We start from the raw sequence: 109,205 nt of genomic DNA on the forward strand, positions 1-109,205 counted from the left end.
CACGTCTCCTCTAGTGCTCTCCGATGTACTGCCCCTCTTCTTGCTTGCATCTGCCCCATGGGTACAAGTAGAGCGCTGCCACAGGTGACGTGTCTCTGTGCCGGCCACCTGAACTTTATTTTTATTTCTTTCAGTTTCTGAATTCAGGCCATGATTCAGCTTCCACCACGGGTCGACCAATTTCAAATTAAATACGGCAGCACTGTTGAGCTGACGCTATAAAAGTCGTGTACAGGCTTCGTCAAAAGTTCAGAGCTCAAGAGGATTTCCTTCTTAGCCACGTAGTGCTGCTTGATCTGCATCCCCAGCGTTCCAAATCTCTTGAAGGTAAGAGCAACACTGGTCCTCACCCACCGAAGGTTAGGACTTGCACGAATGCTACAGCCTAACTAAACGGCTTCGATACAAATCCCCCTTGGTCTCAGAACGTTTGACAAAGGCTGTAAGTGATCATTCCGGTTCATTTATCATTTAATTACATGCTTGATTCTTATGCTTTTATTAAGAAGTCTATGTTATGATTGTTAAAATACGAAGCTGCACATGGCCTACAGGCGCAGTCTTGGAAGGCTCTATAATAGATTAATTTCAACCACCTGGGATTTTTTAATGTGCGACATCACACGGACGTTTTCATTTTGCCTCCATCGAAATGCAGCCGCCGCTGCCAGGATTCAATTTGTCGTCCTTAGGCTCAGCAGCCGAACACCAAGGCCTCTCAGCCCTCACGGCGGGTTTTTACACATGCCATTAGGTGGTTGATGCGGCCGAACTTTTCACGCTTGAGACTGAGGACAAAGTGAAGTTGGCCTGTATAGAGGGATTATCACATTCTAACGATTATTATGCTGCTCTCCAGAAAACGAAGCTTTTATAACCTGGAAAAGGCTAAAAGGCCTGTAACCTGTGGTGTGTCGGCACAGGTTTTCATGCGCGAATCCAAAGGCAAGGGGGGCTACATTGACATTCATTGCAAAGTGGTGGCAACAGCTCCAACATGTGTTTGTCAGTGTAGGCATCATGACTTACAATCAAGTGCCGGGAGGATTTCAAAATGCAGTATTTTCACCGATTATGCTTCTTTTGCTGCCAGACAAGCATCAACGCAGACACAACCAAAGATGGAGCTGTCCTCAATGTCCCTCTAAATACGTGGTGCAACGTGGAAAATTCAAAGGCGCAACGAATAGTGATTGGCAAATGCCTGCCCACTGGCTGTCATTAACCGCAGGAACACCAAGGGTTATTGAAAAAAAAACTTTGGGGACAACATTACGTGTGGGGAATGCGACAGCATTAGGATCAGCGAATTTTATGACAAACCACAGCACCGGAACTTTTCCGTGACTGGGCTTGTTTGCTACGATGCAGGTGGATAGAGAGGGCGGGGGCAAGGGGACATGGCACGAGGCCTGACGACGATGTAACTATCTCTACCAACCAGTGACAGACCGCAATGCCATTTTTCCCATGATGAGGCTTCTGTTTGCGGCGATGCAGGTGAAGCGAGGGGGCTAGTGACGAGAGAGGTGGCGTAAAAGTTGGCAGACAGAACGTCACGTGACCTGATGACGTCAGAATTGTCTCGACCAATCAGCACATTTTGACATACGCCAACAGCGGTTCTTTTTTCTTAATTTCCGTCATGAGGTTTCTGTTTTATGGCGATGCAGGTGGACAGATGGAGGGAGAAGTAGCGGTAGAAGGCGTGGTAGGACTGGCACAGCACGCGGCCTGTTGATGTCATAACTGTGTCGACTAATCAACGAACTGCATGACTGATCACAACGCCAGGCTTTTTCCATGATTAGGTTTCTGTTTGCAGCCCTGCAGGTGAAGAGAGGGAGCGGGGGGAGGTGTCAGGTGGCACATCATGTGATCTGAAGACGTCATAACTGTCTTGACCAATCATCAGCTAATTTTATCATAAACTACAATGCCGGGTTTTTTCTGTGATGAGGCTGCTAGTGCTATCACATTTTAAAAATTCTACAGAATAAAAAGTGCCCAAAACAGGAATTTATTTGGTCTAAGTAAAGGAATGTTTGGTTACTACATGGAACATCACTGCATGCAACAGCCCCAACTTGTCTCTAATTGTTGATACAGCCATGCTAAAAGGAAATCAGAAGCAATTACGGAGTAACTGCTCATTGCTCCCCGAGAGAAGCAAATCACTCCATCCTTGTTGCCATCCCCGAAGTTTCGACTAATGGAAAATTGTGACCGAGGGCCGTCAAAGCAAAGAAGACAACTAATTTAAAATCTTTCCAATCCACACCACATTGTTTGCATCAAACATAAGAAATACAGAGCCGGCCCTATTAAAACTGTTTTTTGTGGGGCACAAGGAACTTGGATAGGATCAAAGACCAAGAAAAATATGCTCTTCTACCCCCTTATGAGAACTGAAGAGGGGAACTGGCAACAAATTTTTCCTGTCACTTTAGGATAGTGCACCATGGCAGCAGTCACGCCTCTACAATTGCCGTCTCTGAAGTTTTACCACACAGAATTTACGCCCTGTCTTTTAGTTCTTGGATCTGAACGCATGTGAAGTCGCACGCTGTCGTACTCTTGCAACTATGAAAAATATACCTCTGTAGTAAGGCAAATGCAAGATCACTTGGGCCAGCACTCAGTCCGCAATTTCACCTCCTTCGCCTACTTTCGCCACTGGCCGCCATCAACATTAGTGCCTTCCAGAGATGGCATTTGCGCTGTCCAAAAGCTCTGCCTTCGTATTCTGTGTGTGCATGTACCCCATGAAGAAATGCATATACTACATCTTAAGAAGCTTGGGTATTTTAAATGTACTGTATGTGCATGCACTTGTTGTAAAAACTTTGAACAGAACAAGCAAGCAATTCCTACACTATGCACAAATGCTATACCATATGAACCCCAAAAAGACAGAGACCAGATTAAATAAAAACGATTTTCATTCCGCTTCACTCTGCTGCAAATCCACAATTTTCGTTAAAGTGTTTCCAGCCATGTCTATCACAAAGATGAGGAGGGCACTGATGTCGTTTTTAGAGTTTTGCTCAGACTCTAATGAATCTTCAGATTCTGACAAATGCAGAAGGCGCAGTTTCTTAGGCTCAATACACACTTCCTCAGCTCCATTGGCGAATTCCCAAAACCCAATGACCATTGCATCTTCAGGGCGGCGAAATTCTACGAGGCAAATGCCATGTGGAGATGTCAGAAGATGCCTGGGAAGCAACAAGAGAGGATAGAAGTGAAAACCAGCTTTGTTTTTGTTACACACTTCAACCTCTAATTTCACCCTTAAAATCTCCAGAGAGCAGTCATTGTTGGCAGTTTCCCGATTTTTTTACAAAGGATCACCCACTGAGCTTCAAAGGTCATTCTAAATAACTTGCATGCCGGGGGTTGCTTGAACCCCATGCTTCTCACATTTTCAGAGAAATTAAATTTTTCGCTACTGCTCTCACTCATCGTTATTTCATAGCCCTCACACACCTCTGATGAAATTTATTTGCTCTGCTCAAAATGATTTCAATTTCAAAGTGGACCAGCATTAATGCACCCATTTCTGTAATATCTCAAAAATCTTGAACAACTGTGTGAAACAAGAAAATTCTAAACCTCTGCACTGTGACTTGCAGATGAGACTGACAACAATGGCTGGCATGCCCCCATTCCTGCAAGCCAAATTCCTTGGTAGATGAAAAGAAAGACAGCGTACCTTTCAACTCTCTGGCCACCAACTAGTTCAAATAAACCAGAATTGCTAAGAACTTAGAGAACTATAAACACCTCATTTTAGTTGCGTGTTTATTTCTCTGTTATGATTCCTAAGACTTTAGAATATGTGGATCACCATGTGCTATTCACCTGCCAACACTAAACAACTTAGACTTTAATTTCTTCTCTCATGCTGTTTCGGTTTCATCGACCAAACAATGGCTGTGACATGCAAGCAGTGTTTAGGTCATATGAATGAAAAAAACTGCCATATAACTGCTGATTGTTTGTGTCATTCCAGCTCTTGAAGCAGGCTGGCTTAAGTGTTGTAGTAAATTAAAACAATGTCTCCACGATTATACTGCAGTTCATTTCATGCCGAACGTGACCTAAACATTTCTTACATGTCACAACCATCATTCAATTAACCCCCTAGCAGACTTTGACGAGCCAGGCTTGTCACCGAGTTTCATTTCTGGCTCATGATGAGTCCTGCTTGTTGTGTGTTTTCTTGGGTTTAAGACCATTAGGGCTCGTCCAAAGCATTTTCTTTTTATTTGCAAACAAGTGGTAGCCCGGGTAATAGATCACTATTCTGATACTAGTTTCGCAAGAAAATGTGTCCGTTAGGGGTTAATGAAACCAAACAGCACAAGAAAAACTTAATTACTATAAGCAGGTGAACACTGCAAGTGATCTATGCATAATAATTTTTAATGCATTAATCTGACAGAGGAAAACATGCAAACAAAAATTTGGTGTCTATACTCCTTTACCAAAGCATAGAATGCTCCAACCCTGTGCACATCACAGATGCCACACTGCAGACACGCCTCAGGCCCAGCCAGCCTGATGCTTTCCCAAGTTCAACTCTGCAAACCAAGCACTGGAAACATGTAGCAGGCTCCGATAAGATGGTGCTCTTCTGGGAGCGCAAATTTACTAGGGGCCCCCACCACCGCATAAAGAAGCTTAGCAGACACAGACACTAGTGTACTAGCAAGTGATGCCACTCGACAGGCACACCACACTTTCAACTCCCACTCCCCAACTACATGCACACTTTGCATGGTTTCCTCACTGTTTGAAGTGTAGCACACTGAAAAGAAACGCACAGCTCCAGGTCCATGCCTTCTTCCTGTGCTGCAGTCAGCTACCGCACCGTTCAATGGAAGAGGCTGCAGGTGAGTGGAATCGATTTGTGGCCTACCTTGTTCCATGTGATATTAACACGGCACTTTGCTTTATACTGAGGTGCAAACATCACCAATCCTGAAAAACGTTCCCTCCCTGATACAGCAATAAGGGCTGCAGTTCCATGCTCGCATCTCTGACACACAAGTTCTGTTTTGCTATGTCTGTACTGTCCTACTATCACAACTGATAGCATTACTCAGCCAATTTCAAAACAGAAAAGAATCACTAATTTAATGCTAACTACAGCAAGAAGTGAAAACATATTGCCAGGTGCTCCAGCACAGCATATCTGGGCATCCACTTTGCCTACTAGTGTAATGCTGAACACACCTTATCAATTTATTACCTCTTTTAAGCCTCCACAAAAGATAGACTATGTATAGCCCCTTTCTGCAACACTCAGGCCCGAACCAACTGCCATGTACGAATGATGTGCAAAAAATTAAAAACGAAGGAAAGAAAGCCAAGGAAAGGTCGCGTGACCTTGCACCAATATCATAACCTGTTCACCGGTCAGTGAGCAAAGTGCCCACCATAGCAGGTGGCCGTTAAATTAATGATTGGTCACCCGGGAACAGCAACCCGGGCTACATAAGGCACACCTCTGGGAACCCCTGCCATCGAAGGGCAGTGGTGCATCGCTTAACCACTGTACTGCACCAGGAGGGGTATGAGGACTCCCAGGGGTCTATGAATGTAAAGTAGAGAATGACCTTCTGCATATATGGGAATTAACCTATTACGCTATCTTGTCATACCCTTCAGAAGAAGCTTAAGTGTCCCTTCCAATTTTTCAGTCTACGGATGCACACAGCCAACCTACGTTCAATTTTCAAGATGACAAACGCCTGACATTCTGTTAAGTCTCCTTCTGGCAGGAAAAAGGCCCCCGAGACGAGAGGCAGCCTGGAAGAAAGTCCAGCCATCAGGTAACATAAATTATGAAAGGTTAATGTATGATGAAGCGCTCGCACTAGGTACTGAAATGAATAGTATGTGCATGAAAATTCACTCACTCTCCAAGGAACTGAATAGAGCCCACAACGTTCGAACTTCTCTTGACATTCATCCACCTAGGAAAACAAAACCAATGAATCCGATGTTTGGTACATCATCAATTCAAAAGTAGTTTGAGCAGTAGCATTGGTATTTAACCCCTTTCGAGAAAATTTCACAAAAACACAAATGCATCAGGTTCACTAATGCCATCTTATCTGCCCCATCATATCAACAACAGCAGAAGACAACCACACACTACCACCCAAAAGGTGCCCTAAAAGGAAATAAAGACAAACTTTTCAGGGCAAAACTTATTCCACACATCTGTCATCCCCGCTATTTCACGAACACGTAAGTACAAAAATGAAAACATGAATTCCGTGGTCAACTTGGTTTTACAGGTACATTTTATTTTACTACAACTGGCTGATGACCTTGCAAATAATTTCAAACTCTTACATTTGAATCAGCGTACAAAAAAGCCAAAGTAGAACGAACTTGAAAGCAAGCTACAGTCAAACCCAGATATACCAAACACGGATACTATAAATTACTGGCTACGTCAAGCCCTCCTTAAACAGGGCTTAAATGTATGCACATACAATTTTTACTCTTTATATCGAAAGCGGTTAGCCACAGAACGGATATATCGAACTCCTCGGCACCTGGCAGTGCCGAACGGTTGGCAGGTGGCAGCTTTCACCATACTGCACAAGTGACTGGCGGCGGTGCGGCAAATGCTCTTTGCGTTTCGTCTCTTACTCACCAACAGCAGCACGGAAGGTACAGTGGCGTAGAGTAATACCCGTGCTACACGGGCACGTTTAATGGCATTACGTACTTAAGGCCTGCTTAAGTAGCCAAGCAGTCAATATGCGGTCACGCCTCTCACACCCACTGACAGCGCCCCAGAAGCAGCGGCATGGAAGGTTGTAGACTTGCCATAATCACCCTGTGCTCATATCGGCTGTCACGGAGGTGCTGGAACCGGTGATCGTTTTTTGCTCGACATTCAATTTTTTACATGACGCGGCTGTAATGCGGGGAAGCCACTTTAACTGGCTTTGGCTTGCCGCGGTTGCATGCTGGCAGTGCTGTGCAAGGAAGCCAACCTCAACAGCGCTCGGGTTTTCGTGGCCTTCAAATCACCACAAGCGTTTCAAAGTGGTGCTAAAACTTCAGAAAAGATCTTCCACTGCTCTAGCAAGGATCGCACGAGTTGTCGTACCGTTGCTGACTAAACTGCACTGTTCTTAAGTACATTTATGACAATTTTATATTACAAATTTTGGCTATATCGAACTATTGGACGCATTTTTACCTGCTCACTATAACGAGCTTCGACTGCGTATATTCGCAGAACCTGTGCCTACAAACCAAGGCAGCTTCACATCCCAGCTAACAAGCACAAACTAGTGACCAAAAAAATCAGTTAACTCACCTTTTTACTGATTGCTATATATAGACCTTATAACAAATTCTGGTAGAATCAGTGTATAGAGTAAAAATTTTGTTGATTCGGATTTCACGGGACCAGAGGAAATGTGCAAAATAACTGAATGTCGAATTATGCAGGGAATCAGAATCTACTTTAGCAAAGTGACTCTCATCAATAAATCTGCAATCATAGATTGCTTTGTGTGAGAAATCTGCATGGCAATTTCTATTTCTCACAGTTCCGCTAAATGGTGCGGTGGCGAGACTTCTGAGTGGAATGAAATATCAATTAATGAGTCTTTTGCTGCCGGACAAATGTCAACATAGCTAGAAGAGCCTTAGAATCAATTTTTAGTGGAAAACAATACATGAATGGAGTTGTCCTCTGGGTCCCTTTAAACGGCGAAGGTAATTAATGCCAGCTTCATTCAGTGAACCTACATGAAGAGCTTGAATCAGAAAGTTGTAGTGCACCACTACAAAGTGCCTACCAAACGACATCATGTTTTCAACGACAGCTTGAGATCAGATCAGTCCTACAAAGTACTTAGCACTGACAAACAGCATGAAAACCCGCAGTTCTTTCTATCTTATGGCTCCTCCGTGATATTATATTGTAGTCGGTATTGAGAAGAGGGGCTAGCATCCACACTTGATACTCGCCGCTCCTGGTGTGGGCTTAGGAAAAATTCTTTCAGGAGGACTTCACTTGAAAGGCACCCTACTGTTTCCAATGCCTCATGATCAACAGCAGTTGGTCTTGGGGCCCTTCCGAAATTTTTAATTACCAAAAAAAATACTTTATGATAACTTTCAGAAAAACTGCCAGGCCCTTCATCAGCTAAAGGCCTGTCAAGCATCATGACCAAATGATACTGACGCAAAGCATTTTAATGGTTGGTTGTTCATTCTTCAAGGTTGCCGGCACGCGGCTTTATCGCTTTGTTTGTGATGCAAGATGCAACCAAATTTAACTTGATTGATCGCACACGGGCAAAGCTGATTCTCTGTTTCTCCAGGCTGCTGTGGTTACTTTGAAGGCCATATCTAGAAAATTTGTAGTCAGCTTTAAATTCAGCATGGCCGAAAGCAACGGGCATTCTGTTAAACGACCGCTAAGCACACTTGTTGCTATGCCGCCGCCGAGTCATTCGGTTCTTTGTGGCCGCGAGTCAGCCTAATAAAGAGTTTTATTTGGAAGCTTTTTCGCTGTCTGACATGACAATACTTTGTTTTTCCCTGAAACAACAGGCAGCCAAAGTGAGTGTAAAAGCTGAACACTTATAATACATTTTCCCACATGATAGAGATAGTATTACTCTCAGCAGTGAACCAGAGAGAAAATGTGAGAATAAAAATTTCTCAGTGAATGCCTGATACAAAGAAGCCCTTCGGCTGTGAGCACTGCAAGCAGCAAAAGATTGGTCTGTACTGAAATAAGGAAATGCCATGAATGAAACACTAACATCGAATACGCTGAACAAATTTTTGCTAGGCTCCAAAAGAGGAATGAAAAAGTATAAATGCAGACTTCCTGAGTAATTCAATACAACCTGCTCCCTCTCTGACTCTGAAAGACGAAAATGTGCCTCCTTTCTTTCAAATTTCCCAATGACTGAATGCACGGAGATGTTTCTCCACTGATAAGCTAAAGCAGTCCTTCAATTCCTCTACTTATACTGTAGACAATTCATTCCGCTAGTTGCAAAGCTGCATTTAAAATTAGAATAATGAAATAAAAGGTTCACGGAAAGTTAAACGATGCCATCAATTTTATGTGCATGCACACAAGAAAATAAAAGCTATTCAAAACTTAATGATAGCCATCACTGAAACAGCATTACTCTGGGCTACCAACCTGACGCACGTTGTTGTGGAGCCTTTTTATGCAATGCCAATGGCTGAACATTAACAAATTTCCAATTTATAGTGAAGTTTGCTTCAGCTTCATTAAAATTTACCCCAAAGAGCTGCAGAATACTGCCCACAAACATTTCATGCGCAACATTCCAAAGAGTTCACCTAAATGGTGCATGCACTTTTTTTCATAAAATGCCAGCGTTACACAAAGCAATTCTTACAGGTGATGGCTCAAGATGATAGCGCAAGAACGTGACCACTTGGCTCCAGACGGAGACGTACAATGTTTCTGCCCTGCCGTGCAACCGGGCTGTACCTTTGGCTCTGAGAATTCGAAAATAAGCACATGAAGACAGCAAATGTTATGCTTCAAGAGTTTTTACACAAAGCGCAAAGGTAATAAATAACAACTGTTGACAGTTTTGAAACAGAAAAGAACCTATCTATAACAAGCATTGCACCTTCACCAAAAAGCTCCATCTCTGTCTGAAGAAAAACAAAAGGACACACTTGCTCACTTCTGGGATGTGGAGGACTGTACCGGTGGTCAAAATGTGTCACAGAGGTAAAAGTTTTCTAAAATACCTTTTATCAGGTCTCTACAAAGGACCAGTTGGAAAGAGACAAAAAAAATGCTCGCTGGCACAGACCACTCAAGGTCCAAAACAATTTCATACATTAACTGCCAGGCTTGTAAACCACAACTTACTCTTACAAGCTTGTAACACCATTTCCACCTAGAAAATAAAATACACATACACAGCATTTGCCATCCCCTGCCTATTTTTGTTAGCATTGCACTACCAGGTACACTGGAATGAGTAATAATTCCTCCAATCACCTACTGTTGTTCTAATCATGGAAGTACTTTGAATTTCTCAATAGCTATCAAATAGGACTATGATTTATTCAAAGTTACGATCACCTTTTAAATATAAGAACTGCAGGAAGCATGTACAAGATGTGCACAGCGCAATCTCGCACACAAAAATTCCAAACAAGCATTTACAGTGTAAACAAGTGCTTACTATAGTGGGGGCCATAACTGAAAAAAACTACTTGACACAGATGTCAATGAGTGCTGGCAAAAATCTGGGACCAGCCATTAGCTGAGGGCCATTATGTGTTGTTCATCACATAGGATATGCTACAAGCTTTGATATTGCTTGATTTCAATTTTTCAAATGTGAGTCATAGCTAAACATCACAATAGTGTTATAATATATACTATGGACTGGTTGGTATAGGCCCCGTATGCTAAATAACGAAAAGACAGGATGGAGAAAGATGGGCAAACTGAAGTGCTGCCTAACAACCACAGTTTACTGAGCATAGGCAGCAACATACAGCAGACTCCCAACAAGAAGAATCTGAACTGAAGGGACCAGAAAATTTGTCTTATCAGGGTTCGTCTTAACACAAGTGCCTTCAAAGAAGATAAGAGCATGCTAGATGTATCCAGACGTATATGTTACATGTAAAATAATACATAATACGACACTGCAGTGAGAGGACAGTAGCAAACAGAACATTTATTGCACTGTGCATGATGTGAATTGAAGCCTGAGAGCATATAACAAGCTCATGTTATACTTGCTGAAATGGCATGGGTCTAGTTTTCTTTTTTCTCACTGTATTCCACAGCAGCTGCTGTTTGAGTGTTTTTTGTTTTAATCCTAGTGTCCGTCCGACTCCGAGTGCATTAAAGGCACCCAACAGGATAGCCTTGTGCCTCTCTCTCATCTCAATCCTTCTGACGCATGGTTGTTACCAACTACACTAGCAGGCACACCACGCGGCTCTCCGTCCGCCGCATGCAATGTTCATGCTTGTAACGCTGCATCAGTTCAAAAAGCTGCCCAGAGTTTTTAAGCCCCAAGTTAACAAGCAGGTGCACTCTCTGCATACACACCTTTTAGTTTGTTGGTGGCAGTGCTCAGCACATGACAAGCGCACAATGCTGAGTTCTGACCATGTTAGATCTGCGCCTGCACAGGCACGAAGGCGCTCTGCCTTTACCACACCAGCAAGAAAGCACTCTCGTGCAAGACAGCTTCCCCCAGTTTTGCACGAAGGTGCACAGAAGCCATCTTGTGGGAGTGCGCTTCCATGTTTACAAGCATTTTGTGCACTCTTTTCTTTCCTCGACACAGCTGCGCAGATACCCCGCAAGTACCTTCATGGTTCGAAGTTGCTGCGAAAGTTCATCTTAACCAAAGCACATGCGAAACAGTTTGTCTTAAGCACACTTTTTTTTTTTTAAATTAAGCCCTATGGGAAAACAAAAAATGGTCTCACATTGTTTATCTTAACAGGGGACGCGGCTTTTAGTACAATTTTTCTTTCCTTATTATATATATATATATATATATATATATATATATATATGTGAACTTTTTATAGCATATTAGAAGTAACTTTATGACCTCACAAAATTTACTCTTGTACCTCCATTGTTTTCTGATATACATTCCTCATCTCAATCTTGTGAAAAGGCTACAGAGTTATGAAAATGTGGCAGAAGGATGGTTAAATATTCACTGCGTCCCTACTGAAGTGCTACGTGTCAAGACATTCTCCGAATTTTTTGTCACACAGCGCAAATTTTGGTTTTGAATTTCTTGCAATGCAGTGTCTGTTGACATATCTAGAAAGAGAAGAAAATTCTAAACAAGAAATTTAAAACTCATAAATTTGAAAAACAATGTCTTGACCTCACTATGGTCTAAATTAGTGGTTTTAGTGGTTTTTTAGGAAAGGAAATGGCACAGTAAATGTCTCCCTCTCTCGGACATGAGGGAAGGAAGGAAGGTGCAAGTGAAAGAAGAAAGAGAGAAACGTAATGTAGTGGAGTGCTCAGGAATAATTTCTACCACCTGGGAATCTTTAATGTGCACTGACATCGCATAGCACACGGGCACCTTTTGCGTTTCGCCTCCATCAAAACATGTCCACAACGGTCAAGTTCGAACCCGAGTACTCCGGCTCAGTAGCCGAGCGCCCTAACCACTCAGCCATTGCAGCGGGTCTATGAACTCAGGAGTGCAAAGAAGCAAACGGGGTCAAACTGGATAAAACAGTTGTGAAGAAATCTGCTCCACAAGGTGAGCATCAAGACACAAAACCTCAACAAAGAAAAATGCCCACTGTTCAAGTGTTTTCCACAATGCACAGCCGCTGTGGTTTATAAAACAATTTTTTTAGATTACCTCCAAAGAAACTTCAGGACAGCATAAAAAAAAAAAACAAGGCATACAAGCAGATACAACCATTTTCATAAATTAAATTTTTCGGGGGGCTACTTTTGGAGGAGGTATGAACAGAGTGCTCCAAACTTTCATCACACAGGAGCCAAGTCCTAACTAAGAACTAACAAGAGTACGTATCAGCACTGTCAGATATGATGCCACAGAGTTTTTTGCAAAAAAAAAAAAACAAATGGCTCTAAGCCATCCTCCACGGCCTATACTTGCATCAATTCTCAGCAATGAGTTGCACAGGCACTTTTATGTCCTCGCACCTAGCACCTTAAAAGTATTCAACAGACTGCAATGTACTAATATAACAGACTCACTTAGTGTTGTCAGTCGTATTCTTCTTGGCTCAGCATCACTCTCAGGGGTAGATTCTACATTTACTGACGACTTCACCGGTGATGAAAAATTGTCCCAAACCTGCAGAAAAGTCAAATCCTGGCTTTTCTTAATACAGTCCCACAAACAAAACTGCTATGTAACACATGAGGTACTGCACTGTATACATACCAGCCAGCATTTTCCTGTGTCTAGTTTCAAGCAGTTGCTGACAGCTCGGGGGCACTCATTTTTTTAATTAAGAAAGCTAATATAAACAAGTCTCAATTTCTATCTCAACTCCTAAGCACAACCTTTCTTTGACGTACCAACTCCCTGTCATTCCTAAAAACATACAACAGATAAAAAAAAGCAACCCTAAGCACAACCTTTCTTTGATGTACCAACTCCCTGTCATTCCTAAAAACATACAACAGATAGAAAAAAGCAACCCTAAACATCAGTAAGCATTACTTCCAAAACTTTGCTAGGCAAAGTTCTTAAATAACTCAAAACCTTGTGAATACACTACTACACAACTCACTCAAGCGATTGACTACATTTAGTTCAGATTATTATAGATGGTAAAATAATGCTAAAAACAAAGATTCTACCCTTTGTTCAACCATCAGCTGCATCCATGTCTGTTTACTACTAAAATGGCTCAACAGACATTTTTTCAATTAAATGCATCATTATCAAACACCTATTTTGCAGTGTACCTCAATGCCTCAACGATCTCTACGTAAGTGAAGAGATTATGACCCCATATGGTCAAAATTAATCTACACTTTGCTGTTGTTAAAATGTCACCACTGTAGATAAATACTGCGCCACTACTTCGACCCCTACGAGGTACTACACCATCTCAGTGACATCGATTACGAAAAGCTCCTGCAAGGGACTTTTCCCTCCTCAAGGCAAACCACAAGCAAAATCCAAGCTTGAGCTCAGCAGCAAAATACCACAACCACTGAGCCACGGTGGCGTGTACACTGAAAGGAAACAAAAGAAAGAACACAAAGAAAACTCACAGTATCTGCATCGCAGTTAGAAACTGTGTAGACATGGGAGATATCATGAAATCCATGACCCATGATGCCTTCACGTGTGTGCCCAAGATCAAAGGTGTGGCCCATTTCATGTAGAACACCTCCTAGGCTGCTTGAATAACAAGCCGACAGTGTACCCCTGAGAAAAAGAGATAAGCATACGTTCACCATTTAGGCAAGCAACAAAATCTTGACCCAAGGTAAAAAAAAACATCATCCGCACTACATTATTCAGGTATCAGAAATAAGTGAGGCCACAACTTTCTCCTGCAAGCTTCGTTAACTGTACCCTACAGGTTAGTGTGCAGACTGAATATGGATGGTCACAAAGCCTAGGTAATCCAGACTTTCATCCTCACTTTTATGGGAAGCGGAATGAGTTATTAAAACAAGACTACAAGAACAAAAGTCACACCAAAGAAACGTGTGCTCACTTTGTATAGCCTTTCCCATGCAATGCAATAAAATGAAAGCTGCACTTACAGCAAGCAACAGTTGAGACAGCCAGCTACTGCACGCACAGTTCATATTCTACAGCTGCCGATTTTGAAAGCAGGCAGAGACGTCTCCAGAAAAATATGAAGACACAGCCCAGCTGGGAAGTGAGCCTATATTTAAGCTCAATTTTTCTGCAAGCACGACACATTTCCAACATTTGAGGTTTGGTTTATTGTTAATGGGGTTTGTCCCAAAGCGACTTAGGCTATGAGGGATGCCGTAGTGAAGGGCTCCTGAAATTTTGACCACCTGGGATTCTTTAACGTGCACCGACATCGCACAGTACATGGGCCTCTAGAATTTCGCCTCCATCGAAATTCGACCTTCGTGGCCGGGATCAAACCCACGTCTTTCAGGTCAGCAGCCGAGCACCATAACCACTGAGCCAACGCGGCGGCCCGACATGCGAGGATTAGGAAAAGGATGGATCCTTGTTCAGATTTTGTGCACCCACTCCAAAAATTTTTAACTTTAGGTTCAATCTTAGTGGGTTATGCAGTCATCATTTAGACATTTTATGACTCAAAGTGTCACTGCACTACATATAAATATGAAGTTGAGATTATTTGAAGTATGAAGTTGTGTTAGGTTTCGAATGCAGCCAAAGCAATCATGTGCAAAACACAAGGAGACTAGTAGCAGGATTGGGTTGAATATAGTTATATATAGTCTCAAAGCAAACAGCACGAGGACCCCTTTGACTCTAGCAGAGTCCAAAACAGGGACCAGGCCTACTTAGCAGCACAGTCATTTTTTTAAGTTATCCATACACTACGGTTTGCGTCATTTAGCCCATTGTACCATAATAAGACATAAGCATAATAGCACCAATTGACAGGGTCCCGATTCATTATAACTACAGACTCTTAGAAAGCAAAAAGCAAACGCACGCATTGGTGGGTGTATATTGAGCCCAAAACTTCCCATGCAGTACGAACATTAACTTTTTACAGTTGAAGTTGAAAGCAATAAATGCAACATGATACCAAGTTTAATGACAATCCTTCTGTGTCTCAGTTTCAGTCATCCTGCACACTTTTCTAGCTCGACCTTAGCTACTAACCACTGAATGCAGCGCTAAGTACCAAGAAACCGTACCGTACAAGTAGTGCTAAGTAACAATGCTGCTCAAAGTTAATCCAAAAGAAAGATCACAATCCTGCTACTGCCTGTAGAATAAGCATCACGTGACAAAGCAGCATGTGCAGGTACAGAAATCCCCACAGCCTGTTTTAACACTGATGGAAGCACAGGAAAAGCAAGGCACTCTAACCTGTAGTTACTGTCATCCATAAAATGCAGGCGGTCTACCTGCCTCGTGTCATACAATCTGAATGGAAGTTCTTCAACATTCTGCGCCCAAGTGTAGAGGCAACCTGTTCCACAGAGAGCAAGTCCACCTGCACCAACCATTACGTGGCCCGACATTCGACTCAGAACTTCACTGTGAGTCATCGCTTCAACCACGTCAGCTTGGTAGCGTGTCCAAGACAGAAAAGCCACAAATTTGCACCGGTCTCCATCCCTCAGTTCAGAGTTCATCAGCTCAGTAGCAACATGGCTCCAAATGTCTTCACCAGTCATCACACGCGCCTTGTCATAGTGAAGCTTGCTCTTAAAGACATGAACAATGGGGCTACTATTCTTCTCAGTGTGCTCAAGACAAAATGACTTGTAACCCATTCCAGAAGCCATAAGGGTTTCAGCTAAAGCTGTCTGAAGGATTAGCATCCCCAAACCAATGCGGCTGCAGGCACTTTCAATGGAGCAGTCTTCATCCTCAGGCCCTTGAAAATGACCTTGCTGCGGTGCATCACAACATGTAATATAGACGAGTCGAATGTAGCACTGCTGATGGCATAGCACTGGCTCAAAGAACAGCGAGAAGGTCTCAACAGCTGCCCCATGCTTTAGTAGCAAGTCATTTCTTCCATGTATGAGCTGAACGAACACTTTGAACTTTCCACTGACCACTGGCCATGAACTGAAGTCACCAGGGGACGCGCTTGACAAATTTACTACAGACACCGAGGACGGGTTGTCGCCAACATCGCACACACCGCAAAGTAGTGCCAGAGGGTAATGAACAACGCTGTTCGCCCTGTAATTTGTAACCCTGCATGCCATCTCGCATGCAGCTGCTAGGAAGCTGGCCGGTTATATCTTATACCAGTGCATACCCTGGCTTGCACCAGCTGGACAAAGACAGCAAAGCTCACCAAATTAGATGCAGTCCTATTTTTTTATTTACCCTACAAATAGTCTGAGTGGTTCGCTCAACTAAACAGGCCACGTCAGTGGGTGTCAAGAGATGCAACAGGAACTCTTATTTTCCAGTTGTTGCTTCTTTGCCAGGTCAAGGTAACTGTTCTCAAACTTCTTGTTCAACCAGTCAGGCAAAGGTGCATTCCAGTTTTCGGGAGGCTTCGACCTCAATTCCCAGACGTCATTGTCATAACTAGCTTTCAGGCGGTCATGCTTCCTCTTCTCTTCACTTTCCACAACAGCCTTCTGTTTGAAAGAAGAAAAAGAACAAAGTGCCCATGTTCTAACACAAGGAGTGCAACAGAATAAAAGTTCAAGCCCTCATGTTTTATCTTTACAGAGTACAAAACATGAATGCATACCTAGATCCAAACCACATGCCCACTAGATCCAAGTAGAACATTCCCAGTATACAAAATATTTATTTTTGTCATGCTCTATTATAAATTCACATGTACTACTAAGTGCACGTAATGGTCTCCAGTGGGAGTGGGGGTAGGCCACACTGTGTAGGTCACAGGGAAAGCATGGTCTCCTGGCACACACTTGCACATATGTTACTGTAAACATGACCTACACGCAGGTGTCCCAGTACAAAATGCATTTAATACATTGTATGTGGGCCACGCCTCCATCCAGAGGAATTTTCCACAAACAGTGTAAAGGTGTAATCAACTGTCAAGCTACTGTGCGTGTCGTTCTAAACAATTAACTGCTGCTACCGATTATTGTTTCTATATCGTTAGCCAAGTGTCCATGACAGTTATCAAGGCCACGGCTTCAGGAACAATCTGCACCAGTTTTTGTGCAGTTAGAATACTTACAAGTGCATCAAGGTCCTTCTTATTCCTCCAAAGCATGCAGTTTTCGTAGTCCTTCCGCCACTGGCTGCAGTCCAAGGTAGTGCCGTGAACAAAATATTGGTGAAACTTGCCCCTGATACCTTGCAAATGAAGAGGAACATACCTTTAGAAGTTATCATAGTCAATGGACATGTGCTTTCCGCTTCCGCTGCTTTGAAAGTATCTAAATAAACGTACGTACCTTTGCAATCCGCGTGCTCTTCGCTGTACCACTCACATGGCCTTACCTGCCGAAGTAATCGGAGAGGAGGGCGAAGGCTCAGTATGCGATCAACTACCGAGTAGGCCATCAAAAAAAAGGAGTAAGCGAAACAGCAAGTACCGAAGCACGCACCTACTACACTACAGTGAGGAAATGGAAGTGAGGGAAATAGAGAGAGTAAAAGAGGTGATGACTCCATACTGCTATAAGCTCACGGGATGTCCAAAGCAGAATGTAGTTACACAAACGCACAAACATATCTCCTGCACGCATCCTCTAAAGAGCATTAGTTTCGCAAGCGGTCAATGTGGTGGTGCAGTGAGGCGGCGGGACCAGAGACCTCGGCCACAGAATTGCCGCCAGATGAAAACATAAGAATCTGAGAGTTTTATGACACTAAAGCGCCGCATCTTGCTCACCATCCAAGCGTTCTGGGGAATCTCTTCGATTTTTTCCGGCGCTACATTAGCAGTTTCGCTCCGCAAAGAATCTGAGAGCGCCGCCATGTTTTGGTAACGGAGCAAGAACGGTACCGCAGAAAAACAATTGTATCAATTTTCTTTGAATTAATTGTTTATATGCCATTCTTTGACTTTAGTTTTATTTGTTATTTTTTGTTATTAGTGTTATTAATGTTTATTATAATATATGTTTTTTTTTCTTCGATTGGTGTCGAGCTGGTTTTTTCCGGGAAGTCATTCGCTCGCGGGAAAATTTCAATTGTATTGGTCAATTGTGCCATGCACTGCTGGCCGTGACTCCTCCTTCGCGGTCCCCCTTGCTTAAAAAATATATGTATGCTAGCCGCTGTCTTCAAACCATTCAAGAACTGGTGCGCTGCGCGTGCTTTGAAGTGCCACCATCCACATTATGAAGAGGCTGCAGCCTGGGACATCAGCGTGGGGTTGGCCCCGGCACGTCGTTACGCGGAAAACATTGCAGATATGAAAAAGCAGAAATTCTACCGCTGTGCATGTTATTTAAGCAGCGACATTGAAGTTTCCGAATTGGATATGAGGATCAACTACTTCGGCAGGGAGTCATTCCTTCGGCAGTTCGACACGGTAAGGTTGCTGCGAGCAGGTTCTAGCATCAGCACTCTGTAGATGCATGGACTTCTTTTCTTTCTTTTCGTTGCTTACTCATGGGCTTCTTTTTTTCGTTTTCTTGCTCAGCCACTCAGCAGATACGGTTTCGACTCGCCGGAACAGAAAGAAGCCATCATCAAGCGGGTGAGATGATTGAGCGAGCGCGCACAGTACTATATAGTTTTTACAAATGCGACAATTAAGCCAGGAATTGTGTATACACTAGGCCCCATGAATGCCGCTCAGAGCGCTCGGTATCATTTACCGCGGTGGCGATGTAGCACACTGTCAGTCAAAAATCAGCTCGCAGGACTTATGCAGTCGTCCAGTTCGGCACCCTTGAAGCTTGAAGGTTCGGAGAAGTGGAGAAGGGTTAATTTGTCATCCCCTTTCAGAAGTCTGAAACTGCTGGCGCGTTGTAGCTGCCAAACTATCGAAGGCAAACCCTGTGGCCTGAAGTCTTTTGACCCATATGCTGGACATATGCAATGCCTTCGCTGTCATTCAAATCAACGTCAGGCGATATTTCTTTTCCAGAACGCAATACTCATGGGGCCCAGGTAACATATCTGTTACCGATTTTTATTATTGGGTAGTTCATCAATGACTTACTTCGACAAAGAAGCTGCCAGTATTTAAGTCCTCGAATGTTATCCTGTAGTGTGATTCTCGTAGCCGCATATATGTGGTTTATGGCTTTGATTTATTGGGGTTAACGTCCCAAAGCGGATGTCGTAGCCGTGTGAAACCAACTGACGGTTTTGAGTCGCGTGACCTAGTGTCTTCAAAGTTAATTAGTGAAGCCTGATTAGTTACCTCTTTAATTATTGACGTGAGGAACAAAGTGTCAATGGAAAAGGTGTACATCGCTTTGAAAAACACTAACTGAAACGCTTGCACCGGGGGTGTCGTCTACGTAAAGTAGCTACAACCAACATCGCGCCAGGCCAAAGCAGGCAGGCAAACAGTTGACCCCACCAGTGCACGTAACTATGATCGAAATAGCCATTTGTCGAGTCACAGCGCCGAGGGTAATCGGGTTTTCGAAATTCTAAAAACTGATATGGCTGTACCACGCTGTTATTAACGGCCGGCTACAAGTCTAATTTTAATCAGTGGCCTAACTGTTATAGTTAAAAAGCTGGCTATCGGAAATTAGTTAGCGGCTAACTAGTTAACATTATTTATGTTTTATAACGTCCGCCAACGCTATTGTGCCGCAGAAGGCGCCTTACCTGAATAAGCCTATCTTCATTCACCTTCGTTTGCGCATGCACGCACGCACACACACACACACACCATATGTCCCAGCTAAACATAACCAAGCTTTTAAACACACATAAATAGCTTCTCTGTTGGCTGTTGGCTTCTGTCATATTCTCTATATCGCGTTTTGCGTAAATCAGAGAAAATCGAAAAAAATTTCTCTCGGCCTAACCGCACTTTTGTTCGGGCTCAAATTACGCCCAGAGGTTGCATTTGGTGGTCAGTTTTGTTTTATACTACATTTAGATGGGTACTTGCCTGAATCGGTCAGAATTATTTGGAAATCCCCCTAGTCTGTGGCGACGGCGAACCAAAACCGAAAGGTTTCGCAGCAGTGGTACCTGTGGCGCCATCTCGCACCCACCGGAGAAACCCAGATGTGCTAAGTTGGTGAGCAAATTATCTTTGCTTGGTGCTGTCTGCTGCGAAGCAGCGCAAGACATCACCGAAAATGTGATCGTACAGCGATCAAGAGAAGGCCATGCCCGTAACTTGGCTATGCGAGTCAAACTCCTCCCCCGCCGCCCACCCCGGTAGAGGGCTCGTTTCTCCGGTGGGTGCGAGATGGCGCCACGGGTACCACTGCTGCGAAGTCTTTCGGTTTTGGTTCGCCGTCGCCGCAGACTGGGGATTCCCAAATAATTCTGACCGAATCAGGCAAGTACCCATCTGAATGTAGTATAAAACAAAACTGACCACCAACTGCAATCTCTGTGCGAAATTTGAACCCGAACAAACGTGTGGTTAGGCCGAGATATTTTTTTTTTTTCAATTTTCTCTGATTTACGCAACAGTCAGTACATGTCTGCTGCTGAACACTCCGAGAGCACACTGAAAATCTGTGCTGGGCAATTCGTTCAAAAGGATTTCTTCTAAAACACACATAGCATTTCTACTTCCACCTCAGTTATGTCGTCATGCACATAGCATCGGCCGTTCAAAACAATAACCTGCTGTGGAAGTGCCGGGGTTTGAACCCGGGGCCTCCCACATGCGAAGCAAGCGCTCTACCACTGAGCTACACCCCCATTATATTTGTTAGTCGCTGGGGATAGAGGCATACAAATAACTAAAAAAAATGCATGCACATTCATGGAAGAAACCAGTAGGCATTGGAACCGATTTTCCTTCCTCCATGTAAACCAAGGAGGTCATGGTTACAACGGACGTTGACTGAAACTAAACAGAGCATGGCGGAATTTTTTTTTTCTTTGTGCGCTTGTCCGCCCGCCCGCCGAAATTAACTGGGAGATGGGAAGTGCTGTCCCCTGCTCCCGTCAGAGAAAATAAGGTTGACGTTTCAGATATTTCGCAGCACCTTTAGTATACCTTGTGCCGTGCTACCGTAACTGTAGTACCGGAGTCCGCCCACCGCCAGTGAGCCCGATGCTGCAGCTGGCGTCCGCGCAGCTGCCTTTTTCCAGTGTTTTCTTCTTCAAGAGGAACAGCGCGAAATAGACAAGGACTGAAGGAAGACACACACAGACAGTCGTCGTCTATTTCGCAATGTTCCTCCTGAAAATGGCACGCCAACTCGCCCAAGCATCAGTCCTAACGAATTACTCCAGTGTCTACAGGTGACGGAGTTCACGACGCACTGATGGTGCGCCGTGTATACATGGTACACGGTATGCTAAAGGATTGTGTTTCTGATTATGTATTACGAGCACTGATCACGATGTTAAAAGTACTGGACTCGAACTTGCCTCGAACTTTTTTTTTCGCCCGAATCGGGAACGGGGAAATCTTTCTGGAATCCAGTTGCTGTCTAAAAATTAAAAGATTCTTTTTCCTTTCTGCCGTAATTCCTTCTTTTGTGACGTGCTCCCAGTCATAACTAATGCATATTAGGTAAAAAAAGTTCACTGTATAGTCCGACGTTGTGTGTCAGACCCATAAATACAACTACCTGTGAGTAGTTTACCGTTCATAATGAGACCACAATTTTTTTATGTGACGATCCGAGTGTCATGCCAGTAGCAGTGCTCACAGCATTAGCTCTACCATGATAGTATGAGGGTAAAGGTTAAAAAAAAAAATGCCACATATGGAGGTGCCGGGGTTCGAACCCGGGGCCTCTCACATGCGAAGCGAGCGCTCTACCACTGAGCTACACCCCCACAACTCTCAGGGCTCCAATGGTGTGGTCATGTGGATGGTTCTGTCCGCGCTCCCCCCCCCCCCCTTTTTTTTTGTATTTACGATTTCTGTTTGAATTCCGCCACCTCGAATAAAGGCTTTGTTCATTCGTTCATAACGACCAGTTGTTCTCAGTGCGGGAGTCGTTTCTGGCACACCTTATCCCTAGCTAGGGAACGCTAGGGATGTCCCGATCCACGTTTCGTACGTCGCGAGGGTTGGAGCACATCTCGCACTTCTTTTTGTGCTTTCTTTGATCGCGGTGCCAGGCTGCTTTGGATGTTTTTCTAGCACTTCTCCTACCGTAACGATGCGTAGTTCATTTTCATCTCCTTGCTCACATAAAAGTTGAGCGCCGAATCGCATACGAAAGAGCCAAGTTTTAAAGCGTGCGAGCGTGAAGAAAAGTGTCATCAAAAAGTTTGGAGGGCAAATAAGTTAGCAGAGCTAGGGAGACCTTGAATATGACACCGCGACGACCTTGATGTCTACCTTGGCGGCCGAACTGCGTCAGGATGCGTGTCGGCAGGACACGACGGGGTTAATCGTGGCTGTAGGTATCGGTTGCTTCAAAACTGTCATGCATTATTAGCCTGTCTTTTTCTTTTCTGCTTTCTCTGTGTGCGACGAAGGCACACCACAAAATTTGAATTTTGCAGAGAAGGAAACTGCTTCAAAATAGAATACAAAAATAAAGGCAACACAAAAACCAATTCTTTTTAACCCGCAATATTTTCTGTTGTCAAGAATGGACCGCTGCTAGCGGGCAGAACTGCAGTTAGCTTTTGGCGTGGATCCATGGGCATGGGCATATATGGGCCGGATCCGCTTTCAGCCTTTTTGTGTTCATTAGCATCGCACTTACAGAAATGGGCTTCTGGAAGGAGTGGGGGAAGGAGGGCGGCGCCCCTTCCCTCCCGAGAATTCAGGATGAAACATATATTTTTGTATCCATTAGCAAACGGCTATACATAGCTCGATCAACATGCTCAAGTACCTCATATCCCTACGAAAAGCAATTTCGTGTTGCGAGAGAACTTTACATGTTTCGCGCTATGTCTAACCTCGCAGACTACTGAAGAGAGCGACCGATTCTGAGAGAAAAGTTTTACGTTCTCTTTTTCTGAATTCTTACCGTGAGAAGTTGTGTTTTGGTATAAACTGCCGGCTTCATTCAGCAGGAAATCTTGGCCGCTACATTTGGTACAGAGGTGTAACACCCCCCTATGGCGTCACATCTTGTAGACCTTCCTTGCTCACCGCCCTCCTTACGAAATTTCAACCACCCCGTAGCACCCCAGATGAAATACAAGAATGACTTTATCATTCGTGTCATCACGCAGCCCAGAAAAACCGTAGGCGTCTGGAGCTTTAAAATAATTACACTATTAATCTCGCACTGATTAACACCACAAATTTTAAAAATCCACTATACTACTTGGTTTCAGTGTCTGTTGGCTTCCGTCATGTAGGTCCTGAGCCCTTCTTTTCCCTTCCTTTCCCTTGGCAGGTCATATGCAGATGTGGATCGACAGACCACAGTAGCGCATATGAGCCCTATAACCTCCACCATTCCTGTTTCAGGCAAAGTATACGAATATTCGCTAAGCGTCTGGAGAACCACACGTGCTATACCAAACATATGCGCTCACCACTTCGCTGCCGCCGCGATCAGCTTTCGGGCCTCGCTGTAGGGCTCCTGTTTCCGCTCCAAGGCTGTAGACAAAGTCTGAAAGCATTGCCTGGAGAAATCGCTCGGGTTAATCGTTGAGTGGCTTCCATAATATTTGAGAAGGTTCCGCTACGCAGTGGATTCGCACCGTTGCTCGCGGCCTTTGTCAGCACCCTCGCAGCGCTTCGATAACGGCGCCCTCTTCCGGGAATGCAGATTGAAGGCGTGGTGTCCTCACGGGTGAGCGAGGTTGAGGCGGCGAGGCGCACCAGGGACACCGAGGACGAGCTCGGGATGTGCTACATACCCTTTGACGCCGAAGTCTACCACCTCAAGGTGCGACGTTATTCTTCCCGCCACAAATCTGCTGCAATGCCCTTTGCGCGCTATTTACGCCCAGTGGATGCGCGAGCTGCGGCAGCAGTGATGTAAAAGTGGTGTAAAAAAAAAGTAATGTAAAAGTGATGTAAAAAAATGTGGGATGTTATCACCCCGCTCGTGTCATATACTGCATGTAGCTTGCAGGACCTCGCCGGAAGGATGCTGCGCGAAAACCAGATAGAATTGCTTTAGGCGAAATGCAAAATATCGTACTAATAAGGGAATAATCCTTCATTAGCATCCATCCAAGCGTAGCCATACGGCTACAAAGAAAATGCTATACAGCTTTGACAGAAGCTTCGCAGTTGAAGAAAATTTGTTTCTGTCCGCGGATCAAACCCAGGGCCACTGCCTGACCAAGATAGTCGCTCTACTATCAGGCCGGTTAGCAGATGACAGGGCGAGAACGAATTGATCAGCAGGTCGAAGTGGGAGCGGTGTTAGTGCAATGTTTAGGGGAGTCCCCCAACGTGGAGTAAACTTGTAGTATGGGAGTAATTACTTATTAGCATCCACCCAAGCGCAACCAAACTGCTACAAAGAGAATGATATACAGCTTTCACGGAAGCTTCAAAAGTGAAGAAATATTCGTCCCGGCGTGGGGATCGAACCCGGGAGCACCACATGTCCGGGGCTGTCGGTCTACCAAGTGACCAAGACGAAGCATGATGGTAGCGCGAGACCGAATTGACCAACAGCTCGAGGTGAGAACGGTGTTAGAAACTGTAAGAGCTGTCTGCGCATGCAGTGAATATTTGCTTTGTAATAATCTTGGCGTACTGGCCTAATTGAGCTTATCAGTTATTTACTTTGAGCAGGTGACGTGTAGCGGTGCTAGCCTGGAGGCAACCTTGCACGACAGGCACAAAGCAGTTTTTCAATACTCGTTTGAGGGTTCAGGCATACGCTGTGGCTTAAGCCCTTATTCCGACCAAATCGCGTTTTAGCCGCGACTTGAGAGGGAAACAATCTGAGCGCGGTGGCCCTTCCCGTTCAGGAGTCGAACCTGGACCCGGAGTTCGTGAAAGCGGTGAAGACGGTCAGGTCGCCGGCATCGCTGCCACCCTCCTGGGTAGTCTCAGCAGGTGAACCGTTTTTTCTTTTTTTTTAAGTGCATCTGGGGCTTCACTCCTCAACGTTAGAACAATTTACGCGCGTCATAATTGGCCTTGATTTTGAGCCCGCCATTTTATATTGCACATTGTTTACAGGATTAACAATGCTGTATACGTATATTACATTCGGCATGCATTGCGCATTTAAATAACGTGCTCTAATCGTAACCCAGTTTGATTTCTGCTAGCATTACGGGAGGACACGCTATCAACAACACCCATTGTCTAATAAATACCCTGTCTGCGATCGTCGTCGTCAGCGGGGTCATTCCACCGAGAGACCAGGGCCTCTGCCATATCCGTCCTGTCAACCCTGTCCTGTGCCAGCTGCGGCCACCTTTGCCCGCAAGCTTCCTGATCTGATCTGCTCACCTGACTTTTTGCCGCCCCCTGCCACGTTTGCCTTCTCTTGGAATCAACTCAGTTACCCTAAGGGACCATCGGTTATCTTCCATTCGTATTACAAGCCTGCGCAGTCCCATTTATTCTTCTTGACTTCAACTAAGGTACCTTCCAGCCCCACTCTGCTCTCTGTCTCTTCATGTTCAGCCTGTCGCTTTCTTCTCCATAAATTGCTGCGCTGCCCTCAATCTAATTTCAAGCCTTTTCGTTAGCCCCCTAAGTGAGTATACTCACAAGATGCGACTTTGTATATGGAGACGAGCAAATATCCAAAATGCGGAAAAAAACTGAGTGCGAATGCTGAAGGACTCGCGTTTGTGGCCCCGGAAGCGAACCGGGGATGAAACAGAGAGCCGGAAATAGAGCTCAGCGTTGCCAGCGCTTTTGCGTCGTGTGTCATCGGTGCGTTCGCTCACGCAGTACGCATGGCGCGTGCAGAGAAGGAGGTGTACCACATCCCGCTGCTGGCGCCAGCGTTTGCCGAGAGGCTGCTCCAGGAGCTGGACCACTTCGGGAGCTCCGAGATGCCCAAGATCAGCCCCAACATCCTCAACAACTACTCGGTGCGTGAAGGACTCGTTCCCGGTCTTCTGTAAAACACATTTCATTAAGGAGAAATCGTAGATGCCGCACCTCACAGATAATGCACGGTGCATGCCGCGTTCAACCGAGCTAGGTACGTGAGAAGGGAGAGGGGGAGGAGAAAGCATACACAGCGCGAAACAATGCGACGGAAAAGAATCACTTGGAAGCTTGCCGCTTTACGTTCAGAAGTATGGTTAGCGCGTTCGCGCACCTGTACGCGTATGCAGCTTCAAGACTCCGTTCGTTGTCCGCGAGTACTCAAAGTGTGGGAATGTCGCGCAGACGGTGCTGAGCGAGGTTGGATTCGACGAGCTTTTCGTGACTCCTCTGCGCGAGCACTACCTCACGCCCTTGTGCCAAGCGCTGTTCCCCGGGTGGGCGGGCGCGCGCTTCGACTCGCACAACGTCTTCGCCGAGGTCTGCGAGCCGGGCCACGAGAGCCGACCCGGTTTCCACTACGACAACGCAGAGGTGAGCCAGGTGACGCCCATGGTAGCCCGATATCGAACTTGAAAGGATTCTCTGAGCAGGAAACAGTGGAATTCTCCGACCTTTTCCCTCAGCTGACAGTATAGTCACATAGCGACAGGTTTCCTTCTGTGTAAAAGGCCCCCAAAATGCATTATCATCAACTGAATGGTTACGTGAACTCGTAGGAGTACGCGTTCGAAACTAGAGCGGTAGTACGTAGCCGCACGCTGTTCATACAAATTTGCATGTAATTCAAGTAAACACGTTGGTGAACGTTGTGGTGAACGAGAGGCGCTCAGTATGCAGATAGATGGACGCAGAGTGCAGATTTACAGTGGCAGAGTACAGACCCTGGTAGAGAAAGGCCCACAAAGCGATGACTGCCGGTGGTTAGGTTCACTGAAGAGGTCAGGAAGCCTGCTGGGTTAGGGCGGCTTTGACGAGCGCAAGACCACTGAGAAAAAGGTCTCCTGCAGAGATAGGACCTAATGATGAACGGCAGCTGCCTTCCCCAACAAGTCATCGCAGCCAAGCAATGCAGCCCTTGACAACCTATATCGGCTGACCCCGTGCGTCGTAGGTGACGCTCAATGTGTGCCTAGGCCGACGCGAGTTCGACGGGGGCGAGCTATTCTTCAGCGACATGCGCGAGCGTCCCCTGGTGGATTGTTCGAGCACCCGGCTCCGGCGCCAGAAGCCCGCCTGGGCGTTTCTGCACCGGGGCCAGCAGCTGAGCGGCGCCCTGTCCACGCTGGGCGGACAGCGCGTCAACCTGGTGCTGTGGCTGCGTGCGTCCGAGGTGCGCAACCGCCGCTGCCCGCTCTGCGACCGACCGCCCACGCTGGTCGAGACGGCCGACGGCGGATACGGGGACGGCTTTACTGCCAGGTGCGCGCCTTGATTGTTTGGGTGCCGATTCATCTGACTGCGTAGCATTAGAACACCGATCTCGGCAAAAACTGCCCTTTGACATTCCTCTGAAGCTTCGACGTGGAGGCGCAGCTGGTGGAGGAAGGAGGCGGAAATGGGGAGCGTGCAGTCGGTGCGCACCGGTCGTCAATTCTTCGCTCTTCGAAGTGCGTCGAACGTGCGCGGAGCGTTCTCCTTCGTGTCCTTGCATGCCGGTTGCAAAGTATAATGCGAACGCATACCGTCGCATTGATTCCGTAGATCCCCCCCCCCCCCCCCCCCAACTCTTTCTTTTTCGTGTACGTCTACAGTATCGCTGTGCGACAACATAATTAGTCCACTCACTTCCATGGTCATTACTCTATCTGCGTTCACCGCAGGACAAAGCCCTGTCATATCTCTCCAAATAACCTGTCCTGTGCAAGCTGCTGCCGCCTCATTCCCTCAACCTCAAGGACCATCTTTTTTCTTCTCTTCGCATACGCTTGCCATGCCTTTTTTTTAAGGCGAAAGCGTTATGGCTCATCAACAACAAAACCCAGCGTTGTCGTTGTCGACCGCAATAGTGGTCATCAAAATTCCTTGAGATGTCACCATGGTCCTGGAGACCGGAAGTGACATCGACAAAACCGGAAGTGACGCCTTGGCTTGGTTAAAGAGGTGCTTTCATCATTATCATCATCAGGCTGACTGCGCCCACTGCAGGGCAAATGCCTCTCTCATGTCTCTAATTAACGCTGTCATTTGCAAACTGCGGCCACCGTATCCCCGCAAACTTATTCACATGTACACGCATGTCGGGTGGTCTTTGCTTAAGGCCTCTAGCCTAAGGTATTTGACCTAAAAGCCTTTAGCAGAAAGGTGTTTGATACATTTGTACTAGTTACTAACTAGTAAACGAATATAGCTAACTAGTATCCCACGGGGACACACAAGTGCTTTCTCATTCATAGCACGTAAGTAGTCTTCAGTGCCCTCCATAATTTTCCTTGTTGGTTGCAGGTACGATATCATTCTTAGCTCGCGTTCGTACCGTGGTCCATTCTCCTTTCTCTCCTGCAACCTTTTGACGTTGAAACTACCATTCTCCATCGATCTACAATTGTCCTTATACGCCGCTGTACAGGATGGGGAAAGAGATTAAGAAAACACCAAGTGGAGTCTCTTTTTTCTTTTCTTTATGTTTTGTTTTTGTTATACGCTATAACAGCAAGACTGGTTTTGTTTTTTTGAGGAAAGGAAATGGCGCAGTAATTGTCTCATCTCGGTGGACACCCGAACAGCGCCGTAAGGATAGAGATGTGGCAGTGAAAGAAGAAAGAGAGGAGATCCACGAATGCATATCCACCCATCGCGGTGATTACGCCTGTAAGTGCTCATTGCGGGGGTAACTATTAAGGCGGAAGCCTTTAATGCCTCATCGTTGTAAGCAGAAGTTGTCGACAGAAATGTCACGCTTTTCAATTGGTCGAAACGGTCGTGATGTCACAGCGCGCGAATTTCAAACGGGGCCAATTGTACTTTGGCTAGTAACCATGTAACCAATTACAGGGATCGTATAGTGATGCTCCAAGTAAGTGAGAATGACTTGAGTTAATTGCTTTCTTACCTAATTAGACTAATTAACCTTCCTAGTCAGGTTAGATAAATAAATAAAACCGAGAGTAGGAAACTGGTCAAGCTCGGGATTCGAGCCCCGGTCTCCGGAGTGCGAGACGAGCACGCTACCACTCCGCCATGCCAGCTCAATGGTTTGGAAGGAACAAAGGCGCGTCTGGTGAATACGGTGTCTTCGTTCACTCCCATCTTCCTCCCTTCCCGTTACGGCGAGGTCAGGTGTCCACCGAGGTATGCGAGACAGATAATTCCCTTTCCTCAAAAACCAATTTACCGACGAGCAAGGCGTAAAACCAAACGGGCGATGGCGTTCTATGGACTCCCTGGCAGCGTTGCAAGACGCTGAGCCGTTCCACTCTTAGAGGCGAAGCCTAACACCTTAACCACGCATCAGTGACACAAGCAGCAACACTGCGCTTATAAGGCTTTCGCCTCACCGCACTTTAGGTCAACAAAGTGCCCCCTGAATTTTTGGGTGCAGCTGATCGATGGACAGTGGCAGATGGGTTGTGTGTATCTGTACGCACAATGCGCGTGCAAGCAATTCAGCGATTAGCAACGTTACCAACGTCTCCATTTGTGTCGTCGTGAACAGTGTGGTAATCACTACAAATAGTGGCAACTGTTTGTATTGCTTACAATTTATGTATCGAATTATTGCTACCACTGTTCATCCCGACATCGGGAATGGCAGGTGTCGAGCGCGCGACAGTGGCCTGCAGTTTACTCAATGTGTTTCTCTTCCAGCTCGGCGGCTCAAGAATCGGCCGCTTTGAAAACCCCCCATTTTCCGCTCATCCGGCCGACAGTTTCCAGCGAGCGACTGGAATCCGTCGACGTTGGCGCACAGTAAAGCCGGGCCGACCACAGTGGACCATGTGTCATGCTTATTGCGAGCTGTCCGCTAAGTCTCGCTCAACACAGTACAACTGGGCTTCCACTGAAGTAGCTCAGGCTAAAGTGGTTAGCTTCCTCGGTCGTTGGCGAGCTCTTGGAGAGCACTTCGGCACAGGGAAAGCTGCTATGAGAAAGAAAACAAAATGTTGGTGTATAGTTTGTGCATCAATAGAGAGTTTTAGTGGCGCTGCTCGTGGTGCAGGGTACTCGACCACCCTATAGTATACGTTCAGCTGTGCTAAACGTCTTACCTCACAAGTTCTAACAGAAGTTGCGAGTGCTTAGCCGAAGCGTGTTTGCCATTAAGCACGAAATTCTTAACAAGCATTTCGAGCAAAAGTCTGCCTGGATAGGTAAAACTCGGCAAGGAACAAGGTGACTCTACAGGCTGCTCTTAGTCGTGACGTCTCGATATGGATTAGGTCCCTTCGAGGGATGAATGAAACGGCGCTGAGCTGCAACGTCCGTAACGATCAATGGTGGTCGTCAGTGACATGGCATAGGCGGTGGGTGTATACAAACACGAACGAGACCGCGCTTTGCTTTTCCTGGGTATCCTTAATTTGCATTGAAAATCGGAAATATCCGTCGAAAATTAACACGCACTGGGAGCCAGACCCCACTAAGATTCACAGCACCTGGCTTATTTTCAATGCCTCTGTCTCGCCCAAGAACCAATTCCTGTGTTCGACAGACGAAAAGGATTAATTCGAGGGTATTAGCTACACCACCAGCCTCATTATCGGCTTCGCGTCGCCAAGATCTCTCCATATCGCCGTTCTCAGCATTGTGGACATTATGCGGGTGGATTAACGAGGGGAAGCGGGAGCACCACCGGCTATGAGCGAAAAATTGGACCCTCATGACCCGATCACTACAATGAAGCGGTAGCGAATCCTGGCTGTTTCTGTTACTTGAGAAGAGGGCGCATCGATATCAAGAAGTGGTCGAGACAAGATGTCTAAAGATGCTTTCGCCTCCATCAGTGCTTGAGACGCACGTGCGACTTGGCGTCCCAGTACTAGAAGGGGCTGCCCTTCACTCGACCTAATTGATCAGTTTCTTGGGAAGCTTGAAAGGAAGCGAACCGATTGTTTCTGCTTGAGTCTAAGAAAGAGCAGGACTACTGCAGCAGCGGAGCGGCGGCGGCTAGAGTTTATTGTCAAAGACGAAGGGCAGGTTTCTAGCCGAGGCGGCCGAGGAGACAGTGGAGGCCAGCGTGGAGGAGACCGTGGTGTTGACGACCGCGAGCACCTCGTCGCCCATCATGATGCTGCCCACTGAGTTGAGGATGCCCAGGTAGAGGAAGCACGAGACAATCTTCATCAGGATGCCCGGAAGAATCTGCGCGATGAGTAACGTGTACAGTCGTGCGCAATATGAGAGGGAACAAACTTTCTGCGCAAAATTGCAATTTTCTGGTTAGTTCTTCTCTAAATTTACGAATGACTTAGATATTATATACGCCAGGAGGAAAACTACTTAGAAAACAGAACAAACTGTGCGTGTCTCGCATAATTATGGAGTTCCTTCTCGTATTACTCTAGACGGCGCGATTTAACTGCTTTGAGCTGTTTCCTTCCCGGGCGACGACGAATCGCGGACATGTTTTACTTCACCCTCCTGCTCGGAGGCTGTTTGGGAAATTTGCGTGCTTAACGCTTTCTACAAAATCTACGACTTTTTTTTTTTCCTTTGCGAAAGAAGTTATCACGTTTGTCAGTCCAAGATCCGAGAAGGCCTGCCTGTCGCGGCCCTCATTTCGGCGACCGCCTGCAAGTTAATTCGATGCCGCTGAGTGATTACTAAGCAGGGCACTTATGCTTGTCTCCAGTGCCCTAATACGTACATATAGACGCTCTAGGTATAGACGGGTATGCGCAGGCGTAAGGAGCGTACCATCTCGAGTGCGGAGATGTAGGAGATCTCGAAGATGATGGCGTTTCGCGCGCCAGACGACGGCATCATGTAGTTGAACTCGGATGCCGCCGAGACTGGCAGCATCAGCCTTAGAGGGTGCATCTCCGTCAGCTGGCTCTGCGGGGAAGGACACGTACGCATGAGCGTGAGCATAGAAACATCATACAATGATTCTGGCTGAGTCAGTACATAGCTACTTAAGTGTTTTAGCATGGCGTATACCATCACCCCAGTCCCAGGCGGCCAATACGCACACGCAGATGCCCCAGTGCCTGCACCTGGCCTGGCAGATCTATTCGTATGTGCGCATAGAGGGTAAACATATATGCTTAATAGCCATGGTGGCGTTTTAATGTTTCTGGTCATTGCTTACGTGTGCTTGTATGCTCAGTTCGTGGCAATGCAGTCATTTAATGTGTTGGTCAGGTCTTTTGTTTAGGTCGCTGTTGCAGGATAATCTGTTCTTTGTTCGGCCCTTGAGTTTCAGGGCACCAGTCCACGGAAACGACGACAAAGGGCGCCACGTAATAGCGTAAATAGTTGAAACCGTATATACGTGCATACTTACCACGTTTCCGGCGATGTAGTAGAACTCCGGCAGACGGTCCTTGACGGTGGTCACTTCGGAGGCTGTGGACGTCAGGAACAGGAAGAAGAGCTCCACCCAGACCGTGTTGGCCGAAAGTTGCCGGGACCATTCCATCAGGGCCTTGAACACGCCGCACTCCTGCCCAGGGCGTGAGCACATGACGTGGTGGGCTTATAAACCTACCTTGGTCAACTTTTGTGCATCGCAGTGAGAACAATTAGAAAGCACATCCACCGGAGGAGTTCCCACAGTCCGGGGCTCTATAAGACTATAGCTATAGCAGGTAACGCTTGACATAAAACAAAACAACGAAGAACAGCATCTCGCGCGCGGCGAAAGCCTAGCTGATGCTACCATTGTGGTCATTGATATACGCAAAGACTTCTTTCCCATAATAACCTTCCGTTACAGGACAAATGTGATATAGTAGAGACGGAGCCGAGGAGCAGGAGAATGAGGTCTAAAGTTGCGTAATCGTCGCCTGGCTTGCGCGTGCGCCCCGTAGAGTATATATTACGGACCCCGAGTGCGTAAGAGATGGCGATGTTGCCGGACATGACGAAGATGACTCCCCAGGGCATCTTGTGGTACACGTCGTTCCACTTCAGGATGCGGTTCTTCAGCTCGAAGTTGTGGAAGTCCGAGGGCAGAAGGAAGGCCAGGATCACCACAAAGAAGCCCACCGTCGACTCGCTCACCAGGCTGCGAGCGCAAGCACACAGTCCGTAAACAACCGTGCATCCTCGGCAGTGCAATTAGACGGCCGGAATTATTGCACGTCCCGGGCCGTTCCCTAAATTTAGGCAAACAAAAAGACAGCGTTATGTATGTTCACTAAACGTTGAACTCCATGAATTTTCATTTTCGTCTCATGAATTCTCGGAAAAGATCACGTTAACGGTATTCACGCATTATTGAAACGATGTTGCTATAGCTGTGTCGCTGACATTAATTTGCCACCGAAATACATCACACCGACACGAAACACGTATATGCCACTCTGTGTATATTGATGTTTCGGCGCCATTGCCAAGTATTCGAAGGTTTATAGAATTTAAGGAAGCAGAAAAGGGCTGAATGTAAGAATAATAGTCGAGAAACACTCAAATACTTTCCTCCTCTCCTGCGTCACTAGAGTGACGGCTTTACTGCGGTTCGACCACGCAGCAGCCGTGCAACTAAGTATTTGTGCATGTGTTCGTTGGGTGCGAGGAAGTCCGAACCGCGGATATTTTTTCCATCGCGGTTCAATCCGAGTCTCTTCGACATGAAGCGGAAGCAGCAAAGCGCGTGTCAATGCCGAAGCGGAAAATAGGGATGCGTTCCAGCATCATAGCTGTAACTAAGCAGAGTGGCCGGGTAGTTTTTTTATTCATACTGGCCAGTAATTTCCCTACAAACAGTTTTTCTGAAAGCACCCCCTTAATTCGTCACTATTTTTTTTTTTTTTTGCACTGATAGCTACCAAAAATGGTTACAGCTTCTTTACCCTTACCACATCCCTTCCCCCTAGAAATTTAGACCCCGCCCCCCACCCCCTATAATTTCAATTTCAGGGAAGCACCGGACCTTGGCTTTCCCTAACCGAATTCGTTCATTCGGAGTGCGTTCGGGAGTGCTAAGGTCGCGACGGAGGAGCGCAGCCATGTGCCAGTTTTTAAATCTCGCGGGCTTTTTTAGGTTTTTGAAAATCAAGGCAAAGTGATATCGGAGAGAACTGTCTTTTTCAAACAATCTTTGCAACTTTTGCGTAGAAATATTTGCGCTTATGTCAACTATGTTAACAATACGAAATTTCGCCCATTTTACTTTGTGAATATTTTGGCCGCATTAAAAAAATATACATATACAGAGACCTGGCCAAGACGACTGCCTAAAATCATGCACCAATAAAATCTTCGCTTAGCGCGTTGCCATTTTTAAAACTGTGGCACATGGTTCTTGGAGCACCCAACATATTCGCATTTTTTTCTACTGGGCTCCCGCTACAAAACGCGAGGAAGCTGCTCCAAATTCAATCGTCTTCTGCTACAAAGGCTGCTCCAAAATATGCTCTTGGCCATTCCCACCGCTGTACTTGCCTTGTTACAGCAAACAGCGCTCTAGTGCATTTTTTTTTTTCATAAGATCACAAGTCGGGAAAGACCGACGTGCGTGTGCGCGTGCATCGCCTGGCGTGAGCGCCGAGCCGCCGAGCTGTAGCTGCTCACAGAGTCTTGCACATCGTTCTCGTTTCGAGGGAGAACCGGGTGCGAGCTTATCGAGGATACCGTTTGCGCGGTCAAGTCTCCGAGAGCCCATTTCGTTAATGGTAGCATTTTATAAAATTGCTGGATACAAAAAAAAAGCGCTTGCCTTAAGTTCGAACTTTACAGCATTAGCACGTGCGATCTTAAGTCTGCATTACACTGTTACAAAAAACATGCCGTGACCAGGATTCGAACCTGGGTTATTGCGGCCACAACGCAAGGTACTAACCACTATACGATCACGGCTGTCCCTGGGACGCGGTCTCAGTGCACAAGAGCACGTCAGCAGAACAGCTGGACAATGCTCTGCACCACGTAACAACGTTTGGGAAATCGTTTTCAAGTGGGAATCTGCATGCGGCATGTCATGCGATTTTCGGTCCTTCAAAACACTGTTAATTCGAGCAACAGCTCGTAAATGGTGTCTAAAGCGTAAAGTGTGTGGGGTCAAATAAATGGATATATTATAATGCTAAACACCAGGAAAAAAAAAAAAGCTTCCGCGAGGATAAGAAAAAATATGCCGTGACCAGGATTCGAACCTGGGTTATTGCGGCCACAACGCAAGGTACTAACCACTATACGATCACGGCTGCCCGAAGGACGATGGTCTGTGCCGTAAAAGGGCATGCTATTGCTGGCACGAGGCTGGCTAGGCACTAGCTAGTTTTGCATAGTGTTTTTTCCGCAGTGCATTGACATTATGACCACTTTCAGTCATTTAAGCCTACAAAGACTCCACCATGGCGAGCGTGCGCAAGTTATAACCGCAAGAATTGGAGCCATTGTGACTGCCAGTTCGTGTTGTCTCTTGTACCACTTGTGCTGCTTTTACCTCAAGTACAGGAATGCGTTATTCGTAAATATACCAATTGACATCAAGCGACAAGCCTCTAGAAGTTCACAGCCCGCAAAACAGTGATGCAATGATGCTCTATGGTAGTTATTTCCTTACACACGCAAATCGACCACGCTTGTCAACTGATCGCCCTGATCGCTATGTAGAATGTGTCGCCATCTATGTTGCAGTAGAGACAACGTAACGACCTCCGAGATGTAAGAACGTTTCAGAGGCCATAGTAGGACGGTATGATTTCATCGAAGTTCCGCCGATGGCCTGCACGCTTTCCCTGTAACATGAACACTTTTGCCAAGCTGTTTGAGACAGTCATTAACGCACAACTGTCATTTGTTTTCAAAAGCAACATTCATATGACCATCAGCATAGCTTTCGAAGCTTCCTGCAGTGAGCAGGTTTAAGCTGTTTGTATTTCACTGAAGCAAGGCCTTTGATGTGTAGCCCGCAGCATCCTTCTTTACAAGCTGCCGAATTGTGGTCTTTGTAAGTCTTATATATATATTGCAGCTTTCAGCGCAGAGAAAGCCGCGTGGGCGTACGGTGGACAAAAGTCTTGTCTATTACCGAGCATCCAACGTAGGCGACCTCGAGGGGAACGAACCTGTATCGGCGATACTAAACTATTACAAGGGCTGCAGAAAGCGGTATCCACGACCGCACAACTCCCGTAGCAGAGAGGACTCTGTCGCGTGGAGGCAGCTACAGACGGGCTCGTACCCGAACCTAAACGTACTCAACAAAATGTATCCCACACAATACAATTTGGCAAATGCCCTTGGTGCCAAGAACCACCCACGCTGTATCACATAACGTGGGCATGCCAGAGGATAAGCGTGGTACCCGTTATAACAAACCCGAGAGCGGAGCAATGGGAGGGAGTGCTCCCCAGCGATCGCCGGGTCGACCAAGACGGTCTGATTCGGCGAGCACAACTGGCAGCAGCATCCAGCGGAGCCCTGGACTAAGGGAAACCGACCTTTTTGCAAGAAGATGGACGAAGCCATCGGAAAACCGCAGAATACAACCGAATCTAGAGCTTAAAATACAGTTTTTCACTCACTCACTCCCTTTGGCGTTATATCAAAGGTAACCCATGCATCCAACTTGGTGCCTCTGCTATTCAACCTATTCATCGGTGACCTTTACGAAGTTGTTGCTCACTCTCAGATGTCCCGGTATGCTGATGACCTAAAGATGTTCACATAATCCGCTCTCCTGTGACTGTCACTTTGCCACATGGTAAGTTAGTCAAACAAGTTGAACGTGTCTCGTTTACGCGCCCGTTGAGTTTTCTTACGCTCACAGCAATGAGGCCATTACGAGGGTGTTTACTGTTCGCGACTTAGGTGTCCACTTAGATGCTAAGTTGCATTTTTGTCCTCACATTTTGGAGGTCAAGAGAAGTGCGCGTGCTTGGCATGGCGACCCCTGTATTCATCGATCCTACGCACGTGCATGCCACGTTGCCCTGTACCGGACTTCGGTATGCTTCCGTTGTATGGAATTCGTTTTGCCGCACCTCCCCTCGAAAATGTGCAAAAAGGGTTCTTAAGGAACGCCACATCGTGCGGTCCGTTCTATCAGCTCCCCCAGGAGATTACAGGGCTGCCTTATGTGCGCTCTGGAACTACCAGGCTTGGAGGCTAGCTGGATGGCAGTTGCGGGACGTTGGGTTCCTCTTCAGGTGTTTACATGGGCATATTGATTTTATGCACATCTTAGATCTAGCTTCGGGTGCCTGGACAATCCGTGCGTTTTACGTGTTACCGTTCAAAATAAGCCCGTTGTGCGAACGATTTGTGGCACCATATAGTCCTGATATATTTCATCAGGATTTTAAATCTTTCAGGTTAAACCCGCTGTGCTTATTGGGACTCACCTGCTGAGTGTTCACTGTTTCCTTTATTCATTGTCATCGCCTACATCGTTTTTATTGCTCTTTAGCTAATTGTCTTATTTTTTTTTCATTGTCCTTTTCTCCAGCTGCTTTGAGTGCACCACTGTAAAAGCCCTAAGGCTATTGTGTAAATAAATAAATAAATATTTTTTTTCAACTGTCGTAACAAGTATATGCGTTCGAATCAGGCCAGTTCAGTAGCGGAAGCCACCCTCCTTTTTTTTTTAGCTGGTTGTATTAGAGGCATGGTATTCGGCCTGCTAGTACGGGGCGTAGAGTACATTAACTTTATAACCTCAACCCTTCAAGAGCTAAAAAAAAATAATGCATCAGCATTGCAATTGGGTTGGTGCGAGCGGGAATGGCGACTGCCGTCGCACGTGACGCGTCACGCGTGACCGTGTGGCATATCATCACAACCTGAGGTTGCTCGGGAAGAGCACCTGGATCTCAAGTCCCACCGGCGGCTGTTCGAAACAGCCATCTCCCGGGCGTCAGGAGTGGCATGAGGACTCCCAGTGATCCATAAATGTCAAGTAGAGAATGACCAATTCCGCATATATGGTCATTAGCTGCAACAAAATCTGCAGCAACACTGAGGATCACTAATAGTTTTTATTTAACTGTAATACTGAACATTGTTGTGTACTCTGCTAGATCGCAATAAGCATTAATTATTGTCATTAAATCTCAGAAACGAGAAATAAATTTGTTTTGCTGAAACGAAATGGCGCAGTGACTCAGTCTTCTTGGTGAACACCTCAACCGCGCCGTGATGGAAGGGAAGAAGGTGGGAGGGAAAGAATAAAAGAGAAACAGGAGAAGTCTAGTGTTTGACGGAAACCCGTCAATTGCTAGACTTCAGTAACTGGTGCCGTAGTGGAGGGATCCGAAATAATTTCGACCACCTGTGGATCTTCAACGTGCACTAACATCTCCCACGCCGCAAACAGCCTTGCGAGAGGGGAAAGAGAGGAAGCGCTGATGAGCAGCGTTCGCGGCGACCCGCCATATGGTTCGGAACGCGGATTTAGCTGTTGCCACATGGTCTTAATCAGCGCGTCAAAGTAATGAAAGGGTGGCTGCAACCTAAATATTATTAGATATCGGTGAGACAACTGCTGAAAGGACGGACAATGGAAAATTTATCGTCAGGAACTGCGCAATATCATATCGTTCTACAGCCAGTCAAAGCCGTCCGGGCATAGGTATCGACTTACAAATCATTTTTGTATGTACATTCGTCAGACAGAGCTATATGAAGATATGAGTTATGACCTCTTCAACACATTTCTTGTGTTTATTATATGGGCCTGAAATATGGACACCAAAAATTTAATGTTCAAGTATTGTAAATACCACAGTGTGGTACAGTTGCCTTATCGAAGCCAACGTAGTTTAACGGCCAGCAGATTAAAATTAGGCTTCCACAGCTTTTTTCAACTGTGATTTTCATTTGGAAGCCAATGACTTATCCTTAAGTCGTTCCAATTTGGAGCGACTAGTTTCCAACTGGAAAGACCAATTGCAAGTCATTATTCCTTTTTTGTTGTTGTTTACTTGATTGGGCTACGATACACGGTCGTCGGCAGTGGGATGCCAGTGTGTGTGTGTGCAAAATGCGGGAACCCCTTATAATGTACACGTTGCATTCCAAAACGATGATAGAGTGGGAGCAAGGTCCAGTGCGAATCCGTGGTGCGGCAAAATATCTTGCTGTCTTTACGCACCAGACTCTCCGTATACAGTCCAATGATCCATGACCCCCAGCATGCGCTGACGGCGAACGAATGCTAGTCCCGAACACTCACCGCAGCCCGAGGTGGTCCTGCCAGCCGTAGACGATGTGCGGCTGCCTTGTCACCCACAGCGCCAGGCAGAGGAAGAAGAGACCCGTCACCGTCATCTCGTTCAGCCTGCGTAAAATAGCCGCGAGCCACTATATCTATGCGCAAGCGGGTGTCACAAGAGCTCACTGTATACCAAGTGTTTCAGGGAAGGTGATCACTAGTTTTTAAAAATGGGGTTTTTGAGGTAAAGAGAAGTTTTTTGCGGCATAGTAATGCCACTGCTGGCGGTCGTCAGCCGGCGAATCATGTTAACTAGTAAAGTGATTAATTAAATTCTAATAGTTAACTTTTCAACTATTGCCGATAGGCGCACCTGACTGCAATTAGAGGTTTGTAGCGGACCGTTAGTAATAAAGCCGTATCAGTTTTTAGAATTTTTAAAACGCGGCCACTTTAGCCGCCGTGGCTCGCCAAAATTCGCCTACATGGCGCTAAAATACACTCGCTTTCAAAAAGCATGCAGGCAAAGCAACCCCTCCAGTGCACGTAACTAGTTGAAACAGGCTAATTTTGTCGAGGCACAGAGCCGAAGGTAATCGGGTTTTCGAAATTCTAAAAACTGGTATGGTATTACTAACGGCCGGCTATAAATCTCTGATTTCAGTCATGTGCCCATCGGTAATTGTTCGATAGTTAACAATTAGAATTGAGTTGATCACTTTAGTAGTTAGCATGATTCGCCTGTTTTTTGACGTCCGCCAACACTGGTAATACTCGGCCGTAAAAAGCTTCCCTTTACCTCAAAAAACCCCATCTTTAAAATTAGTGATCACTTTCGCTTAAACACATGCACGCGACGTCACTGGCGCCATACTGCTCGCACAGCTTCTGCAAGGGCCGTACTTTATAAGGATCTATTGTCCTTTTTTTTTTTTTTTGTCGTGACGGCAGCATCAGACGAAAGCAGCAAGCGACCAATCAGAGCATGCCCAAGGGAGCGGATCTCCACGTTTTCGGTAGCTTTCGCAAATCGCCGCATGCATTGGCTCAGCCAATGAGCCAACGCTTGAAATCCCCAGCAACGTCACCGAGCCACAGTGACCACTGCCACGGGACCGAAAGGATCCGGAATGGAAAATGTATACTGGATCCTCGTCGAATACGGCCCCAGCAGGGGCCGGATAAACGGATCATATAAATGCGTATGTTCTCACCGCTCTCCCGCGTGGTCACCAACATAAGGCCGCCACTATACGTTGGTGCAAACGACCTGTAACTACAGTTAGCACGCTGACAGGCAAGATGTTCCACAAGTGAGGAAAATAATTAACGTATACGCACATGCTAAGCGTGTATGCAGAACCTAGTATACACGTGCGTACCTCATAAGTCTGGTTTGCAGTTCTAATAACGCTGTCGCAACTAATCCCCCCACCGTTGTCACTCTCTCACCACCGAGACTTTTATCGAAACAAATTAACTGCGTAGTGGCTAAACGCGGCTACATGAAGGTTAAAGCGTGTAGCCTATACCAAACTGGCACACACTGCGCCGCAAAATATCACCTTTTTTTGGAAACACAGCACAGTTTACATCATGCAACCGTTTGCTTGCGATGCCAGAGTGCTCTCGGGAGAGCTCTTCCAAAGCAGCTTCCGACCCAACTGCAGTGCCCACGTCCAGTTCGAAACGTCTGTGCTAACTTTCCTCGCTATAGAGAACCTCGGCGCTCAGCTTAGTTCGCGGCGCACCACTTCTGGTATGGCTGCCCGACGGGCTCGTTTTTGTGCGTCATCATTAATTCATTTACTCGCTATAGGTTGATCATCTGTTTTCTCATAATCGCTACGCATCAGGAACCACGTCCGAAAAAGAAAAGTTCTCAGCGTGGCAAGGAGAGCTTGCGCTGCAGTGGTTGTGTGCTATCGGGCAGTTGTTCTTGCGGTTGTGGTAGCGTGTGTTAGCTTCAGTTTCCCAATAGAGCGCGGTCGTTTGCATTTCAGGTGCTTGTCTTGGAGGTGCGCGTGTGACAAGGCCATTGCAGTGCCAGTGTTTCAAATCACTTGAGTGTGTGGAAGTGCCGCCTAGGATTAAAACGTCACGCCGCATTGTGTGAATTGTGGGAATGGCCGCGCCAGCGCAAATACTCCACTGCCGATTATAGGTGGACATTGTGATTGCTTATGTGAGCGCGCAAATGGACGCGGAGCTGGCATCCAGACTGTATGCTGCCCAATATCCTGGTCGTCGTGAGCCGACTCGTCCCACGTTCGTATCGATATTTAATCGATTTAAGTCTGCTGGATCAGTTCATGTTCAGAAAAGGAAGAGACCAGGGAGCGCAACCGACGATTTTGACATTGATGCCCTCGTGTACGTTTCTATCAGGCCAGAAGCAAGTGTCAGGGAAATCGCCAACGCGTACGGAGTCAGCCCGGCATCAGTTTCGAGGTCACTATCAAGACATAGCGACCACCACTATCATGTGTGTCTTCACTAAGAACTGACACCGAATGACTTTCAGAAGCGGCTCGATTTTTGCAACTGGCGCCTAGTTAAATGTGATGAAGACCCGAAATTCCTGCACAAAGTGCTTTGGACAGACGAGGCCCAATTTTGCAGGGTCTCCAATGCCAACTTGCACAATGCGCATTATTGGTGCGACGAGAACCCACATTGGCTACGCCAGCACAAGCACCAAGTAAGATGGTAAGCAAATAGTTTGGTGCGGCATTTATGACGGCGATATTGTCGGTCCTTACTCCATCGACAGAAACCTCACTGGGAAAAAGTACACAGACTGCATCCAAAGGCGCCGTCTCTGAATTTGTCTCAGAGCTAAAAAAATGTGGTTTTTTCATGACGGAGCCCCGCCACATTCTTTTCGTTCAGTGGTGCAATTCCTTCAGAGATGAGCTCGGCGCATGATAGCCTTAGTCGCTTATGCGCCATTAAACCCAACACAACACAACACAACACACAATTCCTCGAGAGCACCTTTCTCAACCAGTGGATTGGGTGGAGGGAACAAGAGCGTGGCCTTCAAGATCGCCCTATTTGTCAGCACCCACTGGATACCTTGAAGACCTGAAGAAGCATACCAAGATATCAGTTGAAAAGATTCCCCGAGAGATGCTCATTTCTGCTGTGAATTCCATCAAAGACCGAATTCTACTGTGCATCGCAATGGACGGCAAGCATTTTGAACACGCAGTGCGAAAACGGCGTATTTTCATCCCATTTACTACAGTTCTTTCCTGGAGTGCCCAAGTGGTGCTGCAAACAACTAAATCCATAGAAGGTACAAATTTCATTCCTTCCTGTTTGTTATAGAACTATAAAGTGGTAACCATCTGTGGACAAGGTTTCCTAATTAAGTACCAGCACTTCTTACAGCACGGGACGTGTCTGATCCAGCACTCGGCAACCGTATTGAGCCGGCCGGTACGTAGCACCTTAGTGCTAAAATTGCAGTGTTCTCGGTTCGAATTTTTTCACCTACGAAGTCATTCTCATTTATCGTAGCAGTCAAGCCGATTCCGCATAAAAGAAATAGACGCTTGACAGAAATAGTACAATGCGTGTCGATATACCGGCACTATTTAACGTTAATCAGTAATCTGTACACTGACAGAGAAGAGTACCTTTGTCTCTTTCACGAAGCTTGTGACAAGAATAAAAAAGACTAAGAAACTCTTTCCAGAGTTAATCAGACACGCAGAGCGCCAGGTGTGCTTATCAGCGTTCCCAAAAGCGACGACAGCGTAGCAGACGTTGACTAATTTTTCAGTAGAGTAGTTCTTGGGCTAGTTGGTATACTTGATTTAAACTCAGTTTTTCAGCGCAACGGCACACGGCCAAAGTAAAGAAGCGGGAAGAGAAGAAAGACTAACACAGCGCTGTCAACAGTTGACAGTCAGCGCTGTGTTCGTCCTTCTTCTTTTTCTGCATCTTTTCTTTGGGCCAATCCCCCGCCGTGGGTATGTGCCATTCAGCCCAAGGACATCATCATCATCATCATCTTTGGCCATGTGCCGTTGCGCTGAAAAACTATGAGACTAATTTTTCTTACTGCGAGCGACGAAGCAGTCGATAACGCCGGCCGCGGTCTAAGCTGAGCACCGAGGTTCTCTAGCAAGGAAAGCTAGCACACGCGTTTCGAATTGGGAGCTGCATTCATTACGACACGTCGTCAGCGCACGCTTCGCTTACGCCATACTTCCGGCGCTCCTCGTGCGCTCACTTTCGGTTGCGTGCGGGTAGAGCGTCGGATTTCTTCGCTCTGCAGGGCTCTAGAAACTGAGTTTTTCTGCGTTTCAAAGACTGATATGACATCGTCTTGTTCATGGCACCAAACTCCCAATTGGGACCAACCACCCAGCTACGATAATTAAAATGTTAATTAGTGGGTTGTTAATTACGTGGATAATTAGAGGGGTCTTGCAGCATATTGTGTCCGCCGGGGCAGAGCTTGTGATCTTGAACCCAATATATATATATATATATATATATAGGTACAGTATTACGACAAACGCGACTGTTCTTTTAACGTTTATTTTGCCAACAGTTTCGGGAATGGTATTCCCTTCGTCAGGGCAGGCTTACAATGAATCCGTTTCGTCAATATAAGGACACAGAACAAGCGAGGAGGTATAATCTCCGCCCTCTAAACAAACTTGAGAATGAGGGCAGGGGACCGTATAATAGGCAGCACGACAAGTCTCAAACGGGCCGCGGCTGAACAACAACCAGAAAAAACAAACGGGGAGGTGGAAATGGTAAAGTAGTAGCAAAGAACGAGCCTGAACAGCACAGCGATAGAAGGGGCAAAAGAGCGTTAGACCCGGCTCTCGGCGCACATGGAAGCCGCTACCCCCCCCCCCCCCCCCCCCCCGCCCCCCCTCCAAATACGCGCACACCCCCGCAAGACGCCGCCGGGTCCGAGCGGGCGGCCCGTATCAGGTATCCTGAGACGCTTGCAAGGGACGCGTTCGAGAGACGGCCAACACACACTTGTTAACCGTGCAACGGCAACTTGCGACTGTGCCCTCTGCGTATTTTTGCTTCATTTCGTCGCTTTGCTCTGCTGTCGGGCCTTTCTACCAGACAATCTGGCGCCCCTTTTCCCATAAATATACTAGGCGGTCCAAAACCGTGTCCCGCAGTGAGCTTCCCGTGAAAAAACAGCGTCCGTCGGGTAAAATACTGAGCTAGCCCGAGCGCGTAATGGGAAGGCAAAGATGAATTTGGGGGGAACAAAACAAAAAAAGGGAAGAGCAGAAAAAAAAAAAAAGCTCTAGAAATGTTTAAAGAAAATGTAACACAGAAAATGTTAACGCACACACAGGAAGAGAAAAGAGAAAAAGAAAAACTTCTGATTAAATGTGGCACCAAACAAGTATGACATGGTGAGAGCACTTTGATAAAGTTTGGCGCAGTGCATGTGGTTTCGAGATTTGCATGCACACGCAGGTTAAATCATTCTGAGATTATCGAGTTGAGTCGATGTTGGTGTAAGTAAATAACAAATGACAAGAAATATGTAGAAAAATGAAAATAAAAATGGCACGGAGAATAAAAAATTGAGCACAAGAAGTTATACAAAAGTTAACAAATTAAAAATAATAATAATACATGTGTGCGGAAAACGCGAAAGGTCTGCGGCCCGCGGAGCTGCCGCGTGGTCCCAATGGTCTAGGTGATAGATCAAAGGTGTCTATTTGGAATGGAACGTGGATGCTGGCAGGAGGTTGGACAAAAAAATACTCAGGAAATAAACTGCCAGATTCCCTGCCATTTCAAAGTGTGTCTGCAGTTGTCACGAAAAAACAAGTTCAGGCGTATTCTGATAATAACGCTGTCCAAGGCCTATGACCGGCGGAATTTCCTACGTTGGCTCCTTTAAGCAGGAAAGTCTCCCGGGAGTAGCGTTCATGCCATGAGAGAACGTGCCGAATTTATGAATGAAGTACGATTCCCTTTGTTCCCTGTAATATGTGTTAGGGAACCCGGACTGGAGAAGGATTACACGGATGTTTTCAAAACTGTGCAGGGGCAGACGCAGGTGCCTGGAAAGGGGCAAGTTGGGCAGGGATGACACATGCGCTTTGTGGTTGTTGAAGCGGAAACGAAATGTTGTCTTGGTCTGACCAATGTACTCCTCCCCACACACCTCGCATTGAAGTTTGTAGATAACATTGCTCGAATCGCAGTCGAGGTCTTCATTTATGTGAAACGTAAAGCCATCGGACTTGGATTTTGCCAGTTTGGTGTCGCAAATGTGCGGACACACCTTGCAACGGGGTTTTCCGCATGGGTGGCATCCACCTCGGGCAGCGGTCTTCTTAGTTTTCGCGTTGACAAGCAAGTCTCTCAAATTCTTGTCCCTGCGGTACACCACTCGGGGTGGTTCCTGGAATATTAGTGACAGCCTATTACTCTGTCGGATTATATTAAAATGACGGCTTAGTATGTTGTTTACCCTGGGAGCAGTTGCGGAGTAAGTAAGGATTAGGTTTGTTTTGCTGTCTTTTTTCACCTTGTTCTCTGCCAAGATGGAAGAACGGTCTAGGCTGCGAGCGCGTTGAATCGCGTCTTCGACTATTTCCCCCGGGTATTTTTGTCGTGACAAAGCGTCCTTGAGAGTCCCCGTATGCTGATCAAATTCCTCGGTTGTAGAACATATTCTTCGGTATCTGTGAGCCTGAGAATATGGAATACTTGTTTTGCAGTGCTTCGGGTGGCTACTGTGAAAATGGAGATACTGCTGCCTATCCGTTGGTTTTCTGTATAGGGTAGTCGAAAGGCAGTTGCCGTCTACCGATATTTCCACGTCGAGAAAGTTAATCTTTGAGTCGGAGATACAGTGGGTAAACCTAATGGAGGGATGCAGGGTATTAAAGTGCGCAATGAAGTCCAGCAGGCTCGCTTCATCATGTTCCCATACAAGAAAGATGTCGTCTAGGAAACGCTTGTAGAAAAGTGGTTTTTTTGGCTGTTCCTCAAGGAAGGGAATTTCTAGTGACGCCATAAAGATGCTGGCATAGCTAGGGGCCATTTTTGTGCCCATCGCAGTACCGCTTGTTTGGAGGTAGTGCTCGCCATCAAATTCAAAATTGTTGGAATTTAGGACCAGTTCAAGAAGGCCAGAAAGGGTTCCACCGTCCAAATCAACCAAAGAGTTGGAGCTTTCGAATGCTGCCAGCGTTGCTGCTATGCCGTCTGCGTGCGGAATATTTGTATACAGGGAGCAAACATCCATGGTCGCCAGAAGGCCTCCTGTGGGGATGGTCAAGTTTGAAATCTCCCGAAGGAAATGGCTTGTGTCTTTGATGTACGAGGGAAAACGGGGAGGGATGTCCTTGATGAGAAAACTAATGAAATTTGATATGTTCTCCGTCACTGCCCCGTTGCTGGACACAATTGGACGGCCAGGATGGTTAACTTTATGTATTTTAGGGAGGAGATAAAACCGGCCTGGAGCTGGATTGCTCGGCGACATTGATTTTAAAATGGCCCCTAGCTATGCCAGCATCTTTATGGCGTCACTAGAAATTCCCTTCCTTGAGGAACAGCCAAAAAAACCACTTTTCTACAAGCGTTTCCTAGACGACATCTTTCTTGTATGGGAACATGATGAAGCGAGCCTGCTGGACTTCATTGCGCACTTTAATACCCTGCATCCCTCCATTAGGTTTACCCACTGTATCTCCGACTCAAAGATTAACTTTCTCGACGTGGAAATATCGGTAGACGGCAACTGCCTTTCGACTACCCTATACAGAAAACCAACGGATAGGCAGCAGTATCTCCATTTTCACAGTAGCCACCCGAAGCACTGCAAAACAAGTATTCCATATTCTCAGGCTCACAGATACCGAAGAATATGTTCTACAACCGAGGAATTTGATCAGCATACGGGGACTCTCAAGGACGCTTTGTCACGACAAAAATACCCGGGGGAAATAGTCGAAGACGCGATTCAACGCGCTCGCAGCCTAGACCGTTCTTCCATCTTGGCAGAGAACAAGGTGAAAAAAGACAGCAAAACAAACCTAATCCTTACTTACTCCGCAACTGCTCCCAGGGTAAACAACATACTAAGCCGTCATTTTAATATAATCCGACAGAGTAATAGGCTGTCACTAATATTCCAGGAACCACCCCGAGTGGTGTACCGCAGGGACAAGAATTTGAGAGACTTGCTTGTCAACGCGAAAACTAAGAAGACCGCTGCCCGAGGTGGATGCCACCCATGCGGAAAACCCCGTTGCAAGGTGTGTCCGCACATTTGCGACACCAAACTGGCAAAATCCAAGTCCGATGGCTTTACGTTTCACATAAATGAAGACCTCGACTGCGATTCGAGCAATGTTATCTACAAACTTCAATGCGAGGTGTGTGGGGAGGAGTACATTGGTCAGACCAAGACAACATTTCGTTTCCGCTTCAACAACCACAAAGCGCATGTGTCATCCCTGCCCAACTTGCCCCTTTCCAGGCACCTGCGTCTGCCCCTGCACAGTTTTGAAAACATCCGTGTAATCCTTCTCCAGTCCGGGTTCCCTAACACATATTACAGGGAACAAAGGGAATCGTACTTCATTCATAAATTCGGCACGTTCTCTCATGGCATGAACGCTACTCCCGGGAGACTTTCCTGCTTAAAGGAGCCAACGTAGGAAATTCCGCCGGTCATAGGCCTTGGACAGCGTTATTATCAGAATACGCCTGAACTTGTTTTTTCGTGACAACTGCAGACACACTTTGAAATGGCAGGGAATCTGGCAGTTTATTTCCTGAGTATTTTTTTGTCCAACCTCCTGCCAGCATCCACGTTCCATTCCAAATAGACACCTTTGATCTATCACCTAGACCATTGGGACCACGCGGCAGCTCCGCGGGCCGCAGACCTTTCGCGTTTTCCGCACACATGTATTATTATTATTTTTAATTTGTTAACTTTTGTATAACTTCTTGTGCTCAATTTTTTATTCTCCGTGCCATTTTTATTTTCATTTTTCTACATATTTCTTGTCATTTGTTATTTACTTACACCAACATCGACTCAACTCGATAATCTCAGAATGATTTAACCTGCGTGTGCATGCAAATCTCGAAACCACATGCACTGCGCCAAACTTTATCAAAGTGCTCTCACCATGTCATACTTGTTTGGTGCCACATTTAATCAGAAGTTTTTCTTTTTCTCTTTTCTCTTCCTGTGTGTGCGTTAACATTTTCTGTGTTACATTTTCTTTAAACATTTCTAGAGCTTTTTTTTTTTTCTGCTCTTCCCTTTTTTTGTTTTGTTCCCCCCAAATTCATCTTTGCCTTCCCATTACGCGCTCGGGCTAGCTCAGTATTTTACCCGACGGACGCTGTTTTTTCACGGGAAGCTCACTGCGGGACACGGTTTTGGACCGCCTAGTATATTTATGGGAAAAGGGGCGCCAGATTGTCTGGTAGAAAGGCCCGACAGCAGAGCAAAGCGACGAAATGAAGCAAAAATACGCAGAGGGCACAGTCGCAAGTTGCCGTTGCACGGTTAACAAGTGTGTGTTGGCCGTCTCTCGAACGCGTCCCTTGCAAGCGTCTCAGGATACCTGATACGGGCCGCCCGCTCGGACCCGGCGGCGTCTTGCGGGGGTGTGCGCGTATTTGGAGGGGGGGCGGGGGGGGGGGGGGGGGGTAGCGGCTTCCATGTGCGCCGAGAGCCGGGTCTAACGCTCTTTTGCCCCTTCTATCGCTGTGCTGTTCAGGCTCGTTCTTTGCTACTACTTTACCATTTCCACCTCCCCGTTTGTTTTTTCTGGTTGTTCAGCCGCGGCCCGTTTGAGACTTGTCGTGCTGCCTATTATACGGTCCCCTGCCCTCATTCTCAAGTTTGTTTAGAGGGCGGAGATTATACCTCCTCGCTTGTTCTGTGTCCTTATATTGACGAAACGGATTCATTGTAAGCCTGCCCTGACGAAGGGAATACCATTCCCGAAACTGTTGGCAAAATAAACGTTAAAAGAACAGTCGCGTTTGTCGTAATACTGTACCTAAACTAGTAAACTGGGCCATTGGAACCCCTACTGAATACAATATATATATATATATATATATATATATATATATATATATATATATATATATATATATATATATATATATATATATATATATATATATATATATATATATATCGGATTTCTGCCATGATTTTACAGCGACAGCTGTATCGTCGCCGTCTCCTCCATTCCGTCTCGTAACTGGAAACAGCAACGTTCGCTTTCCTCCCAAATGTTGCCGGCAGACGAGCCTGTGCGAGTGACGTTTACGGCCTTTGTCAAAAACCCATTTAGAGCCAAAGGTTTTTACTTCTGGGTCGCATATGCTGTGTGACTCGTTATTTATTGTCAGTGCTCCAAACCTCTTGAGGCGAGAACTTTCATCCTCGCCGCTCCGAACGCAATGACTTCCGGGGATGCTACAAGAACGCCATCTAAATCGACAGAACGAAACCCCTTGGGTTGTTTACTGTTGACTAGGGCTGTACCTGGACAGGTGACACTTGCGGTCATCTCACTAGGAAGGTCTGGGTATCGGTGCACTCGGTGGGCGCAGCTGTTACTGGCACTCCTTTGCCCCCGGGAAATGGAGTTTTTTTTTTCTCAGTGCCGCAAGCTGGACAGAATTTTTTTAGCGAAGGAAAATTCTGGACATGTGAGCGTAAACGGAACTCAGTGGTGTTACAATGAAATTCGCTTTTCTCAAAAATGCAGCACTGAATGCAGCTCAGCTACTGTGCAGTACTCTACAGAGACGAACAGTCGACAGAAGAGGGAGGCCTTATGAAAACTGCGTATTTGATTAGATGTCCTAAACCTACAAAATCCAAGCAAATGTTCTTTGTAACGAGAGTGCGCTAAGCGTAGCGGGTGATGTCGACGTACGTCATCTCTCCCAGCTGCTCCAATTTGCTCCGACAGACTTCCTTGGCAGCGGTGGAATCCTCCGCCCCATCTTCATCGCTGGAAGGAAAAAGGAAGATACGCATGCCTTTTTGTCGAAGGAACAGTGTGACGAGGGAAACGGGTCGGCTTATCGCGAGTAACCAAGACCTCAAAAGCGCGTATGCTAAACCCGAATTAAAAACCACGGATGCTGTATTTCACGACATCGTAACAGTTCAGGCCTCAATATTCTGAGTCATTGGTTACTTTTGTCAATATAGGAATTGCCACGCCGAGCTTTTGGGCGTAAGACCATGTATGTTGGCTTTTGCAGCCGCCAGGTTATGCTCGAAAGGCAGACCGTTTCATCCGCAATAAGAGATCACGTACGATTTTGAATGGTTCGTTATGAATTCATAAAAGACACATTAATTTTCGAGATTCTGCTACAGCCGAAGGTGTTGAGGCTATATACGTTTTTAACACACACGCCACACTCGCCAAAATGGATTCACTATAGGTCTTACCCGCGGCGCGAATGCGAGTGTCGAGTCATAAATGCAACGACATCACACACCCCCACCAGAGTAGCTTTTAGCACTAGCATATAGGGTATAAGAGTTTGGTAACTTTTGCCGTGTACTTACTACTTCCTGAGGAACGTGTAGAAGACAAAGAGCCAGCCGAAGACGAGCGTGACCAGGCCGAAGGATCCGTTGACAAGCACCCACTTGCTCTGGCTGATCTGGTAGCCGTACTGGCTGCGTCGAATGGGGGTAACCCTTAGCGCGCGGTTAAGTCACGCGCATTGTACGCTGCGTCGCCATGCCCTACTTTTGCAGCCTGCTCACGCTCGGACTGCCCAGATGTACCGGAAGCAGCAGCCAACAGTATTTGTAGTAGAGGTCGTTGTTACCATTTCCGGAACATATTTGATACGATAATATTAGTATTAGCTTCGACAGAGATGGACATTGAAGGGAATAGAGCGCGGGTACGGCCAGACGGAAGCTGGAGAGGGAGGGGGAGGAAAAGGTCAGTGGAGGCAGCCCGGGGCAGGAAAGGGTGGAGGGCGCTCATCAGAAACAGCGACCCCACATGAGACAAGTGGGATGTCAGCTGAAGAAAGAAGATTATATTATTGCCACATCTTCGCCCAGGGCAGAGTGGAAAGCCTATCAGCTTTTTTTGTCATTATTTCTGTAAATTATATTGTAACAGGTACAAAGCGACAGAATAGCAGTCTTTCGTTGGTACATCGGACAGGGTCACCTTACAACCTCTGAACCCTGTTGTCAGGGTTCACACCTGTGTTCCAGCGGTGTGGTGTGTGTTCCTCCTTTTTCTTGTCCTGCGTCTGTGTTCCGCTGGTTCCACCCTGACAACATTATGAACCAACTAGCCCAGCAATTTACGCCTCTGAACCCCGTGTCCGCTGTTGTCAGCGATAGCCAAAACGCATATTTTAGTGCTTGGAAAGCACTGTGCGTTAAACAGTATTATAAAAGCGGTTAGAAATAAAGGCACGCTAACTGAAAGAACACAATGCGAAGCTTGTAAATGTACGAACTCTTGCAGCAGCATGTCGAGGATGAAACAGGGCCGGTTGGCGAGCATCACGGAGGTCCCGCTGACCGCGGCGTAGCTCAGCGCCAGCATGAACGCCTTGCGCAGAATGGCGCAGTGTCTGCGGAGAAGCATGGATGCGCGAGTGAGATTTGGCTTTACTCAAGGAGGTGTCAATAATGTTGTTACCGTGCCATTTGAAGTGAATGAAATTCAACTGTGCCACTAACAGTCAAACTGCTTTGATGCACCTTTCATTTCGTCTTCCTCGCCGCGCCTTGCACATGCTTGTGGGAAATAAACTCAAACAACACGGAGACCGCTTCAAATTCGTCTCTAACGTTTTGCGACAGGCCACATGCGGCATTGTGAAAACACAGCGCAAGGCACAAGGAGAAAAGGGGAGACAAATTCCACGGACAAACACATGCTCGTGCGTGTTGTGCGTCGTGTGTTTGTGTGTCACCCTTTGTCCTTGTGACTTGCGCTGTGTATTCTAATGCAGTGCTAACTAACGTTATCTGGTTCTTGCAAGCACATATGGTAGCCATCTTGGTAGCCATGCATATGACAGCAAGATATGGTTGATATCTTGCTTCGCCACAAGGACAGTCGAACTGCCACGCTTTGAAACACCTACTCAGATCGCTACACAAAATATGAGGAAGAAAGCTCCAGCGCGAGCGCTAATTCGCGATGCTCACGTTCGAACTATGCGCATGCAGAAGAGTTCACATATATACAAAGGCCTAAGCGCATGCATGGGCACCAACATAATCACCAGCTTAAAGTTGAATGCGATCATAGATGCTCACGGGACGGTGACAAAACCCAATGCTCAAGCCTGAATTAAGGCAATGAGCCTGTGTTCGCAGCCTGTTTAGAACACGTTAGGAAAATATCGACGGTCATTTGAGTATGGAAACCTGCGCAGCACAGATGCTTACGTCTGCTCTTCATGTAGCACGTGGTCGTAGTCAGCTGAAAAAGAAAGCGAATCATGCCCTTAGTGTACAAAATTTATTTCAACCAGCTGATGTCAGCTTAGGATAAAGATCTTAGGATAAAGGAAAGCTGAGGAGTTGGTGTCGCTTGTAAAACATAGTGAAGAAAAACGAAAACGACACAAAGAAAGAAAGAAAGAAAAAAGAAAGAAGGAAACCAAGAAAGTGTAAGGAAGACGACGGGCATACGCGCGAGCCGCATGGCCATCGCCTGGTGCACGCTCCTGGCTCGACAAGCTGATCTCGGACTGCTGTTAGCCCTGCTCCCATTGAGAAGCTTCACCAAACAAATACCACCTTACAAAATGAAGAAAAACTGAAAGGAAGAAAGAACAGGCGTGAACTTTCAACTAAAGCTTTATTCTAACAAGAAAGGAATTCAACACGTTGTAATGATGTCATCCGTAAACACCATGACTGACCATGATGTCAGCAAGAAATGTTACTTTCGTTCCGGTTTTTAAATTCCTTTGATGGCGCCCCAACACGTACAGGTTGCGTCAAAAGTTATCAGGCCGCATGGTCTGCTTTTCAGCCGTGTATTCCGGCACTTAAGACGCCAGGTACAACGTCCTCAAGGGAGAGAATGATACGTATCCTACCCAGATTTTCAGGTTCGGGGATGGATCGTAAACGCCCCACTATACGACTAAAAAGCACACAGTGTGGCCTGTAAACTTTTTGCGCACCCTGTACAGCAATTACGAGAAGAGAATTTGAACCGGTAGCGCCTTGAGAGTCAAGTAGTGAAAACATGTGAAAAGAGCGGAGGAACCAAAGGTGAAATGCAGAGCTTTTGCGGTTTCCCTCCGCTGAAGGCGTCCATACTCCGTAAGCACTTAGTCACCCTTGTCCACCTGCTGCATCTCATCATGTTTTACAAAACTGGAACACTAGAGAGGTCGCTATCTGCCTCTGTCGCTATTTTCTCATAGCTCAGCGCCCGTTATCCCGTCCATGCGTCCGGCATCATGAGCGATCGAGAGAACTTGAACGAACCTCGTGCTGTTTTTAAACAGTGTGGCGTCAAAATTCATGGGCGTGACTAGGCAAAACGCCATATCCCCATTTCTGTGCCCGATTACTTCATCTTAGAACAATTCATCAATGAGTCGATGCCGCTGCCTTTCTTCTCGCGACTGGAACAGCTGTTGCACCACCTTATCAGTACAGACTACAACGCATACCGGAAGCACTATAGGAAGCACTGTCCTACCATACCGTTCCACTTTCATTGATGACGTAGGGCTCGAAAAAGGTCCATTACCGTAGGGAGCGATGTCCTGCCCTTCGAGTCCAGCCCTGGCCTCCTGGTCGACGCCGGCTCCGCCCCCACCCGCCGCAGCTGCTGCGGCCGCCTGCTGCTTGAGGCGCGCCTCCTCGTTGGCCTTGTTCAGCTTGATGACGCGCATTCGCACCTTGCTTGCGTACACCTCGGCGACCAGGGTGTCCACCAGTGAGATCATGATGGCCGTGACGGCCGCGTCCGTGACGAACATGGCGAAGAGGAACACCAGCCACATGTACACCAGCAGCAGCCAGCGGACGCTGGTGCCCACGGCAAGTAGCAGGTAGAGCGCCATGCGCCGGTTCAGCTTGGATGTTTGCAGCAGGATGGAGATGAAGAGACCCGACAGTGCCCGGATGATGTCGTCCTGCGAGGTGCGGAAGTAGAGGCTCGCCACCGACGTCCGTGGTCGCAGCCGGGAGATGGAACCCGTAGAGGATTTGAGCGAGCTCACGTGATAACTCCGGAGAAAATGGGTGGTTGTTTGGTTTGGTTTTATGGGGCTTTAACGTCCCAAAGCGACCCAGACTATGCGGGACACCGTAGTGAAGGGCTAGTGTCTGAGCTGTTGTGTTTACGAGCAGGCGCTGGCAGAGCATGAAGAGGGTGAAGTCCACTGCGGTAGCAGATTAGGCTGGTTGGTCCTTTTCCTGTCCCGTGTCCCTGTTCTTGCGTCCAGCGTCTCCCGCGTTGTGCTCCCACTAAGAGGCTGAAGTTGATTGTTGCACGAACCTGTCTGTACCCAGGGTCGGCAGAGAGTAGTATTAGTATGAACTTTAGCCATGGCCATATACTTATACACAAGGGCGTCCGCAGAATTTTTTTCAGGGGGGGGCCCATTGGTTGTTGGCGCCGGAGGGGGGGGGGGGGTATATTCGTAGCGAAAAGGCACTATTTGCGGAGTAAATTTATTTATTTATATATAAATAAAAAATAAGTAAAATACACACATGAAAGAAAATTACAAGCAGCAAATTAAAGCGCGGATTGTAGAGATACATTGGAGTTTATCAACAAAGAAACAATTAAAATTAATAAAAATGCAAAAAGATACTATCAATACTCGAAGTGCTCAGTCTTACTGCATACGGGTTCTCGACTCACCCGAATTGATGACCAGCACACAGCGCAATATGTTCACAAACACGCAACTACAGTCACTCAGTCAGTCTTCCTTGAACAGCAACTGTAGGCGGCTCGGATTTTTCTGGGCGAATTGCGTAGTTACACGGGTGATAAATTCATTTCTGTGCTTCATTACACGCTCTCAGTGCACAGTCATCATATATATTGATTGGAAAAATGGTTGAACGAGTACGTTGAAAACAAAAGATGACTATATACAACGAAAACTTATTTACAAGATAAATGCACGCTCGCAGCTTCATACATCTCGCTCCATCTTGCTCGCGCATCCGCACAGTCGAGCAACCGCACACACACTGCTCGCCGCTCGTCGTTTTCTCGTCCGCTGTCTTGGTTGTTCTCACCTTCGTTGACAACCCGCCACTAAAAACACCGAAGCACAAACACAGAGGCGCGCACATGTGCAAGGGCTTACTTGCCACAATATCCACGAATGCGCACTTTTGGGGTGTAAGGAACGCCGCGCGACTTCCGAGGGGAAGGGACACCCGCAACTAATTCGGTCGGAAAATTTGTTTTTGTGCTTTTATGGGGTTCAGAGCCCCAAAACGACTCAGGCTATAAGGGACGGAGTAGTACAGAGTTTCGGATAATGTCGACCACCTGGGTCTATTTACCATGCACTGACACGCACAGTACATGGGCGCTGTTGTGATTTGAGGCCCAGCCAGAGGTGACAGGCGAGCCAGGCAGGCGCCATCGGGCTGCGTTGACCAAAGGCGCTGGTTTTCGGAGAAGACGCAAGGAACGCTGGTGTGGGGGCGCCTCTGGAGACTGCGTCGCCGTGAACAAAAGCAGCTAATCCCCTTTGCCGAAGGTTCTGAAAGCGGCGCTTCTACCGCACTGAGCTCTCCCGTGGATCGGAGGAGACAGCGAGCGGCGGCGGCGCCAACTCGTCGCCCGCTTGCCCCTGAGCAGCCCGACAAAGCGGGGGTGGACACGGCTGATTTGTCCTTCCCCCCTCAAAAATTCATCGGTGGCCGGCGTACGAACGTATCCTGATTCTAGCGAGCGACCTGTGCCCTCTTAGCGCGCGAGCGGCGCGAACTTGATTACTTTTGTATTTTGTAAATAGTGTACAAAGCTCTCCCCTGTCCTTTCTCGCTGTCGCTCCCCTCTATACTTCTCCTCACTATCCTCTCCCTTTCCCTTTCGTTTCCGCCGGCTGCAGCTCGGGTGCTTAAGATATTAGATAGCAATTGCCGCGGCCGGCAACACTCTTTTGCTTCACTTTTTATTTTTTTATTTTTTAAATAAACCACTACCACCACCACCACCTGTGCCCTGTGCACTGTCTGCCTCCGTGTCGCTATCTCTCTAGAGATCAAAGAAACAGACACCCATCTCGAAACACATGCTCGCCGGTGCCGCTGCATGTCTGCAACAGGTCGTCCTTCAGCAGAGCTGGCGGTGGCGTGGTTTGAAAACGGCGGAACGACGCGCGCCCGGACGCGGCATTTCGCAGATGTGACCAAGCGTCGAAGCGGGGCTGCTTTTACCCTTTTGGCTGAGCGCACCACCGCCCCTGGCGTGCGGCCATCACTCACGGTTCGAGTGATTTTCCAGGGGGGTGCAGCCGCCCCCCCTTGCCCCCCTCTCCGGACGCCCATGCTTATACAAGGCGTCGCTACATGCGTGCCAATAGAGACAAGCTTTCTGAGGAGACAGAGACCATACGGGTGAAGCGCAGTTCTTAAAGATCATTGTTTATGATGCCATTTGACGACATTCACCAGTAGCACACTAAAAGTCTCGCTAATAAAATATAAGCGCAGATGCGTCGTGGCCGCTTACATTCATGTATCTCATGGCGACCTCCTTGGCAGGTATGAGGTTCGACAGTGGGAACACGACCAGGGGCACAAACGAGGCCACATGGTACGGGATGGGCTCCAGGGTCCACAGCACCACGATGCCTCCCACAGCCAGACCGCACTGCAGAAGCTGTGCACAGCGCAGGAATGCCACGGGTGACGTCAGTTGGAACGTGGCCGCTCCTACGCGCATACTCTCGCGAGGCCTCTCACCCTGTCCTTGCCGAGGAAGACGCCGACGAGCATGGCAATGAAGACGAGATAGCCGACAATGATCTTGTACTTCCGCAGCGCGTCCGACATGAGCATCGAGCGACTCGTGCTTGAAGCGTGCGAGGCCTCCATGGCGGCTTCGTCGTTGCGCATAAGAGAAAACATCGTCACCGCGGTTAACGCATAGGACAGGCCAGCGTGTGATGGCAGGTACTAGGATCTCTACGCTTGTAAAACGTAATACATGTCGGCTAAGATTTATGACAGCAATGCTTGGGAGTTTACACAGGACTCTCAGCATGTTTTTAGTGTTGGTAGCGCTAACGCGCTGGGGACACGAGAGGCATACCTAAGTTTTCAGCCTAACTTCAGAAAGCACATGCAATGAATAAGGCGGCTGAAAGTGTTGGCCCGCTCCAGAACAGGTGTTCGTTTCATGACACAGGGGAGCAGAAGACCGTTGTGCCATATAACTGTCTGAAAGGAAATTGATTTCTGGCAGTGGGGTCTGGCTGTAGACAGTTGAACAGAAGCTGCATGTTTGAGCAAGCTGACAGCTTAGGTTGACTTCGGTCACTGCAGCTATCCCTAACTGATGCGAGAGACGCGAGACTCTCCTCCCGTTACAGGCTTCGCGCCTGTTGTGCAGACGTGCTGTGGCATGCTTACGTGATGTCCTGCCGACGAACGGGGCTTTGCCAAAGGACTGTGCGAGACAGGAGAATCAGGGATCGAATATGCCGCTAAGCTAGTCAGCGAGCGAGGCACGCACTGCTCGCGATGCCAGCTTCTTCTACTACTTCTCGTCCTTCTTCCTGGACCCTTTGTCAGTCCTACCTTCCACGTGCCGGTCGCCCTGTGCAGATCGGAGCGCTGCTTGTATATAGCCACTGGCAGGCGGGGCAGAATCACGAGCCAGTTTTTTGAAGCTGCCACCTATTTCACAGCGAAGCAAACGTACACATAGGGTGCCGTTACTGCGTTTGAAAAAAAAAAAAAATAGTGCTAAGGAGTACAGCCTGGTGCGTGTTGGACAACGAAGAGGTATGCACTCAAACCACAAAATCCGCTATGCATCCTGGCCAATCCCCCTCCGTGGGTATATGCCATTAAGGACATCATCATCATTACCACAAAATTTCACCCACGGCAATCTAAATGTGCGATGTGTTTCTAATGTTTGAATGTGCAAGGCACCCTGCGTAGTCAGTCCCCCGCTGTGGGTATGTACCACTCCAGCAGAAGCCAACAACAACAGCAGCAGCAGCAGCCACTGCTCTATTCCAACTACGCCAAACCACAAGTTGCCTCATAGCTTTTAACAGCAAGGCTCCCAGCGCTTGCTTCAACTGCTCTAGAAGCAGCCTGCGTCGCAAGAAAACTCGCATCTACAAGCACCGCGGAGGCGACTGGAATTTGCGCAAGCCTACAGGCTGTTTCACAGACTATCACCAACGTTTTAAGATAGGTTTTTGTGTCAGTAGGACGTTTTCTCGGCGGTGGCAGAGATTTTAACTATGGAGATGATTAACTGGAAGGGGATATTTCACTTGGCCCCTTTATTGTAAACTCTCGAGTAGTAAAAAAAGAACTAAGAAAAATGTAAGATGAAGCCCGCACCAAACTAGAGGTTATCGCTGGCAAACCAATTGAAAAGAAAAGAAAAGCGGCCAACCCATGGGAAAATTTAAGAAAAACCAATTAAAACAAAAAATAGGCACGAATGATATCGCTGGGTAAAGAAAGGTGATTTGTAGGGTAGAGAGTCCCGAAAAGGATTAACAATTAAGAAGGAGGAGTCGGAATTTCTTGTGCTCCAGCTCCAACGAAGATCTCATTTCCGAAAACCTAAAATCCGATATGTTTACAACTAAAGGCTAGCTACAAATCTCTAACTGCGAGCGCTTAACTGTCATACTGGTAGGTTTTAGTAAATTGCCAGTTAATGCGCCTTAGATGTTTTCTGATGCCCGCCACCGGTGGCAACAGTATGCCATAAACAAAACGTCCTATTATAAAAACAAACACTACTTTTAAGGTGGGTCAGACTCTAGAAGGTGTGATAATAAAGTATTCCGTAGCAGTGATATAATCAAAGCTACACAAATGAAGTTTTGCACAAGTAATGCGCAGAAGTAGTAGTTCCAAAAAAGGGTTAAATTTGCAATATAATTTACTATATTTTGTTTGTTTTACACATTACCTTCATCTTTTTGGAAATGGCTTGTAACAGAGCGCTGAAATTAGCAATGCGGAAAGGCTCATTTACGTTTCAGAAGTGTGAATATAATTATCAGCTGCAGCAAAAACTATTTTTTTCTAGAACTTATTCGTTATCAGGATGGAAAATTGAATTTTTTGCTCGACCTTATAATTCTAGATTCCCTTCTGTATTATAAGTCTGCTTTTTCGCATTGCTAGTTTCAGCGTTTTCTTGCAAGCCATCTCTCACAAAAAGGGACAAATTTGTAAAAGTGGTCGAAATTGTTGTTGTTGTTGCCTCTCATACAGCCCTCCACTACGGCACCTCTTTTCTTTCTTCTTTCTATCACACCTTCCTCCCTCCCTTCCCTTACTGCGCGGATGGGGTGTCGACCGAGATGTGAGATAATTACTGCGCCATTTTTCCTTTCTTCAAAACACAATTTTTCAATTCTGCATTCGTAATGAATGTAAAAATAAATTGTAATTTATCGCGATTATTAGAATTTTTGTAATATTACTCCTGTGCGTTATTTGTGCCAAGTTTTATTCATACAGCTTTGATTATACTGTTGCTACAGGATATTTTATTATCGCTCGTCCTAAAGCCTTACCCCCCACACTAGATATTACGACTGCATGTTCTTGACACTCCTGCTTTGAATTTAAAATATTCAGTACCGCAGCTGTCGCAGTCTGCCAGTTACCCTTGGAGGACTGGCTGACTATTCTGCCCGGAGTGAAAAAAGGTAATGAAGGAACAACGGTGCAGCCTAAACTATACAAATAGGGCCCTTCGTTTTCAGGTATAAAACCCGATTTTACCCGATTCTTGCCCTTCGAACGGTTTTCGCGAAAATCGTGTTAAACCCGATTTATACCCGAAAATGAGCCTTGAGCTGAATGCTGAATGCCGGCATGAAAATTAGCACCTGTCTTGGGCTTAATCCTGACCGGATGTTTCGAGTTAACTGACGATTTAATGCGATAGCGCTAACGCTTCCGTTGTGCGGAAAATCCGGTGCTGTCGCGGTGTTGTGGACGAAAAATCCCTGGAGAAGCAACCTAGGTGGGCCAGCTAGGTCACGTGACCTTGTGGCGTCATCACAAACTGCCCCCATCGGATTTTGAGCAAACTGCCCACCATAGTTAAATTAACAGTGATTGGCCACGAGAGGTTACTCGGGAAGAGCAAACTGAGTCTCACAAGCCCCACCAGCATTTGCCACCGCAGTGCAGAGGCGCATGGCTTAACCGCTGCACCACTGCGCCAGGAGGGTACTCCCAGGGATCTATGAATGTAAAGTCGAGAATGACCAATTCTGCACATATGGCATTCTCCACATATGGTCCTGAACCCATTAACGCTAGCTTAAGTATCTCCTCCAATTTTTAAGCCTCTTTTAACGCTTGTTATTCATGGCGCGGCTTAATTTGAGGATAAGTTCGGAAAATGTGTTTTAGAAGAGAGAGACCAAAACACAATAGTACAGAGCATACGTCTTGCTGGCATCGTACCAAGTGCGCTACTCGCGCTAAACGACGCGTTGCGTACTGTGCGTTTGAAATGGCCCTGTTAAATGCATGTTTACGCCGTCTACAAACAGAGGTAGGCAGGTCTTGCACGGACACGAAAGTTCCTGCACAGAAACTGGTAATGTAGAGACGGGACGGGGGTATATTGGGGTCGTTTTAGCAAGCCAATACCACGTGATAGGATGTGGCTGGGTATCCCGCAGTGAAGGCATTCTGTTGTGAAGGCGACAATCCTAATTGGTCAAACTAATTTAAGGAACAATTCCCAATTGATTCCAACTGGTTCCCAGCTGAGTTCCATTTGGAGTCAACTCGGAGTCAACTGGAACTAGAAATTGTGCTTAAACTAGTTTGACGAGTTGGGATCACTGTGGAAGAATGTTTCTTCCACCGTGTCTAGGGTACCACTTGTGGAGTTGTGATCAGTGTGTTTGTAGTATACAGAGTTGTGCGTTCTCGTGCTTGATGAAGTGTTTGGGGGGAATGAGGGTATTTTGATAGTCCGCCCTGTACTTCCGGAATAATTATTAATAAAAAAAAAACGGTATTGAGGAAAGAAAAAGGCGCAGTAATGGTCTCACTTCCCGATGGACATAATCTCAACCGCACCGTGATTGCATATAAGGGATATGAGATTGGAGTGGGAGACGGACGCCGTAGTGGAGGGCTCCGGAATTGTTTCAACCACCTGGGGATCTTAAACGTGTACTGACATCGCCTTTTGCGTTTCGCCTCCATCGAAACGCGGGGCCGCCAAGCAAGCACATAACCGCATCGCACATGCACTCCTCCTCCTTCTCACCCTTTCACTTGACTTCATCCGCCACGCAATGTTCACGCTATCACTGCGCCCTAAAGCCCCTTAATAGTCGACAGAAAATGCTATGTAGGGGCTTTATGCTGCCCATGAGTCCCTCCGATCTCTTAGAAGTGACCAAGTTCTGACCAACTAGCACGTCAGAAAGTCTTACTTCCTCACTATTGCTTCATATCCGTGCTTCGCCATCTCAGACGCCAGCCCCCATAGCACCATCCCACGATGGCGCTGCTAAAAGCGTGACGGGGGTCACGTGTAGCTCCTTCGTGGAAAGCATCCCAGCAAGCAACGTACTTCCCTATGTGCGCCCAAAAAGAATGGAATGTCCCAGTCCCAGTACAACATTTATCGCTGTATGCGCTTGTAATTTTGTTTCAATTCCTTAATAAACCTTCAACTTCAACTTTTCTATACCGTAGAGGCAGCTAGGACAGCAAAAAGGCAGTGCTCTCACTAAGGGTCTAGAAACGTTTTTCCCAGAAAGGTGTCTGGGTATAATGTCTCCGGACCAATGATTTTTCAACTGCTCGATCTCATTTCTCTCTCCCTCGCGCCACGACTAGCTGCGCGGAGAGAAGGTTTTGCTCTTGCAGTTTTGCTCTTGCACTCAACGTTTTGAAAGATCAAACAACAGTTTCGTTCGAATAGCTGAAAGAAGCGGTTAACCCCGCATCTCTTTCGGCGCATGCGTTTCTCGCACGTGTGCCGTCGGCTCCATGCTGCATGCAGGCGGCGGCTGTCTGCCTTTTCATCGCGAGGCAGAAAGGGTGTTCACCGGTGTGCCCGTCTTCTAGCGTTTCCCCTGCTGCCACCGAACTTCAGCACGGTGCGGCGGTCCCTCCAGGCATCTCCGACTATCGGCAGTCCACGCTGCACCGCTATATAGCAGAGGTGCAGTAATGGCCTCCCGTCGCTCGCCCGGCTTCCTCACTAAACGGAAGCCATCTTGCGCGCAGCCCCCAGCCGTTCGCGCGCGCAAGCTCCAGCGCGCGCGCGGCAGCTCTTGCTCTCATCGCTGAGCTGTCGTAAACTTCATAGCTACGGATTGACGCCAGCTTTCCCACGCACCTCGGCGTGCCCACACGATTCTTTTCGGATGCAACGGCGGCGCATCGCAAGTCCTTTGCGCAGCTTCTTGGCCTACTGATGCCGCTTTTGAGGCGGAGTTCGTGACAGTGGGCGACTCCTAGCACGCACTCTGCATTCCTCAGCGCCTTCGACGACAGCAGCGTGCTGTTAATAATGGCAGCGAGGCCTCCACTGCGGTCATAGGCTTGATGCACCCTCGGACACCCACCACTCTCAAGCTGCGAATGCCCATGAATTAGCCTTTTAACCTACTTCACCATCGCCCAGCCATCCTGTGGCAGCAGTATAGTTTGTGTTATGCTCGCACTGCTATTGCTGACCATTTGAGGATGTCCTCAGGACGTTTGGTGTTGATTGCGATGCATCTGCTGTTTTTCATTTAAATGTAAAGAGCACAGCTAGTAAACTGAAATAAATTATATATGGTGCTGCTATTTGCTCTTATATGGGCAGCATAGGGTGACTTTGAATTCATATTTTCTTTGTGTAAAATGCTAAGCATTTCATGTAAGCAGGCAATTGCAGGACTGCCAAGCCAGCACACATTCACACAAGTGGACAGCTGCATTACACCACCTCACACGTACATATGTGCCTGAAATTTGGCACTTTTGGCACATATGTTTTGAAGCCTGAAGGCTGCATGAAAAAGGAGGAGTAATTTTATTGAACCGGAGCAGAGAAATCGAGCGCTGACTTTTGGGGTTTTTCCCTGGGATGCACAACTTTTTGGGCACAGGTAGTCGTGGTTATGTTTTTTTTGGATGTGTTCGGAAAAATGAGCACCTCATGGGGAGATTCCAAATGTCCCGATGGGTTATTTTTGAGATTCTGAGGAGGTTTTGTGTTTGTTGGGATGGATGATGATGAAAATGTTTACTGAAAACCAAAACAGCTTGGTTTATGGGAAGACTGATTGGGGCCCTAGTCCAGGACACCGTTGGTAAAAGATGCTGCAATTGCTCTTTCTACGCATGGGCTCGTTGTTCCTCGAGGTCCGAGTTGGACAGGACCACCTCCCAGCCATCCCACGTTGCCTGATTTATTATGTCAGTACTGCTATTTTCTGACAGGCCCATACCATATGGTATAAATTTGCCTTCTGGCCACAAAATTTGCACTTCGCCAAAAAGGACCGGGGCTCAATGGCGTGAAGCATAGTTGGATTAATAAACGACATAGTTTGTAGCCGTCGGAGGTGACACTCTTCTGATTTATTAAGATCTATAGCGGGCCTCGGGAGTGTCCATCTCTCAAGACACAAATGCTGTAGCATCTCTGAGTATGTTAACAGAGAGGAGCAGCCTAAATCGTTAAGGGAGGACGTAGAAGGATTCCGGGGAAGGAAAGTTCGGGCTGAAGCGTGTGCACACTTGTTTTCTTTAATTCTCTGGTGACCTGGTACCCATATCAGCTCATTCTGTGCAGTTGGAGACCAACATTTTTTGAGAGGAAAAAAAAAATGTTCATCCATGGTGCAAAGCCTTCCATAAAGTGCTTCGAAAAGAATGCACATACAGAAGCGCATGCATTCGGCGGCTGTTTCTGAAGCGCCTTGTCATCTTTCACTGCGATACGGACACTATCATCAGTTCCCTCCCTTCGCCAGCGTCTTCGCAAACCAGCCAAAGCCAGGGGTGGTGCAATTCGTTTCCGACCCGTCAGCGAGGAGCAGCCAAGTCTAAATCAGTGGCAGCTCAATGTGGCCATCAACACGTTCTGGTGTGCGAGGTCGATCAAGTGCAGAGCTACACGCAGATTGAAGGTTTACCAGTAGTGCGCGAGCGCATTTTCCAAGATCTGGCAGTAACTCCACGTGGAGGAGCAAGCTGTCACAGGTGTGAAATCCTGTAAATCAAACAAGTGAATGCCGTTAAAAAAGCCGACGTCTGGACCAGAGTTCAGACTAAGAAAAATCTGGAATTTTAGAATGTTCAACAAATTACAACATATAAAACAGTAAAAATGCGATGTGAACTAAATCAGTAGCAAATACAATTTGCTAACCATTTGAAATTTGAATGTTCACGCACCTCTACATTTCACAGTTTTGAACTGCACGTGCATCCGTGTTGAATACATTTAGGTATGATCTAGATGCAATAATTAAAATGACTATTATTACGCAAGGTGTTAAGAAAAGTTTCATCTCTCAAGCATTTAACTAACCAGGCAGATGCTCGGTGCTAAGTGAATCAGGGCTGCTTGTGTATACAGGTAACAAAACAGTTTTTATTTTTGCCACATCACCTCTTAGAGAACATTGTACAGCTTGACAGCACCTAGGAACTGGCTAGACAGCTGCACAAGAATAATTCTTTTCCATCAAAGGCACTTGACTACTGGGAGGTCATGTCCCAAGAGATGCAAGAAAATAACACTTCTGTAACATTGCACTAAAGCAGTCACACAAAGACTGTGCATGCACACACAAACACACGCAAGAAAAAAAATCGCGTTTGCATAACTAACTGTGGCCACCTCAATGAACTTCAAGGAACGTGCATCAAAACTGCGAAAATCTAACAACACAGCAAGTTGGTTTGCAGCATACACACTTTAGATGTATTTCACATTAAAAAAAAACAATCTCGGATGACTACAAGTACGGCGCATGGTATTAAATATTGCATATTCTTTAGTTCTCTCCGACATTCCCAAAATAATGTGCATTTGTATTCATCAGGCCCACACACACAACTTGCCAGTGAACTCTTAAGAATGGTGCGAAAGCAGTGAGTGAGGCAACACAGAAGTGCAAAAACAATCAGTACAGATACGAGTATGTAGCAAACGGGTGACCCCCAAGACGTGTCGACTGGCAATCTCGCAAAAGATTTGTCACACGGGGAACGTAAGTCGGTCTGCCGGAGCACTCATCAGCAGCTTCTCACAAATGAATTCGCAATTGGAAAACTTCTAGCCCCTTCTGTAAACATGGACGGCATCATCTTCAGATATTGTCATAGCTTCTGTTTCCACCGCCTCCTCCCATCAGTCCTCCGCTGACCGGGCCGCCTTGGCAGGTGACATACTTCACAAAGAAGACGCAGCCATCCTGCGTATTCAGACAAAAAATGCCGCCAACTATGAGTTGTGTTGTCATCAAAGGAAAAATGAAAACTACTCAAAAAGCTCGAACAGCAGGACAATGTGCTGAGCAGTACGCTTGTGCGACAAATGGCATGCAGAAATGTGAAAGAGGCCCGCAGTGTTTCTCCTAAACGGTGTGCAGCTGTGTCTAGCCTCAAGCAACACTGAATTACTTCACCTGCTACCAGACTCCAGAGATCTCTTTGTGCATGATCATCCCATAAAGTCGAACACAGTTGCAAACACAAGCCAGCATTGATGGCATGCTTCAGAATGCACATGCTGGGTGCTGAATGCATCTGGTAGTGAATCCACTAAGAAGAAAGCCTTTCAACAAGGCCTCTAGTTTGTGCACTACTCTCGCTTGAAGCTTGCTTTGTTGCACACTAAGGGGCTCTGAAATGAGCCCAAATGTCACTGTCAACAAGGAGGCTTTAAGCGGTCTAGCTTGGCACCATGTTTTATCATGGGATTAAAATTTGACATTTATGACTGTAGCTGGCTTCCAGATGTCTGCTTGGAGAGACAGTGGTACTTGTCATTCAGTCCACTCTAAGTTCTGCACCAGGCACTAGCAGTCCATTATTTGTGTGAGCAATGCAACATAAATAATGCGACAAACTGCTAAAGCTAAGTGCCAGCATCAAGTAGCTAACAATGTTACACAAATGCTTTACAAATCAAGAGAACATTACCCTTGAAGATTTAACATCGGCAGCAAATTACTACAATGGCAGCAACCAAGCTCTGAAAGCATCAAATGCAAGTTGAATGTTGAAGAGAAAACCTGCAAAATGAGCGTGCCTATCTTCACCTAACTTGTGTGCAAGTACTTTTCCACAAATATACCTCAAAGCAAATAACTGCTTTGACATATGAATGAGTGAAATATATGAGAAATGCACAAAGGAAAAGCTCTGAAGTGATTCATAATTGTTGAGATATGCATTCGCTGCTTTTCTTTATGATGGTCCAATTAGCGTCAGTTTCCTTGTTGGATTAGCTTTGAGCGCGAAGCTGTATATGGTCTAGAACCTAATAGAGCCATGACCATGCTATCGCTAAATGTAGGTTTAATCTGTAAGCTTAGTCACGTAGGTGGAAAGAACACATCCGATGAACTGCAGCATCTTGGGATTAGTATTCAGAAGAGTAAACTCCAGGTAAGTGCTGACACTGAACACTGAGGCTCATGAGCATGCTATTGATTTACCACATCTGCACTCTTGATTTCAAAGCTAACTCAATAAGTTTTTTCTTAACCTTCATGCATCCAGTCTACCACAGGCTGCATGAACATGTTGGTAGGTGTTTAGCCTCACATCTGCTCCATTTGATAATGTTAGCACGGAGACATAACAATTGCAGTCACCTGTGCACCATGCTACCTTCTGCATGGTCACTCCAGATGTAACGAACCCAATTCAGCTCCAACATGTTATAAAACTCTCATAACGATTGGTCAGAAGCGCTGGTTATTGTTGAAAGTGATGTACCATTTACAAAAGTTTTCCGTATTGTGTAGAAATGCTGCCAAAAGACTATTAAGGTGAATGCCGTGAACATTACTCAAAAAGATTTCTATGAGACCAGAAAGCTTCAGTCGCACTTTGTCAGTTAGAAGTATGCATTTTATAATTGAGTCCAACTAATCACTTGAAGGCCAAAGTGAGCTTTGAATGTAGCTAGTCTACTACATCAAAGCTGAGGCAACTGTGCAGCCTTTTGCACGAAACTAAAAAACAAGCACTGCCAAGCAATCTTCCATCTTTTTACACTAAGCTCCCACAAAAGAAACAACACAAAGATACTAGCTTCCATTCTTATTTTTATTAAGAAAAACTGTAACATGCTTACAGTCTAAACACACGACTGTACGCAATAAAAAAAAAATTAAATGCACTCACTGACTGCAGTTTGTACTTTAACTAGGACATGCAGACCGATGTGCCTGACAAATGACACTGCAGAATCTACAGCAAGTGACTTCTGGTACTTTAAGCTATTTAAGCAGTGGGTTAGCCTCGTTGAACTTGAAATGGCTGTTTCTTGTCTTGCCAGAAAGAAAACGAGACAGGAAACAATTGTGCATGGAACCAGAACCCTACCACTCATTAAAATGAAGTGAAAACAAGCCCTTTAGAGGTTTGTATCCCTTAACTTAAAATGCAGAGTGGAAATGTCCAGTTTAAAGCAAGGTAATCATGAACCACAAGAATATATCAATGTTCCCTCCTTCACTTAGCTGCCTCACACTTCAAAACTGCTTTAAAACTTGAACTAAGCCAATTATTAGGCAAATACAAGTGTGCACATCACAGACACGAGGAAGCTAATGTGACCCAAAGACACAGCTGCTAAGTTCCCAGCAGAAAGGTGGCACCACAGCACAGCTCTGAAGTGAAGCGAAATACGGTGACAAAGCCCAGAGGGGAGGCCTCAAGATGTCAACAGAAAGTGTCGTGTGTGTTCCAAGAGCATGTATAGTATACCAAACAGTATGTCGAGCACTTCCTTACTTCCTTCAAAGACAGCAGGAAGGCCCTGAGAAAGCTATTCCACAAATATTTACTCTGACACTCAACAACACTGATCAAAATTTCGCTGCAGAGATGAACAATTATAACCCACTTGGTGAAATGCATTCACTTAATGAACAAGAAAATGTCTCATATCTTTTTACCACTCAACATTAAGCTCACTGCTCTAGGAAATACTATAACACTGAAAGCCATATGAGCAGAACAAACACCATAAACCGCCGTGTCTTCTTCTAACCACTTGTCCTTCAGGCCACACTTGTGTGTGGCGCAAAGAAGAAAAGCCGAGCCCTTGGTAGCAGCCAGAAGCACATGTGCATATACGTGCAACATGCATAACAAATGACTAGATAGTTGTAGATGGAAGCTTTCCTCATAACCACATACTAAAAAATGAGGTGCCAAACAAACACAAAGAAGAAAGTAAAACAACAAGCCCTGTACAGGCAGCCCCTAAGAGGCTTGTGGCCTCCTGCAAACTGCGAAAATAGAGAGTTCAGAAAAAAAGAAAAGGAAAAGAAGCAGATATGCAAAAGTAACATGCATGCATACCACTGAGTGGAAGCAAATAAAACCCGGAGCGAACAACAAACCGGTGATGGTCGGCCTAATAGAAGTTGAGGAAAACCGCAGTAAGGGGCTCACGTGCAACCCCAAGTTGATAGTGTGTAAGTAAATTATGGCTACTAATATCACATAAGCACTACATGGCGTGTAACTACAGTTAGACCACTTAGTACAAGGTGTTCTTTCCTTTTTGTTCACCTCAAGCATTTGTATAATGCTACCTTTACTTTTATAGAATCCTAGGCAACGCTAGAACTTTTAAAGGACACATAGCATTAGGGTGCACTCCCTCTTATGCCTAAGCATAAGAGGCATTACTCAGAAAAACAGCACAGAATTTTGGAAGTGATGGAATGCAGTAGGCAGACAAAGCAAAAAAAATGGGGGGATTTCCAGACCAAATGAAGTTTGGTCATAGCAGAGGGCACTCAGGGTTTCTAGACAACTGCTCAAGTAACCCAGAGCTAAGTACGGAAGACAAGAGCTAAAAAACCAAAGCAGGAATTCAAGAAACCACAGCCTCAGGTCATATAGCAGTCTCTACGATGACAACCCTGAATGAAGTCGATTTCTGTAACAGTTCAAGGAAAATGGCACTGTGGACACAAAAAATGAGAAGGCAGCAGGAAGTGTAGAGTAAAATATACTTAAAAGCACCCATCGGCATGCCAAGAGCAGAAACAGCAGTGCATGGTCACGAAGAGCACGCGCTTGGAACAAGTAATGCAACTATTGAAGCTAAAACTGGTAAATCGAAGCATTAAAAAAAAACAGAGTGCCAAAATGAGACTTGAATGACAATAGGCCTTCAGTGCTGATGCTATGAGCCCCTTTTAAAAGCTTCACAAAGAATGTCCAATGCACCATTCATAATATGATGTCATAGCAATGAAAACATTGACTAAAATAGATACTGGCCAGCAAAAGGGCTGTGTGAGTGGTGCACAGGACTGATAATCACAAAACTGAAGACCTCAAGTAGAAAAAAAGTATATAATGTGAGATCGATTAGGACACAATGGAACAGAACATTGCTAAGTCAGTGCCGCCTGTACCCAACGGATTACCATAGGATCTACTATAACTTCAACATGACTGGACTAGTTTCCTTCACAAAGAAGCAGCAGCAATTCGCTTGCTTCAGGCCACCACAGCACAACATCCCAATGACTAATGATCCGCTAGATCATTTGCTGAGTGTTGGTGCAGCACATATCACAGTTTGAGGCTGAACATAAGCTGATGGTGAAATAAGAAAAGGTTATTATGGGACGAATGGAAGTATAAGCTGGAATCCGGAGAAACACCAAAAAGAAAAACATTGTCATAAACAGCTGTACGGCCTCTGGGCAACTAGGAACAGAAACGCCTCCGATTCTCCCTGTGCGGACTCTGGAATGCTCAACGCTGAATGCGCGGCCTTATATGACAGCCGCATCCTTGACGGACTGGGGCAGGCACACTGTCCAGACAGATTCCTCGACCAGAGAAAAACAGACCACGCAGAGGGCGGGCAGCTCGCTCCAGAACTGGTGGTGGGGCACCATCTCCCAGCCGCGAGCCCCGTTGTTGTGGTTGATCAGGATGCCGCCCACCAGGTACACCAGGAGAGCCACAAAGAACCTGCACCACAGTTCAGGTCGGTCACACAAGGAGCGGAGGGACACACACGACAGTCACACACAACCGAAGTCTGCAGTGAAGCTCTGCCCACATTCAGGACCGGCGTACAGAATTCCTCCAAGACAAAAAAAAAGTAGCTCGTAGTTCAAGCATCTTTTTTTACCTAAACAAGATGGTAACCACCAGACGAAATAGTAGGCTCAAGAATTTTGATGCCTTTGGAGTGTTTAACACTGTCAAACGTTAAAGAGCTAATTTCGTTTACACAATAGGAGAGATATTAAAGTGCAAAAAAAACAAACTGATCTGTGAGGACTGCATGCTGAGACATTCTACCTCATACCAAGTCTAATCTTTTTTTGGAAATCAGAAAAGTCATACATTACACTCAAGAATAGTCACACACCTAACATAAGCCCAACACATACCCATGTGTACAATACACTTTTGCTTCCTCTTTATATCCCATATGTGGGGCTTCCATAATGGGTTTAGTGGCACTTACTAGTTAAGTGCAGTTATTTCATTCATTTTCAACTGCACAGACAGCATAAATGATGTAAAAAATTCAGCAGATTAAGCTGCAGATAGTTCTTATTATAACCTAATTAGTTTTGCCATGTTTCTCAAATATGCGAGTGTTCACATGAATATATTGGGTACAGTTGGTCAGAGCAATTGGGTGCAATTGGTAAGATTAAATGGGCTCAACAGTTGGCAAAGACTGATTAAACTGAGTATGCAATGGGAACGTGAACTACCACTTCGACTACTGCTGTGTCCAACTGGCACTCTATTTAGACTGTCTAATTGGACCACCAATTCCAATTGGAACCAGCTGGAAACTCAATTAGTCCAGTTTGGAGTCAATTTTGACTGTCAAATTGGAACACCATTCCAAATGAAACCAGTTGAAAACTCAAATGGTCCAATTGGCACTCTATTTGGACTATCCAGTAGGAACACCATTAAAAGTGGAACCATTTGGAAACCCATTCAGTCCAAATGGAACCAACTGAAACCAGTTGAAAGCCCAATTGGTTCCAATTGTTTTTTCTGACTGGGGTTAACGAACTAGACAAAGTGGCGTGCCCAAAGTGGCACCTCAACAGAGTTCACCCGTGTATATTTCAGAATCCACCACAGTCCAGCGGAAAACCTATGTTCACTATGCATTTGAGCCACAAAGAATGGTAGTAGCACTGTGGAAGCCATGGTCATAGCAGAATGACATGACATTCAGTACGGTTCCTTTCCCAGCACCAGAAGGTGCCAAGTTATCCCCAAAAGGACAAGCTTAAAACTAGCCTTGGCAACACGGCAGGCTGACAATTTTCTCTCGTGTTCAATAGAGGCTTGCTTTCTTTGGTGAGGCATGTACAGATGGGCAGCAGCACAGGACATCATCACTGCACCGGATTTGAAAACTCTGAAAGCTCCAGTGCACGGGGAGAAACACGACACTTTGCACTTATGCATATGTACTGCTGCACTCCACCAAATTAAGCGTACGACCTCAGAATGCCAACCTGAGACTGTGTTGTGACAACTCCTCTGACTGACAAAAATTCATCCTTCTCAGGAAAGATGAAGGGTCATCACTATGGCTAGCTCATTACAGTAAACCTAATTCAGAACTGGATGAAGAGAGGCACAAGTGGTAGGCCACAGAAGAAGAATGGTGCGGTGGTGGCAGGGGCAGAGTGGTAGGAACAACTGCTTCCATTGCAAAGTGTTAAAGGGCAGCTGGAAGAAAACTCCTACATTTTAAAATTGCCATCAAAGGTACTCCTATTGTACCTTACAATAAAATTTTGTGTGATTATATATTCATCTTAGTAAGCAACTCTCATCCAATCAATGGGCTGATATTTCCACTAGAATAAAAATTATGAATGTTCTCTAAGGGCATGGTTCTCCTCTTGAGCAGTGGAAGAAACAGAATCTTGCAAAAGTTACACTTTGATTATGTTCCTGTTTACTCATTCAGTGACTAGGGTATACATCTAATGACCACAATTAGCACCACTTGCACACCGCAACAAGAATAAGCTCCAGAAACGAGACTAAAAAATTGTGATGCTTCACACGTCTCCTTTACTGCATTCTTTCGCGTGCTTTTCAAGTGTTCACTCCTCCCACATTTATGAAGACCTCCCACTCCGCTTTCTTTTGGCATGCAGCAAACCAATGGAATGGTAATGCAGTTCATTTTTAAAGCTGCAAGTACAGCTCATGTACTCTATGATACGTCACACAGACACTAATGTGACGTCACAATGCAGAGCTCAGTGACGCTGAGTGCAACAGGCCAATAGCCAGTCTACACACATTCAGTGCTTTTACTCTCCCTCAAACACAGGCCATTTCCTGTATTCTTTAAGCTAAAGCAAAATGAAAGGCAGAAAACACTTGCAGAAGTATTGAAAGCAAAATTTTGCCACTAAAGAATGATAGGCCACATTGCAAAAAGTGAGTCCACAGTTATTATCCCCACCAAAAGGGATACCAAAACTATAACCAAAATACTACTTCATTGAGTAGTACTACTGCTTCTGCCATAGTTTGTTCCTAAACACTGTGCACAATGTGCCAACCTGTGTCAGCTTTCAAGGCTGAAACAACACATGCCTTACAATGGGCTTGCATGCCATGACGTCATAAGCAAATGGCATTCAAGAGATGCCGCGCAGGTGGCTTTTACAGAGTAAACTAGGCCTTTGGTACAGTGACTAGCAATGATGAGCAAAGTCCACTCACAGAATAAGCAGAACGGAACCTGCACTGAGCCCACCGGGAGGCGGTGTTGGGAGGCAGGCACCGTTGAAAGGCACCGTAATGTTGTGCTGCAAGAGGGGTAGAGAGGAAGAAAGAGAGAGAAGAAAGAAAAAGTAGGTAAGTTAACCAGGCAATGCCCGGTAGGCTATACCCTACACATGGAGAGATGTATCAACTGGTAAAAATTCAGGCAGGGCAAAAAATAATGAAGTATTTCAAAAGTAGGAGACTTAAGCTCTTGATTGGCATCCTTCACAAAAGCTCTGTATAGCAATATGCAAACAAAGCATGCCAGCACCAAAGCATATGGCCCTTTTATGAATGCTGAATCAGTTAACATAGTTCCAAAAAACACAAGCTAGTTGGTGCAAGCCTATCATTACACAGCAAACTGGAAGTTTTTGCTAAATGGATGGCTTCACAATTTGAAATCCCATGGCACAACATCATGGATGTGCAAGAAGTTTTGGAAATGCACAAAAAGCCTCATGAATGAGTGCTGCCAGAACACAGCCACCTGTAGTTCTTGAACCTGACTAACCCGCCAAGAAAAGCATATATGTTAGGCAAACAGCAAGAGATTATTTGCTGCTGTATGAATTGGGACTATAAAAGTTGCTAAAAAATGTCATTAACACATTCATGCAGGTTGTTAGTGAATCTTGTGTAACACAGGGTAAAGAAAAGCCCGCAACATCAACTTTGGCAGCTAAGGATAAGTGGCTGTCCACAACACCAAAGAACAACAGAAATTTGAAAAAAAAAAATGGAATGCCATAAAGGAAGAGAACTGTTGTCCTGCCACACATCCAAAGGCTCACACGCATGGGGTCAGGAAGGTTGCAGCCAAGCTCGTGTGGCGCTGTCAGTCGATATTAGATTGAAAGGATCATGCAAACAGTATTAACAAACTACAAAGCCCAGGAGACAGGACAAAATGCAAAGTCAAGCACATGTGCCAAAATTTCTTGAGCAACCGAAGTACTATTCACGATAGTATTTTCGTGCAGGAATATATACGAAGGGCAGAGCAGGTAACTTGTAGACTAAAAACTGAGGAAACAAATTTGTGCATGCTCCACTGCAAGGGCCAGGAGGCTTGGCAAACCACAGTAAGACATGCAAGGGTACAGCATAGCTTCCAAACAGTCATTCTGGCATACTTCTGAAACTGACATCAACAAGGAAAACACTCAAGGCATATTAAATAAAACTGGGTGCAGACAATGCATGCATAAGTGTACCAACCATTGGACTCTGACAAGAAAGCTAATCTCCTGAAAAGCATTTTCAGCTGACACTTGGCAGAGAAAGAAGTGAAGACAGTCCAGCAATAAAGGAAAAACAAACGTTTGCACCCATCTGTCTATGCTTAGTGATTATAGCTCCTAGTGCACCAGAGTATGCTTCACTGATCCTGTGTCCATGTCATCTGTGTTTAGTGTCAAGAAAGACCAAACTTTATTTTATTTATTTATTTATGAATACTGTCAACCCTCATTTGAGGGTCATTACAGGGAGGGAAAGTGAAGAGACAAAAAATGCATATATAACCATGAATGAACAAGCTTCTTTGAGCATACAATACAAGAGAGCATTGAAACGCAACACAGTTCACACCACTGTAGAACCACCTGCTATACAAAAAATATTGGACAATCAGTTACGCGCCCATCTACAAGAATCCCATGCCTAGACGGAATCCCCAAGTGCATTCAAGAATGCCGCTACACCTGTAGACTCAGCAACGTGAGCGGGCAGTTTATTCCAGTGCTCAATAGCATCCGGAAAGAATGAGCAGCGAAAGACGTTAGTTCGTGTCAAGTATGGCCGAATCGCTTTGTGGTGGTTAAGGCGGGAGCTTAGTCTACCTGGAGGCTGCAGATATTTTTCTTTATTGATGTTAATTTCTCCGTGAATGATTTGGTAAAGTATTTTTAATCTCTGCTTTTTACGTCTTTTTTCTAATGTTTCTAGACTACATGAGTTTAACATCTCCGTTACCGAATCTGTTTTCCTGTATTTTGAACAAATAAATCTCGCTGCACATCTTTGAATCTTTTCTATTTCCGTTGAAAGAATCTTCTGCCGAGGAGACCATACTACAGATTCATATTCTAGGGAACGCCGTATGAGAGATTTGTATGCTAAAAGTTTGACATCTTTCATTGCTCTCCCCAACTTTCCTCTTAGAAAACACAGTTTTCTATGTGCCACCGCACAAACATTTTCGACATGATTGTGCCAACTTAGGTTGTGAGAAATTGACACCCCCAGATACTTGAATGTACTAACATTAACCAAATCGTGACCTGCAATACTGTACAGAAAAGAAATTATATTTCGTTTATTAGTTATATGGGTAAATGCGGTCTTATTGAAGTTGATTTTCATTTCCCATTTCTCACACCAAAGTGCAAAAGCCTGCAGGTTTTGGTTAATGTTAATCTGATCTCCTTCACAAGTGACAGGTGCATAAATGAGGCAATCATCCGCAAATAGTTTGTTTCACAGAATTTCCAACAGCACATAGTACGTCATTGATATAAACTAAATATAGCAATGGCCCCAGCACAGAACCCTGTGGTACACCAGAATACACATCCAAAAAGCCAAAATCTACACTAACTAGCCTGCTTTCATCCACAGTCAGCAGCGTACCAATCTTTGCACACAAGGTTGTACCTACCTCGCAACCATCTGGAGAGACGATGAGCGTACTGTACTCTAGCTTTGTGAGTTCAGCGCCCGGGCCCACAACGATACTCTTGGTTTTGTCGCACTCAAATATCACATTCATTTGGATGGCCTTATTCTGGCACTTTGTTTTGTTGTTAGTGACTGGTTCGTATTTGACCACAAATCTGGTAGGGCCTGGAAGAGAAATGCGTAGCAATGGAAAAAAAATTGTGAAGTTGGCCAGACAATTCGAAAGCTAGAATAACAGCAATGTAAAAATAAAAGCAAGACAACAGCAGCGTATTAAAAAAAAGGGTATACAACACTCAAGAGAGGAAGGATGGCTGTCAAGCACTCACCAGGCATTCACCGTAGTGCATGGGAGCAAACAGAAGGAAAAGCACGAGAAGCAGTTTTGATCAATTTCTGTGACAGTTACAGGAGCACCCACACAAAACTTTGAAGTCAAGATAACTTTGTGGCGCAACCTTTAAGCGTACAAGTACTGATACCAGTCTTCCAAACTTTTTACTGGCCACAGTTGCACTTTTCCCTGTACACAGTAACGTAGCATTTGTAATTTGCAAAAGGGCAGCTACAAAATTGCATAGCTACAAAAAAAAAAAAAAAGATCACAGGAGACTGCTAACTTTTAATACCTCTCAATACACTCAGAAACTATGCAATGCTGAAATAACAATAGTAGGGAAGGTACACCACTCCCAGTTTCACTTCCCAGGGGCAATGAAAGTGATTTGACTGCTCTAGCAACAAGTAAAACTTTAGTGCACACGTTCTCACCATCTGCAATGAGAGACGGGGAGCTCCCCACGATGACTGGGCTCAAGCCAGCAGAATTGACTTCGCAGGCATGCCCGATACCACATGGGTTAACAGGGACAGTATTGCAGAACTGCAGGTACCAGGAACAATTGCTTGTCGAATTCAGGCAATGATCCTTTATTTCTGCCCTCCAGACAGTGCTAGGTCGCATATTGAGAAAAATATGAAAAGAAAGCACACATCAATGTGAAAGACTTTGCTCGCACTAGTAGAAGTTTTTGCATTGACATTACCCCTCCCACCACCCCAATATAAAACATGTTGTAAAGCAATAAAAAGGTTTTCTTCGTGGTCCTGGGTACGTCTTAACTACAATCGTAGAGCATGGGCATGCATGAGTTTTAGGCACCTTTTAATATGACTTGAAAAAGTGAGTTCGTTTCAGGCTAGGTATTTGCGCTACTTCTAGAGTTGCCCAAGCAGACGGAATTACACTGCTTCCTCCTTTATGGCACGATATGGTATGGTATGGTATGGTATGGTATGGTATGGTATGGTATGGCACGATATGGTATGGCACGATATGGTATGGCACGATATGGTATGGCACGATATGGTATGGCACGATATGGTATGGTATGGTATGGTATGGTATGGCACGATATGGTATGGTATGGTATGGTATGGTATGGTATGGTATGGTATGGTATGGTATGGTATGGCACGATATGGTATGGCACGATATGGTATGGCACGATATGGTATGGTATGGTATGGTATGGTATGGTATACAGGTTTTTAGCGTCCCAGAGCGACACATGAGCCATGATGGATGCCACAGTGGAGGGCTACGGGTAAATTTTGACTAGTTGGAGTTCTGATACTGCAAAGCACACAGATGATCATGAAAACATTTTGTTACAGCGTATACAGCTCATGCGGTTGAAAAACCATCGGCATGGTAGTAGTCGGCACAGCGTGTCGGAAATAATCGGGGGCTGCGGAAAAAGATCATATACTGGTAATCTGCGGTTCTAGTGATTGATGATTGATTGATGTGTGATAGGCGATGACAAGTTAATGAAATAATTGTAATTAGTTAATTAAAGAAATAAAAATGAAAAGGGGATTGAAAGGTGTCGAAATGCAAGCATGAAAAGCCAATGTTTGATGATGCTAGTTAAGCAAATTTAGTGTGTGTAATTGATCAATTCATTAATTTGAAAAAATAAATGCTTTCAAAGGTGTCACACTGCTCAGAATAGAAAGCCTAATCCGCTGTGCTATTGCTTCATACCCTTCAGGCGGAGTGTCCTCTCCAATTTTTTTAACAGCGTCTTTCATTTCGCCACCATGGAAGAGTGGCCGATTAAGCCCGCGTCCTAGGGCTCAGCTGAGCGCGCTAGCCGCTGCGCCACCGCAGCAGGTGATACCGCCAGTACAAATGTAATAAGGTCCACGTGACTATCATTCAGTCAGCGCGACTAAAGCCCCCAGATAAGCAAACCTGATCTAAGGACTTTATGCGCGACAGCTCGATTGACTTGTACGCCTTTTGGCGGAAACAGCCCATCCACACGACGATAAGAGAACAGATAAGAAGCGCACATATTCTGAAAAACACTTGCAGCCGGTCTACGAACGAAAGCTTGCAAAAGGTGGCGAGTGATTGAGTGCGTTCGTAGTGTTGCTGGCGCCTGGACGCAAAGAGCTTAAAAGTGAATCCATGCATGCTCTTGACTCCTCATAGATTGATTAATCGACTGACTGATTTAATGGATTGATTGACTGAACTTTTACTGACGAGGATGGCAGCTACAGCGCTCGTTGGTGGGCCCACATTCAAGCCATTGTCCAGCAAACCCGAGGCTTCTGCCGATCTTCTGGTGGTGACAAGGAGCGCTGCCTGGTCGGCCAGGTGTGCTCAGAGACGTTCAAAACAAACGCGCTAACTACGGCACAACGCTACCTTATCCACAACTTCGAAGCCGCCCTACATGATCTGCGAGAGGTTGAGACATATTCCCGAGATGCGGCTTCCCGGACAGGTTTAAAGTCCAGAAAGAATAATTATGCACTCTTAAATCAGAGCTCAGCTTGTAGTACATACGGCGCGCATATTGACGGAGCGCCGGCACACACTTGGTCTGTCAACAAACCCGCCCCCCACGCAACTTATGAGGCGTTATCACCTAACATATGTCTCCACAGCAACGAAAGAAATGAGGCGCGAAGGGCCTTAGAAAGTGTTCCTTTAGATAAATGCGAACGAGTTACGCGTCCAGCTCTGTCACGAGATAAAGAGAAGCACATGACTCACACGCTTGTATACTCACTTGAAGAGGACTTTGTAGTTGTATTCCCCATCAATCTCGCATTTATCAGCGGAAGCGTTTAACGCCAGGCCCAGAATGACGGCGATTGTAACGCTGTGCACGAGTGACTTTCGTGTCAACATCTCTGAGAATCACACCACTTCGTAATTTTCTGCTAAAAGGTCGATACCCTGAGGTCTGCCTGATTTGAACCGAAAATGCAGAAGCCACATCAGAGCGGATTGCCTCGACTTGGATGCACATCGGCTTGTCCATGAAACAGCTGGCGATGGCTTTCTTTACTTTCGTTTGTGGGCTTGTAAAGGAATTTAAAATTTCAACACAAGTGCTTCTATGCACGTAAATTGTCAGAAAAGATCATAATTGTGACCTGTGCTTTGTTTAAAAATGCATATGCATATCCTTTGCCGGCTCCGTAGCCGTGATCAGTAGGCGCGGGTTTTTTGGCCTAGATTTCTTGTCTATTCTGCAGAACAGTGGCGGAAAACATGTTAAAAAAAAAAGAGAGAACCCAAAGACAAGTGCACACTGACAAATGAGTGGTACTATTTATTTTTACATAACTGACAGGTCATGAAGTAAATGTCTTTCTGCGCTTTAGCGCACAGTCAACGCGTCAACGCGCTCTGAAGGCCTGCTTCCGTTAAAAGAGGATGCTTTGGTGTTCCGGCGGCCGGACGTCCTATCACAAGATTTCTCTTCCAAAAGCGTGGGAGATTCAGGTTCTAGCATATGTAGCAAAGAACCACAAAAATACAAAGAAAAAGAACATAAAGAAAAAAAGGGAACAAGTACGTCTTCATTCATATTCTTGATTTGATATTAATTCTGTATCGTCGTTGTGACACTGAAATTGAACTGAAATAGGCTTGTCTAAGCGTAAATTCTTTGCAGATGGCGGTGCAATCCTTTATGGCACTGATGCAATCGCAAGTCGTCTCGCTAAAGCGGACACACGAGCCACTGCGGAAGGCGTTGAAAGCGCAATGGATGAGGACTGCAGTTTTCGGCGGTGCGCACAGACGTTCGAAAACTGATAGGAAGACGAAGCTGCACGAATCCGCGTCTTCAGATGTTGTCGTACGTCCTAGAAGAGCCTCCGCCTTGGCAGGTAACGAGCTGAACGAAGAAAACACCTCCCTCCTGCGGCAAGAAGGGAAAAAAAATGCAGCAGAAAAATAAATTGGTAAATCGGTCTTCGAGGAAAGGAAATGGCGCAGTATCTGTCTCACATATCTCTGTGGACACTAAGCCGCGCCGTGAGGGAAGGGAGGAAGGTGGGAGTGAAAGAAGAGAGAATGAGATGCCGTAGTGGAGGTCCGCATAAAAATGGCCTTGAAACGTTCATTTTCTAGCACATGCTGCTAAAATCATCGAATGCTTATACTTACGTACTTATTGTCATTTTTTAATTGTTTGCACTAAGCGAAGGCATGCAAGGAGAGTATGTCGAGTTCATGGCACAAGCGATCTTTATATGGTGCGCGTATTCAGCATTTGTGTGCCAGGTGTATACAGAGATTTGCCGTGTGTTTCGTAACCATGCTCATCGGATGCCGCTGCACCACGAACTTTTTTTCCTGCACTGGACGTATTTGGGTTGATAATGATGGCACTGTCATTGCACACAGGCCGCAGGGGGCTAGTTTGAGTTAGGTATAACAGATTTTGTCGCGATATTTTTTTTCTTCAGTTGACTCTTTTGCTCATTTATCGTTGATGATCGTCGCCTGTGATGTTAGGGCTTGTATTTAGCCAGCACTTTCACCGGCCCCAAACGCCACTCCGAGCAGATGACTAAGCCTGTAACCAACCATTCGTTTTGGAAGCAAAGCTGCAGTGCTGTAGACTCGCGGTACTGTCTCGAAACTTTGCGGAACACTGTAAAGCAAGTGATGCCAAGCCGAACCAATCGAGCCCAAACAGTGCAATATATAGGAAGGCCCATATATTGCACTGCTTGTGTTCCATTCAAGCTGAAGCAGGGCTCTTTGTTGTAGCCCTGTAACCATTAGCATTCATGGTGATTTCATCAACTTCAGTGGCATGTCTTGCTTCAGCTGCGACTCGACGTGTGATATCACTTCAAAACCCACACCGCGATTCAATTTGGGAGCCGAATGGTAAGCTGCAATTAAGTGCCAGAAACCTGATATTTAATATCTCCCCGACAGATACTTGTGAGTCCTAAGTGTATATGGAGGAGATCCCCCTCGGTCCATGCAACAAGTGGGCAAATAGTCATGCGTGGGACGTCCCCGTTACCGTTTTCATACTTTCCAAGGATATCTGATCGCCCACACAGGGTATCCGTGGGATATGCCCAGGAAATATCTTTCTTCACTAAGCTGAAGCTTAAATAACGCACTTTTGCGACGTTTCAAGATCAGTGGGCTTAGAAACTGGTACGAAAATGTACTGTTCGCTTGTTGACGCATTGAGCCATTAATTTTGGATCTCTTTTCGCGCATGCGTCCTTCGCGGTGCGATGATGGTGGCGCATCTCCCCTCCACATTTTGCCACCCTGTCGTGGCTAGACAGTGCAAAATTCGCTTTCCGTGCCAGAAGCGGACGGGCAAACGAGTCGCGCTGATCTGAGTACGGAAGGGTGCAGTGGCAAGAGGACACCCGAGGGCGCAAAGATTCATGCGCTGACGCTGTCATGTTTTGTTTCCATACAGATATAAAATAGGACATGGTCAGAAGCACTGGGTTTTAGTGATAGTGGAAGCGAGATTAACGTATCAGCAGTTGAGACGAGCAAGTGAAAACTATAGTGCCCTGGTGGCCTAAGAGCAGAATGGAAAAATTGCACGAAATGTCGCAGAAATCAAAGTAAATTGGTTTGGTTTGGTTTATTGGGTTTAACGTCCCAAAGCGACTGAGGCTATGAGAGACGCCGTAGTGGAGGGCTCCGGAAATTTCGACCACCCGGGGCTCTTTAACGTGCACTGACATCGCACAGTACACGGGCCTCTAGAATTTCTCCTCCAAAGAAATTATAGCCGCCGCGGCCGGGATCGAACCCGCGTCTTTCGGGTCAGCAGCCGAGCACCGTAACCGCTGAGCCACCGCGGCGGCACTCAAAGTAAATTGGCTTAGAACAAAAAAAAAAAAAGTAGACAATAATTTGAAAGTTCCACAACGGTATTAAAAATTAAAGGAAAAAATTGAGGTCGCTTCACGTAGTTAGGTCAAATGCAAATTAGGTGTGCTAGAACTGCGGTTTTCACTTCGGTTCGTGCGTTTGGTTCCATTCGTTTGGTGTTCGGATCGGTGTTCGGAGCGACAGTGGGTTATTGCCCACATATGCTGAACTGGTAATTCTTTATTTTACATTCATGGATTTCTTGGAGTCATTATACCACTTCTCTAATCATCTGGACCCCAGCCCACTCGGGTCTGGTTGGAAATGAGGCCGCCCACAGGCTCGCCCGCTCCTCTTTACCCCGGGGAGCCGTGGACACCTGATACGAATTCAGCACTAAAGAGGAAACCAACACCTTTCATAGCATCACAGACAATCAGAAAAAGAACAACAGGATCTATCCTCCTCCGGATAGATCGCTTAGCTCGGCTGAGGCCTATGACTGGAGAAGACTCCAAGCTATAGAAACTTCGCATCCCCGCTCTGGAGGAGCTGGACAGGAGGTGACACGAGGGAGGATACGGAGGTGTGCGAGTTCTGCGGACATACCGCTACACTCGAACACATACTATGGAGATGCCCCAGTGCCCCAGAATATGGCAGAATTAATAATGCAGAGGAATGGGATACCATACTCAGAAGTGCCGACCTTAGCATACAACGATACGCTACCCGCCTGGCAGCAGAAGATACGCGACTATATCGTTGCTAGTCTTCCAGGTGCGACGCTTCCCCTCCCCGGACGCCTGCGTGCGGACCCGGAGGGGCACGGGTCTTCTTCTGGCGAAAATAAAGTTTCTTCACTCACTCATACCACCTCTGGCGCAGTGGTGCAACGGTTAAGCGATACGCTACTGCACTGCGATGGCAGGTGCTGCCACCGGTGGGGCTTGTGAGACCGCCGACGACTGTGAAATCTTCTGACCTAACTTTGGTAATTCGGAGGTCGTGGGTATAAAGCTGCCATATATATATATATATATATATATATATATATATATATATATATATATATATATATATATATATATATATATATATATATATATATATATATATATATATATATACATACGCCCACAACCCGGTGCAGCCTGCCACAAAGCAGTCTTCAAACAAACCACGGATAAATGCGGGGAAGGGCCACTATAAGTGCTATCGCACTAAAAACGAAATAAACATAACAGTAGCCACTGCCCAGATCTAACGGGGCTACCAATGAGACTCTGTCTGCTTTCTATAGAGGCAGCTTGTATGCATAAACGGCATCGAGGTGTCTTTACGCCACGGCGGCAAAAACACGCGTCGTGTACCTTAGGAGGTCCTGAACTGAGCGGCGATTAGTGTCACAATCACTATTGAAGTTCTTAGAGGACGCTGTACTTATGGAACAATGGTCAAGACGCAATCACTTAAATCAGTGACTCAGGCGGAGCAACTGCCGACAGGCAGCAGTATCGCTAATCCCGCTCGTACATTTACATCACCATTACCACCGTATTTCTTAAAGAAAATCATCCAAAGGCACATTTACTAAATGTACAGACTCTGCCACAAATATACAGCCCAAGGGGTTTGGCTCCAAGCCGTGTAGCGGTGCTCTTTAAGCACATTTGAAAGTACTAAGCCTGGAATTGGGTTGAGGACTTCAGTTCCTCCCGATTTCACGAGATCAGGGTCCCTGAGTACCCAGAAGAGCCACACTGCAGGGCTCAGAAGCAGACCCCTTCTGTTTGCAAGACAACCCGCGCAGAAAACGAGGGACAATAGAAAAAGGCAACAAACGCAGTGTCCCTCGTTTATTGCGCTGGTTTATTGCCAAACATGAACTTTCACCAACTCGCGGTCTCAACTGACTTCACACGTGGAATTCCTAAGGTGCCTATGGCCATCGGACGTTACTGGAGAGGCGAGAGGCCAGTTAGGAATTAAGGGAAAGAAGGGAATGGACCTTGAGAGAAGGAAAGCACAGGGAACCCTGCTGAAAAAAAGTTCTATGATGCAATAAAACCTCATAGAACATTCATCATAGAATATCATACAATCTGTATGACATATCATACAATCTGTATGATATATCATACGAATTGTATGATATATCATACAGATTGTATGATATGTCATACAGATTGTATGATATTCTATGATGAATTATCTATGAGGTTATTGCATCATAGAACTTTTTTTAAGCAGGGAGATATGGTCTTTATTCTATTACTAATTATGGTAATAATTGCTACTATTAACACGGTTACTAACATCATATTAACGAACAACAAATGTTTCTTTATGCCCTCCTTGGTGTCAAAGACTCTTGGCTTGTTTCGTTTATGTCCACTTAGCGAAATTAAAGTTTTCGATCGCGAACGGAAAATAAAATGCGCACGAACCACAATGAGCGAAGGCAACTCCTTCCAGAACTGCAGATGCGGTATCATCTCCATGCCTTCTGCTCCGTTGTGGCGGTTGATCAGGATGCCGCCAACCAAGTAGATCAGCAGTGCCACGAAGAACCTGCCGGGGCGAAACCATCGCCACAGATACGTCAGTATATAGGTACATATGTATACTGCGCGCACGGCATGCCGTTTCGTGCGCAACCGAATCGCGCTGCACCTTCTGGCCTATTAAATTAACAACGAAAACTTCATAAAAGACAAACTTCTTACGACGAGTAGATTCCAAAATTATGTTCAAAACGGTTAATTCTTGCTGTCTGGTCCTTGAAAACTTGTAGGGCAGCGCTCCATATTTAAAGCTGAGAGCAATCGATTTAACCAAACCCTGCACCTATAGCTGTTAGGATGCTAGTGAACTGTATGCATAGATAAACTTTCAAAGCGCGACAGCGTGGTGGTATCCTCAACTAATCTCAAAATAGCACTACAAAACATAACCTGAAAGAACTCCGCTTACACGAAAGTTTAATTTGAACGAACTAGCCTTAAAACGTACACCGGCACTACGCGAGTGTAACTTTTCGGTTTTGCGACATTCGGATGCGTTCGAATTGGTTGACGGCGGCATTATTTGAATAAGAAATCAAATCGTCATGGTTTGGTCTTGCTTCCGATGCCAAAAAGTTCCGCCAGTGCCGTAATGTCTTTCGTTAGAGCTCAACGACCTGTTAAATCGACTTTCTTACTGTGCACTGCAACATGCGTAAGCAGCGGAACGCACGCCGTCGCTGGACTTTCAAAGAAAAGCGCGCAGCAAAAACAGTGGAGAACAAGCCACATGCAGTATATCTAACCGTGCAGTGGCGCACTGTGCCTCGACCCTACAGCGTTATACTCTGGGCGCCAGGGTACAGGTCACATCAGCGGACACTCGCGGAGTCGCCACTCACAGGATGAGGAGTACGGATCCGGTGCTGAGCCCTCCGGATGGCGCGGTTCCGCAGGCGCCGTCATACGGCACGGTGAGGTTACGCTGCACGAGAAGAAAGCCGAGGAGACAACCTCAGGCAGTGATAAGCGAAGAAAACAAAGATACGAAAGAGGAAAAATCTGGTGATGGCGCAAGAAACGAGGACATGGAAGGCACACAAAAGACAGGACTGACGCCATCCGTGTGTGCCTTCCGTGTCCTCGTTTCCTGCGCCATTACCAGTTTTTTTCTTTCAACATGAACCAACTCGCCCAAACTAGAGTTTTACTTACACGAAAGAGAATACATATTCCGGATGATGGAACAAGGCAGGCACAGCTCTGACTCTTCCATCTAATAATGCATCGGCGACGTAATGTATGGCAAAGCATCTCGGAATTCCGTTACCGTCTCGTGGGGGCTGCACGGCCCGAAACTGCGCAAGAAATGGCTCTGCTGCTCCTCTCTCTCGCACACAGCAACGGGAAATATCGCCTGCGCACAATCTTATTTTTACCGGTCATTAGCTTGCCAGCCCTCGAAAAGTGAAACGCTTCCCTTGAAATTTTAGCATTTTGCTCCGGCAGTATAACTTTTAGGCCTCTTCCTTTTTTTTTTTCAGGGTTACCTTATTATGATACATGATATGTAGCGCGAAAAGGACGAAGGACAAAGAAAAAAGAGGTTCTTTGTCCTTCGTCCTGTTCTGGCTGTTTATCATGGGTCATCGTTACCGACTCGCTCAACTTTCCACCCTTACCTTACTATCTTGTCTTTCCTATTGATGCCTTTATATATTCGTGAGCCGCCGAGTTTTCCTCCACAAAGCACTGCAGTTGTATAAGTGTCTGAAAACTCCTCGCCTCTCATCGCAACTCCAACGCTTGCATCTTAAATTTGCCTCTCATGCTTTATACGGTTTCCACCTTCCCTCCCTTAATCACCTAATTAGTCGCGCTACCACGTGCACCTAAAGGTAGCATGCCGACCGCATTGGGCTTCCTGGGCTTATTTCAAGTGCATAGTTATTACCAGATCCCAAGTGTACAAAAACGTTTGCAAAAGTGCCACGCCTGCTTTTCTAGACAAATGCAATTAGCCTCATCTGCCGGCAGTCCTAAGCGAACACCGTCAAACTCAGGGGGGGGGGGGGGGGGGGGGGGGGTATTCTGAACTTGTAATTTTTAGAAAACTAGAGAGTTTAGGGAAATTCTGTCCGGTCAGGGTGATTATCATGGCCAACCCTTTCTCCTGGCTGCAAAATCTACCAATAAAATACTTCCTACGGTCACAACAAATATTTACGACAGCCATGGAAAATCAACGGGATGTGACGAACAATCGAAATTCTTGCTGTGATTTAGAGTTATGCGCCATGCGGTTCATGGTGGGAGCCGTGCAAACTATAAGCGTTTGTCCACAATTCATGCGCTTACACTCGGCGCCTTTGTGCCGGTGCTAGATTCTAGCAATCCATTGACTGTCTCTTATGCAGGCTTGTGCCTATTACCCCTGCAAACAGCCGTATGCTTCGTGGCAGCTGGATTTTCTTTTGTCATTTGCTCCCTTGATCTCACTTTGTCTTTCCCATCGTTCGTTTATCCCCATAAAGAGGTAGTAGTATGCCCTGACTCTTGGTATAGTTCCTAGTTCTGTAATGTAACTGTGCTATCCTCATCATTATGTCGACCCGAACACTAAAAGTTCCCTGTTAGATTTCCGTACAAAAACCTGCCACTTCCTCCCCACGTGTATTCGCAAAATCTTGAGCGTCTGTCCGATTTCGTGCTAGAAGAACGATGAGGTCGGCGTAGGTTAGCTTTGGTAGACAACGAGTATCCATTAGATCTAATCGAGGATACCACCACTAAAACCCTAACCCTTCACTTCCAGTGTTCTTTAGAGAGAGACAGAGAAGGTGACAGAAGAAAGGAAATACCGGGAGGTTGCCCAAACAGTGCCCGGTTAGACCCCCTACACGTGCAGGATGTCAATGCAATGTCGCGTGCGGTATATTTTAGGATACTGCTGTAGCATAGTCCGAGGGATACAAAATTCAGTTTGAAAAATGACTGCAAAATTTCCGAGCTGTACCTCGCATGGGTCTCTGTCTTCGACGTTGCTGTAGTCGAGAGTCGTGACCACGGATCCCGGCCCAATGGGAAGGTGCTTCTGTGGGTCGCAGGTAAAGATAACGTTCATCTTCAGTGTGCTGGACTGGTCACTGCACTTCAAGGCGGAGGAGCCTGGTTCCTCAAACTTCGCCACGAAGCTGTTCTTGCCTGATGATGAAACAAACATAACGCAAGTTGAAAAACAATCATATTCGTTCTCGACTGCACTGGGCACAACCTTCGGTATAATCTGTTGTGGCATCTTGAGAAAGCGCGATATCATACGCGCTGCATCGCATGCAGCTGGTTAGGCGTAGCCAGGCGTTGACGACATTTTATTACGCCTTGTCATGTACAGCTTGGCACATCTAGCGCCGCCGCGTTTTTTCAAACTTCTCGTGTCCGCCTATTCCGCAAGAGCCATATTTTTACCCCAAAAAGCCTATTTTTGAAAATTTTTAAAGTGTTCGCTGAAACACGCAGTAGAATACATGCGAAAAATGCAAGCAGTACACATGAGAACACTCGTGCGTTTTTTTTTTTTTTTTTGTAACGTCTCATATCGCTCATGAGTAAGATTCAAATATCTACATGTGTTTCCGATGGAGGCGAACTACAAAAGGCACCCGTGTTCTGCGTGATGTCAATGCACGCTCATGTTTCCCAGGTGGTCGAGATTAATCTGAAGCCCTCCAATAAGGCGCCTCCTTCTCTCTTCCTTCTTTCACTTAGTCCTCCATCTCTTCCCTCACGGAGTGATTGAGCTGACCACCGAGAAGTGACTCAATTACAGCGCCTTTACTTTCCTCGTAACCAATCTTAAATTTCCCTCGAGTCCCAGCTATTTTCTCTGTCCGCTAACTCTGATCCAAATGCTCTTACGCAAAAGGGAAAGTTTTGCATTGTAGGCTTACGTGTAACGCCGCCGCGTATCAGAGGTAATCGGAATCAAGGCGTGACGGCTGCTTAGCGTTAGCAAATATGACGGTGTCCTTACCGTTCGGTACCAGTGTCCTGAATTTGCCGATCGCATTGAATTTGCTCGGCGCGTAGGTCTCGCACGCGGTGTCTCTGCCGCATGGGGTCGGCGGCACTTTGTCGTCGCTGCAGAATTGCAATGTCCACGAGCAGTTCGAGGCCCCTAAAGTGACGCAGGGGCCAATGCCTTGAATGGGGACGAACCACATGGTACTGGAAGAGGCAAGCAAAAGTTGCAACCAGAAATTACGACACAAAATACTTTCCTCGCATGGTTCATATAGAATGCGCAGAAGTGGTTGCTGCAATCTCCTCTGCCGTTAAGAGGTCCCGGAAGGACAGCCTGCTATAGCCTGGAAGCGAAAGGTGTATACGCACCACGCTCGTGCAGACTAACCATGTCCAGCCTCCTATTTAAATAGGGAAAATCCAAGTGTGACTGCCAGGGAGGGCTATGACGATTATAGATTTTACAGGTGAGTCTAATCTACCTCAAACAGCAAAACCTTTGGAAATCGTCACCACTGTGTCAAATATAGATCCCGAACAGTAGGACGCCGTTGCCTGTTCGTATGCACCAAGTCTGTGGGAGGGCAGACGGCGCCTTTTACGATCTTTCTATGAGAGTTAATGACTGACCTGCCACACTCAGGTCACAACTCCATGCAATCAAAATCGAGACTGTTGCGTAGAAGCTTTGCTGCATTGAATTATTTCGGACTCATTGGATCGCTGAATGACCGCAGTGAGTTCACGGGTTTTCTCTGTTGTTGAAAATATACACCTCTATATTCGTGGGTTATGACAGTGAACAAAAGAGAAACGTCCGCCTCGGTGGCTCAGTGGTTACGGCGCTCGGCTGCTGACCTGAAAGACGCGGGTTCGATCCCGGCCGGGGCGGTCAAAATTCGATGGAGGCGAAATGCCAGAGGCCCGTGTACTGAGCGGTGTCTGTGCACGTTAAAGAAGCGCAGGTGATCGAAATTTGGTTTGGTTTGGTTTATGGGGTTTAACGTCCCAAAGCGACTCAGGCTGTGAGGGACGCCGTAGTGGAGGGCTCCGGAAATTTCGACCGCCTGGGGTTCTTTAACGTGCACTGACATCGCACAGTACACGGGCCTCTAGAATTTCTCCTCCAAAGAAATTCAACCGCCGCGGCCGGGATCGAACCAAATTTCACTAAAGCGTCCCTCATAGCCTCTCTGGGACGTTAAACACGCATAAACCATAAACCAAACTGTAGATGCAGTCTACGTAGCTGCTTACACATATAGGAACTGCGCACGACTATACCACGACGGTTCGGCGCAACACTCCTTTTGGTTTGCATGGCCAGCCATGTTGATGTCGGCGACCGTCGTCTGTTAGTAAATGATATATATTATATATATCAGTTTACTGTTTCGTTTTCTGGACGAAATGTTCTCCTTCAACGATTCAACCACTCTTCTGTATTTGTGTTTCAATGATTTAAATAATAACTGGAGAACGTGGCCTGACTCATCGAAGGTATCGGTACATTTCCAATGCACAAACGCCCGCTTTGAAGGAAAAGAAGCAATGCCACCGAAGGCGAACCCTGCCGAGAGTTGTTTGGCAGCCTCTAACGACTCAGAGCAGGGTGTGGCTGACGACAGCGGTACTTTGAAATAATATCTTCCGTGACGTCACTCTGAACTTCCCCGCACTCTTGCGGTGCATTAAGGAGAAGCGAAAAATTCAATCGTCGATTATGTCACTATTTTAAATGCTAGTGCAAAAAAACTTGGCATGCTTTACCTATAGCCTATATAGATTTGATTCCTTGAATATCGCGAAATTCTCAAAAAAGTGCTGCAATTGCCCTTTAACGACCCAAAGCGACTCAGGCTTTCAATACCTCATTTACGAGCCCGGTATCTTTTTCCCCATTTTCTATCCGCTAGAAAAAACGTTCTTTTTTTTAATCTTTTTCCCCGAGCCTTCCCGTCCCTAACTTTGAAATGCAGCAGTCCATTTGTCGAAAAACGATTATTAAGTGTCCGCATTGACATTTAGACGAATGTAGTTGTTGAACATTTTGGCGGACTTTCGAACGTTTTCTGCCCATTCGAAGCGTGTAATGGCCCGGTTTACGCGAAGCATGCAGGATATATATAGCCTTGTCACGAGTAGAATAGATTTGTAATAATTTTGATTCTGTGTTTTTTCTAGCTTTATTAGTTGTTAATTCAACGAATTCATCTGGTGATGTAAATTTTTGTGCACTTGAAATTTATAGCTCCGTCTCTTATCAAACCACATCATAAAAAGTAAAACAAATTTTTTATGCGTTAGAGTATGGCTGAAATGACTGCTTTAGGTTAGAAGCGCAGGTGATCGAAATTTGGTTTGGTTTGGTTTATGGGGTTTAACGTCCCAAAGCAACTAAGGCTATGAGGGACGCTGTAGTGAAGGGCTCCGGAAATTTCAACCACCTCGGGTTCTTCAACGTGCACTGACACCGCTCAGTACACGGCCCTTTAGCATTTCGCCTCCATCGAAATGTGACCACTGCGGCCGGGATGGAACCGGCGTCCTTCTGGTCAGCAGCCGAGCACCCTAACCATGGAGCACCCGCGGCGGCTGGAAAAAGACTGTTTTACGTTGTTGATAGCTTGGTGCGGGTTAGTCGGTGATTCATCGTGGAAAGTGGCAGCGCAAAAGAAACGGGGAGTCGAAGACGTAGAAACATGGACGACAGGACGAGCGCCGAACTACCAACTGAGTTCAGTCCAGAATTCGGTTGGTAGTTCAGCGCTTGTCCTGTCGTCCTTGTTTGTACATCTTCGACTCCCCGTTCCTTTTTGCGCTGCCCCTTTCCACGTCTGTGTTTTCAACCTTTGGGAACGGATGTCAGAAGGCAATCTAGTGCCTAGTGCCATGCCGTGGCAGTGTAGCGAATGAAAAAAAAATGTATGGTAAGCAGGATTTCAAGCAGCATTCAAGCAGTCATTTTAGTTCAACACATTCGTGGGTAATGAACGTTATAGATTATATAACGCAATCTCAAACACACGGTTCGAGTTCTGCCTTTGTACAATTGCACGGCGTTTTATCTAACAGTAATAGTGAGACGCTGTACGGTGGCCGTCCGGATGTGGCAGCATGACGGAGTAAAGTTCTATCCAAATGCGCAAAATGTTCGAAGCATAGACAATGCGTAAAACGGTGAGTTCACATAAAGTGATTGTTCTGTTGTTGCAGCATTTGCTAGGGAACCATCAGGTCGAGAAAAACGCCGCATGGCTGACAGCGGCAGGCAAAGGAATAAAAGAAAACATGGATCTGAGGTACAGTCTTTGTCAAAAGTAACCAGGCTGCATGGTTTGCTTCTAGCTTGTATAGTGGAGTCCTTGTCACTTTCCCAAACATCAAAAGTTGTTGGAAGGTAAGAAGACACCCAGTCGTTACCTTTAACAACCATTTCAGCTTTAGGGAAGCTGTGAGGGATCCACTGTACGAGCTAGAAGCAAACCATGCAGCCTGGTTACTTTTGACAAAGGCTGTACATGTCGCTTTGACCTTATAAACAGCTAACATTTTCGTGTTGCTTTGTGAGCAGAGGAGATGTCTAAAGAAGGCCAAATAAGTAGGCGCTATCTCCTGGTGTCTAAAGCGCGTCGATAAGACAACCTGTTCTCTCACATGAGACGAGCGGCTCGTAATATGCCAGGAAGCTTGACAAACAAAATTTCGTCGAGATCAACTAGAGCGAGTTTTATACCGACACAGGCCCACGGATTAAGGCATCGTACCCAGGCTCACATTTCGAATTCACCATTTCGAGTTCGTAAAAATACGAGGCGAATTGTGTGCCGAAAAAAAGAAAAAAAAATGAAGCAGGGCCTAGGTCACTGTGTGCTGAGTGTGGACAAGCGCCAGAATTTCAAAACCAAATGGATTCCGATAAAAGGTGATCAGTGTCTTCTGTAGTAGGATACAACTTATAAAAACAGCAGTTGCTAACACTGGGCCGCGGTCCGTGGCGTCTTGTATTACTCCGCTGGCCAGTCGAAACTGTAAACGAAGTCAATTTTTTTTATGTTTGACTATATCAAACAATCGATGTATCAAAATTCTAGAGCTCATGATCTTTTTCTTGTGATAACCATCTTGTTTAGGTAACAAGAAATGTTTAACTAGCGGACTACTTTTTCGTCATGGAGGAATTCTGTGCGCGGTGGCTGAATGTGGGCGGAGCTTCACTGCAGACTTAAGTTGTATCTGACTATAGACATTTTTTTTTAACATTCTGCTGCCTATATAGATCCTGCAGGAGTAGTTCGAGAAATTGTACTTGACGACTGTGCGTTATCTAGGCCGATTGAAACAATAATAGGGTAATTGAGATGCGAACGACGGAATGACAAGATTTTAGCAGAGGCAGAATAAAAGCTAGAGGTTTATCATTTTCGTTTGAAAAGGTGCTGCTGCGAACAGCTACCTGCTTCGTCAGCGCCACGTGTGCCCTCTTCCGCCCTGCTCATCTTATCACACAGCGTCACGGCCAAGCACAGCTTTCCTTTCCTTCTCGTTTTCTTTGACTGGCTACGAAAACCAAAGCCACGAAATACATGGTCTGTTCTGAAAGTAGTAGGACTCATTTTTTTAAACAAAATTTATTCAAGAGAATAGTACAAACGATTACAATTTTTCACGGTAGCACCCTTCCGCATCTACACGCTGCTGCCAATGAGTCTTACAGTTTTCGTATGCCTCCAGGAACGCCTGGACCGGAATGCTGTTTAGCTCCCTTGTCACGGCCTGTTGAACTACCTCTACCGATCCGTGATGTTTCCCCTCGAGCGTCGATTTTTTTCTCGGGAATAGAAAAAAGTCTGGCGGGGCCAAGTCGAGGCTGTAGGGGGGCTGAGGCAGCGTTGCCGCCTTGTGCTGGACAAAAAATCGGGGTCCTCATTCAAATGATGAAGAAGATCCTACCGGTTGGCCTTTTCCTCCTCTGACAACACTCCCGGCACCAACTTCGCGCACGCTTTCTTCATGGATAAGTTTTGTGTCACGATCCCAAAAACTTGGGTTTGAGGAATGCTGAAGTCATCAGCAATCATTCTGATACTCATTCTACGATCACTGTTAAGTAAATGTTTCCCTCGCTACACATTTTCGTTGGTCATGCTGGTCGAAGGGCGTCTGAAGCGGTCGTCTTCCTCCACTCTCCTTACCTTTTCGGAAAAGCTTGTGCCACTCAAAAACACCTGATCTACCCATGTAAGCGTCACCGTAGGCCTCCTTAATCATGTTGAGAGTCTCTTTGCCCGTTTTACCAAGATTTACTCAAAATTTGATCGCGTATCGTTGATCCAGTAAACGCTCGACGATTCTGCGTGACGAGACGTTTCGACAGGGGTTCACAGTACAAGCGAGCTCCTCTCTTCAACGGCCGAGAGCCGACTGCCGATTTTCCCCAGCATTCCCAATATCCCCCTTCAACAATCCTGCACGCGCAGACCACCTCTCGTCCGCCCGTTCGCCCAGGAAAAAACCAGTCCTACTACTTTCAGAACAGACCCTGTAAACCTCGTTCTTTTTACTCCAGCCACCCGTCTCGTTGCGTTCTAGCGGGCTCCGCCGCCGACCCGTTGGCAGGCGTCCGCCAGCCGCCGGCCCGCTTGTAACAGGTGCGATAAAACGTACCTGCATTCCCTGATTGGCCGTATCAAAAGCATGCCCGGGAGCCTAGAGTTAACCGAGTAGTACGAAGGGCGGGATGTCAGTACTCCGAAACGAATGTTCACTAGCAGGTTGTCTTCGCTTTTTAGTACGAAAGTACTCACCAAAACCGACCAATAATCTTGTCAAAATAACCAAATCAATTTACACGACTGGGAGTCGAACCCGTGGCGTCGCGACTAGATCAGCTTCGCAGGTCGCTGCGCTAGAGCACTAAGCTATCGCCGCTTTTTTTTTTCCTTTATTGCGTGGAGTCACACCCACCCTGACAAGTTTCAAGCCCGATTTAACCTGGTCGCATTCCGCAACCCCCGATACACACTCACACCAGCATCCTGCTCTCACTTTGCCCGCACATCGAAATTCCGGGAGACACACGCATGCGTCGAGCAAAGACAGCCAGGCAGGAGGTCGATCCTGCGCAGCATATATATGCCCCCCGCACCATAGCACACTGCTCTCTGAACAGAGACTTCGATGAACGTGGAGGCTCTTTGTGGCGATCTTTCATGCGGCTCTCCCGGAGGCTAAAGAGTCCCATGAGTGCTAAAAGATCACATGGAACCTTAGAAGCTTCCGCTGCAGGCAAAAATCTTATAGTGTAAGGCGTAATCTCAATGTCCCTTTTTGAGAGTCCGTTGAAGAATGTCATAAATTGCCGATCACGCCTCGTGTTAAATTGCATCCCACTCTCGCGCTGTGTATTGCACACCGTCTTCTTCGTCCACTAATACTGCCCGTGCTTTCGGCATTATAATCGATTTAACTAAGTTAAAACCGTGACCAAGGGCGTCCGCAGAATTTTTTGCAGGGGGGGGGGGGCGGGCCCATTGGTTGTTGGCGCCGGAGGGGGGGGGTGATATGTTCGTAGCAGAAAGGCACTATTTGCGGAGTAAATTTATGTATTTATATATAAATAAAAATTAAGTTAAATACACACATGAAAGAAAAATTACAAACAGAAAATTAAAGCGTGGCTAGGAGAGATATATTGGAGTTTATCAACGAAGAAACAATCAAAATTAATAAAAAATGCAAAAAGATACTGCCACTTCGTGGAGAAGAGTGCTCAGCCTTGCTGCATACGGGTTCTCGACTCACCCGGATTGATGACCAGCACACAGCACAATATGTTCACGAACACGCAACTACAGTCACTCAGTCAGTCTTCCTTGAACAGCAACTGCAGGCGCCTCCGATTTTTCTGGGCAAATTGCGTGATTACACGGGTGATAAATTCATTTCTGTGCTTCATTACACGCTCTCGGTGCACACTCATCATACACATTGATTGGAAAAACGGTTGAACGCGTACGTTGAAAACAAAAGATGACTATATATACAACGAAAACTTATTTACAAGATAAATGCACGCTCGCAGCTTCATACACCTCGCTCCATCTTGCTCGCGCATCCGCACAGTCGAGCAACCGCACACTGCTCGCCGCTCGCCGTTTTCTCGTCCGCTGTCTTGGTTGTTCTCACCTTCGTTGACAACCCGCCACTAAAAACACCGAAGCACAAACACAGAGGCGCGCACACGTCACACGTACAAGGGCTTACTTGCCGCAATATCCCCGCATGCGCATTTTTTGGGGGGGGGGGGGGGGGGGGGGGGGGGAGGAACGCCGCGCGACTTCCGAGGGAAAGGGACACTCGCCACTCCGGTCGGAAAATTTGTTTGTGTTTTTATGGGGTTCAGAGCCCCAAAACAACTCAGGCTATGAGGGACGGAGTAGTACAGAGTTCCGGATAATGTCGACCACCTGGGTCTCTTTACCATGCACTGACATCGCACAGTACATGGGCGCTGTTGTGATTTTAGGCCCAGCCAGAGGGGACAGGCGAGCCAGGCAGGCGCCATCGGGCTGCGTTGACCAAAGGCGCTGGTTTTCGGGGAAGACGCAAGGAACACTGGTGTGGGGGCGCCTCTGGAGACTGCGTCGCCGTGAACAAAAGCAGCTAATCCCCTTTTCCGAAGAGTCTGAAAGCGGCGCTTCTACCGAGCTGCGCTCTCCCGTGGATCAGAGGAGACAGCGAGCGGCGGCGGCGCCTACTCATCGCCCGCTTGCCCCTGAGCTGCCCGACAAAGCGGGGGTGGACACGGCTGATTTGTCCTTCCCCCCTGAAGAATTCATCGGTGGCCGGCGTACGAACGTATCCTGATTATAGCGAGCGACGAAGGCGAAAACAAGATGCCCCGTGCACTGTCTGCCTCTGTGTCGCTATCTCTCTAAAGATCAAAGAAACAGACACCCATCTCAAGACGACTCGAAACACATGCTCGCCGGTGCCCCTGTATGTCTGCAACAGGTCGCCCTTTTGTAGAGCTAACGATGGCGTGGTTTGAAAACGGCGAAACGACGCGCGCCCGGACGCGGCATTTTGCAGATGTGACCCAAAGCGTGGAAGCAGGGCTGCTTTTAGCCTTTTGGCTGAGCACACCACCGCCCCTGGCGTGCGACCATCGCTCATGGTTCGAGTGAGTGATTTTCCAGGGGGGTGCAGCCGCCCCCCCTTGCCCCCCCCTCCGGACGCCCATGACCGTGACCCTTTTTGAAGCAGTGTTGTTTCAGTGAAAGGAGAGAAAGATAGAAGGAAGAAGAGGCAGGGAGGCTAACTAGGCATACGCCTGGATGACCACAGAATTCGTGGGAAGAGGGATAAATAGCGTGAAAAAGATGAGAGAGAAAGATTGAAGACTTCTAACGCAGCGATTCGCCACTACCATATCCATGTCGTACGCTGAGGGAAGAGATTTCACAGGCAGCATTTGGTCGCATCGTCGGCGATACTACATGATAGCGACCACAGCTTATTAGCAAAGGACTAGTTATGTCCGAACTTGCATGTAGCACTCTCACGAGCAGTATACTGCATCTCAACCGTGCCACGCTTCTCAGGGGGTGTCTGCTTGCTTTGGAGCTGTACCAAATCAGAAGAGATCATGGTTCAGTTCCGTACCTGCTTTCCATCAAACACATTGTCTCCCAAGTACAGCGACAAAAAAAAAATACTTATATATGCGAGGAAATCGAATCAGCCGACGAGCAACTAGTCAGACTGCGCGCCGAACCTCTCTTGCGTGAGCCGAGTAATGTCGTTCTTCACATTAGGGCGGTGGCAATTTCCATTGTTTCACCGCTGCAGCACACCCTTTGTGCACACCCTGTGTGACCGAATGTGCACTGCACACGTTTCTCGGGGGAGGCGGTGCTATTCCCGTGTCTGAGCATGTGGCTGTTTGAAGGGTTTTGTTTGCTTTTTCGAAAACAAAGTGGAGAACACGCTGTAGAATACTTGGGAAGGTTGACTAACGGCTTGAGATGCACCATCTTTTAGGAAACACAGCACGCAACCATAGCAAAAGGCGCTAGTACGTTATCTGCCGAGTTTGTTTAACATTTATCTCATAATCATCATTATCAGCGTGTGCATGCCCACTGCAGGGCAAAGCCCCTCAGCTGCGGCCCCCGTATTCACACAAACTTCTTAATCTCATCCTGACACAAAGCATCCGTACTGAACTTGCCTTCGCGCTTGGCAGTTTCCCCACTTCTCCCGTACTTTCCATGCTCCTATGGGAGAGCTTTCTCTTACTCCCTCATTTATTCACTCACCCCATCACTCACTCGTGCTCTTGCATTCCAGCCTAAAACAAGTAGTGAACTTGAAAACAACCGCCCACTCATAGATAGAGTGCAGCTGATGCGGTGGCAGATAATGATACGAGAATAGAACGACTTTACTTCCGACGTACTTTCGCGCGGAACGTTTGTGGACTCGTTGACATTTACCCATTTTTTTTTTACAATATTTTGTTAGGAAGAGGGAGCAGATGCTCCTGCACCACTTTTCTGCACAGCCTTTATCTCATAGCTTGATTGCTTTGCTGGCTTTGTCAGAAGAACATCTTTCTTATTGTTCGCATTTGATAAAATACTGAGAAAGAAAAATCACAAGAATGAAAGGAATGTACGCAGTTTACCATTACTACAGTATCAACCTAGCAGATGGCCACAAATTTATTGAAAGATGCCTGTGATGGAACAGTGTGACTGAAGTAACATGTGCGTTGTTAAACACAAAAGACACGAGGATGTGAGCGTTTAAAATACTCTGATCACTGGATCAAGATGAAAAGCTCGAGAAACCTCATTCTGGCTACTCCAATCTGCTATTTGGCCTATAGATATTACGCTGTTGTTTAGAAGGCGAACAAAATCGCGCGGATGTCACTCGCGGATAGAGCGAATATCCACGGTAGCGTCCTCAGTGCTGGCGCTCGAAAGTCGAATTTTAATATTCGAAATAAAATTTGGCGCTTCGTCGTCTTGAACTACTCTGGGCTGCCTCAGTATTTTGCTTGATGACGTGATACGAGCGGCAGACCCGTATTTCCTTGACCGCAGGTGCCTATGGTTATGTGCAGATTAAAGAGAAAAAATACACCCCTCCATTGCACAGCTCGGCATGATAAAGTGCCCAGTACCATATCTGGATAGGCAGCGTGAACTTGCAAAAGGAAAGAGGAGGACTTGGGGGAGGGGTACGCGGCGAGTAAGAACACCGCCATATTTTTGCAATCTTCGAAGGCAACTCTTCTGGTACCGGAGATGGTCCAGAAAGCCCTTAGCTTTGCCTCGAACGCGTACTTTTCAGTCCGACCCTCCACGCATGACCTCCTTTGCGATAGCTGCAGACGACGCTGCCGTTGTCCTTATGAGTCATATACTGGAAATTCAGGAAATGTGCCTTAGAGGAGGACGAACCGGAAGTCGACGCTCTCGAGAATGTTTTCTGCGTGGTCACGTGATAAAAAGAGGCAAGACAATGTCTCACTTCCGGCGAGTACATAATTCGTACCATGAGGGAAGGGCGGTTATGTGCAAAGGGGAGAGGAGGGAGGGACCAGTATAGCGCTCACTGCCACTTCATCGCCCTCGGTGCATCTGACCAAAGGCGCAGGAGTTCTTCCCCCACCCCGACGCACTAATTGCTGCAGGAAACAAAAACGTGCAAAAGAACAAAGCACTCACGTGAAGAGCCTCTTGTAGTTGTAGCCGCCACTAATTTCGCAAGGCCCGTCTCCCGCTGCAACGGCAGTGCACGCTGCGGTGCAAACAAGCAAGAAAACAGCGCTTCGAAATCCCATCGCTTTTGTCCTAGCCATTTTCTGTTCGCCCGCGCGGTACACGCCTGTGGGTGGGAGGGTGATGCGTCTGCCGCAGGTGATGCGCTCGCCGTCGGGGCTTCGCCCAACTAAGTCGATAGCGACGAGACATGGCAACTGGATAAATGCTACAGTTTTATACAATGTTATCGGGGCGTGCTCGAGCCGCCGAATTATCTAATCGGGGAAGGGAGCATTGGCTCCAGGATCGGTTGCGCTAAAAGCGCCCCAGGAGGCACTGCTTTGCGAGGTGTGAGTTCCCTTCGGACTCTCCTGTTCCCGAGAAAGACGCTAGGCGTCCAACTCTGCGGTGAGTAAATGTAGAGCGGCGACAGCTGATACATGCACGACGCTGAGTCATATACCAAACTTAAAGGATTTTCACCGTGCTTCCTCCAGGCTAGGTAATGAAAGCAACAAGTCTACCGAGCGCTCAACGAGACCCCCCGCTGCCAAACCTGCCTTGATTGAACGACCATTGGCGCAATATCGAGAGCACCTGACAGCTCCTCACTGGGCCGTCATGACACGCCAGGGGGATAGCTTTCGCGATTTCTGGGTTAACAAAGTTGTCTCTTTGGGCTGTCTTGTACAGTTCTGTCGTCCCTTAATTGTTTTAAGCTGTGCTTTCATATTTCGGAAAGCTTTCTCATTGTCCAGCAGGAGAACGCAGGACCTGCCTGTTTCGACATATGGCGAATGCGCTAAACTCAACATATATGCTGTGCTGTAAGTGCGGATGTGCGAGTCATGTAGATTTTTGCCGCTTCGCGTGACAAATATGAAAAGCACTTCCGCTAGAATCCACTCCACACAGCCCCCTAATTTCTCCCCGCTTTACATAATGTTTCCCCCACCTTCCATCATGCTTTCCCACCTTGCACCATGTTTTCCCACCTTCCATCATGTTTCCCTCACCGGCTCTCTGTTCAGAGAGCCCACTACCGGATGTACGCCGTTGCCTTGAGTTCCCCTTGCTTCCCAGATTCCACCCTCAGCGCGTGGAACGCGGTTACGCGTCGTCAATTGTGGGAGGTGTCGCATAAACAGCTCTCGCTGCACAAAATGCTGCCTTGATCCAGGGTGGAGACAGAGATTCTAGTCACAGCGGCGACTGCTCACACCTGCCGGAACAGTATAGAGCAGCCTTCGCGCCTTGAGTTAATGATCCGCTCATCCTACGAGGCAAGTGTAGGATTTGGGAGCAGGATGTCGGGCATGCATTTGTAGAAGGCCATCATGTGTGGCGGGGAGGGCTGTGTTTACATGGAAGTGGTAGCCAGGAAAGTATTGTTCAGGATACTGAGAAGGAAAAGGAAAAGGAGGTCGGGGAAGGAGCAGGCCCGCAGCTACCAAAAAGTAGTTGCATCTTGAGGGGAGAAAGATCGTCCAGATTCACCGATTTCCGTTAGACAGGTGGAGCGTTTCACAAATAACCAACCATTGAAATACTGTATATTTTGCAATTAGCTGGGAAATAATGAATATTGCTCTCATCGTTTCTTAAGCAGTTCTGGCAGGCTTTTTCAAAAAAAAAAAAAAGTCTTGCCGCTTGCCGACTGGCGTCTTCAGTTGAGTCACTTCGTCGTCACTGCTTTTTTCAGTTATAGTGCAGCGTACATGCAATGACGACAGAGCTTGAAGTGGTGTCGCACATTGTACTCCTTCGGCACAGACATAACCTGACGATCTTTTAAACACATCACCTTTGCAATTCAGTGAAAAAATACTGTTGAGGATTTTGCGGGGTCGCAGCGGAGCACCAGACAGAGACCACCAGCGTGGCAGGCTTCTAGTTCCGGACTGCCCGTGCCGGGCGTGCGCCACGAGCACGCGCTGTCCGTCTTTATTTTCCTCTAGCGCGCGCTGTAACGCCGATCTCAGCGCCGGCGCTTTATAGCGTCGCCGGGCGCTACAATACGATTGTACCCATCGAGGCCGAAAACACCGCTTCTCGTCTTCAACTTTTCGCTTCGTTGAAGCCTTCGACGACATTCCAATACTGAAGTTTCACTCTGCCACAAGGGCTGTATAAAATATTGAAACTGATGTCACAGAGCTCAAACGCGAGTTCGAGTAGGCTATCGCCGAGCGGCACCTGGCATGGTGACGCGCCGTAACATAGTTTCCCAAAGAGCGTCGCAACAGCAGAGAAAAAAACGACAAAAGTGATTTCAAATCCTCCTCAAATAACGCGAGTTTATACGGAGTTTAACGTCCCGAAGAGGTAAGTGGAAAATGAGGCATCAAACTAGCACTTCGGACTAAGTGGGCGGCTCCTCAATCCAAACTGCGCCTTTGCAGGAAAGCTTGCACGGATTATCTGTACTCACTGAATGCGCTGAAGAAAAGATAGGGATCAACTTAAAGGTACACTAAACAGGAATCTGAATCAAGCCAGCTCTTAACGGACCATTTATGAAGAGGTCTAAGTCAGCTTTTCTGCAAGACTTGTTTTCCAACCAAAACAAACTGAAAGGTCTCGACCCTAGACCACACCCTCCGATTCCTCGGAGAAGAGATAAACCGTCGGTCACGTGCCGATGGGGCTCTGAAGAAGACGCAGGACCCACCACCTGCTCGAGGTGTTCCACACCGCCTGCAGAGGTGGATGTTCACCACCTGCTGTGGACTTGTGCTGGGACAAGGTTTTACAGTAAGTGGGATTAACGGGAGAAGGGAGGAGGATTTCTCCAAGGCTGACAGACAACAATAAGAGCAGGAGCCCTCTCCGGTTCCTGCACGAAAATACCTTGCATGATTCTGTATAGTACACAGCGAACCCATATGATGTCTTTATGGCAAGTGTGCGAAATAAAAAAAAAAAACATACGCACACTTGGTCACCGTCGAGAGGTGCCATCACCTCATGCCGCACCATCGCGGCCAATAATTTTGCATGCATGCTAGCAATCAACTAACAAGTTTAACCTGAAACGATTAAAAAGAACATTTTCATTCGTTACTATAGTATTAATCATTCTTGAAATGAACTTCGTTGTCTTGGACAGGCTGTAGTAGCAATTAGGCACTTTTGAGGAAGCTGGTGTTGGTTGTTTTTGTTTCGCTGGCAACAATGAAGTTGCGCTTAGGTGACAGTGATGCTGTGGCCCAGGCCTGAGAGTCGTACCAAGCACGCAAGAGAAAAGCTGCACAGCTCGTGCAGTGGAATGTCCATTGCCTCTATCAACGTTTTATGCAAGACCTCAAAAAGGCAGGTCAGAACGCCCCGAAACGATTTCGGAGGCAGATAAAGGGTGGCACTCAAAAACCTCACCCGGGAGTACTTCGGAAGTCGCCTACTGATCCACTAGAGGAAGTACCTGCATGTGCGCCCCTTCTGGAAGACTGGCTACGGTCTGCCCAGAGAGCCGAACATACAATCAAAACAGCCTATGGAAATCAAGGGCTAGTCCTAGACAGTGGGTTGGCTGACATAAGGGCTGAACTTCGGTTCAGCCCAACAGAACGGGAGCTGGAACGGGCAATCTCTAGGGAAGCCATGAATCCAGCCACCGGATGCGATGAAATCCCTATGAGTCGGATCAAGAGCCTGGGTCCCGTGGGGAATCAATACGTTCTCCCCGCTTAAGCGCGGCTGACATCGTTCAAAACCGCCGGGACCCAACCCCGTGATCGCGTACGCCACCGAGCACACGCCGACCACGGCAGGCCTTGCCCTGAGAGAAGCAAAGGAACGACACTCTGACTGACACAAACAGGCATTTATTGTTATAATAATAATAACGTCAGATAGCAACAAAATACGCTAAGGAATCGAGGTCGTCCGACTCACCAGCACGGTTATGAGCGAACGTTCGCCCACACTAGGGCAGGGAGAGACTCCATGGCCAGACGGGACGAGATGCGGGAGAACATTCTCCCCCACGGTCTCGCCCGCTGGCCGAGAGCGGAGCGGCCCGCCGAACAGTCAGTAGAACTGAGGATTGGGCGAGTTGGTGGTGATCCATAGTAAAAAAACCAGCGCTAAAGAACACGGACAGAGGACAAGGTGAAACAGACTGACGGCGCTGTCCGTGTCCTCTGTCCGTGTTCTTTAGCGCTGGTTTTTTCACGATGGAACAGTCAGTGCGCGCTGAATTCCCGAGACGAAGAATGAGTGGTCTCCCCCGCGCGCACGCGCAGCAGTCACTCCGTCCGTGGCGCTCGTGTCGCTACGGCGCAGGCGCCCTCTCTTGTTAGTTAAGCAAACCGAAGGGGTCGACGCAGCGCAAAGTTCACACAGTCCTCAAGCAAGCATGAAGATTACAGACCGCCTGAGCAAGATCACTGCGGAAGCTGCAGTCCCATAGGAGTGGAGGCAGAGCAGAATAACACCGCTGTACAAGGGCACAGGTGACAGGAGCGACTTGGTCAATTACAGTCCAATATCGGTTTCTCCAGTGCTGTACCGAATGGGTGCCCGGGTGATCAGAGACAGATTACAGCGTTGGGCTGAAAAGAGAATTCTTGAGGAGCTGCAGAATGGTTTTTGGGCACGGAGGCGGATTGAGGACAACCTGTTCGCGCTGACGCAATGCATTGAGTTTGCAGACAAACGTAGAGACAACTGTATGCAGCCTTCCTCGATATATCCAAAGCCTATGGCTGCGTCGACAGACAGCTGTTGCGGGGCATTCTCCAGGAACTGGGCCTCGAGGAGGATGATGTGGCCCTGCTCAGGGCACTATACATTGATATTAAAGCAGTGGTGCTGGAGCCCATACTTAACAGCATTGATTACCATACGGCGAGAACTGCGACAGGGTCGCCCATTGTCCCCCCTGTTGTACATTCTGTTTGTAGTTGGTGCAACGCAAAGGCTGGCGACATCGGGGTGGTTTCACTTTGCAACACCACGAGGTGGGCCAGGCGGTCGTCTGGCGGATCCCTGCCGTGTTATGTGCGTACGGCATTCTGCTCCTCGGAAATAAATGTGAGGAGCTCCAACAACTCTTGTACTTGTGTGGTAACAGCCATGAGCTCCCTCCGGTAACGTTTCAGTGGGCACAAATCGGTGGTTATGAAGTAAGGGGCCGGGGAACCACCGCTTGCCCCATGGAAACTACTGGGAGCGCCCATACAACTAGCGCAGCACAAAATACTTCGATGTGCACTTGAACAGTGGCCCTAAATAATTGATGGAGCATGAGAGGCACTTCAAGGCGAAGGCGACCCGGTACAAGGAGGGCATCCTGTGCCACCATACGCTCTGGTCTTTCAGCAGGTATGAAGTGGTGAGGGGCGTGTGCAAGATGGTGGCCGCCTCTGGACTCACGGAAACGACATTATCTGCACTTCGTCGGGCACAAGGGATTTCCTTGAGCGGCGCCCACAAGATTCGGGTCGGCTTGCGTTGTGTGTGCCCAAGCACGTAACAGTTGAGGGCATCCAGGGCGAGATGGGATGGACCACATTCGTAGCCCGAGAAGCTATGGCGAAGGAACAGCGACTGTCACGACTGCCGGAAACCCATATCGTCTGTCAAGTGTGGACTCATGCCATATACACCAGCTGCATCACGCGTTGGACAAGACGTGCACGGACCCTCCGAGACCGATGCATCTACAACGGGCCGTCGGCAGTGATAGTCCGCGACCAAGTGCGGCAGGCAGAGACGGTGGAGTGGGCAGAGGCGTCCAGGAAAAAGTCGACGCGTGCGCTGTGCGTCGAAGCAAGCAGTCCGTTACGAAAGCGGGCTACTTGGACCATTCCAAAGGGCAGTGGACTATTGGCGGAAGCACGCTGTGATGCGCTGAGAACCCGGGCGTGGCAAACACGTTTCACTACCAACATCCAGATATAACTTGTCCGCTGTGCAGTGAGGCGGACGAAATGCTGCAACTGTTGTGATAGGATGCGCTGTAATCCTACCACCAAACTCTTTGCCTACCACGGGTCACTACACCGACTCTCTCCTGGATTGCAACGACAAAGCGCCGCCTGGAACATCGGTGGCGCGTTGGCGCAGTGTGGCGGTGTTGGCCATAGTGTAACCGTGTGACGTCGTATATTGTGTGAACTGTCTTTTTTTCTTGCTTGGCCGTGCGATAGGCTCCACGGCCGACGCGTAATAAATCGCGCCACACGCCCGGGATGTCTTTATTTTTGCAAAATAAGTTGTATATTTCGAAATTCCATATATACAGAAGGTGATGATTTTATTCCCCAGCATGTTGCTGCGAGCGCTCCGCGTCCGAGAGGGCACGCAGCCGCCGCTACAAGGCCCTCTAAATCTCGATTGTTCCGCGCTATTCCGTTTCAATCAATCAATCAATCAATCAATCAATCAATCAATCAATCAATCAATCAATCAATCAATCAATCAATCCATCAATCCATCAATCAATCAATCAATCAATCAATCAATCAATCAGTTTATTCTGCACTACAAAGACATTTTAGATTCAGGCCTGCCGAAGCCTCATTGGGCTTGTATGGCAGCGCCTGGCAGGTAGCGGCAAGTCGCGTGCGGCGCTTTACAAACTAGGATTAGCAGAAAGCAACAGAAAAATAGGAACAGCAAAAAGAAAACATTGAAACACATCACACTTCACAGTTAACTGAAAAAAAAAACGCTGAATCCACTAAACTACACGAACAACAGATGTATATCAGGCAATGTAGGCGATGAAAGTCCAGGAATATGACCATGAAAGGAACGACGAGACAAAACAGGCGATAAATTATACCAAAAAACGAAGTTAAAGGTCAGATGAAAACAGATGAACGCAATAGTTTTTTTAGTTCATAGTTTGTACTCACAGAAAATGCACTTGACGGCAACGCATTTAGTGACGAAGGAACATAGAATGCACGAGTTCTTTTACCATAGCGAGTGGAGCAGCGGGGAATACTATATCTCTCTTTCAATTGGTCTGAGAGTTCTACTCGGAACATACTCAACTTTATACGCACTTTCCCAAAAATGTCTGAGTACAACCGTTTCAAATAAGACAGCATTAAAGTTTGGGAGCCTTATAAAACTAAAAACATCACATTCCTTTGGAAGGTGTAAATCGTAAACACTGTTTTTTAAGATTGAGCGCAATATGGAGTTCAGTCTGTAAATTTTGCCAACGAAGCGCACAATGCCCATAAACTGTCATACCTTAAAACACTGTAACCCAAGGCATGAATTATTACTTTTCTAACGGAAAAAGGCATGTACTATCGAATATTGAACAGCAGACAAGAAAGAGCCCGTAATTTCTGACAAACATGGTGAAGGTGAGAATTCCAAGATAAGTCGAACAGCAAACCGAGATATTTTACACAGCAAGCATAAACCAGAGGTGTACAGGAGCACGGGGCACAATCAGAAGTATGTAAAAGTAAAGACCATGCAGTCAAGCGTCAACTTCTTTAAGGGGTTACAGAAGCATATCAGATTTGTTTTGGATACGTTAACGCTGATAAGATTGTTGGCGAACCAGTCCATAACTTTTGTTGAAGTACTTTGAAGATCATTGATAGCATGAGAAAAGTGCTTTGCATAGGAAACGATAACGGTATCATCAGCATATTGAAACAAGCGACCGGGAACTGTGTCAACTACATTAACAAAGATATTAAATAGCAAAGGGCTCAGAATGGACCCTTGGGGGACACCCGCGTTGATATCAATACAACTACTGCGAAAATTTGCGACTGAGACTAGCTGCCGTCTGTTCTGTAGGAAATTAGTAAGCAGTAACAAAAACAAGCCTCTAAATCCTAACATATGAAGTTTAGTTACGAGCAGGCTATGACAAACACTGTCAAAAGCTTTACTCACGTCTAGAAACAATGCACATGCAACCTGGTTAGACTCGAAAGCCAAATTCAATGTATCAGCGAAATCTTCAAGAACTCGATGGACTATTGTATTGACCCGGCGGCCATCGGAACCGCCTGTGTAGCAGCGCTCAATTGGCCTTTGAGTCGATAGACTATCGGTTCGAGGGTCTTCGAGATGATCGTACGGCAGGGAGGAGGAGGAGGAGGAACATTTATTTCCGCCGAATATGGCGCGGCAGCCACCTCCGGGTCCGCACGCAGGCGTCCGGGGAGGCAGTCTGTCGCACCACGGCCGGAGGATATCCGATATCCCGTCTAGGAGAAGAGGTATTCACAGGCGGACGGCGAAGCGCTGAGTTTTTTCGTCGGAGCTTCTCAGCGTGGTCTCCCATTCATCGCTAGTTTTAATCGCGTTGCGCCCCAGGGTATTACAGAGCGTGTGGACTGCGCTTTCCTCTTCTTCGCCCCCTCCTCCCGTTTCCACTACTGTGATCCACTACTTTGAAGGCCGCATTAGGCGGCTTTAGGGGATGTGGATTATGTGTGTATGTCCTTGCGATAAGCAGAATGTAGGGGAGGTTCCGCACCTTGGGCATGCATTGATATATAGTGTTGGCAGGACACGTTGTAGGTGGCAGAAGTTGAGGACAGATGGATTCGCGGAGCATGTAAACATCCAGCGAAGAAAGGCATTTGTGAGGTGGTGCGTCGATAGAGTGGCGCGTTGAGTCGTGGGTCGAAAGGGGGCACAAGTGCGGGCTGTGTCCCCGCTCGGTTGGTGTAATCACGAGCTAGGGTGTCAGCCTTGACGTTGCCTTCTGGGCCTTCGTGTCCGGGGTCCCAGATGACGACGTGGCTTTGATGGAGAGTGGCGCCCAAAATGCGGAATTAAGGAAAGTTTGGGGACTCGGCCGTTGGTGAAGGCCCGAGACGCAGCCTGCGTGTCGGTGATAATGCGGGAGCTGCGCATTTGTTTGTACTGCGCTTTGATGGCGAGTGCGATATGCATTAGTTTCCGCAGAGGTCGACCGCCGCAAAAGCGTATTTGGAGGGTTCAAATAAAGCGCGAAACTGGTCCGCACTAATCTCTAAAATTTGTTTTTCCAGGTAAAGAGCAGCTTTTTGCGGCATAGTAATACAAGTGTTGGCGGACGTCAGATAAAACAGGCATGTCGCGTTAAGTGGTCGAGAGTACGCAGCCCTCGACGACTTTTCCCACGAAACACAAAACGTCTTACGAACGTCTCGGAACAGCTTCAAATGACTACAAACGTCTTGCGCTGTGTTCAAACGTCTCATAGATGTCGACACGAAGAAGTTTCCTCTGCGACGTCTCTTAAACATCTGCAGTCAGACGTTTGCTGTGAAACTTCTGTGAAACATCTGTAGTCAGATGTATTATAGACTTGTTT

At 46.6% G+C, this 109,205-nt stretch overlaps 6 protein-coding genes and 4 non-coding genes across 11 annotated transcripts; 1 reads left to right on the forward strand and 9 right to left on the reverse strand.

Annotated features, from left to right (window-relative positions):
* Nucleotides 1–450: 450 nt before the first annotated feature.
* LOC149365037 (uncharacterized) lies at nt 451–16,456 on the reverse strand. 2 transcript variants are annotated; one of them, XM_089575109.1, is made up of 6 exons: nt 15,603–16,456; nt 13,814–13,970; nt 12,782–12,881; nt 9,429–9,531; nt 5,928–5,984; nt 451–1,827 (listed from the first exon to the last, which is right to left on the reverse strand). In XM_089575109.1, the coding sequence occupies exons 1-6, from the start codon at nt 16,454–16,456 to the stop codon at nt 1,644–1,646; spliced, it is 1,455 nt and encodes a 484-aa protein (XP_089431235.1). In that variant the 3' UTR covers nt 451–1,643. The 2 variants fall into 2 exon arrangements, with proteins under 2 accessions (XP_089431235.1, XP_089431234.1); XM_089575108.1 differs by lacking the exon at nt 451–1,827 and adding an exon at nt 2,925–3,218.
* A 96-nt stretch (nt 16,457–16,552) lies between these two features.
* On the reverse strand, nt 16,553–18,170 carry LOC149365038 (synaptic plasticity regulator PANTS). Its single transcript, XM_089575110.1, has 4 exons — nt 18,079–18,170; nt 17,639–17,684; nt 17,419–17,537; nt 16,553–16,840 (listed from the first exon to the last, which is right to left on the reverse strand). The coding sequence occupies exons 1-4, from the start codon at nt 18,163–18,165 to the stop codon at nt 16,634–16,636; spliced, it is 459 nt and encodes a 152-aa protein (XP_089431236.1). The 5' UTR covers nt 18,166–18,170; the 3' UTR covers nt 16,553–16,633.
* Nucleotides 18,171–18,495: 325 nt separating this feature from the next.
* On the forward strand, nt 18,496–30,157 carry LOC149365039 (2-oxoglutarate and iron-dependent oxygenase domain-containing protein 2-like). Its single transcript, XM_089575120.1, has 8 exons — nt 18,496–18,723; nt 18,835–18,891; nt 24,041–24,160; nt 25,203–25,290; nt 26,161–26,285; nt 26,590–26,778; nt 27,359–27,666; nt 30,052–30,157. Exons 1-8 carry the CDS (start codon nt 18,604–18,606, stop codon nt 30,155–30,157), a joined length of 1,113 nt encoding a protein of 370 aa, XP_089431246.1. The 5' UTR covers nt 18,496–18,603.
* TRNAA-CGC (transfer RNA alanine (anticodon CGC)) lies at nt 20,970–21,041 on the reverse strand. Its single transcript has one exon. It is a non-coding gene; the product is annotated as a tRNA-Ala (tRNA).
* TRNAA-CGC (transfer RNA alanine (anticodon CGC)) lies at nt 22,062–22,133 on the reverse strand. Its single transcript has one exon. It is a non-coding gene; the product is annotated as a tRNA-Ala (tRNA).
* Nucleotides 30,158–31,350: 1,193 nt separating the features above from the next.
* On the reverse strand, nt 31,351–58,271 carry LOC149365042 (uncharacterized). Its single transcript, XM_089570238.1, has 13 exons — nt 58,146–58,271; nt 57,477–57,613; nt 57,244–57,393; nt 54,283–54,670; nt 52,959–52,992; nt 52,016–52,132; nt 51,093–51,206; nt 50,446–50,523; nt 39,527–39,631; nt 33,232–33,412; nt 32,690–32,848; nt 32,101–32,238; nt 31,351–31,545 (listed from the first exon to the last, which is right to left on the reverse strand). The coding sequence occupies exons 2-13, from the start codon at nt 57,606–57,608 to the stop codon at nt 31,351–31,353; spliced, it is 1,791 nt and encodes a 596-aa protein (XP_089426364.1). The 5' UTR covers nt 57,609–57,613; nt 58,146–58,271.
* On the reverse strand, nt 35,134–35,205 carry TRNAH-GUG (transfer RNA histidin (anticodon GUG)). The gene has a single exon. It is a non-coding gene; the product is annotated as a tRNA-His (tRNA).
* TRNAH-GUG (transfer RNA histidin (anticodon GUG)) lies at nt 35,481–35,552 on the reverse strand. The gene has a single exon. It is a non-coding gene; the product is annotated as a tRNA-His (tRNA).
* Nucleotides 58,272–65,332: 7,061 nt separating the features above from the next.
* Nucleotides 65,333–79,753, reverse strand: LOC149365045 (uncharacterized). Its single transcript, XM_089575122.1, has 6 exons — nt 79,520–79,753; nt 77,202–77,383; nt 76,411–76,595; nt 73,704–73,789; nt 70,820–70,943; nt 65,333–66,178 (listed from the first exon to the last, which is right to left on the reverse strand). Exons 1-6 carry the CDS (start codon nt 79,639–79,641, stop codon nt 66,074–66,076), a joined length of 804 nt encoding a protein of 267 aa, XP_089431248.1. The 5' UTR covers nt 79,642–79,753; the 3' UTR covers nt 65,333–66,073.
* Nucleotides 79,754–80,055: 302 nt separating this feature from the next.
* On the reverse strand, nt 80,056–100,116 carry LOC149365046 (uncharacterized). Its single transcript, XM_089575123.1, has 6 exons — nt 99,881–100,116; nt 89,149–89,342; nt 88,132–88,319; nt 86,018–86,100; nt 85,059–85,182; nt 80,056–80,662 (listed from the first exon to the last, which is right to left on the reverse strand). The coding sequence occupies exons 1-6, from the start codon at nt 100,012–100,014 to the stop codon at nt 80,588–80,590; spliced, it is 798 nt and encodes a 265-aa protein (XP_089431249.1). The 5' UTR covers nt 100,015–100,116; the 3' UTR covers nt 80,056–80,587.
* Nucleotides 100,117–109,205: the final 9,089 nt, after the last annotated feature.

The sequence above is a fragment of the Amblyomma mixtum genome, chromosome 2 (assembly GCF_055824585.1).
Source record: "Amblyomma mixtum isolate Tamu chromosome 2, ASM5582458v1, whole genome shotgun sequence".
NCBI lineage: Eukaryota > Metazoa > Arthropoda > Arachnida > Ixodida > Ixodidae > Amblyomma > Amblyomma mixtum.

Coding starts and splice junctions, on each gene's coding strand:
- LOC149365046 (XM_089575123.1), bottom strand. CDS start 100,014: ATGGCTAGGACAAAAGCGATGGGATTTCGAAGCGCTGTTTTCTTGCTT. Junction 89,343..99,880: donor AACTACAAGAGGCTCTTCAC/GTGAGTGCTTTG, acceptor TGCCTCTTCCAG/TACCATGTGGTTCGTCCCCA. Junction 80,663..85,058: donor AGTTGCCTTCGCTCATTGTG/GTTCGTGCGCAT, acceptor TTCTTGCCGCAG/GAGGGAGGTGTTTTCTTCGT.
- LOC149365038 (XM_089575110.1), bottom strand. CDS start 18,165: ATGGCGGCGCTCTCAGATTCTTTGCGGAGCGAAACTGCTAATGTAGCG. Junction 17,538..17,638: donor AGAGCACGCGGATTGCAAAG/GTACGTACGTTT, acceptor TTCATTTGCAAG/GTATCAGGGGCAAGTTTCAC. Junction 16,841..17,418: donor AGAAGGACCTTGATGCACTT/GTAAGTATTCTA, acceptor TCTTTCAAACAG/AAGGCTGTTGTGGAAAGTGA.
- LOC149365039 (XM_089575120.1), top strand. CDS start 18,604: ATGAAAAAGCAGAAATTCTACCGCTGTGCATGTTATTTAAGCAGCGAC. Junction 24,161..25,202: donor CCGAAGTCTACCACCTCAAG/GTGCGACGTTAT, acceptor CTTCCCGTTCAG/GAGTCGAACCTGGACCCGGA. Junction 26,779..27,358: donor TCCACTACGACAACGCAGAG/GTGAGCCAGGTG, acceptor CGTGCGTCGTAG/GTGACGCTCAATGTGTGCCT.
- LOC149365045 (XM_089575122.1), bottom strand. CDS start 79,641: ATGTTGACACGAAAGTCACTCGTGCACAGCGTTACAATCGCCGTCATT. Junction 77,384..79,519: donor AACTACAAAGTCCTCTTCAA/GTGAGTATACAA, acceptor TATGCGACCTAG/CACTGTCTGGAGGGCAGAAA. Junction 76,596..77,201: donor CCCGTCTCTCATTGCAGATG/GTGAGAACGTGT, acceptor TTTCTCTTCCAG/GCCCTACCAGATTTGTGGTC.
- LOC149365042 (XM_089570238.1), bottom strand. CDS start 57,608: ATGGAGGCCTCGCACGCTTCAAGCACGAGTCGCTCGATGCTCATGTCG. Junction 32,239..32,689: donor ACTACATCGCCGGAAACGTG/GTAAGTATGCAC, acceptor CCTTCCCCGCAG/AGCCAGCTGACGGAGATGCA. Junction 31,546..32,100: donor ACATCTCCGCACTCGAGATG/GTACGCTCCTTA, acceptor CTCATCGCGCAG/ATTCTTCCGGGCATCCTGAT.
- LOC149365037 (XM_089575108.1), bottom strand. CDS start 16,456: ATGGCATGCAGGGTTACAAATTACAGGGCGAACAGCGTTGTTCATTAC. Junction 13,971..15,602: donor ATGGATGACAGTAACTACAG/GTTAGAGTGCCT, acceptor TCTTTTTCTCAG/GGGTACACTGTCGGCTTGTT. Junction 5,985..9,428: donor ATCATCTTGAGCCATCACCT/GTAAGAATTGCT, acceptor TTGTTTTCCTAG/GTGGATGAATGTCAAGAGAA.